This window comes from Schistocerca cancellata, chromosome 7 (genome assembly GCF_023864275.1).
Source record: "Schistocerca cancellata isolate TAMUIC-IGC-003103 chromosome 7, iqSchCanc2.1, whole genome shotgun sequence".
Lineage (NCBI taxonomy): Eukaryota > Metazoa > Arthropoda > Insecta > Orthoptera > Acrididae > Schistocerca > Schistocerca cancellata.
In genome coordinates, this window is record NC_064632.1 from 497,019,272 (window position 1) to 497,163,450 (window position 144,179).

Consider the following 144,179-nt stretch of genomic DNA (forward strand, 5'->3'; position numbering starts at 1 on the left):
ATTAACAAAGGGATGATCATTCCAAAAAAAGTTAATAGCAGGAATTTTTGTTAGTTTAATGTTGCTGTTAACACATTAGTTATGTTGCAGTCCATTCATTAGTTCACAATGTTCTCCAGAACCTTCGGTACTTCAGAAGAGAGAGAGAGAGAGAGAGAGAAAGAGAGAGAGAGAGAGAGAGCAGTAAGCAGACTCAAGTGGATGTAGGCTGTCAGAGTCATGGAGAGATGAAGTGACCTGCACAAGATAGACTATCTAGGAAAACTGCATCAGCCAGTCTCTGGGTTGAAGATAACAACAACTTACTTTCGCACTTTCCATATCCCTCAACTTTGTGATGAGATCTATGAAATATGGTCATAAATAAACAAATTTAATGCTTGAGACAATGATGTAAAGAAAAAGAAGAGCGACTGTTAAAACCAATGTTGCACATTGTTATTTACAAGTAACTATCAGTGAATTCCTACAAAAAATTTGCACTTACACTTATAAATTTGTTATTGGGAAACTAACTGCAAAACTGATCCTCTGAAAAGAGGTGTAGCTTCCTCATTTTTGTACAAAATGGGGCTGTTTAAATTTACATGATCATTAACGTATATCACGGAGAAGCAGTAAGAACGAAAATCAGCTAACAAAGACTACTGTTACTTGTCATGGTTTTCAGAAGAGTTTTCAATTCATGGATCTAGAATCTAGATAATCAGACAGTTTGTGGATGCAGTGGCAAATAAAACAATCTTTCAGTTTTAGTTTGAATCTTTAGAGATTTACAAGCTTGTTTTTCATCTGGATACTGAGAAAGTTTACACGTTGTGTTTTGATTAATGTATGAACACTAACCATTATTTCTAGTAGCAAAGGATATTTTCATTTGTTTTAAATTGCACAAAGACTTAAACTATGTACTATGAAATAGTTGTAAGCCTATTGAGCTAATGTACTGATTGGATTTGAGATTATTTGGACTGATTATATCGGTGTGTGTCAAAGGTTATTGTTAGAACCACATTTTCTGTCACTGTTGCCATGTAATCATGGAATCTGGAGACCCTATATTTTTGCCAGAGAACTGTACTGCAGTAAAATTTCATTCACCTAATTGTTTCTGGCTACTATTACAAGCTCATAGTATTACTTTAAATTTAAACCCTGAAGCTGTGGTGTCTTCCTTTGTGATAATGGAAATATGTTATGACAACATAACTGCAGTCTGACAAAAGCTATATTGCTCTAAAATTATGTAGTCTGATCAAGAAATATCTTAGCATTTGGGAGAACAAAGAGAGAGAGATGAGTGTCAAAATTAAGTATTCTATAATTGCATGTCGATAACAATCACAGATGCAAATCGTAGTGTGTACTAGATTATTCACTGTAGCAACCATAGGAGATATTAACGGTATTGTTTTACTTCTAAAATTTTTAATGATGCACTTCAATACTGTTATCTAAAGAGTTTTACGCCTTGAGCAAGAACATATTTAACCATAGTAAGTTCTTGACATTCGAGAGATAACAGTTTTAAGTTTAATATTCCACATGATACACTTGCCTCTAGACAACGCTAAGGGTATGCACAGCAGATAATTTAATGAGCAATGGGTAAATGGTTTTAGCAGATCTCTGGCTTGCAAAACAAAAATTGAGCTTTTCAGTGCTACCAGTCTTCTATTACTGTTAAATCTGAGCCTACATCAATAATCATCGTAGGTTATAATGGTGACATATTGTGTCTCGCAGGGAATGGGATTCTTAGTGTAGCTGTCCACAATGAAATGATACTAGGCATTTCTTCTTTCATTAAAAAGAAGAACAACCAGTTTCAAGGTGTGCTAAATGCCTATTGGATTTATGATTGTTGAGGCAACACATACAGTAGTGAGAAGGCTCTGGGAGAACATGTTGCTTAGTTATATTAGGCTCTGCCTGTGGTAACATTCGTTTCCATAGGCTCTTTTAAGAATTCTGTTGAACCCAACAATTTGCAACATTGAACAGAGATAGAATGGTTTGCCATTACTCAGGTTCAGGAGGAGAAAAGCCAGTACTGCTGATAGACACATATGTTCTCTATGTTTCAGAGCCATTACTTTGTCCCTCAGGGAGGAGGGAGGGATAGGCTTGGAAGTTTACCTCCTGATGTAAACAGTAGCCATACATTCCACATCCTTGTAATTTTGCTGTTTTCTCAAGTGATACTGTACAGTACATATATACCTTCGCTGACTTCAAATAACTTTCCATTGGTAATAAGCCATCCAAAACAAAGAAATTTAGGTGACAGACTATTTCCATTTACTTATTTGATCAACAGATAAAAACAGTACTACTGGGTGATCAAAAAGTCAGCATAAATTTAAAAACTTAATAAACCACGGAATAATGTAGATAGAGAGGTAAAAATGGACACAAATGCTTGGAATGATATGGGGTTTTATTAGAACAAAAAAAAAGTTCACAAAATGTCCAACAGGTGGCGCTGGACAGCAAAACGTCAGTGACTGTGCATGACAATCGTGTATAAAAGGAACTGTAATGAGAGAGAGAATCAGATGCACCAGCAGTCACAGCATGTTGATGTTACCTGAAAAGACACTTTTAGTGAAGCTGTATTATCAAAATGGGGAATGTGCTAGTTCAGTGTTACGATCCTATCACCATAGGAAGGGGATTCGAACGGGTAAAGGTCCGTTGACAAATGCAGCTGTGGCGAGAATGATTTCGAAGTTCGAAGCCACGGGTTGTTTAGACGATAGACCCTGCAGTGGCTGACCGAGCACAAGGCATAATGCTGCTGGGACAGATCAGGAAGAAATGGAGACTGTAGTGGGTTCGTCTATGTACGGGGAAGTCAGCGCTCGTGCAGTCGCACATCGCACCGGCATTCCATACACTACTGTTTGTTTGGCACTTAGGCGTACCCTCCGATGCTATCTGTACAAAATCCATCGGCATCATGAACAGTTACCTGGCGATTTAGTGAAGCGGAGGGCATTTGCAGTGTGGGTATTTCAAAAGATGGCGGAAGATGATGATTGGTTGAGTAATGTGTTGTGGACCGACGAACCTCATTTCACGCTCCGAGGGTCTGTCAACGCCCACAACTGCAGAATTTGGGCTACTGAAAATCCTAGAACTGTCGTGGAAACTCCATTGCAGACGAGATTGGATTTACCACATGTATCATTATTGGGCCTTTTTCTTCGAGGAAATGTGTGATTCTGGTTTTGTAACGGCTACCGTAATGGGTGAGAGGTACGCCGATATGTTACAGAATCGCATCATCCCCAGTCTGGCTGATAAACTACTGCTGGAATGTACGATGTTTATGCAGGATGGTGCTCCACCCCATATTGTGAAAGATCTCTTGCGGGCATTGTTTGGTGATGATCGTGTTCACAGCCACCACTTATGTCATGCTTGGCCTCCCAGGTCTCCAGACCTCAGTCCGTGTGATTATTGGCTTTGGGGTTACCTGAGCTCGCAAGTGTATCGTGATCGACCGACATCTCTAGGAATGCTGAAAGACAACATCAGACGCCAGTGCCTCACCATAACTACGGACATGCTTTACAGTGCTGTTCACAACATTATTCCTGGACTACAGCTATTGTTGAGGACTGATGGTGGACACATTGAGCATTTCCTGTAAAGAACATCATCTTTGCTTTGTCTTACTTTGTTATGCTAATTATTGCTATTCTGATCAGATGAAGTGCCATCTGTCAGACATTTTTTGAACTTTTGTATTTTTTTGGTTCTAATAAAACCCCATATCATTCCAACCATGTGTGTCAATTTGTACCTCTCTATCTACATTATCCCGTGATTTATTCAGTTTTCAAATTTATACTGACTTTTTGATCACCCGGTACTTTTAAAAGAGCAACACATCACAGACAAATGAAATGTTCTGAAAAATATAGCCATATTTCTATGTAAATGTGTATATTTGCACACTGACACATCTCCTACAGACCACCACTGAAAATGGGCATGATGCTCAATACCACCACTTCTGGGATGATAAATTTTAAATGAATCTTACAACGCAATCAGTGTTGTCATTTTAGCTATCATGAAAATACTGAAATTCATATGAGCTGCGGAGCACATCTGACACAAAGATGTAGCTGGAACTGAAACAAAGTTCTGAAATTTTCAATATTTGCTGCATACTCATATGCGAGAAACTTACCTAGTTGCATAAAACTACCATTGTCACCCGGACAACAAGTGTGACAAGTTGTGGCACGGACTACATGGGACAGTGGAAGTGTTGGGTAATTTTCCGGTTCTTGGCCCCTCCAGAGCTGCTCAAAACTGACAGAAATTTGTCAGTGCTCAGTCCCAGATGCACAGATCACTCTTGATGGCATCCCAGAGGTGCTCAATGGCACTGAGAACAGCTGACCTTTTGGATCACATTGACACCATGACACCCAGAGAGTATTCAAAAAGTCATTCTGATACAATTTAGGAGCAAAAGGATGGTACACTGCCTTGTGGAAGGAACAGATCATATGTGCATTGATGTAAATGTATGCCTTTAATTGGACAGTAGGTTTCTTTATACTGGAGATGGTGAGACATGATGGTAGATGTACCAATCTCCATTTGATCCCACTGAAACATGCTCGACATGAGGAAACATGCATGACCTACATGCATGCTACCCTGTAGGCAGCTGTGGTGGATCACCTCATGGGGCTCTCAACCTACTATACTGTGAAACTGGCATGTACCAACTGATATCGCAACTTGTCATTGTACATGATCTTTTTCTTTGATTACATTATCCTATGGTAGTGTCCTTTCATTAGTCCAGTCTCCTTATTCTGTGACATGCTGTAAGCAGATATACAAATTTTGGGTCCTGGCTTCTGTAGTCCTTAGCTATGAAGTGATTCTGTATAGGACAGATACGCAGTAGTTGTTATCAAGCCTTAAATTGAGAGGTGATTTGCTGAACTGTGGCTGGACTTTCTGCTGTTACAATTAGCAGTCCACAATAGTTGACTGAGACCCCTTATAATCTTATGTGTTTTGTGTGAGAACAGTCTGCTGCCTTAGTACTGCTGTGCTCCAGAAAATTTCAGCACATGAACTGTGAATTTTTAAAGTTTTATTTCTACCATGGCCAGGCAGTAAAGCCAGCCTGGCTGATCTGCTAATTAAATAAGCCACTGGACAGTATTGTTGACATAATGACAAAACACTCTAGGCAGATGGGAGTTTGTGACACTGATCAACGGTTGATGCATGAAACAGTGAACACAGTGTGACCAAGAGTGAAGTAATATTTTGTAACTCAGGCACTTGTGTGCTGTCGAAAACTCACATGTTGAAAATTTACCAAGCCTAGCAACTCATGCTCAGTTCACAGAGAGCTAGGAAAAGCAAACGAGACAAGTAATATGAAACAAACCTACTCATCCCCCTCTAGCAGGACTGCATAAGAAGGGAAACTATAAGGGTAGAAATAATCAATCTGATAGGCTCAAAGCATTCAGTTGTGCTGCCATTCTGTCAGCATCCTGAACTGGAGGGAATGACAAACTTTTGAGCTGCAGAGAAACCATAACCCACCGTTGGCAATAATGATCAGATGACTACCTCGACTAGCTCAACTCATCAAGTTCTGGTGAGGTGTGCCTACCTGTGGTATAGCGGCTGCAGTACCTGGGGAACTTCACTTATGCAGAGAGCTGGTGTATGGCCAGCATCCACCCTCTGGTGGACTTAGGCTGATGGACCTCAAACTGTCTATGACCCAGCTGGGGGAAGGCACGCTCTTGCAGCCTACTAGCCACCTAGGCATCATCACCCATCATTCTGGTCAATTCTTGGGGGTTAGAGGGGCATTGCTGGTTGGAAATGAACATCTGGTGTCATGTACTACACCAAAGCACACAACATGGGGGCTTTGAGTAAGCACGGGGGTGCATAGCTGTCAAGACTCTTGAGGACCTGGGCAGGCAACACCCAGTCTTCACTGCAGGTGGCATGCATTATGTTGCCTCCCAGTGGGCTTCTCTTCATCACAGTAGCTGCAGCCCATGACCCAGGACAATGGTCATCACTGGCAAACCTGGGCATCAGAACATACCAGGATTGGCTGCGTTTTCAAGCACACAGGACGGTTAGTATGCTGTATAAGGCTGCCTGAATAAACACCTCTGAATACTACCAGTGCCCAACTGTACACCCCAGCATAAATCTGTCCTTACCCTCAACATTTGTCTCACCCTCCCTGAACTGTAGCAGCCTTTACAGTAAATTTGCTAATATCTAGATTGGTCCCTGAGTGCAATGGCTGTAACTCACAGTAGAGGAAGCTGGGTGGAAATATGACACTCACATTAAAAATCCAAGCATGAATGAACAGCCAGGAGTGGGAACATTGTGATTACATTAATTAAAGTTTAATACATCAACTTTTAGAAAAGCATTAGCAAAGCATAAGAAATGTCAAAATGTATAATATGCAGTAATTCTGTCCACAAAAATCTCACAGTTATAATAGAAATATAAACAAGTCATATGTTTTCTGGCCAGAAATGAGTCCAACACTATTGATATAGCAGGACATCTTACCACTCTTTAGTCCAACAAGCCTACATGACAAGTCAATGCCACCAAGTCTCTGACAGAGGTGAACTTTACCACATCTCCCTGGGAAGAGAGAGAGAGAGAGAGCAGGAAAATGCACATTCTGCTAGGTCAACACTTATTATGAAGTAACAGCCAATCACAGGGTGGTCATACGGACTCCCATCCCCCCTTCCACCCCCACCCCCACCCCATCACATCACATCACATCACATCTACTTTTGTTAGTACTTTCAATATTTGCTGATATTAAACTCCAGTCTTGTCATCTCAATCAGACTAGTCTTTATCTGCAGCTACAATTTCTCCCTTCCAAATACTAGTTTTAATAAATGGTTTATTACTCTGTTTTTCTGAGACAATATTTGACGGATAGCCTTTGTTAGCCACACCCTGGGAGGACCATTCGGTGTCCATGCTGCTTGTGGAAGCCTACCTGCACCAATGTTCTGATCTTCTGGGTGATGACTTCTGTGAATCTGCAGTGTCTTTGATCTGTAAGTGGTGCTGTTAGACACTGGTGCACCCATCCTGCCCAGCACAGACTCCACGTGCTCAGCCTCTTTGTTTGTTTTAATAGATGCACAGGAGGACTGTATTGTTACACTTTGTCATCTACAAGTAATTACTCATGGCAGTTGATTCTGATAACATGGTTTTCCATGAATCGAGCAGTTTGTGCTGCGTCCTTGACTGGCTGGCAAATTAAAAGCCTACAGTCTACACAGCTGTGAACAAATATGCAGATATAGCATGTCTTCAGAATTTCCAAAATTATTAGAAGAGATAACAAAATATTGTTCAAATTAGTATGTAGCCAATATGAGACTGGGAACATAATGTAAATCTTTTGGAGGAAGACTGCCCGCATGATTCCGAAGACAGCAAGGGCAGATAAATGTGAGAACTTTAACGCAATCAGCTTGACAGCTCAAACACTGAAGTTTCTGACCAGAATAGTATACAGAAAAGTGGAAAATAAAGTTGAGGATCTCATACATGCCGATAGGGTTGACTCTGAGAAAGATAAAGGCATGAGATAGCCAATTCTGACATTGTGATTGATAATGAAAATATGACATAAGAAAATCCAAGGCATTTTGATATGATTTATTGATGTAGAAAAAGCATTTGACAATATGAAGTGGAGCAAAATGTTTTAAATTCTTGGAAAAATAGGTATAACACTTTAGGGAAAGCCAATTAACATGAAACATCTATTAAATTCTTCAACTTCTCCTGGCATCATTCATGATGAAATAGGTCATGGATAAACAGCTGGATGTCAGTATCCAACAGCCATAATATTTTGGCAAGCAACCACATTGCTGTCATCAGGTGCACTGACAAACTGATTGCCGAGAAGCTGGAGTGGGGCTTATACCCCCCCCCCCCCCCCCCCCCCCCCCCCCCGTGTCTCCAACGTGGCATTCAGTACGCAGTCCATGCCCAGGTGAGGATGTGTGTCCTCTCCTTCCACTGTCAAGTCATTCTGTGCAAAGTTCGCACTGAAAACACGTGCTGGTGATGTCTCCATTGTTGCTCTGCCTGCCCCTAAAGACAGTTTGTTGTGGGATATTTCCTTCCTCTTTTTAATCACACCCAATGCCAGTTACACGACCTTACTGAGGATGTGGTTGCTATCACAATCGATCACGGTTCTCTTACTCAAATCTCAATAGATTATCTAGTGACACAGTCCCAGAAGTTAGACATCTGTGTCAGAACCTCAGTATGGGTGTGACCCATTTCATGTAATTCTTTTAGTAAATGTTCTGTGATTGCTGATTTTCTAGGCTACTGCAAGCTAGTGTGCCATTGGTCTCAGCAACGATCTTCAAAGTCCATACTGTATGACGTATGAAAGACATGTCACATTGACAGGGGATCTGATAGAGCCTGGATTTCCATAGTCCAAGGTCATCCTTGTGTTTTAGCCAGTGTGCAGAAGACAGTCTTCATTTGATGTTTCCAAAGAATTCGACCCATCTTTCCATACGATGCCCCACAAAATGAAGTAAATACAATGGCAGCATGCTTCTGAGGTTCCTCTTCTGTTTCCACCAGCTGTACAGTTGATGTAGGATGTAGAGCTATTGCAACTCTGTGTAGCCGTTTTTCCAGAATACTGTCCACAGTGTTGAAGCTCTTCTTTTAGGCTTATACTGTCAGAGGGGGTTCAACTCCTGTGTACCAATGTTTTGAGCACACCTTTCCTCTGTGTCAGGTGGTGGCAGCCGTCCGTATGTAAGTATAGTCCAGTTTGTGCCCTCTTGTGGCACATACTTGGGTCCAAAGTGCCATCTACTCTTCTTTTTTATCAGGACATCCAGGAAGGTTAGCACACCATCCACTTTGACTTCCATTGTAAAACCGACATTCAGGTATATGACATTGAGGGAATCTTTCGACTTCTCTCTTTGATGCGGCCATGTGATGAAGGTATCATTGACATAGAGGAAGAAACAGCTAGGTTTCCATTGGGCTGTTTCCGGCAGGCCCTCCTCAAAATGTTTCAATGTTCCATGCACGTACTGGCAACAACTGGTGAAATGGACCCTCTATGGCTACTCCTTCTGTATGCTCATATGAACCACTGTCAAAACGAAAATATGTTGATGTCAAGACATGCCCAGAAAGGATATTCACTCTTATATCAAATTTCTGGCCAATAAGTTCCAAAGATTCTTGAAAGAGCACTCTGTTAAAAAGAGAGACAATGTTGAAGCTCACAAGTATGTCAGCGTCACTAAGCATCAACTTGTCAAGGTACCCAACAAAATCCATGGAGATGCGAATATGATGTGAACATTTTCTGATGTAAGGGCTAAGCATATCCTTCAGGTATTTAGTGAGTGAGAATACCAGGGCACCAATGTTGCTAACAGTGAGACATAAAGGCACTCCATCTTTGTGAAACTTCAGAAATCCATTAAATGTCAGTGGAACAGCTGTTCTTGTTGAAGCTTCTTAACAACTTCACCTGGCAAGCTGGAATCTTTGTGAAGCACCGTGGTCTTCCTTGCCACTCTCTTGGCAGGATCAGTATCATTCTTATATACATTGTCTCCTAGACGGCTCCACATATTCTCAAAGCAATCCTCATGGTATATGACCTCTGTTGGGTTGCCTTTGTCATCTGATAAGACCACAATATCTAGATCATCTCTTAACTCTTGTATGGCTGGAATACTGGTAGTAAAAGTTGCTGTAATCACTAAGGAAGGTTAATATACCATTAACGACTTCAGGATTAGCTAATTTGAAGAAGCCTGGAAAAAGGATGTGACCATAGCCTTTTCAGTAGCATTGTAACAGGACCAAAACCAATACATTTAGGAAAGCATAAAACTCACAGGGTAAAGATGGATTTGAGACCCACTCCCCATGTTTTTTCTAAATATTTGCCTTCAAAATAAATACGTTATGTATGTATTTCGTGCTTCTCTGTGCATTCTGTAATTAGTCTCATCTCGTCTTTGCAACATAAACAGCAATGATCCAAAACACACTTCCCTGGGGCACATCTGAAGTTATTTCTACATCTGCCAGTGACTCTCCATCCAGGATACACATGTGATCAAAAGTATCCAGACACCCCCAAAAATATATGTTTTTCATATTAGGTACATTGTGTTGCCACCTACTGCCAGGTACTCCATATCAGCAACCTCAGTATACATTAGACATTGTGAGAGAGCAGAATTGGGCACTCCGCAGAACTCATGGACTTCAAACGTGGTCAAGTCATTGGGTGTCACTTGTATCATACACAAGAGATGTGAGATTTCCACACTCCTAAACATTCCTAGGTCCATTGTTTCCAATGTGATAGTGAAGTGGAAACATGGAAGGGACATGTACTGCACAGAAGCGTACAAGCCAACCTCGTCTGTGACTGACAGAGATGCTGACAGTTGAAGAGGGTTCTTATGTGTAATAGGCAGACATCTATCCAGACCATCACACAGGAATTTCAAACTGCATCAGGATCCACTGAAAGTACTATGAGAGTTAGGTGGGAGGTGAGAAAACTAGGATTTGATGGTCACGCTGTTGTAACCTGTTGTGACCGCGACCAGAACGGTCACGGGGTGGCCGAGAAAGCACAGGGGACCAAACAGAGAGTGGGCCATGCACAAACAAATAAACAGAAAGAACGGACACAAAACGATGACGGACAATGGAGAAAGACCTTACGACGACAACACGCAAGATACAATGGAGTGACAAAGACAACCAAACGAATCCAAGACGTCCACGATTAACGAGATCAAAGTACGATAAACACGCTGTCTTGTCGAGGCGATATGTCGAGACTCACACAACAATTAGACTCGCTGGCAGAGCGAGAGGCCAGCTCTTAAATACTCTATTGTGGGTGCCGCTATTGGCTGCAGGAACCACATGTTCCACTGTGGCGCCCTCACACTATATGTATGCCAGTACGTGCGTACTGACACAGCTTACGGCGCGATGATGCAGAGACCTCTAGGGGTCTTCGTCATCCATCTGGCAGGGATTCAAATTCCGCGGCGCGCCGTACCAGACAAGCGGCTGCTCATAAGCCGCACATCAAGTCGGTAAATGCCAAACAACACCTCGCTTGGTGTAAGGAGCGTAAACTTTGGACATTTGAACAGTGAAAAAACATTGTGTGGAGCGACGAATCACAGTACACAATGTAGCGATCTGATGGCAGGGTGTGGGTATGGCGAATGCCCGGTGAACATCATCTGCCAGCGTGTGTAGTGCCAACAGTAAAATTCGGAGGTGGTAGTGTTATGGTGTGGTCGTGTTTTTCATGGAGGGGGCTTGCACCCCTTGTTGTTTTGCTTGGCACTATCACAGCACAGGTGTACATTGATGTTTTAACCACCTTCTTGCTTCCCACTGTTGAAGAGCAATTCGGGGATGGCGATTGCATCTTTCAACACGATCAAGCACCTGTTCATTATACACGGCCGGTGGCGGAGTGGTTACATGACAGTAACATGCCTGTAATGGACTGGCCTGTGCAGAGTCCTGACCTGAATCCTATAGAACACATCTGGGATGTTTTGGAACACTGACTTCATGGCAGGCCTCACCGACCGACATTAATACCTCTCCTCAGTGCAGCACTCCGTGAAGAATGGGCTCCCTTTCCCCAAGAAACCATCCAGCACCTGATTGAACGTATTCCTATGAGATTGGAAGCTGTCAACAAGGCTAAGGGTGGGCCAACACCATACTGAATTGCAGCATTACCGATGTAGGGCCCCATGAACTTGTAAGTCATTTTCAGCGAGGTGTCCGGATACTTTTGATCACATAGTTAACATGCTGTGTCCTCCCCACGAAGAGATCCTCAACCCAGTCACAGGTCTCACTGGATATCCCACATGAGTGTACTTTCAATAATAAGCACATATTATGGTACTGAGTCAAATGCCTTTTGGAAGTCAAGCAACAGGCATCTGTCTGCCTACTTTGATCCATGGCTTTCAGGATGTCACGTACCCAAAAAAGTGCGAGTTGGGTTTTACATGATTGATGTTTTTGGAACATGTGCTGGTTGGTATACAGAGGGTCATTCTGTTCAAGATATCCAATCATCTTTGAGCTCAGAATATGTTCTAAGATTCTACACGAAATGGATATCAAGGATATTAGATGGCATTTTTGTGGATCACTTCTGCTGCCCTTCCTTAATTACCTATTTGATGAACAAAAACAATGAATTACTTGTTGTTGAATATTACTCAGGCTTAATTCTTGTTTTATCCCTTAGAGCAAGGGTCATAACAAGGTGAGAGACCATTATTGTCCATCCATAAAATTATTTGATTTTATAGCTCTTTTCTTTTTTTTCATGTTAACAAGCTAAGGTTTTCCCTCCCCACCCCCAAGACCAGATCTTGATATGAGAGTATTCTTTTATTTTCATGAAAATAAGTGATTCACACCAGACCAGCAATGTTAAGCAGCAACATAAACGAGACTTTAAAAGGAATAACTGTTCCCTGATAAAAAGAATAGCATATCTTTGGTGGACACCATTCAGTGAAAAAGAAAAGACTATATAAAATAATGGTCTTGTCTCAGGTTCTCTCATTTCATGTTATTAAGAAGGAACTGGAAGAGAGTATTGTAGTATGTCTCAAAGAAAATATAGAAATTCATTTGACAATATCATTCTCTTTTAAATAAAACTGTTCCAGCTTTGCAGTGCTGACATATTCTTAGCGTGAGTTGTAGAGCAAAAGCTGAGTAAAAAATATGCTTCAGAAGATTATTAGTTGTAATGTTCTTGCAGAAACAATATGAATAGGGATAAAAATAAGTCAGACAACTGAAAATTACATTGTGGCAGTATACAGCTTTTTTTATCTTCACTGACAATGTCTATAAAGACATGGAAAAAATTGTAGGGGCACCACCATTTAGGATAGCAAAAGTTAGTTTTGTGCAGTATTCTGAGCACAAGTTACATCCAGGTGTGGGCTGGATTGCAGTGAGTTACAAATAACAACAGTTGTGCAGTAGAATAGAGGCCACAGGACCACCAAATTGCTGAAAGAATATATGTAGCAGTTTTGCATGTCGCAAATCACAGGCAGAAGGGGCCCATTGGCCAACCTAGCGTGTTATGAGTATGTGGCGCGAAGCAGCACGTATGGCAAAACAGAGGCGCACAGCCACATATAAATAGGTGCAGGTTTCTAACGAGATTGATTCAAGTGTGGCAGCTCTCCTGGACAGTGGGGCATGTCACACCACCAGCTACACACAGCAGCAGATGGGGCACCAGCGTTCCAGTGCACGGCAGGTCGCTGGTTCAACCCTCTGAAGCTGACACGGGGTCCGTAACCAGCCAGCGGCTGGCCGCTCCACAACTCGCTACCATGGGCAGTCGTCTTGGCTTCCAACACATGCCAGAGGCATCCCGAGGCGAGGGACACAGATTCGGATGCCGGATCATGGGCACTTGCTGTCACCGTGATCTCAGCTACGTCGGCAAGAAACATGCAGCTGGCTGCCTGCGGCTCACACCAAGCAGCACTGAGTCGGCAGGGACGCAGACCACTGAGTCATTGCTGGCATCCTGACGATGACGCAACTATGTTGGTGTACAAGGCCGACAGATCATGCATGCACAGGTTGCTGAGGCAGCCATTCCGCGCCAAGCTGTTTTGCAGACAGCGAAGTGGGGTCCTCAGCATTGCGGGACCCGGTGATGCAGACTGAGGGGAACACGGCACTGTAGTTGGAAAGCTCGGATGAGTCTTAGTACAGTGCCTTCTACCTCTTCCCACTGCATTTGGTCATCCTGATACATTTGGTGGCAAAAGTTGCCACTACATTTGGTGTCAGAAGAGTGGATGTTGTCTGTCCAGTACGTCGTTCAAGCCCATCACCCGCATTACATACACAATATTTGGTGAGTTTTGACCAGTTTTCTTTTGAGTATTGGACGTTTTCTTTCCTTTTTGTGTTTTTGGGTATGGCTCATGGCAGGCCATTTTAGATGTTTTGCATAGGCATATTATTCTTTTTTGTCAGAATAAGTGTTAGTGTAATTGTGGCAGTAAGATTTTTTTTCATGGCATTTAATTACTTTTGTATTGGTTTGAGTATGATGTTGCTGAGTATGATGATACTGAGGTGTAGGGAGTCGGGTTATTCTTGTACTTAAATGTTTTGTTTTGGGACTAACTGGGAACGAAAGCAACGCAATGGCAGAGTCAGGGACGCGAGGTGTGTTGGAACTAGAAGCGGTATGGATTTTGTTGGAAAAAGTAGCAAAATTGACATCAGACAATAAACAGTAGAGAAATGAATCAACATCTAGAGGTGAGCGGGAAACCGCATCTGATCAGTCGTTGCCTAGGGTGCAGGGGATTGATCCAGCTGCTGCGAGTTTGATTATTCCATTTTCTGGCAAGGCATCTGAGGATGTACAGAGTGTTTCAAAAATGACCGGTATATTTGAAACGGCAATAAAAACTAAACGAGCAGCGACAGAAATACACCGTTTGTTGCAATATGCTTGGGACAACAGTACATTTTCAGGCAGACAAACTTTCTAAATTACAGTAGTTACAATTTTCAACAACAGATGGTGCTGCGGTCTGGGAAACTCTATAGTACGATATTTTCCACATATCCACCATGCTTAGCAATAATATGGCGTAGTCTCTGAATGAAATTACCCGAAACCTTTGACAACGTGTCTGGCGGAATGGCTTCACATGCAGATGAGATGTACTGCTTCAGCTGTTCAATTGTTTCTGGATTCTGGCGGTACACCTGGTCTTTCAAGTGTCCCCACAGAAAGAAGTCACAGGGGTTCATGTCTGGCGAATAGGGAGACCAATCCACGCCGCCTCCTGTATGTTTCCGATAGCCCAAAGCAATCACACGATCATCGAAATATTCATTCAGGAAATTAAAGACGTCGGCCGTGCGATGTGGCCGGGCACCATCTTGCATAAACCACGAGGTGTTCGCAGTGTCGTCTAAGGCAGTTTGTATCGCCACAAATTCACGAAGAATGTCCAGATAGCGTGATGCAGTAATCGTTTCGGATCTGAAAAATGGGCCAATGATTCCTTTGGAAGAAATGGCGGCCCAGACCAGTACTTTTAGAGGATGCAGGGACGATGGGACTGCAACATGGGGCTTTTCGGTTCCCCATATGCGCCAGTTCTGTTTATTGACGAAGCCGTCCAGGTAAAAATAAGCTTCGTCAGTAAACCAAATGCTGCCCTCATGCATATCGCCGTCATCAATCCTGTGCACTAGATCATTAGCGAATGTCTCCTACACGGTCGCCCTACCTTTCCAGCACGTTCATCCATCACGTTCCCAGTCCGTTGAAATTTTTCAAACAGGTCCTTTATTGTATCGCTTTTCGGTCCTTTGGTTACATTAAACCTCCGTTGAAAACTTCGTCTTGTTGCAACAACACTGTGTTCTAGGCGGTGGAATTCCAACACCAGAAAAATCCTCTGTTCTAAGGAATAAACCATGTTGTCTACAGCACATTTGCACGTTGTGAACAGCACACGCTTACAGCAGAAAGACGACGTACAGAATGGCGCACCCACAGACTGCGTTGTCTTCTATATCTTTCACATCACTTGCAGCGCCATCTGTTGTTGAAAATTGTAACTACTGTAATTTCGAAAGTTTGTCCGCCTGAAAATGTACTGTTGTCCCAAGCATATTGCAACAAACGGTGTATTTCTACCGCTGCTCGTTTAGTTTTTATTGCCGTTTCAAATATACCGGTCATTTTTGAAACACCCTGTATGTTCATTTGTGGAGGACCTGGAGACTTCAGCGGTGATGGATGGTTGGTCTGATGAGCAGTTGTTACTTACAGCCAAGATTAGATTAATGGGTGAAGCAAAAACATATGTAAGGTGTTCTGAGGCCTTCAGAAAGGCTGGACTGTTTAAGCAGTTAAAGGAAGGGCTTTTACAAAGGTGCAAAAAACAGAATAGCGCTCGGTACTTTAGAGGAAGGTTAAGTACAATGTCAAAGAGACAGGGGGAGCAATGGAGAAATTTGCAGACAGAATAAGGGAAATTAATGAGTATACTTATGAGTTGGTCAGAGCAATGAAGCGAATAGTGTTCTGTTGCAGGAGGCTGAGCAAAGGGCACTTGTATTTTTGAGAGGGTTACTGGTGCATATGTCATGGAAAGTGCATGAAGGGACTCCAAAAGATTTATATTCGGCCATTCAGCTGGCAATTCAGTGTGAGGAAATAGACATGGCAACAGGGGTATGTGAGAGGTAAACAGTGTTTACAGCAGGTGTGAAATGTTTTAAGTGTGGTCGTACGGGACATGTGCAGAGTCAATGTATCCAGTCACTGAGGAATAAAGAAAGGGGTGGAAATCGGCAGCGGGGAGGATGGAGAAGTGGAGATAGAAGAGGTGGACGAGCATTAAATGGTACAGGAGGCCCAAGACCCACCTAAGGGAGCTCCCGTTTAATTTCAGTGCTACAAATACATATGCAGTTGTGGAATGTTCAGTGGTAGGATTCATAGAAACTAAAAAGTTTCACACAGTTGGACACAGGAGTGCAGGTGTCAGTGGATACTATTAATATAATGGGACAAAGGAAGTTAGATCCACCATGTTATAGGTTGCGCGGAGTGAGGGATAAGGAGGTCATGCCTTTGGGGTCAGTGGCAGTTGACTTTTGAATAGAGAAAGTCCGATTTAATGCATGTATGGAGGTAGTACCATGGGTAAGCGAGGGCTACGACATGATCCTAGGAGTAGATTTCTTGCATCAACATCATGTCAAAATTGACCTTGGACAATGAACTGTGGAACTTGGTGGAATGTTATTTCAGCTAGGGGAAACTGTTGTCAACGCAGAGCTGTCACGAAGGGCATTCAACGTGATGAAAAAACCAATTGAACTGCGTACATTAGCATTAAGGCTTAATTCACATGGATGCGTGTGTAGTGGCACCGGGAAGTCGCTTTGGGTGTGGAGTCAAATCTACCTGTGGGTACAGTATGTGTTATTGAACCATTGGAGGATAATGAAGTTTTGGGTCCATTGGGCTGTTTTGTGAAACATAGTGTTGTATGCGTACAGGAGGGGAACGACGGGCGAGTAGTTCCCGTGAACGTGGATAATTTTAGAGCTGTAGATGCAAATTTTGGGAAAGGAGTTTTAGTAGCAAATTTGGATGTGCCAGATGACGAAGACTGGAGTTCGAGAGGTAGGCGAAGCGATCAACCACTAACTGCCAATAGAACTGCATTGCATGACAAAATTAAGCATTTGAAAGGAATAGGAAGAGAGCATATGGAAGAATTATTGTGGGAATTTAAGGATTTGTTTTTTCCACAAGGGCCATTACCAGCAACTCCATTAGTTCAACATAGGATAACAACAGGGAATGAAGCAACTGTTTACCATTAACCATACAGAATACTGAGGTATTTGCAGCCGATTGTGGAGGATTTCAATGATCAGCAGCTTGTGGATGGTATTATAGAGCATAGTAATAGTCACTGGGGACCGGGCATTGTCGTTGTACCTAAAAGATCTATGGATGGAACTAAGAAATACAGGTTCTGTTGTGAATACCGATACCTCAATAATAAGACAGTAATGTATGCATACCCCATTCCAAACATATCGGAGACTTTGGATCACTTAGGACAGTGCCAGTACTTTTCGACGATGGATTTGACAAGTGGTTATCATCAGTTAGAGGTGACTCCAGAGGATCGTCCAAAAACTGCTTTCTCTACCCCTGGAGGCCATTACCAGTACATTAGAATGCCATTCGGTTTGAAAAATGCTCCGGCAACCTTTCAGAGGTTGCTAGACAGTGTCTTGAGGAGTTAGAAACCACACCAGTGTCTGGTCTACTTGGATGACATTACAGTGTTTTCAAGTAGTATGAAGCAACATAGACAGCAGTTAAGGGAAGTCTTTATGAGGTTAAGAGCAGCTCGTTTGACATTGAGCCTGGAGAAGTGTCATTTTGCATTAGAAGAAGTACAATATTTGGGTCACATTATCAGTAAGGACAGAGTATGAACAGATCCGAGTTTGGTACAGGCTGTAATGGATTTTTGGGGACCGAAAATAGTTAAGGAAATGCAGTAATTCATCAGAATTTGCAATTTCTATCAAAAGTTTGTGAAGGGTTTTGCAGATTTAGCACAGCTATTGACGCGATTGTTATGGAAGGGTGTGAAATTTGACAAACTGAAAGAAGTGTTAACATCTAGTCCAGTCCTTGTGTTTCCAGATTTTGAAAAGGAGTTTATACATGCGATAAAGCATTAGGGTGTGTTCTTAGTCAGGAAACTGACGGGAAAGAACATCTTGTAGCCTATGCGTCTAGGCAGTTGAATGCAGCAGAGAGGAATTACTCAACAACAGAGAGGGAGATGCTTAGCATACTCTATGGAATCACATATTTTAAATGTTATTTATATGGGAGAAGATTTTGGGTAGTGACAGATCAGGCTGCATTGAGGTGGTTGTTGGGGTTGAAGGATCTGTCCACTAGACTTGCTAGATGGGGTGTGAGGTTCAATGAATTCGACTACAAGGTGGTGCACAAGCCTGGGAAGAAGCACAGTAATGTGGATGCACTAAGTAGGAAGGTGGCAAAAGTAGAAGTCATAGGTTATGACCTAGCAGTATGGCAAGAATTACAGGATGCAGACAACGATTATAAATTGTATTGGACACTGCCACAATTTAATGTGTATGACAGTCTTCTGCGCAGGAAATGAAGTTAGGGCCAAGGCTAATAGTGCCAGCGAAGTTGAGCGGAGAGGTTTTAAAGGAAGCATATGATCACTTGTTATCTGGTCATGGAGGGTGTAGAGTGATGAATAGGAGAGTGGTGGAGAGGGTCTATACAAGGGCGATGTACTTGAGGACAATATTATGGAAATGGAAGAGGATGTAGATGAAGATGAAATGGGAGATCTGATACTGCGTGAAGAGTTTGACAGAGCACTGAAAGACCTGAGTCAAAACAAGGCCCCGGGAGTAGACAACATTCCATTAGAACTACTCACAGCCTTGGGAGAGCCAGTCATGACAAAACTCTACCATCTGGTGAGCAAGATGTATGAGACAGGCGAAATTCCCTCAGACCTCAAGAAGAATATCATAATTCCAATCCCAAATAAAGCAGGTGTTGACAGATGTGAAAATTACCGAACTATCAGCTTAATAAGTCATGGCTGCAAAATACTAACGCGAATTCTTTACAGACGATGGAAAAACTAGTAGAAGACGACCTCGGGGATGATCAGTCTGGATTCCGCAGAAATATCGGAACACGTGAGGCAATACTGACCCTACGACTTTTCTTAGAAGCTAGATTAAGTACAGGCAAACCTACGTTTCCAGCATTTGTAGACTTAGAGAAAGCTTTTGACAATGTTGACTGGAATACTCTCTTTCAAATTCTGAAGGTGGCAGGGGTAAAATACAGAGAGCGAAAAGCTAATTACAATTTGTACAGAAAGCAGATGGCAGTTATAAGAGTCGAGGGGCATGAAAGGGAAGCAGTGGTTGGGAAGGGAGTGAGACAGGGTTGTAGCCTCTCCCCGATGTTATTCAATCTCTATATTGAGCAAGCAGTGAAGGAAACAAAAGAAAAGTTCGGAGTAGGTATTAAAATCCATGGAGAAGAAATAAAAACTTTGAGGTTCGCCAATGACATTGTAATTCTGTCAGAGACAGCAAAGGACTTGGAAGAGCAGTTGAATGGAATGGATAGTGTCTTGACAGGAGGATATAAGATGAACATCAACAAAAGCAAAACGAGGATAATGGAATGTAGTCGAATTAAGTCGGGTGATGCTGAGGGAATTAGATTAGGAAATGAGACACTTAAAGTAGCAAAGGAGTTTTGCTATTTGGGGAGCAAAATAACTGATGATGGTCGAAGTAGAGAGGATAATAAATATAGACTGGTAATGGCAAGGAAAGCGTTTCTGAAGAAGAGAAATTTGTTAACATCAAGTATAGATTTAAGTGTCAGGAAGTCGTTTCTTAAAGTATTTGTATGGAGTGTAGCCATGTATGGAAGTGAAACATGGATGATAAATAGTTTGGACAAGAAGAGAATAGAAGCTTTCGAAATGTGGTACTACAGAAGAATGCTGAAGATCAGATGGGTAGATCATATAACTAATGAGGAGGTATTGAATAGGATTGGGGAGAAGAGAGGTTTGTGGCACAACTTGACTAAAAGAAGGGATTGCTTGGTAGGACATGTTCTGAGGCATCAAGGGATCACAAATTTAGTATTGGAGGGCAGCGTGGAGGGTAAAAATCATAGAGGGAGACCAAGAGATGAATACACTAAGCAGATTCAGAAGGATGTAGGTTGCAGTAGGTACTGGGAAATGAAGCAGCTTGCACAGGATAGAGTAGCATGGAGAGCTGCATCAAACTAGTCTCAGGACTGAAGACCACAACAACAACATCAAAAGTGTTCAAAACTACACACCTTCCATTCAATATACAAATTAAGCCCTCTTTTCCAGATCAACAACAATTAGATGAGGGCATTGAATTTTTTCATTGACATCCTCTACTGGGTTCACTGCATAGCAATAAAGACGTAAAAAGAAATGTCTTGAATTATAAAATTGACTCAAGGTAGCCAGCACATTTGTACCCTGCCTCTGTTTTGTCCTCAGCAGAAAATGTTTCAAAAAACTCTAGAAGTTCTTCAAAGTTTTTCAGTATTCTCAAGATACCAGAAGCTCGCATAGTCCATCAAGTTGGGCAAAGGGGTCATAGACCAGCTTGGTCGTTGGCGCTCTCACAGCATATGCTTCTGAAAAGTCCCATCCTTTTGCTGGACTCCCTTAATGTGTTTTTTAAGTCCTTCGCTAAAGCCATAATATCCCTCATAGACGTAAGATGGTGGAGACTGTCTACAATGGCCAAGTCTAAAATGTGACCAGTGCAGTGCACAAAACATGCTTTTGGTTGTATATCCAAAACTAACTTTTTTAGTCCTTTGAACTTACCTCTCACATCTGAGGCACCATCATAGCACTGTTCTTTTAAGTTATCCATTGACAAATCAAGACAAGCAAAATCGTCTTTTAAAATACTAAACAGAGTTTGTGATTCAGTGTTGGGGGGGGGGGGTCTCGTATAAGCCAATAAAGTCTTCATTGATGATTAAGGAATCATTGACAGTATGAAGACAAAATTACACTTGTTTGTGAATTGAAAAATCACCTGTTTCATCAATCATAATAGCAAAATGTTCAGTCTTCTTGATTGAAGCTAATACCTTTCTCAACACAGACTTTCCTAGTAGATCAATGATCTCATTTTGAATATCGTGGGACATCCACTTATACCCTGAACGCCCTCACCAATGTTTAAACTCATGTATGTCATTCTTTTGGAGTTCCAACAACTGAAAAAATAAAATTGAGTTTACATCTTCATGCCTTCTAATTGCTAGTCCTTCTCAGCATAGGAATTGCACGGTAGTAAACATTGTCTCAAGAGCTAAACGCCCTTCCTTCATATCACTATCTAACTGTCCATTCAGTTGGGAGGCCACACTTTGGTTAGTGATAGAATTTAGTTTCAGAACACCTTCTTTATGCATAAACATATTTTCATGAAAACAGAATATTTCCAAAGCCTTTTTCCAGTCAGAAAACCCTACGGAAGTAAATGCAATTTTTTTTTTCAAATTGTAATAGATTTTTAGCATCTGCCTTTTTGCAGGTTTTTCAAAAAACTTTTTTTTAGATGCTTCATATTCTAGCCACGTATATTCGATCAACCAAGACTTCTGAAATGATCTTCCCTTACTGGATTGTCCAGGTTTCGGCTGTGAACAATTCTCGCCTGAAGACAACAAAGCAATTGACAACACAATAATTGTTGGAGGCTGACTTGCAGTATCATCAACTTCCAAGCGCACCTTTTTGGTAACAAATTTATCCATTGCAAACTTAATTCACAATACACTATGAGAATAAAGTAAACGAATAAAATATAATCATATAAAATGATGCAGCATACACTGAATGAAACTATCAACCTGAATGACTGCCACAGTAGGGTGGGCTTTATATAGTCACAGCGTCATAGTGTCTCAAAGTGTCAAGGTGACACGAGGCAGAGGGTTCCAGGCGCTTCTGCTCCAGTCCTTTTGATGTCGCCGTGGCCGCAGCGCTGGCTCGCCGGCGCCACACTTTAATTGAAGGTTCACGCACCGGGACAAATTCTAAGTGTGCCCGGCAGCACTATAACACTATCATGATTCACACCTCTCATTTTCAGTTAACCTGCTTACTGCCGTAATAATTATTTGTTTTAACTCATTACTGAATGTATTTTAAAAGGTAACTATCGTCAAACGAGGATAGTTACCAATATAATTATGTGATTTTACAAAGCATAATATAACTAATAATTTTCTTAAATTATTGGGGGGCTCTGCCTCCCCCACTCCCCCAGTCGAATTTTTGAGGGGGCTTGGGCCCCCTCAGGCCCCATGGAGTTGGCACCTGTGATGGGGAAGGAATTCAGTCATGTCCTTTCAAACAAACCATCCCAGCATTTGCATAAAGTGATTTAGGGAAGTCACAGGAAACCTAAATCAGGATGGTCAGACATGAGTTTGAACCATCATCCTCTCGAATGCAAGTCCAGTGTGCTAACCACTGCGCCACCAGGCTTTCTCATATAAAAAGGACACATATTAGGCATGTTGCATCTGTCCTGGATCGTAACATCTTCTGTCCGCCAAGTAGGTGGCCCTCAAAATGCTGCCAAAAATGGTTCTTTTCATTGCCATTTGTCCATTGAGCAGGCAGGTGTCAGAATGCTACAGGTGGCAAAAATTCTTGACCGCTTCAAAAAGGTCCACAAATCTGCCGCTTCGCACTGTATGAAGCAGTCACGCTTGTGATTGCAAGGACAGAATATTATGGCCACTCTCAATCAGTTGGTCAGTAAAGTTAGATTTTTCAGCTATATAACACCTGTCTAAGGCCATACAATCACCAAACAATGTAGTTGTTCGTATTAAGCTCTACTTATCACTCCACTTATGAGAGTGGCAGCTTGAATAGGTGATTAATAACAAATTGAAAGCAGGATTTTTATGTTGGCTTGAACGATAATTTCCAATAGTATCAGTGCAAGTATTGCTTCTGGAGATCCTTAAAGTGTGGTTTCCCTTTTTTTATTTCTGATATTCAGACCTAAAAAGTTTATTGAACCCCAGATTTCCAGTTCACGTGTAAACTTGATTTTCTCATGTAATTTGTTGAACTTAGTAATAATTTCATTAATGGTCTCATTGTAACTATTGACTAATGAATGAATGTAAATTGGAGGAGGAAGGGGGGGGGAGGGAAGAAAGGAAAAGGAAGACACTTTTGATATCAGCTGTGTCAGAACATGGGCAGTGTCTGCAGATAGGTGGCGCTAGGTGGGATTTGAGTTGGCCAAGAGGCATGCCGAGCTAGTCTGCACAATTGCTATAAACACTATGTCCAGGTGGTGCAGTACTTAATGAAATTTTCTAGTAATCAGGAGATTCTGGGTACAAACTCCGGTCCAGCATTCATTTTCAATCATCATCACTGATGGTGCACAAAGTCCTGATGCAGCTGATGTTGATAGTCCCATTCCTTTCCTTCCCCCACCATCCTCCAATTTATGTAATACATATCACAGCTGTGGATTCTGCATTGTGTCTGGTCTTCCAGACATGTTCGGAAAAAAAAGACACCAGACATTCATGTGACTAACAAAAGCATATTGTCTACATATATAAAATAGTACATTACTTTTTCTGTTAATCCGAGATTTTCAGTGAAAAACGTGGTTTAAAGGTAGTTGACAAAAATATCGGACAGCAGACCAGAAATTGATCTTCTCATGCTATGCTCATCATTTTGGAGGTATATTTCATCACTACATTTTAAAAAGCTATATATTTCAGAATTAGTGACAGCAAACTGATGAACTCATTAATTTCAACTCAAGAAAGCCTGTTCTGTTCATTATATTCTTCCTAATAATTTCAACAGTGCCATTAACTGATACATTAGCGTGTAAGTTTACTATGTCTGAGGACACAAATGTCATGCCTGCTGATATTGGTACATTAAGAATGTTATTGGGCAATTCACAACTATTTTTGACTTGATATTGTCTACCAAAGTGAAAATATTTCTTTAAGAAACTGAAACATTTCCTGGGAACTTTATGGATATTAAGCTGTGCCCTCAGTGTAGATGTACATGGATTTGTGACCTTAAGCTGCAGTATTTCTCTGAGTGGGAATAATTCTCTATATATTCTTTTTGGATTTTCACTCTTTTTTTTCTGTGCTTCCAAGGTTAGATCCCTATTGATTCATTGAATATTATTGTCATTGAAAAACATTTTAGTCTTAGTTATATATTCAGCTTTCCCGACTAGTACCGCCAAGTTTCCTTTATTAACCCTACTAATGATGGCGCCTCCATCACTAGCAATGATTCTATCCACAATTAATTTTTCATTACTCTTATTATTAGAAGACCTGTTGGATTCACTATTAATAATTTTGTTTACAGCTACTGCAATCGTACTTTGTTCTATCTTTGAAGTCTAGAGAATCAATAGCATATAACACATTCACAATAGTATCTAATTAATTTTAGTTTTCATGTTATATTTCAAGAGTTTGCTTAACATTACTTGCTCCTGTTCATTTAACTTAATGTTTGCCAAATTCACCCCTTTTGGATAAAAACTAAACTTCCACTCACTATCTGTAATAAAACCTACACACTGACCCATTAACTTCAAAATTTTCCTGTCATGTTTCAGTCTTGTTTCATTAGCTACTTTGTCAACATTGTCCCTTACGACACTAAATAAAAAATCAAACATTACAGAAGTTACAAGCTCTGCTGGCTCAATGTGTAATCTATACAGGTTTTTGTCTCTTTTTTAATGAACAACCCTCTAATTGCACTTCTCATAATCACAGCCTCTCATATTCATTTGCACTTTAGTAATTTTTGATTCCTGAACTTGCTGTTGAACCTGTCTTGTATGTACCTTTTTCACCATTTTCTTTACAATACATAGCTTATTTAACAAGATGTGTTGGATGGAATTAGCAAGCCCGATACTAAGAGTCTTGTATTTGTGGTATGTTGCACATACCCAGCTGTTCACAACAGTTCCCATGGAGAATCTTAGGATCAGGCCTGCTAATAACATCCAGCACATCATATCTAAAAATTTATGTATTGCAAAAAAAGTGACATGGTGAACTCAGCCCTTGTGATACCAACTGGGGAGCTACTTGCTTGAGAAGTAGTGGCTCTGGTTATGAGAGCTTACAGCAGGTGGGAGAGTGGTGTGCTGACCATGTGCCCCTCCATATTCTTGTATTCCCAGCTACACCAAAAACAGGCGACAGCGATTCTGTCACATAATTTTATTGATTTATCAGATGAATTTTCCTTCTGATACAGCACCAAAAGCATAAATGATATGGCCAGTTTTTGGTGAATAAAAATGTAAGTTAAGCTGAGTCAACTGTTGTTTTTCTTTGTAATGTACGTTACTATGTTTTGTAGTTTACTATCTATTTTTAAATTGATATTTTCACTTCATATTGACATGATAAATAAATAAATGACTAGTTAGCTCTAGAGATAAAGCTGCAATGTTTGCAAATTTTGTTTGGTAGAGAGAGAGAGAGAGAGAGAGAGAGAGAGAAGACGTTTAACTGGACCATAAACAAGTTGTGTAATCTGAACCACAAAGCTGTTATCAACACTGTCTTAACAGTAAATGTCCTGGTTGCAATTTCTAAACCTTCCACATGAAACATGTATTTTCAGTAGTTTCCAAATCCCTCCAAGATAGATCTGCAAGAAGTTGACATTAAAAACTACAAGAATATCAAGTATAACCAATAATGTTGATCATTAACAGTCAAGTACAGACGTGAAATGTCTTGCGTTCTCAATGATGGCTTGGGCTTGTAATTGAGTAAGTCTAAATGAATTGCTCACAGTAGGATTCCATTTATTTGTATACACATGCCAAGTAAACATACATCCATTTAATATAAAAGATCTGAAAAAGTAAAATTACAGAAAAAGTCTTAAATATGCAACGAACATCAATTTGCAATTTGTTTGGTACTCAGCCCAAATATAATGGGACCATATAATTTAAGTTAATGCTTTGAAAACAACTCTTGACATCACAGGCAAGAGAGCTGCAGTTAGGACAAATCCTGCTTCCACACAAACTCTGCCTTGTATGGAGGCCCCATGTCACAGCTGGCAGCACAGGTAAACACAGCCAGTGTTCCCCAGTCCACACTCCGCTCACAACTGTCAAGTCCAAGGTGGTTCAGGAGTTGAGGGAGAATCTGAGAACAGAAAAAAAAATCCACAACTTCAATTGTGAGCAAGGTGAGAATGTATTACTGCAAATATTACAGTTGCAGAATTGATGTATATCAAGGGTGTCTGAAGCAGACTGAGCTCGGAATCTCCCACAGCATTGGCGATGCTGCAGGATGGGCGGCAGTTCTTTATATCACAGTAAGGGGTAAGAACTAACTGCCTATCAAAGGGGTTGGGGTGAGGGTGAGACAGCAGTGTAGCCCACAACACACAAATACCTGTATATACTTACTGACTTACAGCACTCTTTACACATAATTTCAAATCTTTATGAAACTCCTTCTCACTGACAATCCCCGCAAAATGATGAAAGGAGAAAAGTTTATCACTCACTACATTTGTAATGTTCATGCAATAAAACTGCAACATAAAATTGCTGTTTTTATTTAGTACTTGTTTACTACTAACACTATTCGCAACACATTTTGCAGACAGTATCCACCTATGCTGCTGAATGTACCTGGAAAAATATGTCATTGTATAACACACAGTTCAGGAGATAAATTTCATACCATGACCTATGTGGAAATAAGACTGCAAGGTGAAATTTGCTAGAGATACAGGTAAAATAACTGAACAAATACATGTTAAATAGTTGAAACATATGTTGAATACGCATGTGCAGACAAAGCCACAGGAAAAAAGTTCATTTCAAACTAGTGGAATGATTTCAACTAAATTTGGTGCACATATTAGTTATGCTATGGGCAGAAATGCTGTGGGTAAGAACCTTCAGCCTCCTGTTCAGGTGGAAGTGGTTGAGGGAAGGATATGGACAGACAGAGAGGGGGCAGAGGAGGTGAAAACCACAGGTGGGTGTGGCAGGAGGCGGCGGACACCACAGGGTGGGTGTGGCAGGAGGCAGCGGACAACACAGGCGGGTCTGCCAGGACGAGGCAGAACAGGTGGGTCTGGCCGAAGAGAGACGGACACAACTGAGTGGTAGGAGGAGACTGACACGGGGAACACAGGAAGACAACATGACACTAGCTCACTGAGGCAGAAATACTGGCAATGACAAATGTCTTGGACTATATGTTATTCCAAAACATTTGTTCACATTGTGAAGAACCAGTGTTAACAATGGAACAGTATACTAGGATAGTCATCCAACAGATAAACCTAAATTTATATTTCCCACCATACTAATCCTCTAACTGACGTCGTCGGCAGTACTCTACTCTGTCAACTGTCGCTAGTAAACAGTCTTAATCTCAAAATTGCCAAGGCATCAAAACAAAGTGCAGAGAGTGATAAAAGAGGTGTGATTGTCAAAGGCCTTCACACTGGATAATCAGCAGCAGCTGCAATTCACTTCTTTACACATGCCATACCTCTAGTTTATGATATATTGCTTCAAAACAGTTAAGCCAAAATTGCAGTGTACTTTGACGCATTGTGAGGAACCCCCGAAGTTAGCAAAAAAGCTCAAGTGCCGATTTTTGGAGAGTCCGAAGCAATCATTGCCATAGTTGGTGAAGATTACACTTGTAAGCAAGCTGACAATACTTAAAATTAGGCAGGGAGGATCTTTGGTACAATTCCTACATGCTGGAAGTACTGATAAGGAGAAACGACCACTGGCCAGCACATAATCATGGTTGCAAGTTTTCCCAAGTAAAATTCCCTGATATTTCCCAGATTTCCAGACAAGTTTTAGTATTGTTCCCTGACTAATTTTGACATCTCAAGGGTAAGTAAAGCCATAAATTGACAAAAAAAAAGGCTTTTGTATTTCTCTCCCATGTGAGCAAAAATCTCAAGTACTAACAGCAACATCTCTTGTAATGAACTGTTTTTAGATGTAGAAAGCAAGCCAAATGGTATATGACCACTGTTGTTATTTTATTTCAATAAAACTAAACACATTTGGTGACAAAAATATGAATCTCCTTGGAGCTGCAAGACAGATTTAAAACACCTTCACCAATTTCAGAAATAACCCCAGAAAAAAGTAGGCCTCTTGAAGGCAGTGTATAAGGCAGGGGAGAGTTGTATAAACCAACACTACAGGTGACCACCAATAAAATTTTGGTTCTACTTTTGTTTGTTACTGTCTTATTACCCACTATGTTATGTCTATTATTTTACAGGTATTGTGTGATTTTTCTTTTCAGAAATATAAGAGTACATAGCTTACAAACCGCTGGCAACTTCCACAATTTTCTTCTTCTTATCACCCATACTTTCAAATATATAAAATCTCTATAAAACACCACACTGTACAATGTACTTGCAGTGAGAAAGTCGCAGTTCTGAAATCCACTGCCCAAGGCCTCTGGCCTGCCGAGGGGCACCACCGTCCTGGGTCCTTGGATAAACCATGAAAATCCACCGTATTATGCCAGACATAAACAGACCTGGCCTGTGGGCGACCAGTGAGACTAGGCCCAATGGGCAGGGCATACACATTAGTGGGAAACAGGGGACTTCAGATTGGCAGACCCAGTCCGTTAGAGATACCCACAAAATGGCCTGTGGTTTTGGCCTGTCGTGGAAGTCCACTCATGTGGCCAGCTATTCATTTGTCACAGACACCAAGTTTATGAAATGAGACCGCAGTGATTAATCCATACTACAGATAACTTGCACAAGTACTTTGAGAATCAATAATAATGAGGATAGGTAGCAACTCACTGTAAAGATGATCGCTGGGCCACAGACAGGCACGTAGAAAAGACAATAACACTCTCACAACTAAATTTCTGGCCATAGCTTTTGCCATAAAACAAGAGCAACACACACATTCACACACAACTTGTGCACACATGACCGCCGTCTGCAGCTGCTGCGTCAACAATCTTTGAGAATCAGATCCAAACAAACCATTCCTCACACCTCCATGCCTCTCAGCAGCTGCTAGGCTAGTGGCAAGAAGTGGTGGCAACACTGACTGCAAGCTGAGTGGAGCGGTAGGAAGGGGAGAAGCAGTAAGAATGAGGGAGTAGGAAGCGGTGCACATACTGACCTGCGCACAGCCAATGACGATGCATGCCATCTCAGTAAACAAACCATTTCATCTACTGAGACAAAAACAAGATTTTACCAGTGTCTTTTTTTCCCCAAATTTCCCTAATATTTCGCTGATTTCCCTAACACATTTGAAGTTCCCTGATAGTCCCAGATCTCCAGAACTTGTGGCAACCCCGACAACAGAGGCCATCCCCATTGTTGACAGAACAAAAATTCACCAGTAGTCTCCTTATGTTACACATTGTGTTCAGTGAGGATCATATTGCACCCACACTGTTTCTTTTCTTTCTTTTTTTTTTTTTTTTTAAAAAAAAAAAAACATTAACCAATGATGTTTCTATGAATATTTTTTTGAGTTTTATGAAGTCATGGATGGGAACAATGGCATCCAGAACTCCATATGTTTTCAGGAAGGCAGTGCACTGGTCCACAGGTGCCATTTAGTACAATATTTACACACACTGTACATACTGGGGGCATGTTACCACTTATCCCCTCTCTATTTCCATCATGTCCAACAGCAACTGTGTATCATAAGTTTTTAAGCATTCACAACATCAATTATGCTGAGGACATACATATATTTTGCACATACCAGTACTGGATCAACTGAGAATGAGTATGATCAAAAGATACTATATTTGCATATAATCACAAGAGTATCACAAGAATGGAAAATGCTCCCCCAAATTAATTAATAAAGCACATCTTTTTAACATTCCAGTCATAAAACAAATTATCACAAATGTTCATTAATGAACTCGGGCTGAAAGCAAAACAAAAAGCCACTCTCACAATCAGTTCACTGAACAGCCTGTTTGTACTGATTTTTGCACCGCGTCCTGTGTGTTTCGGTACTTCACACAGTGGCTACCAAAAGGAGGAGCATTATCACTTTGAGGTAACCTGTTACTGTGTTCTGCGCCAAAACACACCAGCTCCTGGCACTTCCTATACAGTACTGTAATCTTACAAGTTCCCAGCAAAGTCTTTAAGAAGTACACATCAGAGATGAACTCCATATAGTCACTCTAAACTCACCAGTGTGTCTTCTGACGTTATCTCCGAACTTGTCATCTCTATATGCCCTGAGTCTGTTGTCAGGTACAAATGGACTATACCTGTGTACAAATGAGTGTGTGTGTGTGTGTGTGTGTGTGTGTGTGTGTGTGTGTGCTAGTTGGCTTTCTGATGTGACGAACATGGTGCATGTTTCTTTGGTTGATGGTTTGAGAAAGAAAGTGTGATAGAAAAGTTGTCACTGTCGCAGAGGTTGCCATCACGGACGGATCACTGGATTAAAGGTGATGAGCTCAGGCTGCCGACTGTAATATCTATGGCTGAGTATATTCCACGCACCATACTGAAATATGTTGCAACTCCAGTGTTAGTGTGCAGACTGCCAGCTCTGAAATTAATTTTTCTATTTCATGGCCCTTGTTAAATGAGGTTTGGCTGCCTCACAGAAACTTGTGGGCATTGAAGTCTTCCAGTAGGAGGAACAGTGTAGGTAGTTTGTCCTCTAGCTACACCAGCTCGTGATACAGTATACATGTGTCTGGGTGGGTAGATGCATGGCATATTGTTATCCTACATCTACATGACTACTGTTCAAATCATACTTAAGTGCCTGGCAAAAGGTTCATCAAACTACCTTCACAATAATTCTCTCTTATCCCACTCTCAAACAGAAAGCAGAAAAACATCTATATCTTTCCGTGCGAGCTCTGATTTCCCTTATTTTATTATGATGATTGTTTCTCCCCATATAGGCCAGTGTCAACAAATTATTTTCGCATTTGGAGGAGTAAGTTAGTGACTGAAATTTTAAGCGAAAATCCTGCAGCAATGAGAAATGCCTTTGTTTTAATGATGTCCACCCCAAAACCAGTATCACATCTACGACACTCTCACTCGTTTCTTGGTAGTTCAAAATTTGCTGCCATTCTTTGAACTTCCTCGATGTACTCTGTTAATCCTGTCTGGTAATGATCCCACACCACACAGTAGTACTCCATAAGAGGACAGACAACCATAGAGTAGGCCATCTCTTTAGTAGATATGTTGCATCTTTTAAGTGTTCTGCCAATAAAATGCAGTCTTTGGTTCGCCTTCCCCACAACATTTTCTATGTGCTCTTCCCAATTTAAGTTGTTCTTAATTGTAATTCCTAGGTACTTAGTTGAATTTTAGGCCTTTAGATTTAACTGCTTTACTGTGTAACCGAAGTTTAATGGACTCCTTTCAACACTCATGTCGATGACCTCACACTTTTCATTATTTAGGGTCAATTGCCAATTTTTGCATCACAAAGGTGCCTTATCTATATGCATTAGCATACTCTGAAAGGAACCTAACTGGTAAACAATCTGGAATGGAAGACTTGCTTTTATTAAATGATTTAAGTTGCTGCACTACTTCAATGACATCTACTTCTAAGTTACTCATGTTGGCAGCTGTTCTCATTTCAAATTCTGAAGGAATTTTGGAAGGCTGTGTTAATAACTCTACTTTAGCAGCACTGTCATTGAAAGTATTTCTATCACTACTGTGCCAAGAAGGCTTTGACTGTGTCTTGCCACTAGCATGCTTTACATACAGCCAGAATCTCTTTGGATTTTCTGCCAGATTTCAAAACAAAGTTTCACTGTGGAAACTATTATAAGCTTCTCAGACTGATGACCATGCTAAATTTTGAGCTTATGTAAAGGATCGCCAATCTTGGAGGTTCTGCATTCGTTTAAATTTGGCATGGTTTTTTATGTTGTTTCTACAACAGTGTTCCGATCTGGTTTGTGTACCAAGGGGCAGGGGGGCCGGGCAGGGAGGTCAGCTCCATCCTTTTTTTAATTTATTTTATATAAATCTCATCAATTGCTGTTGGTACTATTTCTTTAAATTCAAGCTACATATGGTCTACACTTACATTGTTAATTTGGAAGGAGTGGAGATTATCTCTGAAGAAGGTGTCAAGCAAAATTTTTATCTGCTTTCCTGAATAGATATTTTTTTGTTTATTTTTGGTGGGTTTGGGAATTATGGCTTCATAACTGACAGTATCCTAACAGAGATAAATAGTAGGTAGTTCTAATTAAACTTTCCCTATTTGACATGTTATAACATGGAAACTAATTACTGTATGAGTACCAAACTTGGTAGCATTAACATCAAGGACATGGGAGAGAGAAATAATGCAGAATAAATGCAACTGATCCACTTTTAATGTGCTGCTATGGTACTTCATGCCATTACATAGTGGTACCATTACTGCTATGAAAGGGGCTCTACATAGTGTCCATCAGTGTCCACAAGAGTCTGAAAGCAAAGGATTGCATTCTGCACAGCAGAACGAAGCACGTCTGTAGGTATGCTGGCTACCTCTTTTGAAATGCTGCACTTCATATCGGCACATGTATGAATGTTCGTTCCTCTGGTAAACCTGTCCTTCAGGTAGCCCCACAACCAGGAATCACAGGGTGTGAGATCAGGTGATTGTGCCAGCCAAGCATTTGGAAATGATCAACTAGTAGTTCGCGGGCAAGTGCTCTACCAACTGAGCTACCCAAGCACGACTCACGCCCCGTCCTCACAGCCTTACTTCTGCCAGTACCTCGTCTCCTACCTTCCAAACTTTACAGAAGCTCTCCTGCAAACCTTGCAGAGCACTTGCCCACGAAAGGCAAAGGTCCCGAGTTCGAGTCTCGACCCGGCACACAGTTTTAATCTGCCAGTAAGTTTCATGTCAGTGCACACTCCGCTGCAGAGTGAAAATCTCATTCTGGAAACATCCCCCAGGCTGTGGCTAAGCCATGTCTCCGCAATATCCTTTCTTTTAGGAGTGCTAGTTCTGCAAGGTTCGCAGGAGAGCTTCTGTAAAGTTTGGAAGGTAGGAGATGAGGTACTGGCAGAAGTAAGGCTGTGAGAACAGGGCGTGAGTCATGCTTGGGTAGCTCAGTTGGTAGAGCACTTGCCCACGAAAGAGAAAGGTCCCGAGTTCGAGTCTCAGCCCGGCACACAGTTTTAATCTGCCAGGAAGTTTCATATCAGCGCACACTCCGCTATAGAGTGAAAATCTGGAAACTAGTAGTTCGATTATTTCCAAATGTGTTTTGGAGAAGCAGGTAAAATTCACGAGTGCTGTATGGTGGGGGCCTCATCTTGCATGAAAACTTGAGTTCAATGTGTGTGTCTCCTGCAGGGGGGGGGGGGGGGGATGGGGGGGGGGAGGATGGGGATGAGGGGGAATGACATGCTGGTGAAGCTTACCACAGTAACACTGGCCAGTCACACTGCACATCTTTGGTCCTTGAGTGCCAAACTCTTCAAAAAAGAATGGGCCAATGGTGAAAGTAGCCGTGAAGCCACACCATACAGCGACGTGTTCACCATACAGAGGAACTTCATGCAGAGTGACTAGAGGTGAAGGTCCCCACACTCGGCAATTGTGTGCGTTCACCTCACCTGTCAGAGAAAAATGAGCTTCGCCTGTCCATAGAATGGTCCAGGGCCAGCCCCCATCAACTTCAATCCCCATGAGAAAGTAGAGAGTGAAGTCAACACATCGTTGTGCATCCTGTGGTGCAAGCTGCTGTATGATATGGATCTTGTACCGATACCATTTGAGAATGGTTCGAAGCACCTTCCATCCAGTGGACCACTGGATGTTCAACTGTTGTGACACAGCACGTACACTGCCTGACGACCAGGAATTGCATGCAGCACTGTCTGCCATAGCGACAGAAATTTCATCAACCATCTGGGGTGCAATTGCTTGTCGGCCTCTTCCCAGAGTGATGCAGAGTTCTATAGTTGATTCTAACTACTTCATCATGCTCCGCACAGCAGGTGGGGAAAGAGACCCCTTCCATAATCCTTTCAGCTAGCGATATTCTCGAAGTGTACATGCAGCATTTATGTTGTTTTGATAATAGAGCTTCACCAATAAAGCCCTGCTCCTTTCGTCCAAGCTCATTTTGACATGTCAACAAGTGCACTGCAACTGGTCAGGTGCATGAGATTATGAATCATGACGACTTATCACGGCACCTGTTGGAACCCAATGGTGGCGCTGTGACACATGGAAATGATGCACCCCATACTCTGGACATTAATGCTACTAAGTTTGGTACTCGTGCAGTAATTAGTTTTCGTGTTATAACATTTTGAATAGGGAAAGTTTAATTATAACCACCTGGTAAAACAGCCACAATTTCCACTGCAGTGGTTAGTGAAATCATCAAAGTGATTGAGCATCCACAATCCTCCAAATATGCTCTCACCATTAATGTGGTTTGCACAAAAGAATTTGTTAATTTTTAATAGTAAGGAGTTGGGTTTCTAAGAATCTTGCCTCCTGGAGTGTCACGCCAACTGCACAGTAAGTAGCCATTAATCGATTAAATTCAGCCAGATGGCAATGTTAGCCATTACAGTTCCACTGAAGAATCATTAGACTGAAATTGAAGAAAGCAGTGAGGGAGAAATGGCAATATGAATTCCTTTGCTGCTGAGTCATGATCCACCTAAATTGGGTGGGTAGAGTCCGCACAGGATACGGTGGGCGATGCACAGTGACCAATTTTTTTCCAAAGCGCTGGGTGAGTTCATTCATTTGTTTGGACTGAGAGGTCGACAGTGTCTGCCTCATTTCGGATGGTCGGCGATGACAGAACTGAGTCACATGCTCTTGAATCTTTCCCAAACAATTTTACAGAAACTATTTGGTAAAAAAGTTTTATTTTTGCTCTACTTACAACTTTAAATGTCAGTTTCACGATGTGACCATAATTTCATTAATTCTCATAATTACTGTGATATTTACATGGAAGTAAGGCACTGCACAAAATTTGGTAAAGTTTGCATTTAAAAATAGAGATCACTATAATTTTGCATTTAGTGCATATTACACAATATGTTGCTGCGTATGAAATTCAGCTAACACAATGAATTTTTTTTAGGCTTGGGTGGATGTGTCTGTCACCAATCTCGAGAAAACTGATCTCATTTTGTGATTGCGTCACGCCAGCGATAAAGCCAGAGTTAAATATCCACAACTTTCCTCATATTTCATTAATGGTTTCAGATATCTAAATAGGATTTTGGTAAATGATAGCACCCAACGAGGAGAGTATTTTGCCATTCATTATTATGCAAAACTTCGTGTTCTATGGCATTATTCCACTAACTGTAGACTTTCGATGAAAGAATGTAATTTTTAAGGGCCACTGATAGCTTGTGAAATGAGAAATGCTATGGGTTTTGGAAAAACGTAAGTGAAGACATTACATATTTCTTTGTACCGAGGATGCGCTTTTTCATAATCTACTGACCTTACTTTTCCTCGGTTCCTCACTTAATACACCAAATAAACCACTCTTTCAGAATTCTCTTGCAATTGTGTCTGCTCAACACGTTAATGGTATGAGACTGTCTAAACACTGCAGTGTTTTGGCAAAAGAAGCTAATTTTAACATGGAAACCAGAGAAACGTGTAGGTTTTACTCAAAATTCATCACTAACGATGCTCCCCTGTAAGTCACAAATGGTTAACAAGCCAGGCAAAAATGAGTCACTGAATTTTGGAAGAGTTCTTTTTAGATACTAACGTGTCGGATAGACTGTCAGTGACAGAGCACTTCATGTTCCTGCTGCTAAGAAGGCGAGTACATCGTCTGTTTGTTGTATATTTTTACGAGCTTCAAATGGGAGCGACTGCAGTAATGAACAGGAACTGTGATTGCTGTGTACAGATGCGAGCCGAGTTGGCGACCCTTCGCTCACAGCTCCAGGCTGCATTGGGTTCAGTCACACGGCTTGAGGCTGCTGCCAAGGGGCATCACTGTGGGGGGTCGGATGCAGGGATGCATAGAATATCGAGCACGACCCACATGTTCCCCGTTCGGTCCACTGCTGTGGCCGCCCCACGTACTGCCTGCACTGAGGTTGAATTCTCACCCATGGTCGAGTGGGAGATCATTCCAAAGTCTGGCAGGCAGCAAAAAACTTCCTGAGGGGCCCATCATAGGGCCTCCCCAGTTTGTTTGATGAACAGGTTTCAGGCGTTATATGTGGCTGACAATGTCTCTGACCCGGATGCAGTTGTCCACCCTGTTCCAGAGGAAGCTTCTCAGCCTGCAAGGTCTGGCAGGGTGTATACGTGGACAAAGAAAAAAAATTCCCGGATTTTTCCCAGATTTCGCGGTAAAAAATAAACGTTCTCCCGGGTGCAAATACACTTTTTCCGTGTTAAGTGACAGTATACTCTTCCTCAGCACTGTAAAACTCATCAATCCTTTGAATGTTTATGGTTTTATATACCGACGTAGAATTTCCTGGCACTTCAGAAAACTAAACTCCCGATAGGAGGGGGGAGGAGGGTTGGGAGGGAGGGGGATGGGGGGGGGGGGGGAGCAAGTACGCTGCATATTTTCGTATTACGAAGGTATAAATTTGAATTCCACCAAACACCGCATGTCACCTTCCGAAGCATTGAAATCGAGATTGCGATGCGCTTTTGTAAGCCAGTCATAGCTCATGTCACTTGATCTCGTCCGCAGATGACAGCATTGGACACGTGATGTAGTCAGCCAATAGCAAGATCACTCTTATGTAGCGTGAACACATAAATTAGAAAAGTTCATGGTTTAAATTGAGATACATCACACAAATGTGCCAGTAAAATTTTTAATAACGACGTAAATGTCTGATCTGGGCTCGAAATTCTTCTAAATGGTCGTCCTCAAAGAGTTGATTTTTAATAATTTTAATGTTAATAATGAACAGCCTCAGTTGCACCGTTTACCTAGGTTTCAGTCGGGATAACCCAACCTTCTTCAGAATCTAAATACTAATATAGTAAATTCTATGTCAGCGGTGCAACTGAGGCTGTTCATCATTAAAATTAAAATTAATATTTATACAGTTGCTGACAGGGCCGCAAAATGTTGAAGATATTTAAGTTGATTTTTTAAATGAGAGTCAAACACTTTCCGATTTAAGAAATTCATCGTACATTCTCACACACAGTTCATCTTGCGCAAAAGGAAATTTGCTTTGAATGTAACGCTTTTCAAACCACCATTCGCAATATTTTCCCATGACCTGTTAGAAATAGGTTCGTTTCAGCAGTTGCAAGAGAGCGCCAGATAACAGGTGTCACTACGCCTGTGCAGCTACGATGTCATAAAAGAAACAAGACATCAGAGGATACTTCAAGAGCATCAGAATTTCGTGAACCACACTAAAATGCATAATTCGGCTTAGAGTGCACATTCGTATGTCCATATTCGGATGTAAATTTTCTTGGAGTACCAGTGCTGTATTATCTCATGTTTGGTTCTTTATTATGGTATAATGCCATACATGCACTTGAAATGCAGCGAACAGTTGAAACCAGCCAAGAGTGTGATATTAAACACTTCGTTTCAAATAAATTGATTGCCTCAGCAGAAAAGATTAATGACAGTCAAATCTCTTTAACAAACCGACAAAAGTAACTTCATTTTTCTGCAAGGCGATTAATGCTCGACTGTCAGAAAAGTGGAAATAAAATCTTAAAGTAATAACATATTTTTGCCTTCCATCACTAAGTGAACGTACCTTTAATTCATTTGATAGCTCCTGGCCACAAAAATCCGTTTCATCATTATTTAACGTGAGAGCAATAAATGAAGATGAAACAACAAAATCACTGAACTTAAACACGGGTCACTTGGAGACGACCCACCTCCCCACCACGACTCTGACTGCTCTGTGCTTCAGCTCCAGATTTACTATATTTCCGAACCGGCACAATATTAGAAAGTGGCGCCCAGCCACACTTCGGTAACCAGAAGCGGGAGAAGGTACTACGCATACGCGAGTAAACTGTGCATGCGGAAGAGCCTGCCCGCAACTGCTCAAACGACTAAACAGTTGTCACGTCACGCTCATCGGAGGCAATTTGTTGTTATGAAGCATTGCATGCGCAGTCTTCCTAAGCCTTCGACACACACTGTGCTGTTGGCAGACACTTGTATGAGTAATGTGTTTTGTTGTTGTATATGGCGTATTTCCTTTGCAACTAAAGTTTTATTTTCGTTGTTTTTTTTTTTTTTTTTTTTTTTCTCTCGTTCATGTTTTGTTGCTGCAGTATTATTCTGCAGTAACGTGATACAGTAATATCCTTTGTTAGAGTATTGGTTCTTACCAGTCAAAAATCACAAAAACTTAACTGAAAACCAAAACAATGAAAAATTCCCGGAATTCTAAACAATTCCCGGGTTTTTACCGGTTTTCTCCAGATGAAAAAATTCCTGGTTTTTCCTGGATCTCCCAGGTCGTATACACCCTGTCTGGGCATTCACAGAGGGTGGGTTTGTTGGTAGTTGGGAGCTCCAATGTTAGGTGGGTAATGAGGCCCCTTAGGAACATGGCTGCCAAGGAGGGAACGGAAGCCAGTGTGCACTCAGTGTGCATACCGGAGGGGAGTCATTCTGGAGGTGGAAAGGCTGCTTCTGGATGCCATGAGGAGTGCAGGGTGCAGCCAACTGCAGGTGGTGGCTCATGTTGGTACCAATGATGTATGTTGATTTGGATCAGAGGAGATTCTCTTTGGTTTTGGGCAGCTAGTGGAAATGGTAAAGACTGCCAGTCTTGCTTGTGAGATTAAGGCAGAGCTCACCATCTGCAGCATTGTCGACAGAACCAACTGTGGTCCTTTGGTGCAGAGCCGAATGGAGGGTCTGAATCAGAGGCTTAGGTGGTCAGTGACCATGTAGGCTGCAGATTCCTTGACTTGCGCAATCGGGTGGTGGGCTTCCAGGTTCTGCTTAATAGGTCAGGAGTCCACTACACACAGGAAGCAGTTACATGGGTAGCAGGGGCTGTGTGGGAGGGACTGGGCAGTTTTTTAGGTTAGAGGGCCTCAGGGAAACACAGAAAGGGCACCCATCTGTAAGGGGGCCGGTAAAACACAGAACAAAGTAAGTTAGTTGTAGAAACAATCGGTATTGTACTTGTAAATTGTCATAGCTGTGTTGGGAAAGAACCACAGCTCCATTGCCTAATAGAAAGCACTGAAGCTCAAACAGTTACAGCTGGCTAAAACCGGAAATAAGCTCAGCAGAAATTTTTTCTAACAATCTAACAGTGTTCAGATAGGCTAGATTAAATACAATTGGTGATGGAGTATTTATTGTTGTCAGAAGTAGTTTACCTTGTAGTGAAATTGAAGTAGATAGTACCAGCAAAATAGTATGGGTAGAGGTCATACTTGACAATCGAACTATACTATTAACTGGGTCTTTTACCGACCCCTGACTCTGAAGGTATAGTTGCTGAACAGTTAAAAAAAAACTTGAGTCTCATTTAAAATAGGTACCCCACTCATACAATTATAGTCAGTGGTGACTTTAATCTACCCTCGATATGCTGGAAGAATTATATGGTTAAAGCCAGCGGCATCCGAAATTGTACTGAATGCTTTCTCAGAAAATTATTTTGAACAATTAGTTCATGAGCCCACCCGAAGCGTAAATGGTTGCGAAAGCATACTTGACCTCTTGGCAACAAATAATCCTGGACAAATAGCGAGTATCGTGACGAATACAGGGATTAGCGACCACAAAGCTGAATACTGTAATTCCTACAACCATCAAAAAGAAATGCAAAGTATATATATTTAAAAAAGTTGATAAAAATGCTCTTAATGCCTTTTTAAGAGACAGTCTGCACTCCTTCACATCTGATCATGTAAGCATAGGAAAGTTGTGGAATGATTTCAAAGAGATAGTATCGACAGCAATTGAAACCTATATACCACATAAATTAATAAGTGATGGTACTGCTCCCCCAAGGTACATAAAATGGGTCAGATCACTGTTGCAGAAGCAAGGAAAAAGGCATGCCAAATTTAAAAGAACGCAAAGTCCCCAAGATTGGCATAGTTTTGCAGAAGTTCGAAATATGGTGCGTACTTCAATGCGAGATGCTTTCAATAATTTCCACAATGAAACTCTGTCTTGAAATCTGTGAGAAAACCCAAAGAGATTCTGGTCATACATAAAGCACAACAGTGGCAAGACACAATCAATACCTCCACTGCACGATAACAATGGTGAAGTCACCGATGACAGTGCCACTTAAGCAGAGTTATTAAACACAATTTTCAGAAACTCCTTCACCAAAGAAGACGAAGTAAATATTCCTGAATTCCAATCAAGAACAACTTCCAAGATGAGAAACATAGAAATTGATATCCTTGGTGTCACAAAGCAGCTTAAATCACTTAATGAAAGCAAGGCTTCCGGTCCAGATTGTATACCAGTCAGGTTCCTGTCAGAGTATGCTGATACAATAGCTCCATATTTGGCAATTATATACAACCGCTTGCTCGCAGGAATATCCATACCTAAAGACTGGAAAATTGCTCAAGTCACACCAATACCCAAAAAGGGAAGTAGGAGTAATTTGTTGAATTACAGGCCCATATCACTAACGTCAATTTGCAGTAGGGTTTTGGAACATATACTGTATTCAAACTATATGAAGTACCTCGAAGAAAACAATTTATTGACATGTAGTCAGCACAGATTCATTTATGCTCATGAAGTAATGAGTGCTATCGACAGGGGATGTCAAATTCATTCCATATTTTTAGATTTCCGGAAGGCTTTTGACACTGTTCCTCATAAGAGTCTTCTAACCAAACTGCGTGCCTATGGAGTATCGCCTCAGTTGTGCGACTGGATTCGTGATTTCCAGTCAGAAAGGTCACAGATCGTAGTAATAGATGGAAAGTCATCGAGTAAAACAGAAATAATATCCAGTGTTCCCCAAGGAAGTATTATAGGCCCTCTATTGTTCCTGATCTATATTAACGTCATAGGAAACAATCTCAGTAGCCGTCTTAGATTGTTTGCATATGATGCTGTCATTTACCGTCTTGTAAAGTCATCAGATGACCAAAACGAATTGCAAAATGATTTAGGTAAGATATCTGTAAGGTGCGAAAAGTGGCAATTGACCCTGAATAAACAAAAGTGTGAAGTCATTCACAGGAGTACTAAAACAAATCCACTAAATTTCGATTACGTGATAAGTCACACTAATCTGAAGGCTGTAAATTTGACTAAATACTTAGAGATTACAATTGCAAATATCCTAAACTGGAATGATCACATAGATAATGTTGTGGGTACAGCCAACCAAAGACTGTGATTCATTGGCAGAACACTTAGAAGGAGCAACAGGTCTACTAAAGAGATTGCTTACACCATGCTTGTCCACCCTATTCTGCAGTATTGCTGTGTGTGTGGGATCTGCATCTGATGGAACTGATGGATAACATCAAAAAAGTACAAAGAAGGGCAGCTCGTTTTGTATTATCGCGGAGGAGGGGAGATAGTGCCACAGACGCGATATGCGAATTGGAGTGGCAATCATTAAAAACAAAGGCATTTTTCATTGCAACGGGATCTTCTCATGAAATTTCAATCACCAGTTTTCTCCTCCTATTGTGAAAACATTCTGCTGGCACCCACCTACATAGGGAGAAATGATCATACGATAAAATAAGAGAAATCAGGGTTCGCACAGAAAAATTTAAGTGCTCGTTTTTCCTGCGCGCCATTTGAGAGCGGAACGGTAGAGAGACAGCTTGAAGGTGGTTCTCTGAACCCTCTGCTAGGCACTTTATTGTGAATAGCAGAGTAATCACGTAGATGTAGATGAAAGCAAAGCTGACAGATCATTTTAAATGGTCAACAGACAAGTGTGGGCATGGAGGGGCCCCATGTAACATTTACAAAAACTGTGAGTGCAGGCTTCAGTTTAGAAGAGCACTTTCCCTCCAGCACTCCGCATTTTCCCTACAACGCCTGCCCATAACCCCCACCACTACCACTCTCCCCAAGCATGCCCTACTGTCTGTGCAGCTACCAGCCATGGTATTCTGTGTGGATTCTATTCATTTGCATTCACAGACTAGACCTCAGGGGGGATCGGGATCATATCACAACAAGAACATCAGAAGCCAGTCTAACTTTCTATTTATCCTTCTTGTTCCTGTTAAATTTCAGTTTGTGTGAGGATTTTGCTGTCTTGACTTACCAGACAGAAAATGACTGTTCTTTTCTACCACCTTATTGTGAAAAGGAAAGTTGCTATCCATCATATAGTGGAGATTCTGAGTCGCAGACAGGCACAACAAAAAGACTGTCACAAATATAGTTTCCGGCCAGTAAGGCCTTCGTCAAAATTAGATGATACACACACTCACGCAAACGCAACTCACACACACGACTGCAGTCTCAGGCAACTGAGGCCACGCTCCTTGTGTGCAGCAGCAGAAGCAGCAGCAGCAGTGCATGATGGGAGTGGCAATGGGTTGGTGGTAAGGAGGATGCTGGGGCGGGGAGGGGGAGGGATAGTAGGGTAGGAGTGGCAGACAGTGACGTGATATTGGGGAGCATGCAGGGGACGAGGTGGAAAGAGGGTAGAGCAACTATATGCAGTCGGGAGGTTAGACATAGGGCGCAGAAAGGTGGTGATGGAAAGGGGGGGGGGCAGCAGAAAAGGACAGAAGTAAAAAAGATTGGGTGCGATGGAGGAATGAGGGCTGTGTAGTGCTGGAACAGAAACGACAAAGGGGCTGGATGGGGGAGGACAATGACTAATGAAGGTTGAGGCCAGGAGAGTTACAGGAATGTAGGATATATTGCAGGAAAAGCTCCCACCTGCACAATTCAGAAAAGCTGTTGTTGGTGGGAAGGATCCATAGGGCACAGGCTGTGAAGCAGTCATTGAAATGAAGAATGTTATGTGTGGCAGCATGCTCAGCTACAGGGTGGTCCACTTGTTTCTTGGCCACAGTTTGTCAGTGGCCATTCATGCAGACAGACAAGCTTGTTGGTTGTCTTGCCCACATAGAATACAGCACAGTGGTTGCAGCTTAAATGGAAAATCACGACTGGTTTCACAGGTAGACCTGCCTTTGATAGGATAGGTGATGTTTGTGACGGGATTGGAGTAGGAGGTGGTGGGAGGAAGTATAGGGCAGGTCTTGCATCTACGTCTACTACAGGGGTATGAGCCATGAGGTAAGGGGTTGGGAGTATATTGCGTAGGTTCGGTGGAATACCACCATCGGAGGGATGGGAAGGATAGTGGACAGGACATTTCTCATTTCAGGGCATGATGAGAAGTAGTCGAAACACTGGTGGAAAATGTAATTCAGGATTGGAGCAACTGAATTACTTTCTCCACCAGGGTTTCGACTACCTCTCGTCGTGCCCTGAAATGAGAAATGTCCTGTCCACTATCCTTCCCACTCCTCCCACAGTGGTATTCCGCCATCCACCAAACCTCCACAATATACTTGTCCATCCCTACACAACCCCTGTTCCCAACCCCTTACACCTCATCCTGTCCTACACATCCTCCCACCAAAACCTATTCCAGTCATGTCACAAACATCATCTATCCCATCAAAGGAAGGGCCACCTGTGAAACCAATCATGTGATCTTCCATCTAAGCTGCAACCATTTTGCTGCATTCTATGTGGGTATAACAACCAACAAGCTGTCTGCCTGCATGAATGGCCACTGACAAATTGTGGCCAAGAAACAAGTTAACCCCCCTGTTGCCGATCATGCTGCCAAACATAACATCCTTCACGTCAATGACTGCTTCACGACCTGTGCCATATGGATCCTTCCCACCAACACCATCTTTTCTGAACTGCACAGGTGGGAACTTTACCTACAATGTATCCTACATACCTGTAATCCTCCTGGCCTCAACCTTTGTTAGTCATTGTCCTCACCCATCCAGCCCCTTTTCTGTTCCCATTCCAGCACTATACAGCCCTCATTCCTCCATCACACCCAATCTTTTTACTTCCCTCCTTTTCAACTAGCCCCCCCCCCCCCCTCCCCCACCTCGCCGCAGCCCTCCGTCTAACTTTCTGACTGCATATAGCTGCCCTACCCTCTTTCTACCTTGTCCTTGCATGCTCCCCAAAAGCACGTCACTGTCCGCCACTCCCACCCTACTATCCCTCCCCCTCCCCACCCCAGCCTTCTCCTTACCCCCATCCAGTTGCCAATGACATCATGCGATGGTGCTGATGCTCTTCGTGTGGCCTCAGTTGCCTGAGACTGCAGTCGTGTGTGTGAGTTGCTGAAGTGTGAGTGTCTATGTAAGCGTTTGTCATCTGATTTTTATTTTTTTTTATGGTTTTAGGGTGCCAAACTACTACGGTCATTAGTGCCCATTCTGTGGCTTAGGGAGGGGGGGGGGGAGGGGGGAAGGGTTGGAAATCAGCAGCAGTGGAAGCGAAACCCAAAAAGTGGGGAAACTAAAAAACAGAAAGAAAGCTTAGAAAACCACTATAGAAGGGGGGGGGGGGGTGTTTTCCACAGAAAGAGATTCAAATGACCGACGTCATCTCACTGAAACTGATAAAGTTGAGGAAAAGATTGGCTAAGCGCATGTCATCTGCTAAAATGGAAGATATATCGGGCAACAGCTGTAAACGGGTGCGTAGCAGAGTAAAATTGGGGCACTAAAGTGAAAGGTGTCTCACCATCCGAAGTTGAGAGCAGTGGGGACAAAGCAGGGGAGGATTGCCACTTAAAAGATGTCGATGGCTAGAAAGACAGTGCCCTATCCAGAGTCTAGTTAAAATTACCTCCTCCCGATGACAAGTTCGGGAGGAAGAGGTCCAAGCACAGGGAAGAGCTTTCACGTCTCGCAATTTATTATTGGGAAGTGTAGACCAATGTGCATGCCATAAAAGAGCAACACCACGACATAAAACACTCTGTAAATCGGCGAAGGGAACCCTACGAACAGCAGGCTGAGGAAGAGAGACTGCAGCCTTGGCCACTATATCGGCCGTCTCGTTTCCACGGATATCAACGTGTCCTGGGATCCAGAGGAATGCCACAGAGATGCCCCCCAAGTGGAGGCAGTCCTGAATCCAGTGGACCAGAGCGTGGAAACAGTAAAGAGCTCGGAGACTGAGGAGAGAGCTGGGCAAATCTGAGCATATAATATACTGTAGCCGCTGATGGCGACAGATGTATTGGACAGCCTGGAGAACAGCATAAAGCTCTGCAGTAAAAACCGAACACTGGTCGGGAAGCCAAAATCTATTAGGTGTGTCACCAAAAATATAGGCACTCCCAACACCAAATGATGTTTTTGAGCCGTCAGTGTAAATAAACGTGGCATCCCTCATTTGTGCGCAAATGTCCGACGATAAACGAGAGAAGGAGTACCATTTTTGAGAAGCTGACAAAGGTCACAGAGCAGGCAGGTCCGGGGTTGGAGCCAAGGTGGTGCTGTAACCCCAGTTGTCAAGAAAGTTTTAGGAAAGTATAAGGAAGGAGAACGTAGCAGTTGACTGAAGTTGACTCCCGGCGGTAGTAGAGAGGAAGGGCGGCTTGCATACCCTAAATCCAAGAAGGTGTTGAAAAAAAGGTCATGGGCCGGATTAGCAGGCATGGAAGACATAATGACTCAGAAGGACAGCTCGCCGATTGGACAGTGGAGGTTCAGCAGTCTCAGCATAAAGATTTTCCACAGGGCTGGTGTAAAAAGCTCCAGACGCTAAACGCAATCCATGGTGGCGGACAGAGTTGAGACGCCAAAGAATAGACGGCCGAGCAGAGGAGTAAACTATGCTTCCATAGTCCAATTTCGAATGCACTAATGTGCGATATAGGCAGAGAAGGACCACTCGGTCCGCTCCCCAGGCGATACCATTTAGAACATGAAGGGAGTTGACGGATCACAGACAGCGAGCCGACAGATGGGAAACGTAGGAGGACCAGCAAAGTTTTCTGTCAAACATAAAAACATAAGTCCCAAGAATTTAGTGATGTCCACGAACAGAAGATTGACAGGGCCTTGATGTAGGGAAGGCAGAAGAAACTCTGTACGACACCAAAAATTGACACAAATTATCTTACTGGGAGAAAAGTGGAAGCCGGTTTTGATGCTCCAAGAGTGGAAGCGATCGAGACATCCTTAAAGACGTCGTTCAAGAAGGCTGGTCCTTTGAGAGCTGTATTAGATCACAAAATCGTCCACAAAGAGGGACCCCGAGACATCAGGAAAGAGGCAATCCATAATTGGATTTATGGTGATGGCAAAAAGTGCAACACTTAGCACGGAGCCCTGGCTCATCCCATTTTCTCAGGAGAAAGTACAGGAGAGAGAGTAGAGTTCACCCGCACTTTAAATGTGCGCTCTGTCATAAATTCACGAATAAAAAGGGGTAGCCGACCTCAAAAGCCCCAAGAGAACAGTGTGCGGAGGATGCCTGTCCTCCAACAGATATCATATGCTCTCTCCAGATCAAAAAATATTGCTACCGTTTGGCATTTCCTGAGAAAATTGTTCACGATATAAGTGGGGAGAGCAACAAGATGGTCAACTGCAGAACGATGATTTCGGAAACCGCATTGGGCAGGTGATTAAAAGGATTCGGGACTCCAGCCACAAGGCTAAACGGCAATTCACCATACACTCCAAAACATTACATACACTATTCGTGAGAGAAATGGGGCGATAGCTAGAGGGGCGATGTTTGTCCTTTTCAGGTTTCAGAACAGGAATGACGATAGCTTCCCGCCATCTTCTGGGAAAAGTACTGTCAGTCCAAATTCGATTATAAAGGCAAAGGAGGTAATGCAGACTATGGTATGATAAATGCAGCAACATTTGGACGTGGACACCATCCGGTTCTGGGGTGGAAGAGCGAGAAGAAGAGAGTGCACGCTGAATTCGACTCCAAACTTCTAAGGAGGGAGTGAAGGTGTTAAAAGAGCTAGTAAAGAAGTCCCAGCTTGCCTTCTTGCTATCGTGGATGATGCGACAGCATCGCGCACGTAACTGCTTATAGCGGATTCAGTTGGCCATAGTAGGATGGTGACGGAAAATGCGAAGAGCACGTCCCCACTCGCGTACTGCGTCATGGCACGCATCGTTCCACCAAGGAACTGGGAGGGGGGGGGGGGAGGGCAAATCGATCGGAGGTGCGAGGTATTAACGTTCCGTGGCAGTAAGAATAACTTCTGTAACATGAGTGACCTGATTGTTGACGCTAGGAAAGTGACGGTCATCGAATGTCGCTAGATATGAGAAAAGTGTCCAATCGGCTTGGGCAAACTTCCAGTGCCTCGGGTGCATAGATGGCAGTTGTGGCTGCAATCGAAGGACACATGGGAAATGGTCACTCAAGTGTGTATCAGCAAGAGCGAACCATTCGAAGCTCTAAGCTAGGTGAACAGTACCGACCAGAAGGTCCAAATGAGATAAATTTGTCGTGGAGGCAGACAAAAATGTAGGTTCCCAGTATTGAGGCAAACAAGATCCACTTAGTGGAAGAGGTCAATCAATAGAGAGCCTCGCAGACAAGGACGCGGAGATCCCCAAAGCGAGTGGTGAGCATTGAAGTCCCCAACCAGCAAATAGGGGGGCAGGAGCTGACCAAGGAGATGAAGGAGATCAGCTCTTGCCATCGGCGTGGACGATGGAATGTATACTGTACAAAGAGAGTAGGTGTATCCAGAAATTGAAAGACGGACAGCAACAGCTTGGAAGGAACTGTTTAAGTGGATTGGGTGATAATGGACAGTATCATGGAGAAGAATCATAAGTCCGCCGTGTGCTGGAGTGCCATCAACAGAAGGGAGATCAAACCGGACTGACTGGAAATGAGAGAAAACAAAGTGATCGTGGGGATGCAGCTTTGTTTCCTGAAGACAGAAGATGACCGGCGAGTAGGATCATAAGAGGATCGACAACTCATCCCGATTGGCTCTAATGCCGCGGATATTCCAATGGATAATTGACATAGGGTGGACAGAAAAGGGAAGAGTATTACCACAGTTGCTCTCAACGCAACAACTGCTGAGAGCTGGAAGCCGACAGCGTGGAACGGCATTCAGCCAAAGGCAAAAGATCCTGATCCATAGGTTGTTCAGGGGCAGCTCCAGCCACCAGCGATCAGCCAGTTGATCGGCCACCAGCAGTGCACCTTGGCGACACGGAAGACGGCTGAGGGCAGTTACTGCCAGGTGGCGCTGTAGATGAGACATGCCGTGGCGAAGAAGGAGAGGAACTTTGTTTCTTATGAGCCTTCTTGGAAACAGGACGTTGAGATGAGGGAGGAATCGATGGTTGTGAAGTCAGGGCACATAAAAAATCTTCGTGAGTAGGCTCTTTTTTGGAAGGCCAGGTGTCTGATTTTGGGGCTCGTGATTTAGCAGGAGCCAACGAAGGGTGAGCCGTAGAGTGAGCAGGTGATAGTGGGGAGGCTGAACGGGCTATCTTTGCACTGGCTGACCTGACGACTGTGGCACTAAAGGTGAGATTACAAGTCTGCGTGGCCCTTCTTAGTAGCCTGAGGAGATGCAAGGACAGTGCTATATTTACCTGCTGGAGGCACAGTGGGCTTTCAACTGGCAAATAACTTACGAGCAGCAAATGTAGACATGTTTTCCTTCACTCTGATTTCCTGAATAAGCCGTTCATCTTTGAAAATGGGGCAATTTCTAAAGGAAGCAGCATGGTTACCCATACAGTTGATGCAACGAGGGGATGGAGGTGGACAAGCACCCTCATGGGCATTCTTGCCACACGTAACGCATTTGTCAAGATTGGAACATGACTGGCTGGTATGATCAAACTGCTGACACCGATAGAAACGTGTAGGGTTAGGGATGTAAAGGTGAACTGAAATTATCTCATAGCCGGCTTTAATGGTCGATGGAAGCTGAACTCTGTCAAATGTCAAGAAGATAGTACGAGTAGGTACCAAGTCCTTGTCAACCCTCTTCATGACTCTATGTACAGCTTTTACGCCCTGGTCAGACAGGTAGTTTTGAATTTCCTCGTTGGACAATCCGTTGAGTGAGCATGTGTAAACCAACCCACGTGAAGAATTTAAAGTGCGGTGCACTTCCACCCGGCCAGGGAAGGTGTGTAGCAGTTTAGTTTGCAGCAATTTTTGTGCCTGGAGGGCACTGACTGTTTCTAACAACAAGGTGCCGTTTCGTAATCAGGAACAAGACTTTACAGGACGTGCAATTGCGTCAACACCTTTCTGAATAATGAAAGGGTTGACTGTAGAGAAGTCTTGACCTTCATCCGACCAAGAAACAACAAGGAACTGTGGCACTGATGGAAGAAGTGTCCGTGGCTGAGACTCATTTAACTTTCACTTGTGAGCAGAAATTGTAGATGTAGAGGAAACCAGTGCGGAAGTATCCCCCATGATTACCAGTATCCCCGATGGTGCGCTCCTTCCTTGGGGGGGCCCTCTCTGAGGGTACTCCCGCCTTTTAGGTGCTTGTTCACACCTCAGGTCACACCGCTCGAGACTATATCTTACAGTTACATGCATCTGTCTCTGGATGTAGGCACGAAACATAGAGGAAGGGAAGAGGTGGAGGTATGGGGGGCGGGGGGGAGGATGGGGGGGGGGGATGGGGGAGGATGGAAGGATGTGGAAAAGGAAGGTATGCAGCCCAGAAAGGAAAGAGAGCTGCACTAGCTTGGGGTCTTGGCTCGCCAAACACGTATCCACAAAAGAGATGTGGATCCCCTGCGGGGTCTGATTTTGATGAAGGCCTTACTGGCTGAAAGCTATATTTGTGACAGTCTTTTTGTTGTGCCTATCTGCGACTCATCATCCCCGCTATATGTGAATAGCACCTATCCTTTTCACAATATTGTCACATTCCATACTGGATTTTCCTTTGTTTAACTTTCCTAAAACCTACAACATTTGGCTCTGTCAGTTGCTGGTGGGTGGTTGACTGCTAGTCTGATTTGTCTCGGGAAGTGGGGGGGGGGGGGGGGGGGACGCTTAACAAAAAAGAGAGACTGACCTGCTGCTAGGGCCAGGAGTTGCTGTTGGAGATATTGTCGTTACGTTGGGTATGTATTCTGTCACAACTTTTGCAAAGTTTGACATCATATCAATAGGTTGGAGTCATCCAACCATTTTCTTAGCATCTTGATAAGACGAGGATGAAGTGTTTTGTATTCCTTGATTTTCTTCTCCCTCATCAAAACTCAACTTGGCAGCACATGAGGGAATGGTGCTCTGGGAGGGGGGATTATGTAAAGGCTTCTGTCATGTGTTTCCTGCCACTTGCCCCACGAGCACACACGCTGGTACAGCAGGAGGTCATATGTCCACATCTATGACACTTAAAACAGCTCATGGAAGGAGGCAAATGGTGCTTAACATCACACCTATAAGCTATGACCTTAAGTTTCTAAGGTAAAATATTTTCATTGAAGGCTAGGATGAAAGCTTCAGTGCCCACCTTATTTGTCCTTAGGTCCTCTCTGGACATAAACAAAATGGACTCCACACTGCTCAAGGTTAGTTCGGATTCTTGATCTGTTTGTAGCGTTACGTCATGATGGAAGACGACGCCTTGAATCTTGTTGAATCTGTTATAAGGAGAGGGGTAACTGGTGTAACCCTGAGCTTGTCACAGGTGGCATTCAATTTTTTGATCAACAGAGATCCATTTCTCATCCTCTCTACTCCAGCAACTTCTCTGGATTGATCCTCAATATTTTCAATGAAGAAGAGTGACTTTGTTGCAAAGATACTCCATCTATTCTGAAGCATACCAAGAACTGGGTGATTTGTCCACCTCCATTTCTCCTAGCCTGACACTCGTGCAATGGTGTGATAAAACACTGAAACATAATGGGATTGTATGGCGCTCTGCACTAAAATCTTGCTTTCTATCTGCTGAGACAGCTGTGTTGGCACAGCCACCAGTATGGCTGAGTTTGATTCATTCCATTGTGGACTGTCCGCCCTAATGGCACTCACCCTGATTGGAGGCTCTCCACACAGGTACCACTCTGCCGCACAGCAAAGGCTATCAGTTGCTCAGAGTCCCGGTGGCCAAGACTGGATAAGCACCTACTCCTTGGCACACCTGGGAAGGTAATAACTTAGGCAAAAGCAATGCAATTTCTGTGTTGTCAGGGGGCTACAACTGTGGTGTACATTCCGACCCCCTCCCCAACAACAGATTGGGGCTACCACACTGGCTTTTGGACAAGAACAGAAATCCATTCCAATAGTAAGTACAACAGATCACAGTGCATGGTGAAACCATGTAAGATGCCCTTCCCCAAACGGCCTACACTTCAGTGAATTTGGCAAAGTGGATGTCAAACTTTAAAAAGCAACCACAAATAACTAAGCCAAAAAGGTTGAGTAGAAGGTTATGAAACAAGAGGAATAATAATGGTGGAGGTTTCAACATAAAAGCTCCATTAGGTATAAGACTCGTTTTTATCATCTCTTACAATATTTAAGGAGTGACTGCCAGTTTATTCTAGCCCCTGACAGCACAGGAGGGAAGGGAGGAGGGGAGAGGAGGGGAGCGCAGGGGGAGGAAGGAAGAATGGAAAGGACATAATAGCGACATTGCTGTGTGCCCCGTTTTCCTTTGACAGAGCACATGTTTTCTCATGTGGAGATGGAATAAACATGAATACAGCCATTTTGTTTGAACTGGATGACCTTTGTACATTTTTTCCACCTGAAGTGTGGACTGCAGCGTCGAACTTTTTCCATACGTTGCTCTTCATCTACTAGAGCACAAATGCAACTCTATATACTGCAACAATTTTCATCTTACACTCTACACAGTCTTATGAAACACATATTCGTTAGAGGCCATTTGATGCTGACAATCTGTCATTTCACTCTGTCAGTGCTACTTCACAACAGCATGATTATGACTGCAACTTCTGTGCTAAGCGATGACTATCATCACTCCACAGTGCTTCAGTACAAGAACATTTGGGCATGCATAATTTCCTGGAAATGTAGAGCGTGCAACAAGCACATTGCTTCCTGCCATCAGTGGGTACCTTTGCGCATTTTAGTGGGAGACAGACACACCTGGGGCCCATGGGTATTTCATTGTGTAATGTGTTGAGGTTATGCTGTGAACTGATTTGTGTGTCTACTGACTCCAAAGGAAGCACACTTCAATTTACAGATGGCCACAGACAAAGAAAAGTCTGTACGGAATGTTGCTTCTAAAGATTTTTTAATAAAAATTTTAGATGTGACGCTCTGAACATCAAGTATTTGATCAAAAGTATCTGATCAAATTACTGTCGGGAATAAGACACCGTAAGTTTCAGAAATAATAACTGAAATCCTTTGTTTTGAAATGCAAAATAAATAGTTCAAACTGGTATATAAGTTGACGGTTACTAGCTAGCAAAATGTTATTTCCTGCCTTCTCACTGCAGTTTTGCAAGCAGAAAAACTAAAATCTTGCTGTGACCTCCTCCTGAAATTTGCAAACAAAACGTTGTCACTTTGTATTTCCCGTACTGGTGCATTTGCTGTTTAGATACTACTTTTTTTTCTACAAATGCTTTTGCATTTTCTTTTTTAGTCACCTTCTCATCTCAATTAATGCACCACCAGCTTCCAAGCAAAGAAGGATGTCGATGATGATGATGTTTGGTTTGTGGGGCACTCAATTGTGCAGTTATCAGCACCCATACAAATCCCCAATCTTTACACAGTCCAGTCTCGGGAGGTTCAAAAATGATGATGAAATGAAGGACAACACAAACACCCAGTCCCCGGGCAGAGAAAATCCCCAACCCAGCTGGGAATCGAACCTGGGACCCCGTGATCCAGAGGCAGTAACGCCAGCCACTAGACCACGAGCTGCAGACAAGCAAAGAAGGGGATATGTAGCAGACTGCCTATCTGGAATGGGGAAATGCATGGACATGAGAATATCCTTGCTTACTTGTGTTCTTTCCACCAATTTTTGTGCGCACCCTTTTAATCCTGTATGTCTGCGACTGCACTTGAGAAAAGGGACATTGTGTGGACATGCCTTTAGACTTATGCTTGCTCTATTGATGATATTTGTTTTATGTGCATTAAGCCATGATCCAAAACATAATTCTCTGCTTAACATTTTGTCTTCCAATACGGGAAACATCATCAGAGACTCCAATGAATTATGAAGCAGTTACAGTCAGAAATAAGCTCAACAAGCTGAACTATTTATACACATCCACGCAACAGTTGGCTTGTGATATCAGACCACTGCCCAAGATTGCAGAGGCATGCCCATGTAAATTGTGGAATTTGTAGTGGGGCAGAGTTTAACAGAAAAGAAAAAGTATTAAAATTAGACAAGTTGTGGACCTTAGGATTACATAAAATAAGCAGCACCAACTCTTCCCTGATACAAGCTCCGTAACATACCAGTGAGACACCATGATTTTAGGCAGTGGTCTGATGTCACAAATCGATCATAGCATAGATACATATAATCAGTTTGTCTTCCTGAGTTTCAGACTAACTGCTTTCTAAGTTGTTAAAACCTCTGATGATGTCTCCAGCTTTGGAAGATGAAATGTCAGTCAGAGAATTATGTCTTGGACCACTTTCTCCTACCTCGTTTCTAGCCTCCAGTGCACATGTGTATGCTTAATAACTGACACATACCTGAAACTCAAACTTCCTGTCTCCTCCACAATACTGACAGGGTGGTACTGTCAAAGGGTCTGCCACATTTGCAATCCACAGTGGCTCCCCGCCCCTGTCGTAGCGAAGCACTTGGCGTGGATGCCGATTTGTGCATTTCTTGAAGTGGTGGAAAGTTCGGTCATCCGATTGCTCAGATCTTGCCATACGCAGGAGGTCTTCATCCACCTGACTGTTACCTGCACAACATTCATTCATTTAAGCTAGATCCTAGTTTACTTCCAGCCAGTAAAATGTGTGTGTGTGTGTGTGTGTGTGTGTGTGTGTGTGTGTGTGTGTGTGTAGAAATGGAAAGCTGCAAAAAAAATAAAATACAAATATACACTCCTGGAAATGGAAAAAAGAACACATTGACACCGGTGTGTCAGACCCACCATACTTGCTCCGGACACTGCGAGAGGGCTGTACAAGCAATGATCACACGCACGGCACAGCGGACACACCAGGAACCGCATTGTTGGCCGTCGAATGGCGCTAGCTGTGCAGCATTTGTGCACCGCCGCCGTCAGTGTCAGCCAGTTTGCCGTGGCATAAGGAGCTCCATCGCAGTCTTTAACACTGGTAGCATGCCGCGACAGCGTGGACGTGAACCGTATGTGCACTTGACGGACTTTGAGCGAGGGCGTATAGTGGGCATGCGGGAGGCCGGGTGGACGTACCGCCGAATTGCTCAACACGTGGGACGTGAGGTCTCCACAGTACATCGATGTTGTCGCCAGTGGTCGGCGGAAGGTGCACGTGCCCGTCGACCTGGGACCGGACCACAGCGACGCACGGATGCACGCCAAGACCGTAGGATCCTACGCAGTGCCGTAGGGGACCGCACCGCCACTTCCCAGCAAATTAGGGACGCTGTTGCTCCTGGGGTATCGGCGAGGACCATTCGCAACTGTCTCCATGAAGCTGGGCTACGGTCCCGCACACCGTTAGGCCGTCTTCCGCTCACGCCCCAACATCGTGCAGCCCGCCTTCAGTGGTGTCGCGACAGGCGTGAATGGAGGGACGAATGGAGACGTGTCGTCTTCAGCGATGAGAGTCGCTTCTGCCTTGGTGCCAATGATGGTCGTATGCGTGTTTGGCGCCGTGCAGGTGAGCGCCACAATCAGGACTGCATACGACCGAGGCACACAGGGCCAACACCCGGCATCATGGTGTGGGGAGCGATCTCCTACACTGGCCGTACACCACTGGTGATTGTCGAGGGGACACTGAATAGTGCACGGTACATCCAAACCGTCATCGAACCCATCGTTCTACCATTCCTAGACCGGCAAGGGAACTTGCTGTTCCAACAGGACAATGCACGTCCGCATGTATCCCGTGCCACCCAACGTGCTCTAGAAGGTGTAAGTCAACTACCCTGGCCAGCAAGATCTCCGGATCTGTCCCCCATTGAGCATGTTTGGGACTGGATGAAGCGTCGTCTCACGCGGTCTGCACGTCCAGCACGAACGCTGGTCCAACTGAGGCGCCAGGTGGAAATGGCATGGCAAGCCGTTCCACAGGACTACATCCAGCATCTCTACGATCGTCTCCATGGGAGAATAGCAGCCTGCATTGCTGCGAAAGGTGGATATACACTGTACTAGTGCCGACATTGTGCATGCTCTGTTGCCTGTGTCTATGTGCCTGTGGTTCTGTCAGTGTGATCATGTGATGTATCTAACCCCAGGAATGTGTCAATAAAGTTTCCCCTTCCTGGGACAATGAATTCACGGTGTTCTTATTTCAATTTCCAGGAGTGTAATTGGTCCCAGGTTCAGTTCCAAAATTGACTACCCATTCTTTGGTAATTAATATATTCACAAAGTACTTTTGGTTATAAAAGGTAAATAACCTCACCAGGAAAAACATTAGTTATCCCCTTAAAAGAAAACACTGGTCCTTTTGGAGAGTTGTAGACATAGTAGAATTGGTACCAGGCGATTCTGTGACCCTCCACTGTGAAAGTAAAACATGGCAGTCAAGTGGTGTGTATGTATCAGTCAGATGCATGAAATCAGCACAGTAAGAGGGAGTCATGATACAGTCACACAAAGGAGCTATTGTGTTTGTACGTGCCTACAATCACATCATGAAGGAACCTGCCCAATGTGTTGGTGCACTGATGCGGTCTATCCTTCGTGCGTACAAGGAATGGTGTAATACTGTCACAGTGAAAGAACATTGGTTGTAAAAAAGAATCCTATCTGATTGGGATCAAAGACAAGTGCTACGTCTTGTTAGTGGCCATTGGTTTCAAATCCAGCAGGAACCGCTGCTGTCAATGGATGCGTGTCTATCTCAACTACTTTCTGATTGAACATTCCTACGGGAACTGCATACAAAGGACATCAGGAGTTTGGAACGTCACAGAAAGCCACTGCCCATAGTCACACAAGAAGCTGCAGGTCTTCAGTGGACCAAACAATACAGAAACTGGACAATATCTGACTGGAGGCATATAGAATGGCCTGAGAAGATTCGATCTGTCTTATTTCCAAATCATACAAGATGATGAGAGCCTGAGTTGAGGCCTTTTTCAAGGCTAGAGGCAATGTTAAATGACACACCAGCCTAAAGACTGTGCCATCATTTCACAGTACAGAGAAAGTTTAGCCTAGCTTAGCAGGTGGCGCCAAGTCTGCAGTAGTTCATTGTGCCACACCAGCACCACCTGGAAGCAGCAATGGGTAGTCAGTGATGCACCAAAGGAACAGTGGGGTTTAAGAGATGGCTGACAGCTGTCAACAAAAATGAGCAGTCCTGAAGATTAGAACTATGGGCCACCCATTGTTGCCTTGGTGTCAGAAGAGCCTTTTACTCGTTCTCCTTGACAGCGCAGATAGTGGAGGAATTTTGTGCTGCAATGTAAGGTGAACCAAAGGCCAGAGCAAGTTTGTTTTGTCTGCCCACAGTGTAGCTGGCTGTGAGCTGACAACAAGCAGAACTGGTATGAGAGTAAAGGAGTTTAATTGGGTACTGATTTTGTACTATATACTGCCTTTCATTGACTTGTGTCTAGCTGGTTCTGCCTGGATATCCAATGATCAATGTTATATTATGAAACTTCCTGGCAGATTAAAACTTTGTGCTGGACCGAGGCTCGAACTTGGGACCTTTGCCTATCGTGGGCAAGTACTCTACCAACTGAGCTACCCAAGCACGACTCACTCTGGAATGTTATATTATCATTTAATTATATACCGTCTCAGAGCTTTTATGCATGTCTACCTAGCATTCCATTTTTGTGGAATCTGTGGACTAGCATCTAATGGTATTAATTTTGCTATTTTGGTACTATTAGTATTGACATTTTATTCTAAAATTTTGTTCTGCTCACTGGATTTTAATTCTTTGAGTTGGTCTAGTGCAATTGATTCTGTAATTTTGATACTGTCCTTTTTTTCTTTAGATGTTCTTCTCTGATGGTTCCCAAGTTCTTCTCCGACTTGAATTTTGCAATAGTTTGTTATTAAGTGATTTCTATTAAGGTTCTGCCTATATATAGTGAACTTTTATCACTTATAGCAGAATATTTTTGTGATTCTAGTGTAATTGCACAGTCTGATAAAGGTACATGCCATCACAACCCTCCGTCATTTCCATTTCTCAGCCTATGCTGCTGTTAATACTACCTCCCAGGATCCATCTTACTCTGCTGTTTCACACCGAGGCTAATGCTATGGCATTAGCCTTCCCATGCCATTCAAAAGTTTTGTCTGTAACATTCCTTTTGTTTGTTTGGCAGTAGTTTTTTCAAGCCAATTTTTAATCTTATGCAAAACAGATAAATCATTTTCTTGTACAACACCACTAGCTCTGTCTATTGAAACAAAAATAAATATTCAGTAATGGGTCACCAAAGTATTCATAAATTTGACAAAAAATGTTGACAACATATTTACTTATTAATGAGTCTAGAATATTTTCAAAATAACAGCTTCATTTGTTATAACTGATAACAGTTATTTTTCTGTGGAACTACTAAAGGACACTTGATACTACATAATTCGTTCGCTGAACAATTGGTGCAGTCACAAAATGGTTGAAAATTTGTTGCAGTTTATTATTTCCCTAAATCTGACCTCATGTCGCACAAAAACTGTGAATGACGCAGCCTTGAAATTTTAACTGTGTGATGGGTATAAGTTTTGCATCTGACCCCAATAAATCCTTTTGATAACTATTAGTTTCAATTCTAAGCATCTTAAATTTGGCCAAAACTGTAATAGAGATCAAGATTTAGCCACCCCTCTTTAATCTACACTATTACACTAAGACAAGACATTGTTTAATGTTGCTACCAAAAACCTCACAAAGCTCTCAAAAAATTTACTCCAAATTCAAGCGCAATGCTCTAATAAACATTCAGATGTACACGGACTATATATATAAAAACAAAGATGATTTGACTTACCAAACGAAAGTGCTGGCACGTCGATAGACACACAAACAAACACAAACATACACACAAAATTCTAGCTTTCGCAACCAACGGTTGCCTCGTCAGGAAAGAGGGAAGGAGAGGGAAAGACGAAAGGATTTGGGTTTTAAGGGAGAGGGTAAGGAGTCATTCCAATCCCGGCAGCGGAAAGACTTACCTTAGGGGGAAAAAAGGAAAAAAGGACAGGTATACACTCGCACACACACACACACATATCCATCTGCATATACACAGACACAAGCAAACATTTGTAAAGGCAAAGAGTTTGGGCAGAGATGTCATTCGGGGCGGAAGTACACAGGGAAAGATGATGTTGAAAGACAGGTGAGGTATGAGCGGCGGCAATTTGAAATTAGAAATTAGCGGAGATTGAGGCCTGACGGATAGCGAGAAGAGAGGATATGCTGAAGGGCAAGTTCCCATCTCCGGAGTTCTGACAGGTTGGTGTTAGTGGGAAGTATCCCGATAACCCGGACGGTGTAACACTGTGCCAAGATGTGCTGGCCGTGCACCAAGGCATGTTTAGCCACAGGGTGATCCTCATTACCAACAAACACTGTCTGCCTGTGTCCATTCATGTGAATGGACAGTTTGTTGCTGGTCATTCCCACATAGAAGGCTTCACAGTGTAGGCAGGTCAGTTGGTAAATCACGTGGGTGCTTTCACACGTGGCTCTGCCTTTGATCGTGTACACCTTCTGGGTTACAGGACTGGAGTAGGTGGTGGTGGTGGGAGGGTGCATGGGGCAGGTTTTACACCGGGGGCGGTTACAAGGGTAGGAGCCAGAGGGTAGAGAAGGTGGTTTGGGGATTTCATAGGGATGAACTAAGAGGTTACGAAGGTTAGGTGGACAGCGGAAAGACACTCTTGGTAGAATGGAGAGGATTTCATGAAGGATGGATCTCATTTCAGGGCAGGATTTGAGGAAGTCGTATCCCTGCTGGAGAGCTACATTCAGAATCTGATCCAGTCCCGGAAAGTATCCTGTCACAAGTGGGGCACTTTTGGGGTTCTTCTGTGGAAGGTTCCGGGTTTGAGGAGATGAGGAAGTGGCTCTGGTTATCTGCTTCTGTACCAGTTCGGGAGGGTAGTTATGGGATGCGAAAGCTGTTTTCAGGTTGTTGGTGTAATGGTTCAAGGATTCCGGACTGGAGCAGATTCGTTTGCCATGAAGACCTAGGCTGTAGGGAAGGGACCGTTTGATGTGGAATGGGTGGCAGCTGTCATAATGGGGGTACTGTTGCTTGTTGGTGGGTTTGATGTGGACGGACGTGTGAAGCTGGCCATTGGACAGGTGGAGGTCAACGTCAAGGAAAGTGGCATGGGATTTAGAGTAGGACCAGGTGAATCTGATGGAACCAAAGGAGTTGAGGTTGGAGAGGAAATTCTGGAGTTCTTCTTCACTGTGAGTCCAGATCATGAAAATGTCATCAATAAATCTGTACCAAACTTTGGGTTGGCAGGCCTGGGTAACCAAGAAGGCTTCCTCTAAGCGACCCATGAATAGGTTGGCATACGAGGGGGGCCATCCTGGTACCCATGGCTGTTCCCTTTAATTGTTGGTATGTCTGGCCTTCGAAAGTGAAGAAGTTGTGGGTCAGGATGAAGCTGGCTAAGGTAATGAGGAAAGAGGTTTTAGGTAGGGTGGCAGGTGATCGGCGTGAAAGGAAGTGCTCCATCGCAGCGAGGCCCTGGACATGTGGAATATTTGTGTATAAGGAAGTGGCATCAATGGTTACAAGGAAGGTTTCCGAGGGTAACAGACTGGGTAGGGATTCCAGGCGTTCAAGAAAGTGGTTGGTGTCTTTGATGAAGGATGGGAGACTGCATGTGATGGGTTGAAGGTGTTGATCTACGTAGGCAGATATGCGTTCTGCGGGGGCTTGGTAACCAGCTACAATGGGACGGCCGGGATGATTGGGTTTGTGAATTTTAGGTAGAAGGTAGGGGTGCGGGGTGTTGGTGGGGTCAGGAGGTTGATGGAGTCAGGTGAAAGGTTTTGTAGGGGGCCTAAGGTTCTGAGGATTCCTTGAAGCTCCGTCTGGACATCAGGAATGGGATTACCTTGGCAAACTTTGTAAGTAGTGTTGTCTGAAAGCTGACGCAGTCCCTCAGCCACATACTCCCGACGATCAAGTACCACTGTCGTGGAACCCTTGTAAGGATTTATTCCAAGATTTATTGATGACATTTTCATGATCTGGACTCACAGTGAAGAAGAACTCCAGAATTTCCTCTCCAATCTCAACTCCTTTGGTTCCATCAGATTCACCTGGTCCTACTCTAAATCCCATGCCACTTTCCTTGACGTTGACCTCCACCTGTCCAATGGCCAGCTTCACACGTCCGTCCACATCAAACCCACCAACAAGCAACAGTACCTCCATTATGACAGCTGCCACCCATTCCACATCAAACGGTCCCTTCCCTAAAGCCTAGGTCTTCGTGGCAAACGAATCTGCTCCAGTCCGGAATCCTTGAACCATTACACCAACAACCTGAAAACAGCTTTCGCATCCCGTAACTACCCTCCTGACCTGGTACAGAAGCAGATAACCAGAGCCACTTCTTCATCTCCTCAAACCCGGAACCTTCCACAGAAGAACCCCAAAAGTGCCCCACTTGTGACAGGATACTTTGAATGTGGCTCTCCAGCAGGGATACGACTTCCTCAAATCCTGCCCAGAAATGAGATCCATCCTTCATGAAATCCTCCCCACTCCACCTAGAGTGTCTTTCCGCCGTCCACCTAACCTTCGTAACCTCTTAGTTCATCCCTATGAAATCCCCAAACCACCTTCCCTACCCTCTGGCTCCTACCCTTGTAACCGCCCCCGGTGTAAAACCTGTCCCATGCACTCTCCCACCACCACCTACTCCAGTCCTGTAACCCGGAAGGTGTAAACGATCAAAGGCAGAGCCACGTGTGAAAGCACCCACGTGATTTACCAACTGACCTGCCTACACTGTGAAGCCTTCTATGTGGGAATGACCAGCAACAAGCTGTCCATTCGCATGAATGGACACAGGCAGACAGTGTTTGTTGGTAATGAGGATCACCCTGTGGCTAAACATGCCTTGGTGCACGGCCAGCACATCTTGGCACAGTGTTACACCATCCGGGTTATCTGGATACTTCCCACTAACACCAACCTGTCAGAACTCCGGAGATGGGAACTTGCCCTTCAGCATATCCTTTCTTCTCGCTATCCGCCAGGCCTCAATCTCCGCTAATTTCTAATTTCAATTTGCCGCCGCTCATACCTCACCTGTCTTTCAACATCATCTTTGCCTCTGTACTTCCGCCCCGACTGACATCTCTGCCCAAACTCTTTGCCTTTACAAATGTCTGCTTGTGTCTGTGTATATGCAGATGGTTTTTTCCCCCTAAGGTAAGTCTTTCCGCTCTCGGGATTGGAATGACTCCTTACCCTCTCCCTTAAAACCCAAATCCTTTCGTCTTTCCCTCTCCTTCCCTCTTTCCTGACGGGGCAACCGTCGGTTGCGAAAGCTAGAATTTTGTGTGTTTGTTTGTGTGTCTATCGACCTGCCAGCGCTTTTGTTTGGTAAGTCTCATCATCTTTCTTTTTAGATATATATATATATTCTATTTTTTTTAACATTAATGTACAGGTTTTCTGTTACAATCAATGGCGAGGAAGAACATTCTCTGCTGTGAAAAAGTATGGTTTAGTTTCCTTTCTCACAGTAATTTTTAACTATGATAGGAGGGCAATTAAACCAGTTGACAAATTGTTTCTCCCATACATATTCTCTCCCCTTACATATGATTTTAAACATAGATTGTATACACAACAATGTGCTGTTTTGTTTTCTTCCTCTCAGTCAGTTTCAACAGAAAACAGGAAAGCTGTATTTATGGCTTACTGGATTACAATTAGAATAATACTACAGAATCTGAATCACCCAAAACTTTGTAATCATATCCATTCGCAGATTAAAACTATGCAAAATACCTTAGCATCATTGAAGCTACTATCATCAAATAATCAGCTGTTGGAGAGGTCTCGTTCCCACCCCATATACCGATCAGCACAACTGATTTACCCACTCATTTTATGTGACTTCAGTTCCCAATCAAGGTTTTGTTAGCAATAACAATAAACAAGGCTCGGGGGAGGGGGGGGGGAGAGAGAGAGAGAGAGAGAGAGAGAGAGAGAGAGAGAGAGAGAGAGAGAGAGAGAGAGAGAGCGGGGCCAGATGGACAGAGAGACTGGGGAAGGGAGGGCGAGTGGGAGGGGGAGGAAGAGGAGGAGATAGAAATAAAGGGGAGGAGGAAATGTACAAAGAAAGGAGCGAGGAGGAGGAGGAGGACAAAGAATGGGAAAAGAGAAGGAGATAAGGATTCGTATCCAATTCCAACACTAATATAGCAATAGCGAAGTATTGCTGGGTTCGCTAGTCCACAAATATTATCGTCAGTCATTTGACATGCACAGCTCCATAAGTGCTTCCTCTAGACTTTTTTTGCATTATGGTCTATGGTGATTCATGTCCAAGCCACTCCTGTATGTTTGCTGAGCAAGCCTTAGTTTTTGATAGTTTTCATGTTAAAAGCCTGTGCCCCACTTCCATTTGTCAGAACTTTTAATACACACTGAATGGAAAATTTCTGTTTCACACACATAACTATAGTCTCAGACACACTATTCACCACTACATTCTTTTGTTTATCTCCTTTCCTTTCCAAACCTTTTGCTACTTGAGACAGTGTAGAGGCAGAACTGTTTACCTTACAGGCACCCAACTTTATAGGAATGTTCAGACTGTGCACTACAGGATTTGCATTGTTTGTAATGTTTGTGTCCTGTCTTGCCTTTAGGTACCGGTACTGCTACAGGGACAAAGGGCTGAAACACTAGCTTCAGTGTGCAACACAGTTACAGACGATTAATATGGGTCTGGACAAGGTGAGCAAAGCTTTACTCATAAAGCTGTTTTATCAAAACAAGAGCAGTAGTGCTGCTGCACCTCATGAGTGTCGGCATATTAAAGGAATATGGAAGGTCCTCTTTCCACATCAGGGTTAAAGAACAAGATTAGAAAGTTCAAATTAACTGGTGATTTGGGAACTGCCCATTGGAGAGGTCACACAACATGTTGTTGAAGAAGTTGCTGTTGCAATGGCTGAGAATGCTGGATGAAATTTGTGATCTTCAAGCAGTGCATGGGCTGTGTCATGACAGCTGAACATTCCACAGTCCATTTGAAAAGCTCTGTGAACAATTGTGAAATGGTATCCATACAAATTTCACATTACTCATCAACTTTTGACATGTGACACAGACATTCATGTTGTCTTCGCTCTTACATTTCTTGCAAGGGTTGAAGTTGTTGATGTGTGACCTTTGAACACTTTTTGTAGTGATGAAGCACACTTTATGCTCACTGGGGAGTGAACACTCAAAATTATCACTTCTGGGGATCATCATGCGTGGTGCAGGGAATGGCAATTGAATCTCAATGTATACAAGTGTAATGTGCTGCGAATACATAGAAATATAGATCCCTTATCATTTAGCTACAAAACAGCAGGTCAGCAACTGGAAGCAGTTAATTCCATAAATTATCTGGGAGTAGGCATTAGGAGTGATTTAAAATGAAATGATCATATAAAGTTGATCGTCCGTATAGCAGATGCCAGACTGAGATTCATTGGAAGAATCCTAAGGAAATGCAATCCGAAAACAAAGGAAGTAGGTTACAGTACGCTTGTTCGCCCACTGCTTGAATACTGCTCAGCAGTGTGGGATCCATACCAGATAGGGTTGATAGAAGAGAGAGAGAAGATCCAACGGAGAGCAGCGCGCTTCGTTACAGGATCATTTAGTAATCGTGAAACCATTACGGAGATGATAGATAAACTCCAGTGGAAGACTCTGCAAGAGAGACACTCAGTAGCTCGGTACGGGCTTTTGTTAAAGTTTCGAGAACATACCTTCACCGAAGAGTCAAGCAGTATATTGCTCCCTCCTACGTATATCTCGCGAAGAGACCATGAGGATAAAATCAGAGAGATTAGAGCCCACACAGAAGCATACCGACAATCCTTTCCACGAACAATACGAGACTGGAATAGAAGGGAGAACCGATAGGGGTACTCAGGGTACCCTGCGCCACACACCGTCAGGTGGCTTGCGGAGTATGGATGTAGATGTAGATGAATGAACATTCCCATGCATAATGAACATGCCACTGTGTGGTGTGGCTTCACAGTACATTTCATGATTGGTCCATTTTTCCTTGAACTTGGACCCCAAGGACCAAGGACATGCGGTGTGAACAGCACACGTTACTGTGATCTGCTTTACCAACATAAGGTCCCTGTTCCATGAGAGAGAGGTGTTTAGACTCAACTGTTTTGATGCATGATGCGGCTCTACCTCACATTGCTCAAGAGGTCACTCAGTTACTATGTAACATAGCTCGAGAAAACCAAATCAATGACCAACTGTACCAAACTGCGTGGCCACCAAGATCACCAGATTTGAATCTGTGTCATTTCTGGCTGTAGGGTACCTGAAGGACAAGGTTTATCAATGGAGAACTAACACACATTGACAGTTGAAAAAGACAACAGTGAGAGAGGTAGCCAACATCCCATCTGAGATGTTTTAGGCAGCAGTAGAGGAATCTCTATCATTCATGGCTGTCATGGATGCAGATGGTCATCACACTGAGCAACATTTGTAACCTTAAACATAAACAAAGTATGCAGTTAATGAACATTACCCTTTCATGTAGAAATTAAAATGTGTTTCTTTCGATAGTTTATTTGTTATTTCTCTTTCATGTGCCCTTACAAATGTTTCCATAAAGTTTCATTGTCCGTCGGAACACCGTATAAATAAAAGCTGCTTAGAAAGTAGGTACAAGTATATTTCTAATGAAAAAATGTCAAAACTACTCCTGCAGGAACACTACAGACAGTGTACACTATCTGAACAACAGTATCTAGACACCTATTAATGGACATTCAGATAGGGCATGTCCGCCCTTTGCCTTTGTGATGGCTGTAACTCTGCTCTAGACACTCTCAGTCAGAATGTCTGTGGATGAATGGCAGCCCGTTCTTTCTTAAGAGCCAAAATAAGGGAAGGTAGTGGTGTTGGATGCTGGGTCTGAAGCGAAGTTGACGTTCTATCTCATCTCCAAGGTGATCCACTGGAATAATGTTTAAAGTCTAAGAAAGGCCAGTCCATTTCAGGAATGTTATTGTCCACAAACCACTACCTCAAAGATGCTGCTTTATAACAGTGTGCTTTGTCATGATGATACAATCAATCATCATCTCTACTGTACGCAATACACAACATGGTAATATGTGTTCACATTTTTCAGTACTTAGCGTTTTCTTAAACACAATAATGGGACCACATCCCAACCATGAAAAGCACCCTCATGCCATACCAACACCTCTTCTGGACTTCATTGCTGGCACTAAAAGCGATGACAGGTACTATGACTTGTAGCCATATCTATCATATTGTATTCCAAACAATTCTGCAGATATGCATATTCTAAGGTTAATAAAACTACAGAAAAGTTGTTATGTGCATAATTAGTCAACAAGACAATCCACCAGAAGTGCTTTCAGACAACCAAATGCACTAACTGTCCCCACACTATATACAGGGTGTCCCAGGAGGAACGGTCAATATTCAGGGACATGACAAGAATGACCATTTGAAGCAAAAATCTTCATGTACACTTATGCCCTATTCTGAATGGTTTCTGAGATAGAACACATTTATTTTTTGTGTTATTCAATACAATTTTGGGTTTACATATGTCCATCAATTACTGAACACAACAACACACATTTTACAATGTATCACGTTTTCTACATGTGATTTTTCACCACACATGTGTATGTGAAACACTGATATGTGCAGAAAGTTGCCATGTGCTGGTAGTAGGACTACGCTACACCACTTCATTAATGTGTTGCTGTTTCTGCACAAGTTGTTGAACTACACATTCAGAAGAATAATGGGAACTTGGCAAAATACTAGTGCTGAAAACTCTGGTAAATACTCGACAATCAGGAATTCGACATGTTGGAAATCGAAAACGATATTCAACAGAAGCAGGAGCACTACCATCGCAGAACCCGTAAACATACATTGTATCTGCATATGCTTCATTAGTGTGTATGTGTGGCACTAGCCAGAATGTGTGGGAACACAGTTAACTTATACTTCTCTCTGACGCACTCTCAACACACCATGGACAACTGCACTTTTAACAGGCTTGTTTAACCCCTCAAACAAGTTCTACAAACTGGACTTGGACAGGCTACTGCCTCGCCACACATGCTCTCCAAAGTGAGTTTGGGCTGCCTGGGAGCACTGTACTGCAAACTCTGCAAATGGCAGTAGAGCCCTCAGTTGGCAACATTCAGGAGGCTCTAAAAAATGTATTTCAAGCTTATCAGCCTCAAGGGTTGCACTACTCAGTGTAAGTGTCATCTAACAGATACTGTTGATGTTTCTGTTGTCTAGGGAAGGCAGCAATGACAACGTCCGTAATGACAATGACACACAAACATTAAGTTGCAAAGGCGATCTTGAAGAAGTGCTGACTGCTGATAGTTGTTCTACAAGAATGTGGCCTGTCAAATGTTGTGAAATAGGAGTAAACTTGCATTTATGGGGAAACCATTTGTAAAAATTCATTTTTAACATCCTCCGAATCCACTTGACATTTTCAAATTCTTTTTTGAGATAGATTGTTAACTATGAAATTAAGGAGATGAACAAATATGCTTCAGCCCTGGTAAAAATTGCTGTTTTGAAGAGCACGCCGCAGTGTGTAGTGTGAAGCAGTCACCCTCCATTTCTGGCAGTGGCGCCACTGTGGCAATCACAGCTTTGGTGTTTCCCTCTGGTGGGAAAGGGGAAAGGTTGCTGTTCACATGCATTTAAGGGGTGCTATGAGCTCGCCAGTCAATTTGTCTGAGTCAGTCTGGGGTCAGTATCTCGTCCCCAGCTTGCTAGTCTGTCCCTCGTCCACATTTGTTAGGCAGTTAGTGTCTGTCTGTCGTTCGGAGTGCTAGTATGTCTGTCGTTCGGAGTGCTAGTATGTCTGTCATTCGGATCAACCTTTAAAGCCGGCAAAATGAGAGTCTTTCCACTCCGCCAGTAAGAGAACTCAGCGAGTGGTCGCGCGGTCGGGGTTTAGTTCCTGCATCTGAGTCTGTGCATTTGGCCGCCAGTCTGCTCGAGTTTGCTCGGCAATGATCACTGGGGGTTGGATCGATCGGTTGGTCAGTCGGGCTCTGAGACACAAGATGACTTGTCTGTCTTGAGCGTCGGTGCATGTGAGGTCGCCAAGTGAGTCCAGAGGGCCGCGAGGTATAGTGAGGGGTAGTGACTTCGCGGTCGACACGAGAGCAACAGGAGTCAACCCACGACATCAGTCTGGCCGGTGCGAGCTGTTGCGCTGTGAGACGGGAGATCGGTGCGCCTTTCTGTGTCCATTGAAGCGGCTGGCATTGCACGGTTCGGGAGAGCGATTTGGGGGGTGCTGCGCCAGGTCTTCTCGAGAAATCGCAATTTATTAGAAGTTAGTTAAGTGATTGGTGATATGTTATGTGATTTACTCTGGTTAAATTCTACTTGTTTTCTTGGTCAGTCTCTCGTCCACATTTGTTAGGCAGTTAGTGTCTGTCTATTGTTTGGAGCTGCCTCTGTCATGTTTGTCAGATTTGGCGTGTTAATGAATTTATTGTTTGGAGTGTAACGGCCTAATACCTGAAATATGTTTTGATCTTGCCTATGATCTTGAGAGGCAGTATCTGTGTACTGTAGAGCATCTTAACTTGTTTGGCCAACCTTGTAGAATTTTATATAAGATTGCATTTCATGGGCATTTATTTAAATGATCATTTTAGTATATAAAGTTGCCACCCTTTCACTGTAAGACCTATTCTAGAAGTTAAAATCAAGTTGCACCTTCGGTGGCAAAATTAATATTTTAATTGTTAGTGTTTTGTACCATTTCCATCTCTCCTATGGGGGTGCATAGTTTGTGTGCTTGTGTAAATTGTTAAAACTTTTAGTTTAAAGTAATCTAGTGTGCTGCAGATTTGCACCAGTGTAGTCTTTCAAAGGCTGTTGTGAGCAGTTGTAACTACAGCCATGTCAAAAGGGAGCAGCAAGGTTCTCTGCCCAAAAGCTTATACAGTCAAAACTTGTTTCTCACTGCCTCTGAATAAATTGTAACTTTGATATTTAGAGGGTGCTTTCCGATTATAATGTCAAATCTGTTTCTTTTAAAAAATGCCTTTAGGCACTATTAAAGTGAATAAAATTCCCACTTGTTAAAAGGAATTTGGTTATGATTGATTTCATCAGTTACTCCCTGGCAACAACTTCCACGCTTACATAGTGTGATTAAATGTGTTAATGTTCTTGATGAATAGCTAGTAAATAAAATAAATTCTTAAGAATATTCTTTGAAAATAAATCACGGTTCAATGCTGAACAGTTTGTAAGTCCACACGTGGATACACTGCAACAACGGTAATGTGTGCACAAGTGGGTACCAACCAACAACTGGGAATTGTGTTCTTTGTTCACAGGGTTATTGCTAACAGGCATAATTTAGACATCTCATTTTGAAATTTATTACTAAAGGATAGAAATTTTAAAAACACCTATTTTCCTAAAAATAATGTGTATGCATTCACTCACTCCTCCAATAAAATCCTTCATTAGACCGATCAAAATAAATCAAACGTAACATGTTTCCTTTCATTGTGCACATTGCTTCTGCACTAAGCTTAAAATTGTTGGCAACTTGCAATCCCAACAGTCACTTGACTAGAGAAATGTCCACCAAAACCTGTCACATTACTCTGCACTGCAAGAAAGTGCCTTGAGGCACAGGAAGAATTACAAAGGTGGAAACAGGTAGTGGTGCAAGAATCAGCCAGGTCAAGAGGTTAATGGCAGAAAGACATCCCAAGCACAGAGGTTGGAAGCAACAAGGTAGGTTGGACTAAAATAAAACATCAAAAAGGTTGGGTGGGTAAGACACGTGTGCACCACTAGCCCACAAACAAATGTCCATTAAGTGTCTTCTGTCTCAGAAACCATTTGGAATAGAGCTTATGTCCATAAGAAGCTTTTTGCTTCACATGAGCATTCCTGTCACTTCTCTGAATACTGACCATTTCTCCTGAGATACCCTGCGTATCTGAAAATACTATGCATGTTAAAACTGTGCTGATTTTTTGAAAACACACACACACACACACACACACACACACACACACACTCTTAGGATACAAGAATTAGGACTGATTATCATATACAATGTCTTCATGCAAGTGATAAAATTCTGCTTTGTTACAACAGACTCCCAAATGGCACAAAAAACACAGGTGACATCACTGTTCGGAAGTAATTAAAATGTCATTTAAGAACATTGTGTCCATATAGTATTAACGAGTGTATAGGAGCTAGGTAATAAACCTTCAGAATAAAATTATAAGTGCATTAGTCAAAGAATGCAACTACTACTAAGTTTTTGTTCCTGTGTGTGAATATTTTCTGCTTTTTAAAATCTGTTTCATGCACAAAAGGAAACAAATACAGTGATAACAATAGAAATGTGGACAAGTTGAAGTGCTGACAGTAGAGAAGCAAAGAATGTACAGCTATGAGTGGAAAACTGCATTTCTGGTATTGTGCATTAGTGCTAATTCACAAAAAAAAAAAAAAATGTTTGCATTTTGTATAAAACTGTTTCTCAGTGATTTTGTTGTACACCATACAAGAATATTTGATCTGCTTTGATATGACTTATAACTTATTGTCTAAGGTTTCCTTATCCCTAGCCAGAACCCAGTCACACATAGTGATCCTGTGTTGTTGCTTGGCTCATGAAACCCCCCAAATGGCCTTACCATCAAATTACCCATATCCAACTGCAACACCACCCCTTCCAAAATGACATCCATCCATTCATATTTGCAAAATCATGTCAATCAGTCCCAAACTTCCTTGCAATACCTCCTCTGCATCCGTACAATTCTCCTGCTATGCAGTGCTAAATTCCTGGATCCCATATCACATACAAACTCCTGCCCTTCACAAACTACAGCAGCATGACCACCACCTCAAAAAAAAACCCTCCTCCCTGCTCACTTCCCGCTCCCACCTTGGGAAAACACTATCCACTGTCTCTGCAACAACCTCCATGCCTCCCACACGCCCCCTCATAGCTGACAAATGGTGCCTTCAAACCTACTACATCTACCCCACACTCAAAAACTACCTCCCACCACCATACAGAATCTAGAACCTAAACAGACCCAAAACACAATCACGAATCTTTCCTGCAAAAGCATTAGCCTCACAGATAGATCAGTCCCTTCCAAAGGTCTCACCTTTTGTCCGACTCCCAAATTCAGTCTGGCAGGACTTGCTAAAGACCTTCTCTCCTTCTCCTGGTCCCTACAGTGGAAACACTTTTGCCACCAACTCTACCAATCACACTCCACCAAAGACCAATGTTGAACCCTGCCTGACTCAGTTAACTCCTCCATCCAACCTTGATCCATCCCCACTGTCTCCAAAAATCACCCCCTGTAAATTTTCCACAATTTCTTAAACTCAAACCTTGCTTCACCATCATTCCCCAAATAACTCAACATGCCAGTTAATCTTACATCTGCTGAGAGAACTGCAATCCACCAACTAAAAACTAACCATGACCTTATAATCTTACTTGCTGCTAAAGGCTCCACCATTGTTGCTTTGAACCGCAAGGGTTACCTGACAGAAGGGCTCTGCCAGCTGCCAGTTTCCTCTCCAGTCGCTCCTCAAATCCTTAGGTCTATCCCAGAACCTCTTCCCAAACTCCATCTCTCTCTTCACCCTTACCACTCCCCACACTCCTACATGCTTCCTAAAGTCCATAAACCCAACCACCCAGGATACCCCATTGTGGAAGGTTACTGTGCCCCAAACGAGAGAATCTCTGCTCTTGTAGACCAACTACTTCAGCCTATTACCTGCAAACTACCCTCCTACATAAAAGATACCAATCATTTCCTCCACTGACTCTCCTTTACCGCATGGTGCCTTGCTTGTCACTATTGATGCCGCTTCCCTTTACACTAATATCTGTAATGCCCATGGCCTTACTGCATTGAACACTACATTTCCCAATGCCTGAGAGATTTCAAACCATCAGCCTCCTTCGTAGTCATCATGACCACCTATATCCTCACCTACAATTACTTCTTCTTTGAAGGCATTCCTATGCCAAGCTATTCAAGGGCCATCTAAAGGAATCCTTCCTAAACACCCAGAATCCCTAACCCTCACTTGGTTCAGATTCAACAGTACCTCCACTTCGACAGCTGCCACCCATTCCACACCACGACGTCCCTTCCATACAACCCTAGTCACCCATGCTGTCGCATCTGCAGTGACAAGCAGTCCCTCTCAAAATATGCTGAGGGTCTCACTGAGGCCTTCAATGACCATAATTACCCTTATAGCCTTGTCCCCTGCGCCTTATCTTTCCAGTCACCCACCAGCTCAGAAAGTCCCACTGTCTAGACACAGAGGAGCATTCCCCTCCTTAGTCAGTACCACTTAGGACTGGAGCAACTGAATTACATTCTCTGCCAGGGTTTCGACTACCTCTTGTCGTGCCCTGAAATGAGAAATCTCCTATCCAGTACCCTTCCCATCCCTGTCACAGTGGTATTCTGCTGCCCACCTAAATTACACAATATCCTCATCCACCCAGACACAACCCCTGTTCCCAAGCCCTTGCCTAATGGGTTATACCCCTGTAATAGACCTATATGCAAGATCTGTCCCATACATCGTCCCATCACCACCACCTACTCCAGTCCAGTAACAAACATCACCTATCCCATGAAAGGCAGAGCTACCTGTGAAACCAGTCATGTGATCTACAATCTAAGCTGCAATCACTGTGCTGCATTCCATGTGGGCTTCACCACCAACAACCTGTCTGTCCTCATAAATGGCCACCGCCAAACTGTGGCCAAGAAACAGCTGGACCACTCAGTTGCTGAGCACACTGCCCTCACAAGCCTGCTTCACAGCCTGTGTCATCTGGATCCTTCCAACCAACACCAGCTTCTCTGAACAGTGCACATGGGAACTTTCCAGGGCAGTATATCCCACATTTCCATACCCCTCCTGGCCCTAATTTAACTTGTCATTGTTTACCCACCTATCACCTTCCCTGTTGCCATTTCAGCACTACACAGCCCCCTGTTCTACAACACACCCACAGTCTTTTTACTTCTCTCCTTTTCCACTGCCCCCCCCCCCTCTCTAACCTTCAAACTGTACCTAGGTGTCCTATCTCCTCTCCATGTCCCTGTGTGCTCCACAAGCAGAACTTTCTGTCCCTCCACCTCTACCATGCTATCACTCCCCCTTCCTGCCCCTGCCACCTCCTTACCTGCACCACTCACAATGCTTCTCTCATCATGCACTGCTACTCACAGTCTAGCCTCAGCAGCCAGAGACAGTGGTCATGAGAGAGAGAGAGAGAGAGAGAGAGATGCAAATGCGTGAGTGGATATATATGTTGTCTAATTCCAATGAAGGCCTTTGTGACCAAATGCTTACTTGTTTGATAGACTGTTTGTGGTGCCTGTCTACGACTCAGCATTTCTGCTATATGGTGATTAGGTCTCTTACCCTTTTCATAATACTGTCATTATTCCAGCCTGGATTTTTCATTGTTGTACATTTAGAATTTCTGCGTAATATGAGTACCTGCACCCACACCCTGCCTTGAGAACTGCTTCATGCATGCTGAATTGCCTCTGACGGCCTTCTGATGCTGTGCTGAATATTTTGGATATTGCAAGTTATGCGTAGTACAATCCGTACATCCAATCTCTCCAGTTCATCTGTGCTCTTAGTGCATGGTAGCATAATAGTTCATTCACAAAAGTTCGCAAGGAAAATGAAGTACTTGCTGTAAGACACTTTTGATGTACATGAAAAAGTTTCAAGTACATAAAAAATTAATTTTTCCCACAAAAACTTCAAGGACAAAAATCAGTGTTCTTGAATACAAAATCTTTCATTTACACTGAAACATTTATCAAATAGTGAAGAGACAAATCTTCACAATTTTTTATTAGCTGGCACTACGTATGCGGTACAGTTACTTCAGGCATGGAATACATATTGTTGCACATGAAGAATCACATCTATCTGTTGCCAGCATATAATGTCTGGAGAGTTACTTCAAACTCTGAATCTTTAAGTGTTTAAATAGCTTTTATTTTCAATTCTTTTTGACATCCCTAGGCATTTCTCATGATAATAGATCTTGATACTCAAATATCATTGTTTCTCTTATGTGGGGATAATTTTAGCATATTGTAAGCAGATGAGTATGTACAGTTTTTGTTTCACTGGCCCTATGAATGCTATTGTTAATTAATCAAGAACAAAAAATATACAGCATCATCTGGAACAGCAAGTCTGTTTCAAAATGGTTCAAATGGCTCTGAGCACTATGGGACTCAACTGCTGAGGTCATTAGTCCCCTAGAACTTAGAACTAGTTAAACCTAACTAACCTAAGGACATCACAAACATCCATGCCCAAGGCAGGATTCGAACCTGCGACCGTAGCGGTCTTGCGGTTCCAGACTGCAGCGCCTTTAACCGCGCGGCCACTTCAGCCGGCCGAGTCTGTTTCTTGCCAGCATATTTCACCATTTGGAGAGATGCTCCAAAGTAGGAAATTTAATTGTTTCAATACTTTTTACAATACTCAGTATGCATTTTCAAACCCTGTTTGCATTCACACACAATTTCCACAGTCAAAAAAATCAGAGTACCCATATTTAATTTTCTGTCATGTTGGAATAATTTCATGACATAATAAAGTGATTAACATTTTCAGTTTTTATTTAATTGATGGAATGAATCCTGTGCATTTACGTCACATGCAGAATAGATATTTTAGCATCTGAAACATAGTCTGTTTTTTGCCAGTGAAATGTATGAATTTTTTTACACCCACTGTACCTATTTTCCATCCTTTTTGATCCAGGATTTGTACCATCACTGGAAAAGTTAAAAATAGTTTTTGTGTTGTCCTTTTTGTACATTTTTTTGTTTCTTGTATTTTTTTTCTTTTTAAAATAATTCATCCAGAAGTGTAAATTTCAATCATTAGGTTTAGCTCTCAATGATTAGTGATGCTTCTTTGTGTGGTAAAGCTTGAAATGGGTAACAACACATAATGGTACATTGCAAGTTTTGCCGTGGTATCTGGTTTCCTAGTGCACTTTCTATTTCATCCAAACTACTCATCTACGCATTAGCATACTTTTCTCTGAATTTTGGCCCACAACAAATCTAAAAGAGGCCTGCCTGTAAAATATAGTGGATTCTCATTACTGGTACTCCCTCTATCAGCTTTTTTCAGTTCTGCAGCCTATTTTTCCTAGTGTTTCCCTAAAACGAGAGAGGTGAATCTCTGAGTGCCTTTTCTGCCCTGTAATCGATCTGTGAAGATCTTGAGCATTTAAAATGCTCTAATCAAGGATGTAAAAAAATTACTTTCATAACATTTCACAATCTTATGCACTGATCCAACTTAGCTCTGTTGTCTATCACAACAGTCAATTGCCCCCATAATCAAGTTATAATCTACACTACATAGGGGTTTCTCAATTTCTTTCACCAGTATTACTATCAATCTTCCCTGTTTCAATCATTTGTATTATTTTGGATACTGACAACATCCACATTCCTCTTTTATTGCACCACTTCATAGCAAGCATCTTATTAGTTGATAAACCTGATTTCTCCTCTGTAATTTTGGCATGCTGCATCTATTTGTAAGAAGAGTGCCACATGCTGTTGTTCCGTGGCTGTAAAACCAAAAGAATAGGTCTGGGCTGGAATACCAATTTGACACAAAAAGCTATGTCCTGTTTCATCTATAGTCCCATAAGTGTAACCCCTATATTGCCACTTTTCCCTAAGTTGTAGAACCCAATTTTTGTTGTTGCTTCTGTATATACAAATAAATTCAAATTGTAACCAGTATGACAATCATAGAGCACAAATGTGTTTACCCTGAACCAACATTGCTTGGATAGAATAAATTGTTTAAAAGATAATCAATGTTTCTACAATACGAGACTCATCAATGCAAAGTTTCTGATGTGGGATAAATGTACTGTGAAACATCTTATGAACTTTATCGACTACATCACAAATTTTAAACAGTCACCTCCAGTACCCACAGAGTTGTCATTAAATTGCAGCATTGTCAAAAGTAAAATAAAATTATTTCAGGACATAATTTCACTGTAAACTGGACCAATGCGATCACCAGGTAGTTCCAGTTTTTTTTAACTTAACTAATCAAATAGCAACAAAACAATAAAGTTCCTTAAATGCAGTATCTTTCCATTTTGACAGTTCAGATGTACACATTCTGGAGTATTTGTCCTGGTGTATACATAAAATCAATTCGTTTCATCTGCTATAAACAGCAACAGATCTTCTGACAGAAACGTCATAATAAAATTGGTCAAATATGAGTAGGACTTGCACTCAGAGGAATCCACACAAATGTAATTGTTTATATAGATTGATCATCAATCCCAGGAATTGACGATCTTGACAATTTTTGCCTGTTATCGATATCGATACCAGCAAGTTACAGTCCCGGAAGTTCCAAGACATTCAAGAATGTTTTTATTTTAAGTCTAAATTTTTTGTGTAACGTAGCATTTGCTATTGTAATTCCTGAAAAATGGGATCTTAAAACAGGGACAGACAGACAGTCAGATAACAAAGGACAAAAAATGTGTATAATTTTGTGTGATAATTACACATAAACAGTTTCTGTATTCTTCCTTTATTTATGCTATGAATCCTTGCTTATTGCCAAATTTCATGATTGTAGGTGATAGGGAAGTACTTACGGGTTTTGGTGAAAGTTTGTGAGTATCAAAACATGTGGCATAAATGGCTGTATCTTTTGATTGGATAGACTTGGCAGCTCATATTTTTTTACCTGCTAAGGGAATATAGACGGCTGTATCTTTTGATTGGATTGACTTAGAAGCTCGTATTTTTTTACCCACTAAGGGAATATATGAGGTGCATTCAAGTTCTAAGGCCTCAGATTTTTTTTCTAATTAACTACTCACCCGAAATCGATGAAACTTCTCGACGTAATCGCCCTGCAGATGTACACATTTCTCACAACGCTGACGCCATGATTCCATGGCAGCGGCGAAGGCTTCTTTAGGAGTCTGTTTTGACCACTGGAAAATCGCTGAGGCAATAGCAGCACGGCTGGTGAATGTGCGGCCACAGAGAGTGTCTTCATTGTTGGAAAAAGCCAAAAGTCACTAGCAGCCAGGTCAGGTGAGTAGGGAGCATGAGGAATCACTTCAAAGTTGTTATCACGAAGAAACTGTTGCGTAACGTTAGCTCGATGTGCGGGTGCGTTGTCTTGGTGAAACAGGACACACGCAGCCCTTCCCGGACGTTTTTGTTGCAGTGCAGGAAGGAATTTGTTCTTCAAAACATTTTCGTAGGATGCACCTGTTACCGTAGTGCCCTTTGGAATGCAATGGGTAAGGATTACGCCCTCGCTGTCCCAGAACATGAACACCATCATTTTTTCAGCACTGGCGGTTACCCGAAATTTTTTTGGTGGCGGTGAATCTGTGTGCTTCCATTGAGCTGACTGGCGCTTTGTTTCTGGATTGAAAAATGGCATCCACGTCTCATCCATTGTCACAACCAACGAAAAGAAAGTCCCATTCATGCTGTCGTTGCGCGTCAACATTGCTCGGCAACATGCCACACAGGCAGCCGTGTGGTCGTCCGTCAGCATTCGTGGCACCCACCTGGATGAAACTTTTCGCATTTTCAGGTCGTCATGCAGGATTGTGTGCACAGAACCCACAGAAATGCCAACTCTGGAGGCCATCTGTTCAACAGTCATTCGGCGATCCCCCAAAACAATTCTCTCCACTTTCTCGATCATGTCGTCAGACCGGCTTGTGCGAGCCGGAGGTTGTTTCGGTTTGTCGTCTCACGATGTTCTGCCTTCATTAAACTGTCGCACCCACGAACGCACTTTCGACACATCCATAACTCCATCACCACATGTCTCCTTCAACTGTCGATGAATTTCAATTGGTTTCACACCACGCAAATTCAGAAAATGAATGATTGCACGCTGTTCCAGTAAGGAAAACGTCGCCATTTTAAGTATTTAAAACAGTTCTCATTCTCGCCACTGGCGGTAAAATTCCATCTGCCGTATGGTGCTGCCATCTCTGGGACGTATTGACAATGAACTCGGCCTCATTTTAAAACAATGCGCATGTTTCTATCTCTTTCCAGTCCGGAGAAAAAAAATCAGAGGCCTTAGAACTTGAATGCACCTCATATACCAGTATGTGATGCAAATTTCAACTTTATACGTCTACCACTCCTGAGAAAAATTGTTCTTGACAGACACACAGACATACAACAAAGTGAGCTTATAAGGGTTCTGTTTTTACCGACAGAGGTACAGAATCCTAAAACTGACAGAATGCTTGTGACATTAACCAGTTGACATTTATGTCCCAAAGTCAAGTCATCAAACACATACTTTAATGGTTGGAAATTTGTTTGTTTCCAATCAAAAGTGTCACTAAGGGATGCTCTTTCCCAAAACATTTTGTTGTCACTTTCTAATTCAGATTCTGAACAACTGTCAACAGCACCTCTTGCAGAAGCATCAAACTGGTGTGCTGTACCAGCCGATGTGCATAGAATACTGAGAACTAATAATTCCAGATTCTGCTGAAGATTAATCACTGCTACAGACATGTGAAAATTCACACCTACTGTCTCCAAGATAGTCTATTAGTGCATGGTAATCTGACATTTCTCTCAAGGGCAAAAGAATGCAAAATTAAGTCTGATGAAAACACACAAGGTGAAGTCAAAATCTGAAACAAGTGATCACAGAAGCAAATGCAAAATGGTTCAAATGACTCTGAGCACTATGGGACTTAACATCTGTGGTCATCAGTTCCCTAGAACTTAGAACTACTTAAACCTAACTAACCTAAGGACATCACACACATCCATGCCCGAGGCAGGAATCGAACCTGCGACCGTAGCAGTCGTGCGGTTCCAGACTGTAGCGCCTAGAACCGCACGGCCACACCGGCCGGCACAGCAAATGCAGATGCACGTGCAAACTATGCAGCTGAAACTCTGAACAGCTACTGAAAGAATGGCGCAGAAATTCAGTTATGTGTGTTAAAACATCAGGTGTATGCACTGAAACATGTCCATAGCACTTGGGGAACAACAGAACAAGAGTTAACTTTTCCACAGAAGTGAAAAGGTTAAAAAAATGTTCTTGAATTTCTGTATGCAATGCTAAGTATAAGCAAATTGTGTAGCTACCTAAAACTTGTATGAACTTGCTGGATATAATATCATTGTAGAACATTATTAATGAACAAATAAACTACTCTGCAAACCACCATGAAGTGTATGCAGAGGGTACGTCCCATTGTAACACTTATTAGGGTTCCTTCCCACTCCATTCATGTATGGAATGTGGGGAGAATGACTGACTGACTGCCTCTGTGCAAGCTGTAATTATTCAAAAAATGTCCTCACAATCCCTATGTGAGCGATGTGCAGGGGGCTCAATAACACATATCATGAAGCAGAACATTCAGGGATGTGGAATGACTCTAATAACAGGCAGGGGGCAAGCATTACTGGCTGCTTCTGCATAGTTGTTAACAACGAATTATGACTATGGCTAATCTACTTAAATTATAATTATGGTAATTATTTCTTGATTATTTTGTACATATATACATAGATGTAATATATTTCCACCCCAAGAAACTCAGAAACACACCCCTAGTCAACCAAGTATCACCCAGACCCTGAGTACCTCAATAATTTATTCCATCTATGCTATGACTTTCACAAGTCAAGTCTTGAAAAGAGATCCTCTATCTCCTATCTTCCCCAAAGCACCTGTTGCCACCTTTCATCAGTTATCTAACCTCCATAACACCCTAGCCAAACCCTGTGACATTTCCAAACCATTATCCTGATCCCAAGGTTCTTACCCGTGCAGGTTGAGACATAGCAGTGTGCAGCCATAACACAGTGATTGCAAAAGTCAATGATTAACAAAGTAAACAATTACACATGATAATTAAGAAAATAATTATAAGAAAAACATATTCACTGATGTAGCATTTTTTATTACACTAAGAATGGCGAAAACTGCATTATGATCCGAGTATATATGGAGATATTTGAGTTTTAATTCAGTAAGCCTATCAGAATTAACTCAGAGGAGGCTGGAGTGTGAGGAGGCCAGAGAGCACACATTTGGAAGTACCAGAGGCGGCAGCCTTAAGTATTGCCAGTCAGCATGGCAAGCGAAGGCGGTGGGGTCTGGAAAGTGGGAGAGTAAATGCAGGGGCACAGAAAAAGAACCTGAAGCAAAAGTTAAGATGCAGTTTACAGGGATAGACATCTCTTTATTTACGTTCCTGTGTCCCTAGGTGGGCCCAGCCCAAAGAAAAAATAGTCTACCTCACATTTTATTGTAGCAGATACTAGAGAATTTGCTGTTTTAGTTAGTAAAGCTTAGAATTTGATCCCATGTCAGTAAATCGTGGATAATGATACAAATACAAGCAGAATTAATATTTTGTAACTGACGATATGGCCAGCAAGAATCAGGAAAGTGGGGTGATACATGATTGTTAGATGCAGCTTGGCATCTGGACCGGATAGACATGTGCCAAGTGTCACTCTGTCATGGTTGCACAATGTACTTTGCTTGTGCACATACTGTGCTGGTAATGTTGTCTAAGTAAAGTCACACAGGCAGTGATATTTAAGACTGTGTTTTAAGCATATTTCTGCTGGTTACAAACTGCTGAGACTTAGATGCAAGTAGTTAATCAGTAAAGATTATAGCGTGTGTAAAGTATCATTAAACAGTCCTGCCAAAATGTGGAAAGTCTCATGTGGCAAAGAGCATTAACTGCATATCCCCCAACATAGATTAGCTGTGGTGTGGTACTTATGTGAGTGAAGTTCCATGTGTGGCCTTTGTGCCACTCTCATTTGAACAACATCTGTAAATTCTGAAAAGCATCATTTTTTATTTTGTTTCAATGTAATTACGAATGTACAACCACTTACTTTGAGGACACTGGGCCTCCACAATAAAAATAACTTTTACAATAATTAGTTTCTCTTTATTTGTGATTGTATTAAAATTCCCCAAGTGTGTTTATGCTGGAAACTTAAGTAGACAGAATCCACATGTTGGATTGCAGCAGTTGTCCTACAGGTGAGTTTGACAAATTGCCAAAGTTCAAGAGCACAGTACAGACAGGTAGGTCAGTGCTTGTATATGCACATGCACCCCTGTAAAATGCTGCTTACTGTAACAGTGTGTTATGTCCCACAGTATGCTGTAAATTTGGGTTTGACATTCTAATTTCTCCCAGAGTATGCCAATGCATTTGAGTTGTGTTCATCAACAACATAAGTGTTTGATTCACAGTAAAAATTAATCTGACCACAAGAGGATATTGCATATGTTTCAAATCATCCTCAGTGTGAATCTTGCCCTGGACATCTGAACACTACAACCAATTCCAGCCCCACCACTTTTAAGATCCCACAGTACCAAAGGCATGTTAACTTGTGAAACAACACATATTGTCTATCAGCTAAACTGTGTCAACTGCACACCATTTAATGTATGCATGAGAGCCATTAAGCTGGCTGATCACATAAAAGGAGAACTGTTCTGTCTTGGTCATATACAGTCCCCAGTTGTTCTGCACAATGTCTCAAAGCACATGAGTGCCTGCTACAGCTACATGACACACAACATTTGTATGCTCCCATCCAATACTAGTTTCCCCCAAACTCTGGATATGGGAACTTACCCTGCAACATGTCCTCACATTCCAATCCTCTTCACTGACATCCCCCACCCCCCTTGTTGAGAGTAAAATTTAATTTGGCTCAGACCACTATTAAATGATCTTCCACTTCATTTTAATAATTTTATGTTAAATTAAAATTTAAGATCATTTGACTGCAATCTGAGATGAACTCACTCTTACTTTCAATTTACCATTTAACTGTTCCCACAGTTCCGTCGCCGATGGAAAGTTTGAACACCCTCCCTCTGCCCTAATTCTTAATTGCACTATTCATCTCTATTCCCCTTAATCTTTCTTTACTTCTCACTCTGTTCTTATCTCTGGACAAACAGGTAAAGTGGTCATCAAGGGATTATCTCTTACCTCCACTCTCTCTGACATCCCCCCCCCCCCCTCCATCTTTGTCTATCTCACCCTGCTACAAGGGGTTGGGTCTGTCCTTATCCTGGGGGCTGAGTGACCTGCCCTTCCTTGTATCCTTTTAAACCAGCCCCCATCATCTCGCTCTGTCCACCCCAATGACAGAACTACTAGTAAGGAAAATTAGGTAGTGTGACTTTTTTTATTTGTCTATCGGTGGCACTACATATTTCGGCTCCCAATGGTAAGTGCTTGCCAACAATTCTGTCTTGTAATTTATACATATGTATATGGAGAAGAGTGACATAAATCGTTAACTGTTCTCTGTGTCATCTTTCGTGAAGAAGAAAAATTATAACATGATTCACATTTTGTGGAATTGTCTTCCATTCAGACATTCTGTAAACAATTTGAAATTTCCTTCTGCATTAGTATGCCTCTCACTTTAATAATTTGAAATACATTCTCCGGGCATGTCTTCAAAGCTCAAATTGCTTATCATTTTATCTGACAATACCTCCAAAATGAAATTACTACCATAATTCTTTATCCATGTTTCTGATTTATCTTCAGAAGTTTACAAACATTTAAAGAACTCTGGATGAATGCTTGCACTATCTTCTCTCATTACAGTGTCATCTTTAATAATGAAAGACATTGTTTTATTATTTTCATCATACTTGTATTGTTTCTCTAATCACATTTTCATTGTAACAATTTATTTGTACACAAAATTGAAGTACTTCATCATAATAGTCGATGGGACCAGTGGCCAATAGAAACAAGCATACTGAGTGACAGTTTGAAGCAGCTATATTGTTATCAGAATGGTTTTTCTGCCTCCAATTAAAAATCTGATGGGAGGAGAAAACTATAGCATGTGGCAGTTTGCTGTTTATTTATTTATTTTTCTTTATTACTTGTCATTAGCCAACATTTGTTGAAATAGTTTTGACATTACATTTGATAGTGAATCTAAAATTGGGAAACTATGTACATTCAGATTACATTACATGAGGATAAAGAGTTATTCTCTACATTATAATTCCTTAACATCATAGTTAACTCTTTACAACATTCCAATTTCCTTTACATCATAGTTACTCTCACTCTCTACTACATTCTAATTCCTTTACATCATAGATACACTTATCAGCTAACAATTTGTGCAGCTGCTTCTTGAAGGCATCACCTTGTAGGTCCTTCAGTGATTGTGGTAACTTGTTATATAATTTTAATCCTGTTCGCTTAAAGCTACTTTGGACCTTAGATAGCCTAGTAAAGTCTACATCAAGATTGTTTTTATATCTGGTATCATGTGAATGAACATCTGTTCTGGAAGGTAAGGTATGTAGTTGTTTTTTTATGGAAAGAAGACACGTTTTTATATACAGAAAAGGTAATGTTAAGATGTTAAGTTCCTTAAAGTGCTTTCGACATGATTCTTGGCTTTTAATACCTGTAATTGCCCTAATTGCTTTCTTCTGCCACATGAACACTGTCCGAGCACCAGTTGAGTTGCCCCATAATTTTATTCTGTACTGTAAGTGAGATTCAAAGAAGGCATAATAAGAAGATAAAAGTTGTTTTCTGCTAACTAATGTTTTTAGTTTCCTTAACAAAAAGACTACTCTAAATAGTCTGGTACATAACAGTTCTGTGTAGGTGTTCCATGTTAATTTCGGGTCCAAGTGGATTCCTAGAAGTCTTACAGAGTCACACTCATTTAATTTTTCTTGTAGATTGTGCAAGAAGAAATACATAGTTTCAGTCTTGCTACTGTTGAGTATCAGCTTGTTACTGTGGAGCCATATGGCAGACTTTTCAAGCATTACTTTTGTTTGTTTCTTCACTTCCTCCAATTTGTTATCTGAGGTAATTAGGGTTGTGTCGTCAGCATATATTATGCTTTGAACTTACCTAGAACACAAACTGTTGTGAGATAGAGTTAATGGCAAAATACAAATGCAACTGAAGTGTACACAAAAAGAGCGTAAGTTTTACTCTCTGTCCACCCTTGAATATATGTTTCACCTGCAAGATACCAGTACAGCTAAAGAAGCATGGGACAAGCTAAAGCAAGCCTCTGTCCTCTTCTGACAAACAGGGTTATTAAAGACACATTTGACAACCATACCTGAAAATTGTTCATCAGTAGAACAGCAGCTTGAAATTTTGCCAAGTAAGTTCTGGGCAGAAAGACTATACCTTGGACAAAAAAGAAGCTGAATCTTTGACATCTCAAAATGTTTTGAAGCAGTGCATCTGTTCACATTCCGGGAAACCAGCTGACAAAGTTGGGACAGATGTAGTACTGAATGTGTATTGGTAGGATACTGTGAAGAATCAAAGGTACACAGGCTTTTTTAACCAATCTGCAGAAGAATCATAAAAAACAGGGATGATATTCTTTATGAAGGTACTTCTAAACAGCGTAAAAAAAAAAAAAAAAACTAAGTTACACGAACTAAGTTGATTGTCCATCCCACTCCCACTACAAGAAATAGATCCTGAGCTTGAGACTACTACATCAAGTTACAGGCCTAGCTCAATGAATACTAGCTCCATTGAGGTATCTAGTCCAGATGATGCAAATGATAATGAGCAACTGCAACAACACAAGCCAGTACAAAAGTCAAGAATTTCAAAGCAAAAAATCTGTATAACTTGATTACTTGTCCATCTAAACAGTCAGCTGATTCTGAACCTTGGTCACTGGAAGAAGCAACGATGTCAGACAACACTGAAAATTGGCTGAAGGCAATAAAATCCCAAGATGCAATCCCACAAAGAGAACCACACTTGCGACTCTCCCTGTTTACCTTCGGGCAAGAAACCAACAAATGCAAAATGCATCTTTAAAACTAAGAAAGATCTGAAAGGCCACATTTTACATAATAGAGCAGAGCTAATAATAAAAGTTCATCCTTAGAAACAAAGCCTCAACTATGATGAAATGTAGTTCCAGATACAGGGTACAACTCATTAATGTATTTTATTTGCTATGGCTTATGAACATGATCTAGACACTGATCACCTAGCTGTTGTCACAGCTTTCTTACACAGTGACTTAGATGAAGGCATCTATGTGAAAGTTTCGGAAGTAGCGCCAGTTATGAAGACAGTGACAGATACTGGTATTAGAAGAGAAAAATGGCAGTGTATGGATTGAAGGAATATGGCCACTGTTGAAACCTGAAATTAGCCACAAAAGTGTTGAACATAGACATCTTAATATGTGCTGTTTGTGTGAATGGTATAGTTATTTTTAGTCACAATCAACAAAAGAAAAATATCTTCAAGAAGAAACAAGTTAATAATTCAAACTGAGCGACTCTGGTAATCCACTAACTGTTTAGGTACCTGATTACTAGGAACTACAATGGATGTTTCCTGTGGATAGATCTGGCAAACTGTGTGGAGCAAGTTCTCAACAAATTCAATAAGAAAGACTTTAACACAATCTCTATGATTGCTCATTAGTCCAAAAACAGAAGAAGATCAAGAAGCTATGAAAGATCATATCCTATTCTCAAGTGACAGGAAGCTTCTTTTCTGCTCAATTAAGTACAAGTCCTGGCCTATCTTTAGATATCCCCAAGGTACCAAGAACATGAAGCTAGTGCTTTCTAAAATGGAGGACTACCACATCATATTTTACTCTGATAGGCTGGGCCAGACAGTCCAAGCGCAGAAAGTTGACAGCTGAGTATCTATTTAAATATGAAGGAGTGGGAGGATTCTGAAACACAAAGGAACAACCAACTCTAGCTGTAGGTGCAACTGATGCATAATATATGCCCTGACCACAGTGGGTCAAGAGGTTCCATGGCTTCAGAGATTAGACAGCTTGAAATACCTCTGAACCCCATGAAGGATCATACCAAATTACTGTGTGACGAGTCGGCAACTGACGTGTTAGTTGGTTGGCTTAAAAGAGGGGGGAAGGGACCAAACAGCTAGGTCATTGGTCCCTTGTTCTGAATAAAACAATGCCACAAGGGTGAGAATACAACAAGCAAGACTGACAACACAAAATGGAGAGAAAGGAAAAACCACAAGAACGTTGGAAGGGCAACAAACACTTAAATGGAAAAAAGGCAAGAAGAAAACCACAGAAACGCAAGAAACATGTAGAAGAGATTAAAACAACAAAGCAGATTACCATGGCTGGCTGACCATGAGAATAAAAAGGAGAAGCCAGCCACTCTGCAACACATTAAAACCTCCACCCTAAAAGCTCTAGGGTGGAGGACGCAGAGGGACAAAGGACATGTGTTACAATTTAGATCAAATGATAAAACCCACCCTCACGAATAAAACGTAAAACCAAATCAGCTGAAGAGGCATTGTCAGATACAATTAACAGCAATGAGTCCAGTAATCGAAGATTTCGACGCAGGGCAGTCAAAGTGGGACAGTGCACCAGAATATGGGCCACTACCAACCGGGTGCTGCATCAACACTGGGGCAGGTCTTCAGAGTGCAGGAGGTAGCCATGGGTCACCCAAGCGTGGCCACTGTGAAGCCAGCAGAGAACCACAGAGTCTGAGTCTCTGTGAGAGGTGTGCATGGAGAACTGCCACACATTCATAGTCTCCTTAATGGCACAGTTTGTTGTGTGTACTGAGAGTATGCCATTCCATCTCCCAAAGCCGAAAAACCTGGTGATGTAAAAACAAATGCAGGTCAGTTATTGGAATGCTGATCTCCATAAGCAGTTTCTGTGTAACCTGTTTGGCCAGCCTGTCAGCAAGTTCGTTGCCTGGGATTCCAGTGTGTCTTGTGGTCCACACAAACACCACTGCACCAGGGCTTACACGGACTCCTGGATGGTCACTACCAATGGACGACGCGGGTAACACTGGTCGATAGCTTGAAGGCTGCTCAAGGAGTCAGTACACAGAAGAAACAACTCCCCAGGGCATGGACAGATGTGCTCAAGAGCACGAGATATAGCCACCAGCTCTGCAGTGAAAACACTGCAGCCATCGGGCAAGGAATGCTGTTCAATATGTCCTCCATGGACATATGCAAAGCCGACGTGACCATCAGCCATCGAGCCGACAGTGTTAATCACTTCATGGCCTCGGTACACATCAAGAATCGAGATGAAGTGACAGCGGAGAGCCATGGGGTGAACTGAGTCCTTTAGGCCATGTGAAAGGTCCAGGCGAAGCCGTGGGCTAGGTGTACACAATTGGACTTCGAGTATACGTGGTAAAGGCAAGGACTACAGTTCCGATAGAAGGGATCGGATGCGAACTGCAATTGTAAGCCCTGACCTGGGCCACTGATGTGGGAGATGAAGCACCGTGGGTGGCAAAAGGAGATGGTAATTTGGATGTGCAGGAGAACTATGAACGTGTGCAACGTAACTGGTGAGCAGTTGAGCACGCCTGACCTGCAATGGAGGAACTCCAACTTCCGCAAGGACGCTGGTCACCGGACTCGGCCTAAAAGCTCCCGTTGCTAGTCGAACACCACAGTGGTGCACTGGGTTGAGTAAACGCAATGCTGAGGGTGCTGCCAAAACATAAACCAGACTCCCATAGTCAAGGTGGGATTGAACAAGGGCTGCAGAAGTGCAGAGTGATCTGCACCCCAGTTGGTGTTGCTCGGGCAGCGGAGGGCATTGAGGTGCTGCCAGCACTTCCACTTAAGCTGATGAAGGTGAGGAAGCCAAGTCAACTGGGCATCGAAAACCAGTCCTAAAACTTGATATGTCTCCACTATAATGAGGGACTCATCAGTAATGTAAAGTTCTGGTTCCTGATGAACGGAATGATGCCAACAGAAGTGCATAACGCATGACTTTGATCCCAAAACTGAAAGCTGTGGGCTAGAGCCCATGACTGTGCCTTGTGGGTGGGCTCCTGTAAGTGCCACTCAGCAACACCAGTGCTGGTGGAGCTGTATGAAATGCAGAAGTCGTCTGCATACAGAGAGGATGAGATGGACAGCCCTACAGCTGCTGCTGGACCATTAATGGCCACTAAAAATAGAGATACACTCAATACAGAGCCCTATGGGACCCCATTCTCCTGGATATGGGGGAACTACGGGAGGCACCAACTTGGACACGGAAAGTATGAAGCGACAGGAAATTCTAGATAAAAATCGGGAGCGGGCATCGGATACCCCACTCATATAATGTGCCAAGGATATGATGTCGCCAGGTGGTGTCATACGCTTTTCGTAAATCAAAAATGACAGCAACAAGGTATTGACATCTAGAAAAGGCTGTTCAGATCGCAGACTTGAGGGCACAAGATTATCAGTGGTAGAGCGGCCCAGGCTGAAGCCGCCCTGGCACGGAGCCAGTAGGCCACGTGACTCCATGACCCAACCTAAATGCCGACACACCTTACATTCCGGCAGCTTACAAAGAACATTGGTGAGGCTGATGGGCCAATAGTTATCCACATCAAGAGGATTTTTGAGTTTGAGCAATGGTATGATGTTGCTCTCCCGCCAGTGCGATGGAAAAATGCCATCGCACCAGATCCAGTTGAAGGTCAGGACGAGATGTCGCTTGTAGTCAGACGAGAGATGATTAATCATCTGACTGTGGATCTGATCGGGCCCAGGAGCTGTGTCGGGGCAATGTGCAAGGGCACTGAGAAGGTCCCACTCTGTAAATGGGGCATTATAGGGTTCACTGTGGTATGTAGTTAACAGGAGGACTTTCTCTTCCATCCGCCGCCTGAGAGTGCGAAAGGCTAGGGGGTAATTCTGCAACGCGAGGCGCAAGCATAGTGCCCAGCAAAGTGCTCGGCAATCACGTTTGCGTTGGTAGATAACATGCCATTTACGTTAACACCAGGAACACCTTTAGGGTCTGGCACCCAAAAACTCGTTTGATCTTTGCCCAGTCCCAGTCCAGTGGCTTATGGCACCCAATGGTCGACGCATACCTCTTCCAACACTCCTGTTTCCGCCTTTTGATAAGGTGGCGAACGTGGGCATGGAGCCATTTAAAGGCTATGAGGTGCTTCAAGGAAGGGTACTGCTTATGCCGCTGTAGAGCTTGCCGACACTCCTCATTTGCCTCAGCGACTTCCGGTGACCACCAAGGGACTGTCTTTCGCCGGGGGCACCCTAAAGAATGAGGGATAGCGCTTTCCGCCGCAGGAACAATCATCGTAGTTTCCTGCTCAACCACCACATCAATGTTACCATGTGGGGGAGATTCAACTGTGACAGCAGAGGTGAATGTTTCCCAGTCTGCCTTGTTTAAAGCCCATCTGGGCAAGCATCTGAAGGCCTGACGCTGAGGCAGTAACAGGAAGATGGGGAAGTGGTCACTACCATACAGGTCGTCATGTGCTCTCCAGTGGATAGATGGGAGAAGGCCAGGACTGCAAACCAAGAGATCAGTGTCCGAATATGTGCCATGTGCCACACTGAAATGTGTGGCGGCCCCAGTATTTAAGAGGCACAGGTCGAGTTGTGACAGTAAATTTTCGACATCTGCCTCGGCCAGTAAGAACTGTGCCATCCCACAAGGGGTTCTGAGTGTTAAAATCTCCAAAAAGTAGGAGAGGTGATCAATCAGTGCAGCCAATGTGTTCAAGGGTACTGCACCATCTGGAGGAAGATATACATTGCAGACAGTCATTTCCTGCATCATCCATATCCTGACAGCCACAGTTTCAAGAGGGGTTTGAAGAGGCACAGGTTCACTGCATACCAAATTCAGGACACATGCAAACTCCACCTGACGCACTATTATAGTTGCTACGGTTCCTGTAATATCCCTTATAGCCACGGTGGGGAGGGGTCCGCATTGCCGGGAACCAGGTTTCCTGGAGGGCAATGAAGAAAGAAGGTGAAAAACTTAACAGTTGCCATAGCTCAGCTAGGTGGTGGAAAAACTGCTGCAATTCCACTGGAGGATGACATTACTGTGAGGCTGGGAAGGCACGAAGCGTGCAAGAAGGCAGGTTATGCCTCAGGGTCACCTGCTGCCATTGATTGAGTATTTGTAGCCATTTCTATGGTGGATGAGGCATCAGTGAGATCCAGGTCTGCAGGGGACACTAAGATCTCCACTGCATCCTCAAGTGCAGAACTCATAGGGAGTGGTGGTTTTGGGGCCATCAGAGGGTCCTGTTTCTTAGCAGACTACTTCTTAGTTTGCTTGCTCTCTCACTTCTCTTTAGGGGCTTGCTGGGAAGATTTCTCTAAAGCAACTTCAGGCACGGAGGAAGACCATGAAGCTCTTCATCCAGCAGATTTTGGCTCCTTGAGCCACTGGCGAGTGTCTGCCATGGCATTAGTGGAGACCTTGGAAGAGAGGGCCCCAAGGGACCCCTTCCGCACAAGAGGAGCCGGGGGAAGCTGTTGCTTCTCTGGCAGGGGGGAAGGGACCGATGTTCCCTGCATTTGGGGGGACCTTGCTCCCAAAGTAGGTGCTTTGATTAGATTAGATTAATACTAGTTCCATGGATCATGAATACGATATTTCGTAACGATGTGGAACGAGTCAAATTTTCCAATACATGACATAATTAAGTTAATTTAACAACATAATTAAGTTAATATAACAACTTTTTCATTTTTTGTGTTTTTTATTTTTATTTTTTTATTTTTTAATATATTTTTTTAAATTTATATTTTAATATATATTTTGGGAGCAACAAAGGAACATTTGCCCCTTCCACCAAGGGGCAGATGTATTCTGGTGGCCCGGAGGGACCACTGTTTGTGGCACAGAGTGAGGAACCACAGGCACTTGGGTTGGGACAGCGATGGTGATGTAGCTGCAGCGTATGTTGACGCCAACCAAATGGGGTGCCATCTTTCGCATTTACGTTTAGCCTCTGTGTAAGTCAACAGGTCCAGGGTCTTGTACTCCATAATTTTCCACTCCTTTGGGAGTACTGGGCAGTCTGGCAAGCAGGGGAAGTGGTGCTCTCCACAGCTGATGCAAGTGGGAGGTGGCACATATGGAGTATCTGGTTGCAGTAGATGTTCGTAGTCTCGACATGTGATGCTGGAAGTGCAGTGGGTAGACATTTGCCCAAACTTCCAGCACTTAAAGCACTGCATAGGAGGAGGGACGTATGGTTTAACATCACAGTGGTAAACCATCACCTTGACCTTTTCAGGCAATCAATCACCCTCAAAGGCCAAGATGAAAGCGCCGGTAGCAACCCTATTACCTTTGGGTTCCCTGTAGACCTGCCAGATGAAATGAACACCCTGCCATTCTAAATTGGCGAGGAGCTCGTTGTCAGACTGCTCGGGGTGGTCACAATGGAAAATAGTCCCCTGGACCTTGTTGAGGCTTTTACGGGGAGTGACAGAAACAGGAATATTACCCAGCTTGTCACAGGCGAGTAATGCTCAGGATTGGGCTGGGGAAGCTGTCTGAATCAAGACCACGTCATTTTGCATCTTGGACAGCACTGTCACTTCTCCAAACTTATCCTCAAGGTGTTCAACGAAAAATTGAGGCTTTGTCAGTAGGAAAAAAGAGTCTCCATCAGTTCTGCTACAGACTAAAAACCGAGGCAAATATAGATCTCTCCATTCTGTAGCTCTACATTCCTCTCATTGTGTAGCAAGGGAGGGAAACGATTTAGGGTCATACCTGTCGACATTGTATTCTATCTTGCCCTTCTTAGAGACTGCTGGTGCCGTACAATCACCAGCAAGATATGACTTAGTCCGCTTCACTGCGGGTCATCCGCCCTGATGCCACCTACTCCGATTAGGGGCTCTCCCCACAGACACCACCCAGCCACAGCAAAGGCCAACTGGCATGATGGCCATTTCCGAGAGTCCTGATGCCCCGAGAAGACAGGCATCTACTCCTTGGCATACGTGTGGAGTTTACAGCTCAGTCATCAGCAGTGCAATCCCTGTGTTGTCAGGGGGCTACCACCAAATGGGTACATGATGGCCCCACCACAACGGACCGCCTACTGTGCTGGATACGGGGTGCAGAGAAATCCAATATTGTCATGGGGGCAAAAGAGGACAGGAGACAATGGAAGAAGATGACATACCCCGGAAAGTGTCCTCACACAAATAGTTGACTCGCAGATGGAGAAGCAAAGCCATGACAAGAGATTCAGGAGTTCGAATCTAAGGGCACTCGTGCACCACGTAAGGCCTCCTTCCTCATACGCCCTGCACTTCTGTAGAATTTTGAAAGTGGCATGTCAAACCATAGAATGGGACCTGAACTCACAGGGCCAAAAAGTGAGAGACTCCTTTTAGTCGCCTCTTATGACAGGCAGGAATACCTCGGGCCTATTCTAACCCCCAGACCCACAGGGGAAAACTGACGTGTATAAGGTTATTTGCTACAAGAGTTGAACCAAAAATACAGGCACAAAGCACCACTTTACACTTTATAAGAGAGAAAACAGTCATCCCAGGTGACTGGAGACAGAATGTGACAAGCATGATGATAAAACCTCAGGCAAGGTCTCATCATCCTCTCCTGCAAAAAGATTTTGGACTACATCCCCCTGACCCTCCTGGAATGATTCCAATGGGGGTTGTTTGTTAAAGTATCTTTCGCTTGCTAGAATGAAGTACGGATACTTTGAGTTTTTCACTTCTTGTATCAGAAGTTCATGATTACAGTTCTATCTTGTTACAATGTGTGTTCAATGTGCAATCAAAATTACAATGTGCATTCAAATCAAATAACACCTATAAATGACTTAACACAGACTGCTTACAAAACAGTCCTAGATTAAGCCTGTTGCTAAAATGTATGAGACCCTAACCAAGCAATATTAAACACACCATCACAAATAACAGCAGCACAAAGGTTTCTTACACCCACGGAAGAAGGTTATGGAAATGCTCAAAGACTTCAACAGGCAGATGTTGAAGGTAGACGTCAACAATCCAGCAAAACTCAAGGTTCTCAAGTGAAATACCCTGATATTTTTCTGATTTCCAGACAAGTTTTAGCATTTTTCTTCCCAAATTATGAGAGTTCAAGGGTAAGTTAAGACGTAAGTTGACAATCTGTCTTTGCAGCTACAGTACAAGAAACAACAGTGCAAACAAGGAAATATCTTTAAAAAACTTGCAAGCAGATGCATTTCCTGATGTGAGCAAAAAACTTAAGTACTAACATCATCATCATTTGTGATGAACTGTTTTTCAATGGAGAAAGCACACATTTGGTGACAAAAATATGCAATTCCTTGGGGTCAAAAACACAGGTTTAAAAAACCTTCACCGATTTCAGAAATAACCGCAGAAAAAAAGCAGGCCTCTTGAAAGACGTGTATAAGTTGGGGAAGAATTGTGTAAACCAACACTGTGAGTGACTGCCACTAAAATGTTGGTTCTACTATGTTCATTATATCTACTATTTTTCAGGTTTTGTGTGATTTTTCTTTTGAAAAATATATGTCACATAGCATAGAAACCGCCAGCGACTGACAACTTTCTTCTTCTTATAATCTATACTTTCTAACATATAAGCTATTTTTGAAGTGCCAAAATGTACTGAACAAATAAAATTTCTATAAAATGCCACACTGTGCAACATACTTGCAGTGAGAGTCACAATCACTGAAATCCAGCACCCATGGCCTATAGCCCGCTCAGGATAAACCATGCAAATCCACTGCATTATGCCACACACAAACAGACCCGACCTGCGGGTCCTGCTCATTAGTGGGAACTGAATGGCTTCAGATCAGGGCCAATCCATTACAGATACCCACAGAAATGATCTGAGGTTTTGACCTGTCACAGAAATCCAGTCATGTGGCCAGCTATTCACGAGCCACAGACAGCATGTTGATGAAGTGTGACCACAGTGATCAATCCGTGTAACAGATAACTTGTTCAAATACTCTGAGAATCAATAATAATGAGGATAGGTAGCAACTCACCATAAAGATGACTGCCGAGCCACAGGCAGGCATGTAGAAAAGACAGTCAACTCTCACAACTAAAATTCCAGCCATTTTTTGTCAGAAAATGAGAGCAGACACACAGTTACACAATCACTCAGACACAACTCATGCACACATGACCACTGTCTTCTGCTGCTGTGTCAACATCTCTGAAAATCAGACCCAAACAAACCATTCCTCATAACTACCTGCCTCTCGTCAGCAGCTGCTAGGTTAATGGCAATAAGTGGCGGTAGCACTGACTACAAGCTGAGGGGACTGGCAGGAAAGGGAGCAGCAATAGTCATGAGGGAGTAGGGAAGTGGCGCACGTACTCAGCTGCAGCCAGCCAGCGACAGTGAATGACACCGCAGTAAACAAACCATTTCATCTATTGAGACAAAGACGAGATTTTTCCAGCCCCCCCCCCCCCCTCTCTCTCTCTCTCTCTCTCTCTCTCTCTCTCTCCCTCTCCCCCCCCCCCCCCCCAAATTTCCCTGACATGTTTGACTTCCAGACCTTGTGGCAACCCTGAAAACTGTACTTACAAATGTTCAAAAACTGGTATTAGGTGAGGAATCGAGAAATATACTATATCTCCCTATATATTGTTCCCATAGGAACCACAAAGACAAGCCAAGACAACACAACACTAATTACAGTGCACACAGAGACATTTGAGCAGTAATTCTTCCCACACCCTACATGGAAATGGAAAGGGAAGAAATCTTAAAACGTGGTACAATGACAGGGTCCCCTGCCATGCACCTTACAGCGGTTTGCAAAGTACGGATGTATATATGTACCTCCAATCATCATCCGATATTTTAAAACAGCTTTGTTTTAATCAGCAAATTCTGTTACGTTTTAATTACAATTTGTTTGAAATGGTTTCCTTTTCCTCAACAGCAGTATACCTGCCATGACTTTAGCTGTAGTACCTTAATTAAATAATCACACTTAAATAAATTTTTGCTACATTTCCAATTTCTTGCCCAATGCAAATGTTTATTTCTAGTTTTGTATCTATTATCGCCTTACAACCACATGCAATTTTAAAGCAGTTAATGACTATCGCATTATCACATCTTGTAGAAATTCACAGTTGATGCAGTAATGGCTAATGTATGACCTCATTTCTGTATCATACATGAAACTTCCCACTTTTTGGCTTACTTTTACATTAAAAACTGCCACTATGATACTGTAATAAGATCTGATGCCAGTTTTACCAGCTTCCATAACACTACATTGAGGTCTTGAGCAAACCCGTACACTCTTGAATGATTTCCATACAATGTCTTGGTCATATTTTAAAGAGGTATTGATATTATTGCTTAGTGCAATAGACTGGTGATTAATTATAATGACTCTAATGGACTTAAATCTTATCCATCACTTTTATATAAGAACCCACTGCAAATGTCAGTTGCATTGCGTTGATAGAACAGTACTCTACAGCTTTTCAATTAATTGTTATAGATCTAAGAAGCTACCATCAGAAGTAAAAAATTAAATAAATTTAAACTGAAAGTTATCGCAAAATATCGTGGCAGTTACTTGGCTCTGTGGTAGATTATCATCTGCTAACCTTAACAGTTAAAAAATGCAGTGCATCAGTCACCTGAGGCTTCTGATCCCACCCATCCGCTTTGACCTGTGGCTGTGTGCGATGGTGCCCTGTGGTGGTGTAATGGTTTCATTTGAACTTTTGTTTTCGTAGAGTGGAGTTGTTGGCAGTGTCTGTGACTGAAGGATTGAAATTGTTTTCCGTGAGTTATAAATTTTTGTGTGTGTTTGCATTTTCAATAGGTGTTATTGATTTGCTGTTTGTGGTGCAGTAAGACATTTAATTTATTGGTGGCTGCTTTTGTTAGGTATGGATATGACGATCCAGTTCAATAGCACAAGGTTGCGGGCAGAGATGGGGGAGGACAAAATGTCTTTGATTAAGTTTCTGCAGATGTGTGAATTGATAGCAGAGATTGTCAAATTTAGTGGCTGCTGAAAAAATATGAGGTCAGCATGAGTTCCGGCATCTCGGACCAGGGATGGGTATATGTGGCGGGGTCGAAAGGACAACCTCACTCCATTAGATGTGGTACCTGGTTCAAGAAATCTGGGTTGGCCACGAGAGAGATTGTTGTGATGACTTACTATTTTTGTTATTGGTCCTCTGGTGCCCAAGAGACTAGAGTGAGTGAAAGGACGGTGTTAGATTGGTTTCCTTTTTGTAGCGAAGTGTGTTGTCAGTATGTGAAGTATAGGGATAAGTTGGGTGTGCTGGGGGTGGTAGTTGAGATACACTAATCACAGCTTGGGAAGAGGAAATATGGGAGGGGTAAGTCTCTGGTTGTTTATGGGTGTGGGGGGTTGTTATATTGGGGGGGGGGGGGGGGGGAGGACGGGGTGTACTGATTGTGTTTTCAGGGTTTGGGGGCGGGGTGTACTAAGAGGGAATTGGTGGGGTTAATTGAAGAGTATATTGAGGAGTGGAGTAGTGTAGTTTCAGATGCTTTTTCGTCATACAAGGGTTTGGGGAAGAGAGGTCATGATCACACAGTTGTAAACCATAGTTTAGAGTTTAAAAATTACAAAACTGGGGATGACTAATACAACAGAGGGATTTTGGGGAGCGGTTAAATAACTGGTAGGGAGTGGGAAGAGGCACTATTCTAACCTGCAATCTCATTTAGATGAGTACTGCTGGCAGTAGAGTGTTCTTGGGCATTATTGTATTTTTCTGAGGGCAGTGAGTAAGATGTATAGGTCCAGGGTGGTTAGTTGAGGGGGTTTGGTATGGGGGGGGGGGGGTTGTGGGTAATGGTTGTGGATTTAGGTGAGTGGGTTGCAGGGCGTGGGGAGGCTTGTTGCAGGATTATGTTGCAAAGGATCTTTTTTGTTGCAGTTGTTTTTGAATTGTAATATGTGATAGAGTTTTGTTTATTTTGTGGTTTTTACTTGTTAGCAGATTTTTTTTGTGTGGGGGTGGGGGGGAGTTAAGTTTGGGGGAGGGAGCAGTGGTTGGAGTTCATAGGTTGTGGGTGGTTTGTGTTTTTCTTTGTGAGTGTGTCTTTTCTGTGGGTTATTGGGGTGGCCAAACTAGTGCGTAGCTCAGGAATTTGTTGGTGGTACGTAGTTTTTTTTTCCGCAAGTTGTGATGTTTTGTGGGAGTTTTGAAGTGCTGAGAGTTTTGTTTTATTTATCGAAGATGTAGGTGTTTGGTTTTTTGGTATTGTCAGCTGTGGTTGACCTATATAGCTGAAGAAAAGTTACCGATTCCTGTGGATTTTGTGGGTGTAGCAGAATGTGGGAATTTTGTGCTGTTTTTCCTTTTTTTTTGCCGGCGTTTTGTGGGGTTCGGGATCGTGGTGTGCGTTTTTTATGTTTATATTTACCTTGTCGCCACCCTAAAGGCCATAGTTTCCTACGCTTGCCACGTTAGTTAGATTATATTTTTGGAGGGAGATGTTACTATCGTATTTATATGTATGTTCGTTTTTGTTGTCGTGTTTATGTAGTGAAGTCATAAGCGCCATATTGGAGACGCTGAGAATGGTCATTTCCGCCATACTGATGGCATCATGGGTCAAAGGAGATGGGTGGAATCGGACGCTTCTGTAAACCCGTTTTTGTGTTTTTTCACTTTTCTGGCGTGTTTCCGGCGGCAGTCTCTTCGTCTTCCTATTATGATATGTTGACACCCCGCCTTCTCCCTACACACATTGTTCTGCACACGACCCAACGGTTAGAAACGCTGTCTTCGTAGATGGCGAGAAAAGTATAGCAACAGAAAAAGACAGTAACGCATTAGGCGCACTGATAGTAATAAACACAAAAAAAGAAAAGCGTGTAACAACATATGACCGTCATATCATACTGGAGATGAAACTCTATTCCCAGGTTACTTGCCTTGGAAGGTGCCTTCAACTTTGTCAACTGAGGTAGGGGTCTCCTCTCCGTTCTCTTCGTCGCTGAGCGACGAACTACTTGAATCTGAAGAACCGGCCTCCACCCCCACCAATAACTCGAATTCTGGTAGTAACAATTCGCTCTTTGCAACTACTACGTTGTTTTCTGCATAAAAGAGTGTCCATTAACAATTTAATCTCTTTAGGAAACGAAAGATTTTTTTTTTTTTTCCAAATTACTACTTGCCTTCACATACTTCTTTGTGACCTGCTTTCCAATCCGAAACTTGGTGCTGCCTACTACAGTAATTAGCTTTCTTGCACTTTGCACAATGACTCGTACTTTTACATCCACATACGATGCACAGTTTACAGTATGTACTCGCACATATCTCTTTACACCAATTCTCTTCGTACACTGGTGGGTCATAGGGGTAAAAAGCATTTTTCCGTGGCAACTGACACCGAAAGACTTTGAGATTTACGTTGGTGTTATTTTCGCAACAGTCAGGACTCAAACATAAAAATATGAATATTGTACGATGAAAGCAATTTTCCTGCTCCTCAATAGGGGCGTACACTTGGCACAGAAAAATACAGGGATTCCCGCACTTCCGACACTTTAAATCTTCTGCATCTGGTATGTTAAAATCAAGCCAAGCAGGATATCCGCCAACTTTGCTCGGGAAGAATCTACTATCTAGTTTCCAGCGATCAACACAAGTCTCAACATAACCTACGGACAATTCACACGAGTCTTCGCTGGAAGCTGACATCTTCGCATTTCAAAGATTTCCCGCAGACGTCTGGAGATTGAGAACTAAAGTTTATGGGACTACCGAATGATCCGACAGATGTCCCTAGGTTCGTTCGAGATACAGTTGCAATCCTTTGAACCACGCTAATGCGATCGATGGAGGCATTCTCTCAGTTCCCGTGGTTTGTGACTGCGCGAAAGCTGTTCGAGTTAAGGTCAGTGGGCAGTTCCAACTAGTTTCGACTTTCGACTGATCAGAGGGAATTCTTCTTCCTAGCTCCAAAGCATTTAATAAGCCTGCTCCAAAGAGATCAGCGCACGCATGTGCAGAGCTTTTTGTGTTCAGTCTCGTAGCATTTTCGTTGAAGGTTAACAGTTCTAGGTTCCTGCTAGCCATGCAGAGGCACTGTATATTTGAAACTTGTGAAAATTTAATGCAGGCTTGTGCAATTTTATTCCCTTGAGGGATTTTTCTGTATAAATGTGTTGCATATACAGGAGGGTCCAAAAAAATGTATCCACTGTTTAAAACTGGCAAACTAATTGACGGAGTTGTCTCATCTTTGGTAGTGTAATACCTGGGGTACCAGAAGTAAAAGGGTCTCACTATTCTTTAAAGACACCATGGAGGTAAGAATAAGGGGACATGGCGCTACGTATCCCAGCCGTACTACGTTTTGAAGTCATGGGGCCCGGCTCGCTGCCATGACACTCTAACCAAAACATTGCCAGTGTGCTATAGCGCTGCGTGTTTTACAGTCGCTAATTGCACCATATACGCATGTAACGTCATCAGATTGGTTGTTTCAAAGTTTTTGTTTAAAATAAAATCTCGTAAAGGCGAAATTCCGCGTTTCTTCTGATTAAAAATAGTTTTTAATGTAATATTACGAATAGCTAGCCTTCAATGTAAACGATACAATTTTGTTAATTCAGTAATAAACGTGTATCACAAACTAAATAATAGAAACTGAAAACTAAGTTAGCTATACCCTCCCTCCAAAGCCCCATAAATACATCTTGTTTGTAATACGTACTGGGACATTTCAGTTACGTTACACTACTGGGAAACACTGTTCATTACCACCAATATTTACCGAAATACGGTACATAGAATGGCAAATCTACACAGTGTCCTGTTTAGGCCTATACTTTACGCCAGTTAATGTAGTGTTAGCTTTTAATTTGGTACATGATGAAGACAAAGTGAGTTACTCAACACTTCGATTATCGACGATACGTACGTATCATACTGAAACGTGAACCTGAAAACTAAGAATTTAATTCTTTGAATGAACATACCTTTTGCAAATGTTTTGGGTGTGTAGGGAAAACTGATGGTACAGCATTTTCTCGGAGCCTTACTGTCGAAAGGGAAGTTCGGTCTATGTCCTCTTCTCGTAAATGCTGAGAACATATAGTGCTCCATTTAGACGCACGACAATTCTTCCTCCTCACGGCATTCTCCCACAGAGCTTTCCGACTTTCATTTTTAGGAAATTTAAAATCATACAGGAGAAAAACACGCTATAGTACAAGTACCGATGTAGTACACATTCATTCACAATGAAGTTGTAAAATCACACTTAACGAGACAACTTACACATGAAATGTTATTCCCATCGATTTCGCATCACAATCAGAATGATTCGTACATCCGAACACCACATAAGTCACCATAATAGCGCAAAATCCTTCCAAAAGCGAGCGACAAGCCTATGCACACAAGCTTACATCAGCAATGTTTTGGTCGGATTGAGATGGCTATCCTCGGCTTCACATAGCTTCGCAGCTGTGACGTCACGGCGTCTCCCTCTATTCTTACCTCCATGAAAGACACTTTCAAAATGAATAATTTTTTTGTCTTCCACACAAGGCTCCGATCACAATAGCCGATAATTTGGGGGTCACACACCACAATCATTGCTATAAATGACACGCACACATTAAGTTGGCTCACTTTATAGAGGGGAGGTGGCATAGGTAGAAAGACGCATGCTATGCTGGTACACATATATTAGGGAAATGAAGCTGCATGCTAGATTCTTAACCAATGGACACAATGCGGCAATTCCCTACCAAATAAACTAATGATATTTTTTTTCAAATCAGATAATTTCCGGCATTTGTAACCTTTAGGCATTTATTACGTCGTCGTTTATTAACACTGGTACTAATTATCTGCAAAGCATTGTCAAGCAGCAATAAAAGTTTGGTAACCAAAATCAGTGAGGCAAGCAGATCAATTTTTTCATCATATGCATATAATCAAAATATGTAAAAGAAAACAGGATGTTTATGAGGAAAGTGGTAATTAAGAAAGCATTCAGTTAACATTTTGTATCACTTGTTCTCCAGGAAGTGCCGACAACAAATGGAAGCAGAAAAGTTGGACTCAGTTTCATTCATCATAATCGATGTTTTTGGAAAGCCTGCAACTGTCATTCATTCATTAAATACCGTAATGAAACTCGACACAACTTACGTATTTTTTTATGCTTCGCACAACGCATTTCGAGAATTACTCGTCATCATGATCAAATATTTACATTAGTATTTTTGTGTTGTGCTGCCTGTCTTGCACTGTAGCCGTCTTTTAGTGGTTTTATGATACAGTCCCTTCTCTATTATGGAGAATACAAGACACAAACCAACACTCTTACCAATTGTTAAATTTCACAGTGTGTGTGTGTGTGTGTGTGTGTGTGTGTGTTTTGTATAATGTGTAGGCAGAGTGCAGTACCTTAACCTCGAAAAGATGACCCAACACAGCGCGAGAGAGCCACAACACACATACAAACAGCACACAAAATATCCGCCCCCGGTAGCTGAGTGGTCAGCGCGACAGAATGTAATCCTAAGGGCCCAGGTTCGATTCCCAGCTGGGTCGGAGATTTTCTCCGCTCAGGGACTAGGTGTTGTGTTGTCCTAATCATCATCATTTATCCCCATCGAGGCACAAGTCGCCGAAGTGGCGTCAAATCGAAAGACTTGCACCAGGCGAACGGTCTACCCGACGAGAGGCCCTAGTCACACGACATTATTATTATTAGCACACAAAATACGTATGCAAATATTTTCACATGAAAGAAAGACGTACCTGCCGCATTATTTCATTATTTGAATCAGAAACATTTGAGCAACGCGAAGAGAGTATTATACAGGTGTCAATTAGCACTGCGACTGTCAGGAAACGAAACATGCGAAATATGCGTACAAGTTTACGTGAGGGGTTCTGTCGGTTGATGTTATCATGAAGCTGCACCTGCACAGTAGAAACAGTTTGAAAACGGCTGCACTCGGTTGTAATAGGTTCAATAGAGGTTCGTTCGAGTATACAGGGTGGTCCATTGATCGTGACCAGGCCAAATATCTCACGAAATAATGGTCAAACGAGAAAACTACAAAGAACGAAACTTGTCTATCTTGAAGGGGGAAACCAGATGGCGCTATGGTTGGCCCACTAGATGGCACTGCCATAGGTCAAACGGATATCAACTGCGTTTTTTTTTAAAATAGGACCCCCATTTTTTATTACATATTCGTGTAGTACGTAAAGAAATACGTATGTTTTAGTTGACCACTTTTTTCGCTTTGTGGTAGATGGCGCTGTAATAGTCACAAACATATGGCTCACAATTTTAGACGAACAGTTGGTAACAGGTAGGTTTTATAAATTAAAATACAGAATGTAGGTACGTTTGAACATTTTATTTCGGTTGTTCCAATGTGTTACATGTACCTTTGTGAACTTATCATTTCTGAGAACGCATGCTGTTACAGCGTGATTACCTGTAAATACCACATTAATGCAATAAATGCTTAAAATGAAGTCCGTCAACCTCAATGCATTTGGCAATACATGTAACGACATTCCTCTCAATAGCGAGTAGTTCGCCTTCCGTAATGTTCGCACATGCATTGACAATGCACTGACGCATGTTGTCAGGTATTGTCGGTGGATCATGATAGCAAATATCCTTCAAGTTTCCCCACAGAAAGAAATCCTGGAACGTCAGATCCGGTGAACGTGTGAGCCATGGTTTAGTGCTTCGACGACCAATCCACCTGTCATGAAATATTCTATTCAATATCGCTTCAACTGCATGCAAGCTATGTGCCGGACATCCATCATGTTGGAAGTATATGGCTATTCTGTCATTCAGTGAAACATCTTGTAGTAACATCGGTAGAACATTACGTAGGAAATCAGCATACATTGCACCATTTAAATTGCCATCGATAAAATGGGGGCCAGTTATCCTTCCTCCCATAATGCCGCACCATACATTAACCTGCCAAGGTCGCTGATGTTCCATTTGTCGCAGCCATCCGTTGCCCAATAGTGCATATTATGCCAGTTTACGTTGGTGAATGATGCTTCATCGCTAAATAGAACGCGTGCAAAAAATCTGTCATTGTCCCGTAATTTCTCTTGTGCCCAGTGGCAGAACTGTACACAACGTTCAAAGTCGTCGCCATGCAATTCCTGGTGCATAGAAATAAGGTACAGGTGCAATCGATGTTGATGTAGCATTCTCAACACCGACGTTTTTGAGATTCCCGATTCTCGCGCAATTTGTCTGCTACTGATGTTTGGATTAGCCGTGACAGCAGCTAAAACACCTACTTGGGCATCATCATTTGTACAAAGGTCGTGGTTGACGTTTCACATGTGGCTGAACACTTCCTGTTTCCTTAAATAACGTAACTATCCGGCGAACGGTCCGGACACTTGGATGATGTCGTCCAGGATACCGAGCAGGATACATAGCACACACCCATTGGGCATTTTGATCACAATAGCCATATATCAACATGATACGACCTTTTCCGCAATTGATAAACGGTGCATTTTAACAAAGGTAATGTACCACGAAGCAAATACCGTCCGCACTGGCGGAATGTTACGAGATACCATGTACTTATACGTTTGTGACTATTTCAGCGCCATCTATCACAAAGCGAAAAAAGTGGTCCAACTAAAACATTCATATTTCTTTACGTACAACACGAATGTGTAATAAAAATGGGGGTTCCTATTTTTAAAAAAACCAGTTGGTATCCGTTTGATCTATGGCAGCGCCATATAGTGGGCCAACCATAGCGCCATCTAGTTTCCCTCTTCAAGCTAGACGAGTTTCGTTCTTTGTAGTTCTTTCGTTTGATGCTTATTTCGTGAGATATTTGGCATGGTCACTATCAATGGACCACCATGTAGGTGTCATGACTGGTCACTACCGTTTGCGTCTTGTGTATGGTGCGCATGGGTAACTTTGTGATCGTCATGACGCCTTTGCATTACTCAAACACTTATTGAGTATGTTATCTTGTTTGGTCACATTAGCGCCAGCAGACACCGATGCTCTCTTTGCGTTGCTCAAACGTTTCTACTTCCCATTTATGATAGGCACTTCTTGGACTGATCACCTAACACCATGAGCAGCAGTGAAATAAAGTAGTAACTGGAGAAGAGGTTGAAAAATCAGCCAAACAGTTGCAAAACAAAGACTTATTAGAGACTTATTAGCCCCTGACCTAGGTTTCTATATTTCTAAAAATATTTTCTTCAGATGGAGAGGGTCTTGTTACATCACATGATGGTACATTAGATTAGATGAAGCTGAGTGGCTCTTGTCATACAAATATCTTCAGATTTACACAGTTGCTGTTTCACACCCATGTTTAAGATTTTTTTTTACTAGAGAAATTCTGAATCATTCTTGTCATTTACCAGTTTCCTCTGTAACATCCAGTTCTTTTACATATTTTAACTGTAGGCACATGCTGACAAATTGGATAAAATTGTCTCATTGATACATATGAGTTTATTGTGGTTGCAATGAGTACAGTTTAGAAGCGTATCACTAGTGCTAATGGCATTAAGTATACTCATGAACATTCTTGCAGACTAGTGTCAGTGAATTAAAACCTGTTTCTTAGAAAGCCACAACCAGAAAATGTCATATCAGTTTATGGTGTCAGTACCAACATGCTTGAGACGTACATTATCACCTGCATGTCCTTCAACATTTTGTCATTGCACTGGTAGGGCTTTGATAACAGGTAAATCAATGGCACTTTAATTATAATTAAGAGTGAGATATGTATTAGATCTTTCATTTTTGTGTGTTGCACTGCTGTAGCTTTAAAAGTGGGCATTAAATGTGCCCTTTTACACATCCAAACATTTTGAGGATATACAGGGTGTCTACGACCCGGGACAACCGGGAAATCCGGGAAAAACCCGGGAATTTTTTCATCCGGGAGAAAACCGGGAAAAACCCGGGAATTTTTCGGAATTCCGGGAATTTTTCATTTTAGCTTTCAGTTAAATTTTTGTAATTTTGACTGCAGAATTGATTCTCTAGCAAAGAATGTTATTGTATCCGGCTACTGGAGAATGATACTGCAGCAAGAAAATATAAACGAGAGGGAAAAAAATAAAACTTTAGTGGCAAAGGAAATGTGCAATTTACAACAACAAAACACCGTGCACGCACAAGCGTCTGCAAATAGCAAAAATATGTCAAAGGCCGTAGCGCGCAGACTGTAATTCTTCGTAACAATAAACGGCTTGCTATGAGCATGACGTCACAACTGTTCATGTAAGGTTCGTTTGACCAATTGCCAGCGGTCTGTTGCGCATGCGCATTTGACTCGCGTATAAGCAGTACCTTCTCCCGCTACTTGAAGTTTGGCTGTTAGCTGTATCGGTAGTAGCAGCAAGCATGGCTGTTAGCTGTATCGGTAGTAGCAGCAAGCAGCCAAATGCAAACGAGAAAAGTTTTTCTCCCGCGCCCTAGCTGCCAGATTCACGCTTGCACAGAGTTGTAGTGCGGAGGGGGCTCTCCACGTGACCCGTGTTTACGTTAAGTAATTTCGCTGCTTCTCTTAGTGTACAGCTCCCACGTCAAATGAAAACAAAACGGATTTCTATGGCCGGAAGTTATCAAGTGAATTAAAATACATTCACATAATTACGGAGGGCAAAAATATATTATTAATTTCAGTTTTCTAGTTTTATTTTATTTCCAAGTTTGTAGCAGTCAAGCATTAATCGCCTTGCAGATTAGTGGCAGTTAATTTTAGTGAAGTTAATTTTGCAAGTTTGCTAAAGAAATTTGGCTTTATTAATCTTTCCGCTGAGGCAGTCATTTTATTTGAAACGAAGTGTTTCATTCTTCAGTATTGCCTAGTTCCAAGCGAAGCTAATTTCAAGTGCACGTTATCATCTTCTGCCTTATATGGCATTATGCCATAATAAAGAACCAAAAATGAGATCGCAGAGTACTGGTACTCCAAGAAAATTTACATCCCAAAAACCACACTGACAAGCTTAATACACACGAACATGCGGGCTTCCTACACCCATACAGTTGCACACGCACAATAATGCCTGTTTTTCTGGCGCTCTCTGGCAACAGGTAAATCGAACCTATTTCTAACAGTCTCCGGATAGTATTGCGAACGGTGGTTAGAAAAGCGTTACTTTCAAAGTAAATTTCTTTTTACGCAAGATGAATTATGTTACGTGTGAGAAAGTGGGATGGATATCTAAATCACAGAGCATTCGAAACTGAACAGTTTGAGGACCAGCCACTTACAAGAATTTCGAGCCAAGACATTTATGTCAGAATTTTAAACTTACTGGCACATTTGTGTGATGTATCTTAAAGTATAACACACGCAAAAAAAATCAATATTACATGTGAAAACTTAGCTTCTGTTGTAGCGTGTTAATCTTAGAGACCAAAATTATATGTGAAAGCTTAGCTTTTCTTGTAGATATACGGTACTGTGTACATTAATGTAAACCGTTAACTTTTTCTCTTGCGTGTTCGCGCTATGTAACCAGTGATCTTGCTATTGGCTGACTATAACACGTGTCCTATGCTCTGAATAGCTGCTGTCATCGGCTGGCGAGATCTCGTGGCTTGAGATATGACTCGCTTACAAAAGGACATCGCAACCTCGGTTTCAACGCCCCGGAAACTAACGCGCTGTGTTTGGTGCAATTCGAATTTATACTTTCGTAATACGAAAATATGCAGCGTATATGTTGCTGCAAATTAAAGGTCTTTCCAAAACTTCTCTCCTTTTCGTCTTTTCTTTTTTTTCCGGGAAGTTCTGCGCGATTGTATAAAACGTTAACCATTCAAAGGATTGATAAGTTTTACAGTTCCGAAGGAAAATCTACGGAAAACCTACTGTCACCTAGCACAGAAAAAGTGTATTTTCGCCCGGGAAAAAGCATATTTTTTAAACGGGATATCCGGGAGAAATCCGGGAATAATCCGGGAATTTTTTTTCCTTGTCCCCGTATACACCCTGATATAGTGCTTTGTGATTCAATACCAACAGTTATTATAAATCTGAAGGCAGCTTCATTTCACCAGCATATAATGCACTGCTTGCATATTGATATAAATGACATTACTGGCCATTTTTGGCCTTAGGCCAATTTTAATGGCCTGAAATAATAATGCCAAACATTCAGTAAAATGTGTAAGATACATCAGTGAAAAGCATTATACTTACACATTACTGTACACTTTTTGTTTAAATTGGTGATGTGTGTGTGCCTCACTTAAAAAACGTGTTTTCAGCCACTTGTTCCTACACGTAAGGATGTTAAATGTTGCAAATATAATCTTGCACATACAAAATAACTTACTAACACAACTTTCACACCACTTCATGTAATCAAAACCATTACTCACATCTACTGTACTAATACCTGCACATTCGTTTAACAGCATATTAGTAGTTTTACACACTTATACATAAATATAACTACAAACAATCCTGCCAGGGGAACATCCACAATTGAGCATTATAGTAGAGGCTGAAAATGTTACTTCGGTTGTAAGGTTACAACTAAAGCAATACTTTGAACCTCTACTACAAACGTAACTAACAAATCGTGGGAAACGCGCATCGTCCAAACAGTGTATTAATGCCTGTCATTTTGCAAAGGCAAAGTTGTCGCCAGAGGAGCTGTGGTCATATGATCACAATATTGTGTATGTGACATTAACTCTTACCGAACTTCTTACATAATGGACTTTGACATTACTTACAACCATTACAGACAGAATCAAACATTCGTTATGGCTGCAAAGATGCTATGAGGTCTTATTAAATATTTTTAAGAAGTTTCTTCCACTTTATATGCCACTGCTGAAAATAACTTCTTTGGCATTTGCCATTTCACGAAACACAAAGTGGTACAACGAAACTGTCTCTCGCCACTATAGTAAAATAGTGTGTATATTTGATTTAAGTCCAATGTCACACTTATCTGTGAATTGTTAAAATTGTTTACAGTGCTGTTAAAGGTGTGTACAATACTGTCAAATGCTGAAATAATTTACATTCATAGAATGAGATTTTCACTCTGCAGTGGAGTGTGCGCTGATATGAAACTTCCTGGCAGATTAAAACTGTGTGCCCGACCGAGACTCAAACTCGGGACCTTTGCCTTTCGAGGGCAAGTGCTCTACCAACTGAACTACCGAAGCACGACTCACGCCCGGTACTCACAGCTTTACTTCTGCCAGTACCTCGTCTCCTACCTTCCAAACTTTACAGAAGCTCTCCTGCGAACCTTGCAGAACTAGCACTCCTGAAAGAAAGGATATTGCGGAGACATGGCTTAGCCATTTACATTCATTGTTACTGTATACAGACAGGCATCACTATGTTAATATTAGTTGCTGAAATGGTCTCACATGTTCGTTTCCCTAAAGTAGTACAATAAAATTAATAGTTTTCATCATTAAATGAATTAATGACCAAAAACTGTCGGATCTTGTCATCCAACCCTTCTATAGATGAAGGAATAATTATTCATTTTGCTTTTCATACCTGTGATTCATATGCACAACACATTTCTACTGTAAAATCCCTAAGGGGAAGAAAATTGCCCTAGTACCTCTGAAGTGTTCACGGGTCTGTGATATACTGCCCCTTCAACAAGAGGGCTTCCAGCGTGAACACAAAAAGCTATGCATAAGTGTGAACTTTTCGCTTTGGAGTAAGATTATTAAATGCTTTGAAACTGTTAGTAGAAATTCCTGTGACCAGTCGAAATTGGTAATGACTATCCATTGTCCAGCACTCAAACCACTTGTGGCTGGTCATGATGCACAGTAGCTGGGAAAAAGTGTTGACCAAATGCATTCGCATGATTGTGACAGGTCATGATTGTATCTCAAAAGAATGTCTTACGACAGGCAAAGATCTCTATTTCTATTATTATTATTATTATTATTGTATTGATTTAGTTTTGACTTCTAGTATACATACGTCTTAGCGATTACAAATTAAAAGGATTTCCAAATATATTAAAGTAATATTTTACCATCTTCATATATACACTATAGGGAACACATTCCTAAATTTTTCTTCAGACTGAAGCTGTTATATGTATATTCAATTATATCACCCTAAAGAAGTTGTAAGCTAAACACATGTTTGCATAAAAATGTTTGATTTAGTTATATTAGAACAAATAAGCCCTCGGTCACAAATATTAAGTCAAAATTGACCAGGTTTTGATGCTACTATGAGCATCGTCTTCAGAATTAGACTAACTGTTCTAAAACATATTAAGTATATAATACATATCCAAAAGCAAGTACTCATCAATATGAACCCTCATCCCCCTAAACTTCGGTCCCAGTTCAAAATTCATAAATATAATCATCCAATATGTTCAATCTCCAATAGCATGAATAGCGCATATCACAATTTGGCCCGATTTCTACACGAAACTTTGAAAAAATCTTTCGTTTTCGAAAATAATTATTCTGTTCCTAACAGCCACATTTTGGTCCAAAATATTAAAAACTTAGTATGCATTTCAGACACCAAGCTCTTTTCCTTAAATATTAAAAATCTTCATACCAATGTCCCGGTACATGAGACGCTCATCATTGTGGAAGAAAATTTACGTCAATTTAAAAAAGATCTATCAGATGAAGAGATTACCGATTTTATGAATCTCATTAATGTCGTTGTCAAGTACAGCTACTTTGAATTCAATGGACAACTGTACCAGCAGTCTGATGGGCTCGCTGTGGGCAAGCCTTTAGCCGGCATCCTTGCCGACATCTTTATCAATTCCTTGGAAAAAAAGCTGTTTGACTGTGTCTCAGCCACTTCACTAGGTATCCTTTCTCACACAAGATACGTTGATGATATTCTAATCATCTATAACGGTCCCGCCGATAGAATTGATCATATATTTAAACTTTTTACTGACCTCCATGAAAAAATTTCTTTCACTATTGAACTCGAAAACGATACCCGCCAATTACATTATTTAGACTTGACGCTTACAATAGAAGACAATAACATCACTTTCAATATTTTTCGAAAAGAAACGTATACTGACCAAATCATGCCTGCTGCCTCTTTTCATCCACAGTCTCAAAAAATGGCATTTTTTCACTCTCCCGTCCAACGAGCCACCTCTATACCACTTTCAACAGAAAAGTTTAATGAGGAGATTAATTTACTTAAAACCATAGCAGTCAATAATGAATATATGCCTAATGTAGTGGACGATATGCTAAAAAAGAAAACTGCAAGAACTACCATGCTCAACACCTCATGCACTGAAATTAACCCAAAAAACGTTTTTCTACTCCTTTCATAGGACCCATTTCCTATCAGATGCAGTGCATGCTTCGCAACAAATACAACAGCAATCAAAACTAGACATGATTGTCTTAATGGGAATTCCGCGATCGTTCATTAAATAAAATATGGCGTTTCAGTCTTCGATCCCTATTCTTCATTTTCAATTACCGATTTCGGGCTAGCTGTCCATCTTCAGATCATATATTGCAGTTACAGAGTAACTTGTCCGTACAGAACTATTGGTTCGCTGTCATGACCGATTGTTCTGTATGGACAAGTTACTCTGTAACTGCAATATATGATATGAAGATGGGCAGCTAGCCCAAAACCGGTAATTGAAAATAAAGAATATCGATCGAAGACTGAAACGCCATATTTTATACAACTGCAATGTTGCCTTCTCTACTAATAATTATCTAAAGAGAAAATTCATTCATAATTTGAAATCCATTCGCTCCCCTACAGAAAATTCTGGCATTTATAAGATCATCTGCGATACCTGCTCCTCCTGTTATATAGGGCAAACTGGACATGCTTTCACCATCAGACATAAAGAACATGTTTTGAGGAAAAACCGCACCAGTCCCCTAAATTCATCCTTTGCCGATCACCTCTTAATTACTGGACACATGCCTAAAGCCATAGATGATAACAATATTCTGCATAACGAAAAGAAGGAGCGTAGGTTACATGTTTTTGAGGAATTGGAGATTTTCAAACATCTCTCTCATCATGATGTCCTCATTCACAACGAACAGCTGCAGTTGCGAAATAAAAACTTTTTCGACTGTACAAAGCGATTGCTTGATCTTTGATTCAGATTTCCTCATGCAATTTACCGAAATGTTGTTTTCCTGTTACATCTTTGCTGCTTTCTTGTATGTCATAACTAACGTCTTTTACGTTACAAAATGTATCTCTGTTTAAAGCAGATAAATATGTAACTTCATCCTATTATTATTAGTACTTACGTTATGCCTGAATCAGCTGCATCACAATTTCATGTGTCTAATTTTGAATGTACAGTAGCCTAGTTGTTTCTGTGGCTACTAGATGGTGCTCGTAGCAACACCCTGTTTACTTGCCCACATATTCTAACGTGGGCACCTCAGTCTTCTTGCAACCCTTGTTCACTAAAGTACGTGCAGCCCTTAGCAGCTCGCCGTCTTACTTACAACTATTCATGACGTCGCCTTCCGGCTTAGATCTTTTTTAATATGTGACTTGTAAGTACTGCATCTTTTTCCAGACAGTGCAAACTTTAATTTTATTAATGTATCATATACTTAATATGTTTTAGAACAGTTAGTCTAATTCTGAAGACGACACTCATAGTAGTGTCGAAACCTGGTCAATTTTAACTTAATATTTGTGACCGAGGGCTTATTTCTTCTAATATAATTCTGACACGGTCACTGAACCTTAGCAGCAATGTTCAAATGTTTGATTCACTTCTATAATTTAGTTTTGAGTCCATTGTTTGTTTTATATTTCTGTAATTTTTTTTCTGTGAACCTGTGGTGGTATGTGCACACCTTGTCGCATCTTCAGGATCTGGAATAGTGCAAAGCAACAAGCAGTAACAAGTCTTGGGACCTTCTTTAAAAATTTTTCTTCTAGCGTATGTACTGAAACAGGATGTGAACTAACTATGTTCTGCCCACTCTCCATTGTTGCCAAATTTATTCAAGATAGCTGCTCCAAGATGGCGGCGGTAGATATGGCAACATCGCAATGATGTTATGGCTGGAAGTTCAAATTTTGGCGGGAAGATAGGTCAATGGGGCTACCTCCACTGACATAACCCCCTCTCCTCCCTTCTCTCCTCCCCCATAAAATTTGGGGGAAGTTCAAATTCCAGCAGGACAATGCAACACACCACGGCTACCTCCACTAACCTAAGAAAATGGCGGGAAAATAGGTCACTTGGGCTACCTCCACTATCCTAAGTCATCGAACCACCACCTCTTCCTAGGAATTGGCTGGGAAAGGACTCAGCCTGTGCTGGATAGGATGGATGTAAGTGTTTATTTTGCATGCAGTGTTTATTTAAACAAGTTGAGGCAGTAGCTCCATCCAGTGTGTCCACCATAAGGTCCAGAATCCAACTGACCTAGTACACAGTACTGCCACCAGAGGGCATCATCGCCCCTGTGTGATGTAATCCAAGATGGCGGTCCGGGGGGAAAATGGCGGGAAAAGGACTCAGTCTGCGCTGGGATGCTGGAGAGAGGAAGAAGTTTACTTTATTTATTTTGGAACAACTTATTTAGGGACGGATTTCACATAGTTCATTTATTACACTGATACAAAACACTCGCTCTGATGTGCTTGGGGTCACAATACACAGTTTACAGACCTGCAGACTACTCATAAACTGTCGAAATAATGCAGCACACTGATGTACAGACACGCAAACAACTCGTAAATTACCGAAATAATGACGTACACAGCATATTGACCTGCAAACTACTCAGATTCAAATGGTTCAAATGGCTCTGAGCACTATGGGACTCAACTGCTGTGGTCATAAGTCCCCTATAACTTAGAACTACTTAAACCGAACTAACCTAAGGACATCACACACATCCATGCCCGAGGCAGGATTCGAACCTGCGACCGTAGCGGTCGTGCGGTTCCAGACTGTAGCGCCTTTAACCGCTCGGCCACTCCGGCCGGCAACTACTCAGAAAACACCGAAATAATGCAGTACATTCATGTACAGACACGAAACAACTCGTAAATTCTAAAAAAAATAATGCATGTAAAAGGCTCTGCAAACACGCTCGCAATGCTTCAACAGCCGAAAATAATACACTGCAGAAACTCACATTGCATATAAAAAACACTTTCGAACATCATCAACCGCAACTATCAGAGGCTCCAATGCCTGCACGTGCAGACGCCGCTATGAGCCACCACCAGACGCAAGCCAGCGCTGGAGTGCAAGCCACCACTCTCATGCTGCTGCCACCTACAGCAAGCAGGTGAAAGTCGCATCTATTTTCGGGTATACAGTTAGGGTTCTTCAAGTGTTATACTGACGTCACACGTGTATGTAAATAAGAGGCAAGTCACACTCTTGGCTGCGCACATGTGTTTACTGTTGCTGGTGTGAAACCTCTCTACCTATAAATAATGATCTCATAGGTCGCGCTATACAAATCTGTTCCAATACTTCGCTTGAATAGCACAGGGTGAATCGTTCCTAGCGATCCTAACAGGATATATGAGCTGCGTCTAGCCATGCACACATTTACCTGCCAAGCGTGGCTGACACATCGCCGTGAAATGTTCGCATGGTGACTCATCATCTAAAAGGTTCTCAATGTTATACTCACGTCACATGGCTATATAAATTAGAACCAAATGGACCTCTCGGAAATTGTAAAGTGCTGCAGAAATAGTTAACAGTCACTTTTGTAAGAGCTTTCGTGATGTCTCAGCTTGTCTGCATGGAAATTCTGGTCCTAAGAGGAGCTGTTAACAAAAATATCCCAGAATAACACCGAATGCTTTCTCCCTCGTGACCATAACAGGACACCCTGTCCATTATTTATCAGACCCTTCTAGGAATTGGTAAAGAAAGTGCTATCCCCATCGCTCTGACCCAATAGCACTGCAACATCCTCCTCTGTCATCATCATCATCATCATCGTATGAGCCTTGTCGGAATAGGTATAAACGCAAGGTATGTGTGCCTCGGTGCATACCGACTTGCCTCTCCCCAACACCATCATCAACCGGGAGGACTCAGAATAGTATTAATACTAATATAGATGATCCTGTGGCTAGTGGCTGTTCTCTCTCCTGCCCTTTGAGTGTGAGCTGCATGTAAACATGTTGGTCTTCTCTGAAGGTCTAATTATCATTATGTTTGGGTCAAAGACATGCCCCGACTCTTTTCTTCCCAACTATCAACAGATTGTCGTGTAAAACGTATTTGCTTAAGGTGCCTGAATTATTTCTCCTCAGACAAGTTATTAGCGGTGCATCTAGTAGACTGTGCTTCCAAGGACCTGGTATGTGTTCTTATGCCTTCTGAGGAAAACTAATTCATAAAGTTCAATAATGTTCACCACCAGGAGCGATGCCCATTTGTAGTGTACGCCAACTTTGAATGCCTCCTCGCTCCTGTGACCTGCTGTGGATGTGACCCCACAGCCTCACATACCACCTTTACAGAAAAACACGTACCATGTACGGCAACGTACCAAATTGCATCGTCCTATGATTCCAGTCTTAACCGCTACAAATGTTATATCAGGGATAATCCTGCGGTTTGGCTGCTCACTGAGCTCGAAAAACATTCATGGGAGGTAGATAAGCTTTACAGTGACAACGCTCCCGTGAGCAAATCGAAGGAGAATAAAGATTTGTATAATAACTCCGTTGATTGTCATATTTGTGGGCTGCCGTTAGACTGAAAAGCGGAAACTCCTCACAGGGACCACTGTCATCTTACGGGGAAGTTCCGTGGCACAGCTGACAATGCGCGCAATTTGAAGTACCAGCTACCAACAAACATACCTGTTTTCTTCCACAATTTAGGTTGGTATGACGCTCACTTTCTAGTTGATCACTTGGCCGATTTCGGTTTGGAGAAGGATCTGGTCAGTGTCCTACCTGAGAGTGACAACAAATACATTTCATTCTCCAAACGAATGACGCCAAGAATTATGCTCCGCTTCCTTGATACGCTACATTTTCTGAAAGCACCACTCCAGAAACTCGTTGAAACTCTACCTGGGGGGGGATATGCATGTCACTTGAGCTGCATTTCCCGATGGGGAAAAGTTCCAACTTGGGACTAGGAAGGGTGTTTCCCCATAGGAGTATGTGGACAGTATGGCGAAACTCAACGAAACCAGGCTACCTGACATAACTGCATTCTCCAGCAACCTTACAGGTGATGCAATAATGGATGCAGAGTATGAGCATGCCATGAATGTCTAGCAGGAATTCAGTATTTCCACTTTAGGAGAGTACGCACGGCTTAATATGGACACAGACGTGCGCTTGGTTGCTGACATTTTCGAAAAATTCTGGAGCCTCTGCATGGCCACAAACGAGGTGTGATTGGAAAGTTTTAAGAATGGGCTTGTAATTGTACAATGGTGGAACTTACATGCTACTGTGATGCATCTCCTTCAAAATAGTCCCCTTCTGACTGAACACACCGACTCCAACGGCGTTTTGTCTTTTGGAAACATTCCTGGAAACTTTTTTCGTGAAGTGTGTTAAGGGTGCTCTCCGTATTTGTCTGTATGTCTTCAATCGAGTAAAACCGCTTTCCTTTCATGAAAATTTCAGATTAGGAAACAGGTAGAAGTCCGCAGGGGCCAAATCAGGGGGCTATGGTGGTTGTGGGAGCACAGGAATTTTGAATTTGGTCAAAAATTCAACGATGGAGAAGGCACAATGAGCCAGAGCATTGTCATGATGTAGCACCCAACTCCTGTCTTTCCACAATGCAGGCCTTTATTTCTGCACCTTTTCCCGCAAACGCTGAAGGACATATTTGTAGTATTCTTGGTTAATTGTCTGTCCTCCAGGACACCAGTAGAGTCAAAAAAATCACCAACACTGTCTTCACCTTTGACCGACGTTACCGTGCTTTCTTCAGTCATGGTGAACCTGGAGTCTTCCACTGCGAAGACTGCATTTTGCTTTCTGGATCACATCCATATACCCACGATTCGTCACCTATAATTACCCTATTTAACAAATCTGGGTCATTTCAGTCCGATTAATCAGTTCTTGGCACACTTCAAGTCGGTATTGTCTCTGGTCACTTGACAACACTTTTGGAATGAATTTTGCGGACACTCGACGCATGTTCATATCTTCAGTTAAAATTGCCTGAATTGCATACAAACTTAAATTAAGTTCATCAGCCATCTCCCTAATTGTAAGTCTACGATCAGAGCGCACTAAGTCGCGAACTTTCACAATATTTTCATTCGTTTTTGAGGCGGAAGGACGGCCGGACCATGGTTCATCATGAAATGATTCGTGGCCATTTTTAAATCTGTTGAACCAGACCAAAAACATTTGACTGGCTAATACAATTATCTCCAAAAGCTATTTTTAGTAGTTTGTAAGTCTCAGAGGTTGGTTTACCGGTTTTAAAACAAAATTTCACACAAACTCGTTGATCCGTTTTTACGTTCATTTTCACACAGACAGAATCCAGCAACAAGCCCTAACAGACATGCACTCAACCAGCTGCTACAATGAACTGAATAAAGGAAACGCAGTTTCCTGTCAGAGGGCGTTCAAGGACAAGGCAATGACTCACTCCCCACCCTACATGTGCCTGCCCACCAAACCAGTAAGCAGTAGCAGATCCATTAATTACACCTCGTATTCTCTGGATCCCACCTTTTATTACAAGGCACCTGAGTTATCTTGGGACACATTGCTTAATTACTGACCGATGCTGACATGCTTCTTTCCTTTGAGTGAGGGATCCGTGGGGGACTTTGCCAATGTGTCCATATGTACACGAAGTCAAATAACCTGCGGATGGGTGACCGATTCAACGCATTCCCTGATTCAAGTTACATAATGTACCTGGACGTAAATAACTCATACAGGTACTCCATGCAGCAATCACTGCCGATTGCTGAGTTTCACTGGGTGCCTGAAGACGAATGCAAGGGATTAGGTGGAAAAATCATGAGGGGTATGGCAGCTGATTCTGATGTAGGGTATGTGGTGGAGGCAGAACTCATGTACCCTAATAGTTTGCATGATGCCCACACCGATTTGCCACTGTGTCCAGAGCATCTAGTTCCGTGAGGAGTCTCCATGCCAAAACTGATGACAACGCGGGGGGATAAGCAGAGATATGGTATTCATTATCGTAATCTCCAGCAGTGTCTCATCTTGGGCATGGAGCTGGTTAGAATCACCTGGTTAATCTACTTCAAGCAGTCCCCCTGGTTGAAGGAGTATATTGATTTGAATACCCAACAGAAAGCTTCCATGACTTTGAGAAAGCTTTTTATAAATTAATGAATAATTCAATTTTCGCTAAAACAATGAAGAATTTGAGGGAAGGACGTGAAATTTTGATTAGAACCGAATGGATGGGCGTTATGGCGTAAGAAAATGCATCGCCAGACCTAATTTTAAGTGGGTCACTATATTAAATAAGAACTTTGTTGCTGTGGAGATGGCGAAGACTGCAGTAGAGTTTACAAAACCTATTTATGTGGGCATGTTCATACTAGATCTGTCGAAACACCACATGTACCGCTTTCATTATAAGTTTGCGAAAACTCATTTCACAGATCCTAAATTACTTTACATGGATACAGATAGCTTCATCTATTGAGTGAAGAACTGCGATCCATATGAAGTAATGAGGTACCACAGTAATGAATTCGACACACCCTCATACAAGGCCGATAATTCTTATGGTATTATTCCACAGAACAAGAAGGTTATCGGTCTTATGAAGGATGAGGCGAATGGATTGCCGATTGAGGAGTTTGTAGGTCTATGTTCAAAAATGTATGCATATCACGCATTGGAAGGAGCCAGGCAGAGGCAGGCTAAGGGTGTGTGTCATATGGCATTGAGAACCCTCTCTATTGAAGACTATTTGTAGTGTCTGTGTAGTGGTGGTGCACTGCAGCCATCGCATATGGTACGGCAGACTAGTATTCGATCGAGAAGTCAAGAGGTGTACACTGTGCTGCAGTGTAAAATGTCTGTCACCTCATGACGATAAAGGGGTCATTTGTGATGATGGGACTGAAACTCTCCCATACTCATACTACTCACTTGTAGCAAGAGAAGGAGTGGGGGACTCTGATTGAGAGATAGAGAGTGTCTGCAGAGTAGTAGTATGACCCATTTACCATAGCGTAAGTAATTTTGTGTGTGTGTGTGTGTGTGTGTGTGTGTGTGTGTGTGTGTGTGTGTGCACCATGTGTGTGAAAGAAAGAAAGAAAAATTTAAATAGAAGCATAAACAAAAAATACTAAAAAAGCATAAAAATAAAAAATTTATGTATTGATTTATTTGTTAATACATGATGTATGTGTAGCCTATAAATAAATTAATAAATATATATGCATATTTATATATATTAGCTTTTAAGTTTTTCACCTGCCGCTAGCCATCCTAGTTAGAATAGTTTTGAAGTATATGTGTGTGTATATATATATAAAACTCACAGTCAATCAGAATTGTTATTGTAAAAACCTTTGCTGTTGGGGACTGTTGAAATTAGATTCTAAGCATGCAGAGTCCATCAGAATTATTGTAAAAGCTATGCTACTGGGGCTGTGGAATTTAGTTGTAGTAAAGAAAGTACAGCAGAGTCCCACTAATCCGAACCCCGGCAATCTGAATGTTCGGTTAATCTGAGCATGAAAAATGTTAGTCTAAGCATGGAAAACTGTGCAGTACACTGCTTTTTCATACACACTATTTTAATTTACACAGTGCAGTAAACATGTATTAGAAAAACTGGCAAGAAAACATTAGGTTTAAACAATGCAGAACAATGAAAGAAAAACTGTCAAACTTACTAAAATACAGCGGACATTTTATCCCTACTTTTTAGATGACAAAAACTCAGTCACTGTTTTTTGGCGTAATGAAGACAGTCTGTTATCTGATGCATAGTTGCGCCATTGTCTCATAAACGTCAAATCAGCAAGTAGCAGTGGGCTGTTGCTCCAAATAACGTAGCGCTAGGTTAAGGGCTTCTGCTGCGTCACTGTGTGGCACCAGCTCTCCTTTGTCGCTTTCAGGCTCATTGTCACTTCTGTCACAGCAGTCCACTTCTTCCTGGTTTTGAGTCACAGCAGCAACTAAATCAGCATCAGTAAGGCTCTCCACATATGCACCATCCGCTGCCATCCACTCATCTATGTCTCCTTCACTAGCTTCTTCACATCCAGGGATTGTCTGTATCATTTGTAATAGATTTTCCTCTTCATTTTCAACTAGATTGTCCTGAAATTCAAGTGATTTCCACAGTTTTCTCCACAATTTTCTCAGAGTATTTTCTGAAATATTCTGCCATGCCCCAGTGGCCCAATGAACAACATTCTTCACATTGGTCTTTTTTATTTTGTCCACTAAAAGAATGCTATCATCTTGGATCAGCATTCTTAAAAATTGTTTTCTGTAAATCAGTTTTAATGTTTGCAGTTCACCCTGGTCCATCGGCTGCAGAAGTCGTGTATCATTTGGTGGCAAAAACTTCGCCACAATTTCTCCATCACATAATTCATCAGTGCTGGGGTGAGATGGCGTGCTATCAAGCAAAAGGATTGCATGGTGAGACAAAATTTTCCTTAGAAAACCGTCGAACAGAGGGAAAAACCTGGCCACGAAACCATTCTTTTAACAGCTTACCATCCATCCATGCTTTTTTCTGGTTGCAATAAAACACGGGCAGGGACTTCATGTTGCAGTTTTTAAAAGCTCTGTGCCTAGCAGATTTGCCAATCAGCATTAAAGGCTGCTTGTGATTACTAACAGCGTTGCTGCACGCTAATAAATAAAGTCACACAATCTTTGCACATTTTAAAAGCAGGAGTACGGTCTTCTGCTTTTGATGCCAGGCTTTCTGTTGGCAATGCCCTAAAATTAAGGCTAGTACCGTCAGTGTTATAAATTTGTTGGGGAGAATACTTTCCTCCTCTTATCATTTTTTTCAAACTCACCCAAGTATTCCTTCACTGCATCACGGTCAGAAGAAAGCTTCTCTCCAGTGATTGTTAGCTGACGGATTCCATGACGTTTTTTGTAATCTGTCCAACCAACCCGTACTCCCACTAAAAGACTCATCACCATTCATTAACTTGTTCAGGTAAACAGCCTTCTCCTGAACCAGTGCTGCATTCAAAGGAGTTCCCCTTTCTCTTTCCTGCATAAACCAAAGGAAAAGAGCTTCATCCACTTTATCGTACTGGGACTGTTTCAGAGTCTGCCGAATTTCGAGTGTTTTCCCCAAAGACGTTGCACAGGACTGTTCAAGCTTTACTCAGTTCTTCCAGTCACAAATGGTTGCTTTACCAATAGCCAGTTCCGTTGCCAGTTTAGATACATTATCACCATTGTCTATGCACTTCAAAGCGTTCAGTTTTTCTTTGAGAGTTAACGCTGTATGTTTTCATTTACTCATGAAGAAAATACGTCGACCACTACACCTGAATGAATACAATAGAACTGTAACACGTGCCGCGATTTGCGAGCCAACTGGCAGTGCACTGACCACAGACACAACAAAGATCTCAACAATGCATAACAACAAGGGTAGAGAGTGCGAGTGAGCCATTTTCCCTCACTTGTTTCCATTTGTTACCATGGTGTACCTGTAAAGGTTGAGCCAGATAGTAGGGGATTCTATCTCTATTTTCTTTCAAAATATTTATTTCATTTTCTTGTTACGGTCAAGCATTAGCCAGTAGCTTCAGCTGCCTCTAATTTTCTCGTCCCATGGTCTGGCAGCAGTAAGTCAGCACTGAGGTGGGCAATCTCAATCATGCGGCTCCCTCGTGTGTTGACGAGGTAACGCAGCTTAGGCAAAGCTGACCAGGCCACGCTTCAGAACTTTCCATGCCACCCCCGCAGTTTTCTCGGGTCCTGGCCAATCAGGGCAGAGGAAATCACGTGGCCGTTCTGGAGGTACCCTGCCGCCCGTCGGCCGAAAACAGGCTCTATGCCGTGCGCCCAGTGGCTGTGAACATCATCTTCTCTTCCTGGTGCTGTAGCTCCAAGAACTTTGTTTCCGTAGGAATGGCAGCCACCACTTTTCTTTAACTTCGCCCAAGTTTGCTACGAACTATGTTTTGCCCACCACTACATTTTGGCTCACCCTCACCTCCCCAGGCCTGACTATGTTGCCCATTTGAATTCACATCCATTGGTTTTTCTGCCAATAAATGGCCTCATCTCAAAAATAGGTGTCAGAAAAATTTCGTTCAACACATTTGCCCACCGCCTTAGCCGCTCCTAACAGAGCCATTTCCACACATACCTACTTATCTGCTTGGTATAGTTCATTCTAGAAACTCGTCACCATAATTCTGGCTAATCTGAACCAATTGGTAATCCGAACAAGGTCCTGTCCCAATCAGTTAGTATTAATGGGACTATATCTTTGCTTTAGCTTTTAGTGCAGATTTATAAAAAAAATTCCTACCAGTGTTACTGTTGTAGCGATTAAGTTAAAAGTATTTCTGCATTGGAATAGCAGAGTCAATTTATACCTCAAGAATACTATATTGTACCTCAAAAACTACATTCTACCTCAAGAATTATATTATACCTCAAGAACTATATTGTATTTGTGTGAACTGAATAAACGAAGAAAAAAATTAGTCACCACACGTCTTTGTTATCGTTATTTACAAAAAAAACCTATCCCCTATGGCTTTATATATATATATATATATATATATATATATATATATATATATATATATATATATAAACTGATGAAGGAATGTTTGAAACTCCTCCTTATATAGCACGCTTCTTCCTCTTTGTAAACGTCAAGAGAAACATGATGCATAGATGTCCACAGAGGTATGTATTAAAGTCCTGATAGCGCCGATAATTGTAGAACACACGTCTTCTGTGAGTGGAGTATCGCTTTAATTCTTCTGGCGGTTGCAGGTCATCAAATGAGTCGAAATAGTAGACGATATCCGCATTTTTCATAACATATGATACCCACTGGGTGCCGGGGCCTCCAGCAACATCTAAATTCACAAGGCCACATTCACCAGTTTTCCACAATGTCTTCGGTAATGGATCCCACATAAACACACCACGGAATCTTGGAATGTTGAATTTATTTCTAACAAACTTAAGAAGATCAGTATTTGTGAGTGATCTATCTGGTAGAAACGCTAATGGGCTTTTTTTTAAGCCCTTTCTTGTACGGTTTCAAGTATAGTCCTTTTCCGATGGCTGCACTTCCACCATGTGGTTATATCTTCTTGCCTCTTCTAACTGTGACGGGGAGTTTTGTGCATTCTTGACTGTTCGAGCAATAGCTGCAGCACCACCAGCGAGGGACCCTATCACCGAGAGTGCGGAGAGGGCTGGCATGAGAAATGGAAGAAAACCTACAGACGTCTTGGGTATTGGTAGAACTCGAGGTACTTTAACCGATCCTCTTCTTCTTCTTCTTCTTCTTCTTCCCGCACCTTTCTGCTTCAGTGTATTTTTAGCTGCATACATTTCTGTCAGGATACAGTCCTTCAAACTGCTCTTGTCCTTTTTCCTGTTTAGTGCACAACGTGCAGCATTCGAAATTCGCTTGAAATTCATCACTCCACTGAACTTAATTTTTCCTCACATGGTTTTATCAACTACAAATGCTGCGATGCGTTGACCTATACCAATATCCTTTCATCTCCGTATCGCCTTAGCCTTATCAGCTAAAATTCTATCTACAATGTGACGACTTAGTAGATCTTTATTTGCAGCGTATGCAATTTCATGTTCCATACACACTTCGTCGAGCAGATTAACCCCCTTATCACCTTGTGCCAAGCGTTTCTGAAGCCTTGTCCAAGGTCCACAGTAGTTATACCCAGGGGTGTGTAATTCCACTGGCAGTTTGTCTAGAATACCACCACCTCCTCTAATACGTCTCCTAGCACGCATGTTGTGCTACTGCAGTGGTTGTGGACTCTGCGCCCCCATTATACAACAAATCGTTAGCATCAATCCAACTGTTTTGTGCAGCAGGAAAACCAAGCCATTTGACTAGTGCTTTATTTCCCCGACATATTATCTCTCCGTGAGAAACACATGAGGTTCTGAGCTTTTCTCCAACTCCTCAGTGTAGAACCAGCCTGCAATTTCTTCACCTTTACTATCCTTCAATGTGTAAGTTCCAGGGAGCGTTCTTTGAGCCTTTGAAACTGTGAATATCTCTATTGACTACTTCGGTAGGTATGATTTGTCAGCTATCGTCTTGTGTTTTGAGATACATATCAAATCACTTACATTAAATTTCTGTCTGTGTGGATCCAGCATATCCATGAGTCTATTATCACAAATGTCAATTGGTCTCATTTTTATTGTGATATGTTTGGTTATATTATACAGAGTAATTATTTCTGGGAGGATATCTGTCCATTTGTATAAGCCATGAAGGTTAAAACGCATTCACATTCGACCTTTTATTGTTCTGTTCAGACGCTCCACGATACTTGCATTCAGGCGAGTGAATCTTGAGTAGCGATGTATTCCGTACTGCTGAATCACGGTCTTGAAATACCTGTTGTAAAACTTCCCGCCGTGATTGGTTTGGAGATTGTCTGGGCATCGATTCATCCCTGTCTGTAGCAAACGCTCAAAAACATCCGCGACATTTCTACCCGTTTTTGTTTTAACAGGTAATGCACAGGCAAATTCAGAGTGTGTATCAATAACCATTAAAATATATTTGAATCCATTTTTCTCATGTGAATATTCCCTCATATCTACAAGATCTGCTTGCCATAAATCATCCAAACCTTTAATCATAACATGCCTATGAGGGTATGTTTTGCGTGCTGGTTTGTGCAGTTTTCGAGCTACTGTCTCCATGCTTATTCGATGATACGTTTATCTCTAAGCTCAGAGAGTATTAAAACAGCCTTATTCGAATGAGGTGTATTACCTGCAGCAGCTGATGCTATGAGCAGCTGTAGTCTGTCTATTAGCTCGTTGGGGTCGTCATAATATATATACTGCGTGATTCGATTGTTCACTGCATTATTTTCAATGTCAATACCATCACCACTGCTGCTGCTGCTGTTGTTGTTGTTTTCGCCATCGACGTTTTATATTTCTTGTTGCTCAGGCTTTTCGCGATCTTATGTACATCAATCATGTGCAGTATTTCACGGTATATTTCCCTATCATCAACGGAATAATTTATAGGTTTTTTAGTAGGTCTTAGGAAAATAAGATTCATTAAGCCAGGTGTTCTTTCAAACTGCCTGTCACCAGTCTGTATTGTGTCATCAGTTACAGTCCCAGGATGCATGCCCAACATGTACAGTCTTCCCCTGACCAGGGCTGTGACAGATAATGAATTCGTCAATGACAACATCATCCTTATTGCAAGTTTTTGTTTTTGCTAAGAGCTCTCTGAGAGTTTCGGTGACTGGCTTAAAGGTATCTCTTAGTGTTTCTGTCGATCCGTATGACCTAACCTCAGCAATGCTTGAATCTCTTTCTGCTTCATTGACATCTCTGTGTATACTACTCAGACATCTCCACAGCGTTAGGCTTTATATATCCGCTCATTTTCTTCCTCTTACTATGTATCTGCTCCCCCTTCTCAACAACAAGGGACTCTACATCTATTTTCTCCTCAATAGCCTCGACCTTTTCAGTTAAGTCGGCTAGTTTCTTACCGACTTCATTAACTACTTCATTTAACGCATTCACCATTCTCAGAAGAGTCTGGTAATACGGCTCTAGTTCCCTACGCATACCTCCAACTTTATGCACAACAGCCTGAATTTTCGCATCCATGTACATGTGAATCCATGTCTGTGTACACCAATCCTCTCAGGTTGAGAGCTAGACGTGCGCGCGAATTTGTCCATGGTGCAGCATACACTGATGAACTAACCTCTCTTGTCGTGCTATACAAGCAGAAAATCTTGAAAGTTTCACCTCTACCTACCATAACTCAGTTTCTTGTTTTATCAATAATGAGAAACCCTTACTGTGAATGATTCCAGCAATCAGCACATATCTTTACAAAATCATTGAACGACATGTCAGTTCCTACATGTGTCTGGTTAATGTATTTTAAATTCAGATTGTCTTGTTTGAAGGCTATAATGTAGTTTGCATTTTCCCTAAGCAACTGTTTCGGGATTATGGAATATGTTTGGCTTAGATAAAATACATCAGCACGTATATGACAACCGAAGCAGAAATACTTTTGAATTTTGTCTTGGTTTTCAACAGCAACATCATCAAATATGAAGACAGTGTTTGGCTTTGCTTTTTCAGGTGGAGGGATATCACCGCTTTCACTGAATGTCGTGTATGTAACGCCATCTACACCGCGCAATGTCTCCTGTAATACTTCAACTTGGGTTGAAACTGTGTTTTTGAGAATATACAAACATGTTCAAATCGGACTCCATCTACATGTGTTAGCAACGTCATGTGGACATTAGTCTTGCCACAACTGGATGGACCAACAATAATTGCTTGTATATTATCAGGATGGAGAATTCCATTCTTCTTCTTCTTCTTCTTCTTCTTCTTCAGGTCTTCTTTTGCATCTTCACAGGACCAGTCACCAACAAGAAAGTTCTTGTGATGAGGATGTTTCACCCAACCCCCCATGATACTAACTATGCCAGGTACTGACAAGTAGTTGACATATATAGAAAGATACACTTGAAGGGATGGTAATAGTATGTGTAGCCACTATAGTTTCATCGCTTCATCACTTAACCGATTGAGCTATATTGGCTGCACAGAAAAATCAGCTATATATATATATATATATATATATATATATATATATATATATATATATATAGCTTATTTCTCTGTGCACACAATATAGCTCAGGTGGTTAAGTGATGAAGCTATAGTGGCTACACACACGATATATATATATATATATATATATATATGTATGTATATATATACTACCCATGAAGAGTAACTAGATCATTCATTATGTCAACAACTGGTGAGGCCATGTTTGCGGTAACTGTCTACTGCTGCATCATTGTATGTATAGCATTGAAAAAATAATGATATTAATAAGCTTTATACTTTGACTACAATGAGAGAGGTATGAAATAAAACACAAACACAGTTACTTTATTTATTTAAATATCATACTTAGGATGCAGTATTCCAAGAAAATCATCAGACTCTTTCTTTATCTTCTTGTTCGCGTATCTCCCTCAAGACAATGGATGCCTCACAACACTCAGGTTTTCCACACCCACATTTAATCTGTTTCTCTTTCGATTCAGTGTTCATGTGCAAACAAAGACACTGTTTCAAATCATCAACATGTACACTGTACACACGTAGGAAGTTTACAACATCATTGTATGCAGAGTCTGTGCTTGGCAACCAACAGTTCAGTCTCTCTAATGCAAGATGTAGTGCAGTCTCCAGATCGTATAAGTTCATAACTGAGGGTTGCCTTAGATGAACACAGTTATCACCCAATTTCACACATACTGCATAGTCATCATACACTGTTGTAATAGATAGTGTTGTGAGGTGCCGGGGCTAGCAGTGTTTTTAACACTCAATTCTTAGAGAATTTACATATGTACATGATGCTCTAAGCCCCCCCTTTTCTAACTCCAACTTTTCCTGTTACACAAGGATAAAAAAAATACGCGAACTGACTCTAATCAACCCTGCCAGTGGAGTAGAAGAGAGTTTGGCACCTGCAATAATTTAATTTGTTAAATAAGTTAATTAAACGAAGGTTTCATTAACATAGTGAGGAATGATGGGGTTGCTCTACCTATTAACAGAATGAAAGTTCTGTCCAAAATAACAATATGATTTATTAAGACTAAACACAGAATAATAAACAACAACACATGAAACATTAACAATACATCAAATTGGCTCTAATTGGATACTTAAACAAACGCTGTGAATGTGAAGTTGTCCCTAAACTAGATTGTGAGGATTATGACGAAGTGGTATGTGCAGCCAATTCCTAGCAACTCAATTCTTAGAGAAAACACATAGCCAACCCAACATTAATTGCTGCTACCCAAGACAGAACAAAGTTAGAAAAAAGACGAACAGGCGCGCTCTGCTGAGCTCTGATTGTCACCTAGGAAAATCCCTATCTGCCGGTGCTGCGGACATACATTACCAAACCGACTTCTTGACTCCCAGGACACGATCTGCCGTACCGGAGCCGTTGGCTGGTTGCTTCGACGTCCTCGACCGAAAGGCGAGAGCCAACTCTCACAAGAGCACCCGTACAAAAACCGAACACAGAACATTCCCGCCCCCACGACAGTGGCCGTGGTTAAACGTTCCAATCAGCAACTCCAAAACCGGCGGAAAATTCCACTCCATTGCCGGAACGCTACCATTCCACCAATGGAGATCCTTGGCGCCAATTTCTGCGCCGATCTTGCTACGTCACGGAGCTATGCCCTGAGCAAGCCAATCACAGTTACTATTTTGCAGAAAGTGCGGGAATTTTCCCGCCACAGCTGCCTGGGTACACAAGTCATTCCCACGCCTCGCTGGTAGCCCGCCAGAAAGTGTTTTCGCTAAGTTTCTGCGAAATAACGGAACCTCTAGCCCAGCCGCTCCTTCAAGCTCTGCGGGCGTGCCTCTTGACAATGTCGGTGTCTGCAAAGCATTCACTCGACTTCCTCACACCCGTCGGCTTAAAGCTTTCCAGATCAGCAGAGCCCGCCTGTCACCGGACCACCCGGGTGACGAGAGACGCTGCGTGGGAAGTCCGCGTGTGAAGGAATAGCAACTTTCCACCGCATGCAATTAGAGAGGAGAATCGTAAGATAGAAATATGAGAGGGGGCTCATGCCACCTCTCATAGCCCCTACGCCATTTTAGATTGTAATTGGTGAGCGGTTGGCTCACTTAGGAGCAAGGTAGTGAGTCAATCGCCCAAGAACAATCTCGCAAACTGGCTGCACATGCCGCACTCTATAAAGAAAATAACTGCAACTGAAAAATGCAGCTCTTAGAGGCAGTATTATTTATGATGTAGCCAACTTCACCTTCTTAATATGGAACACTAACACTCACATCACACATCCATACCCAGGGAGCCCCTTCCAAACACCGATTCACACAGACATTCACTCTCTATATATGGCCCGGGCATGTGAGCCAAATATGGAGCAATTTATTCTTTATAATCAGAGTTGGAGTGCTCCGCAATTAAATGCCCAAGATGTTACAACAATTTTAATCATTAAACTAACCTGAACTCACTCACACATGATACTATTTAAGTTAACAATCTCTTTGTGAGCTTTCAGAACCTAATTACAACCTCCGATTCATTCTGTCTCCCTGCAGCAAGAATAACCTTTACAAAATGTTCCCTGAACTGATGGTCCATTCACAATGACAGTGGTGGTATCTGCTTCAGTTTATGGGGACTTCAGGCACACTGTTTCCTTACATTCAACAATAAATACAAGATACAAAAAAAACATGGTGTGGAGAACAATACAGTAATTTGTAATAAGAATTACAGTGTAAAACAAACACATACAAGGTATCACATACATTACAAAAACAACACTAGAGAAAGAAATTTAAAAAAAACAAGGTTCATGGGACATTAAGTTGTGCGTGCACATTGCACACTGTTCACGACTGTGCTGAGAATGAGGCACTAAATCACATTGTTAGAAATGTTCGAAGCACTTCACAAATTCATTAGTTTCTCTGAGGGGGTTGGCATGTTGAGTCATATGCATTGATGCACGTGGTTCCATGTCTTGAGCATTGGAGGGGGGCTTTTGGGATGGGGCCACAGTACTGACATCACATAGGGCTAAACGTCGGGTGTTGTTGCTACGTTGTTGCAACAGCAACAGGGAGTGCTGGAGCGTCTGCAGTACGCTGTTGAGATTGTAGTCAGACCCACGCATATGATCACGGCAGTACGGTAGGAAGACACAGTGATAGGCTCTCCTCATGTCGATTAATTGTCTCTGAGGTCTACGTGTTGGGATACATCACTAGTCTAGGTCTCTTCTCTCGCTGGACAGTACTTTACGTTTCCCAATATTGCAGTTCGACGAGGGATGATGGCACGTGGAGTGACTCCACAAGTGTGTGAGGTCATCCATACAGGATCGAACTAGGAGCGACGATTGCTAAAACTGCTCTCTAATAGAGAGGAGAAGTTAGAAATGAGACCATACATTTGTTAGTGTGGCACGATACTGCTTTGTGTATGCAGATCGGCCAATGCTAGTGAGTTGTAAAAACCCAAACAGGTGAGTATATAGCGTCCCTTTCTGTCCTGAGGCACATGAGGCGCAGGTTCTGACACGATATGTGATCTTCTTCGTGTACTCACGACAACGTGGCCTGCCGCAGGGAATCCCTCCAAACGGCCGCCGCGACCGGAGAGCTAGCGGGCTGTCGCGCGTGGGTCGCGTGTCAGTGTCAACGGCCAGCCTCACTTTCGCTTGTGGCCCGGCGAGGATCCCGCCTAATCCCTCAGGTACACGGCCCGGTGACTGTCAGCTTGTAGGACCGGACGCCCTCGCGCCCCTCACGTCAGGTAGCGCGCTGACGCTCTCCTCCTGCAGGTAGCCGATGACCTCCGGCTGGCCTCTGGATTGCCACGATCCCCGTCATCTGCACAATTCTTACAAAAATCCTATGCCTAACTTTTCCCCATGACCTCCTATTTTATAATAAATTTACATAACGATACATTGATGGTCTGTCATTTCAGACACAGTAATTTTAATTTTATAGTTATTTATCTGTAGCTATCATAACAAAAAATGGAAATAATTTATCTTGATATTTGTGTAGAGACCGATCTCAGTATTGTACATGGTGTGTGATAACTGATGCTATGTAATGGATGAACAACTAAATGTGCGGGCCCACACTAATATTACTATTAATTATATAGATTGACAGTAGACATGCTCAAGAATTAACTACCATTTGCCAACGATCTACATTCAATGTCTTTTAATTAAATTATGTTGTTACGCAGGTCTAAGTTTTACTGAGCTATAAAGAACATGCAACTATGCTACTTTCGCTCGCCCGTCGTCCCTCCATCTCGGGTCTGTGGTTTGGTGACCTGGAAAATAGCATCTTAACAAGCGCGCCAAACACTTGTGGTAGAAAACCGCCACAATATTAAGGATCTAGTTATTGTAAAATCCTAAAGTTTAATTTATCCTAGTATATGGTACTCTCTTATTATTATTTTTTTTTTGTTTTTTGTTTTGTTTTTTACCTTATACAACACTCTTACATAATTACTGTTACGCTGAGATATCTCGCTGCTCGCCGCTATTGACGACAGTGATGTGCGCGCCGTACGACATGGCCTCCGAGTTCTCACTACGCCTCACTGAAACTCCAGAGACTGGGTTAACCATGGCTATACAAGACAATAAATTTATAGTTGCAACTTCTTTTTTTATGTTATGCGGTTTTCGCGATCAAAGCACACCTTTCCAGAGGCAATGTAATATGACCAAGCCAGGACTGGTTCCTGTTGAGGATTCCGTCGCCCACCACACATCAGCTACATAGTATGTCACGAATATCCAAGTATAATTCCTTGGTTAATCATCTGTGACAGTCACAAGCAGCACGCTAAATCCCCAACCAGCACATTGGTATGGTAGGCTTTATGCCCGCATTTCTACCGTCTGGGCCCTAGGGCACCATTGGAGTCAAACGCTCACAGGTTAACCCCGACTTGTAAGACAACGATGCTGGCGCAGCTCTGCAGAAAAAACTATGCTGCCCATATTCATCCTCGAAATCACGCAATATACCACATTCTTGCAGTGCAATGATGCGTGCCTGCAAGCATTGGTATGAACGTTTCACGAACTGGTTGTGGCCGCTATGGAGCGTAACACGACTTCTCAGAACGCTTCTAAGAGCACGTTCTTGTATGCGCCCGTTTGTGCGACATCTCGTCACTCATCACTATCCCTTAACATGGACACCAGATTGGAAAGGACAAAAACATTGCTCATGGAAAGGTAGTGCCTCTTATCGCATTGACAGTGGAGCTTGCGAACATAAACAGAAAAAAATTAGCAGCAGTAAATTCTTATGCGAGAAAACGCAGCGTGTTAATACTTTAACCATCTTAATCTATTAATGCAACGATTATTGTTCCCCGAAGAAAGGTTCATATCTTTGCCTATTCTACTCTGTACACCACTTACACTACTACTATAGCAAGGTTCACGTATTTGCCCATTCTACTACGTACACCACTTACACTACTACTATTCCACGAACTCCTTTATGTGAGAGATGTGGTGGAGTCCTATGGACTTCTTTCCTTTCAGCGTCTCCAATTCATAAGCATTGTGGTGAGCTGCTCTCCTTATACGGTACGGGCCGTTGTAAATAGAATAGAATTTTTGGCATTTCATTTTTTGTTTGTTCGAAAGTCGGAAAGACTTAACGAGCACCTTTTGTCCAATTTGGAAGTGTCGTAGACGAGCTCCCCTGTCGGCACGTCTCTTCCTGACCTCTGCTGCAGCACGTATCCTCTTGAGAGCCAAATCCACTATGGCTTGGTGCTGCGTTCGCGCCCTTGGTGGGAAGTTTACGACCTCGGTTATCAAGTCCTTAGGAATCCTGTTTTTCAGTACTGTAATGGGTGCCAATTTTGTTATCCCATGGGGTGTCTCATTGATCACCTCCTGGAAGTCTTTAAGGAAAACGTCCCATGTCGTGTGCTGTTTGTTACAGTACAACCGGCACAAGTTTCCGAGTTCTTTAATAACCCGTTCTGCAGCATTCGAGCTCGGATGGTGCGAAGATATAAAAATGGGATCAATTTTACATCGACGCAACGTCTCCTTCCAAGTTTTTGACTTAAACTGTGGCCCGTTATCAGAAATAATTTTACTCACATGACCAACCTGTTGTAGGAAATCCCGGATTAGGGCTCGTGATACAGTTCGTCCTGTCGCCCTCTTCAGTGGCGTCAAGGTAACGTATTTGGACGTTAGTTCAACAAACACTAATACGTAAGTATATCCTCTTCTTGTTCTTGGCAAAGGTCCCATCAAATCTGTTGCTGCTAATTGTCTTAATTTGGTCGGTACGATTGGGTATAATGGTGCCTGCATGCTCACAGTGGTGTGCTTAGCCTTTTGGCAGTCTTTACACACCGACAATACCCTCCGTATTCGACGCTCCATGTTTCGAAAGTAACACATGGTCCTTAGCTTGAGATTGCACTTGCGTGGTCCGAAGTGTCCATAGCTGAGGTGAGTATGCCATATAACCTTGTTTATTAGGTGTTCAGGGATGCATACCCCCCATTCAGTGTCATTGGCATAATTTCGGTGGAAAATTATGCCTTTCCGCAAGAGGTAGAACTGCCTGATGGTGGCGTGTCTTCTGTCTATCCATTTCTGTTTCAATAACACTAGGGCAGGGTCCTTGTCTTGCTCCTTCTTGATGTCCTGCATACTACAGGTAATAAAATTTTCAAAGGCTACTTTCTGCATATAAAAAAGGCAGTAGTGATTTTCCTCCAGATCTTCTTCCATGTTGTGCTCAAATCCGATCGGTGACCGTGATAAGGCGTCTGCAATAACGTTCTGACTGCCGGGGATATATTCTATCGAAAAGTTGTACTGCTGCAGATATGATGCCCACCTAATGAGCCGCCTGTGATTAAGCTTTGCAGTCATCAAGAACTCGAGTGCCTTGTGGTCTGTGTAGACCCTCGTCTTGGGGCCAAACAGAAGGTATCTGAATTTTTCAAACGCCCATACAATAGCCAGCGCCTCTAACTCGGTTACTGAGTAATTCCGCTCACTCTTGGCTAGTACTCTGCTACCAAACGCAATTGTCTTCCACACCCTGTTTCCTTCATGTACATAGTCTTGGAACACCATGACACCCAGACCTGAGTATGAACTGTCCGTTACTATGCAAAGCTCTTCTGCTAAATTAGGGTGTGATAGGATGGGTGCTTGTAATAATGCGAATTTTAATGCTTTCCATTCGGATTCGGCCGCCTCATCCCATTCCCAAGGTATCTTCTTTCCTGTAAGTTGATGCAACCTAGGACTGCTCTGAGTTTTGACATGTATAAAGCGGTTGTAAAAATTTATGATCCCCAAGAACCCCCTTAACTGCTTCTTTGTCGTAGGAATGGGAAACTTTTCAATCGCTTCGATCTTTTCGGGATTTGGCGCAATGCCCTCACCCGTGATGATATGTCCCAGAAATTTGACAGAGGACGTCCCAAAATTCGATTTTTCGATATTGATAGTCACTCCGTATTCCTTGAATGTCGCAAGGAGTTCACCGAGGACCGCATTGTGCTCTCCCCAAGATTTCTCCGCGATCGGCAAATCGTCCACATAGCTGGTGACATGACGTTTCAAATTATCGCTTAGTATGCCGTCCAGCCCCCGAATGAATGCGGCAGATGAAACGTTCAAACCAAATGGTAGACGACGAAACCGGTAACATCTTCCAAATGCTAAAAAGGCTGTGTACTGTCTGCAATTTGGATGGAGCTCGATCTGCCAGAAACTCGATTTTAGATCAACTGATGAGAAGATTGATATTCCATGGAAGTTTTGTAAGAGTTCCTCTAATCGTTCCGGTCTGTCTGTTTCGGGTTCTATTATGGTATTAATTTGTCGCGAGTCCAAGACTAAACGAATACTACCATCTGCCTTCTCGACTACTCTTAACGGGTTATTATAGGCTGAAGCCGTAGGTTCTATTATTCCTTCACTCAACATTCGCGTAATTTCAGCTGCTACTTTCTGTCGATATGCCAAGGGGATTGGATAGGGTGGCACACGAAACTGATTGTGCGGACGTACACGAAATTCATATTGGAAGTTCTTTATTGATCCTGTCTTGGGAAGGAAGACCTCCGCATGTTCTACTAGTAATTTATGAAGTTCTTTGCGGTGGTCGCACCTTATATTCTTTATTGCTTCCACTTTTTCTCCTATTTTCTCCTTTATTTCTCCGATTATTCCGACTTCATTCTCATCCGTGTCCTCTCCCCTACCCGCAACGTCGACCTGTTCTTCCTTTCTGTCTTTCAGACACGCATAGTTTATCCGTACACAGTTAGACGGTAGTTGAGCTGGGATCAGCTGGTCGTCGAACTTAATGTGGACGGGATTCCCTTTCCTCAAAACCACTTCACCTCGTCCTAGATCAACTATCGCTTCATGTTCATTTTGGAAGTCCGTTCCTATTATCATGTCGATCGCCAGATTTGGCACGATCCAGAAGTTAGACTCTATTTTGTGTCCTTGGCAGGAGAATTCCAGTCTTGTTTGTTGGGTGACCTCCGTACATTTACCCGCTAATGCCCCTTTTATTTTGGTTTTCTTAACCGATAGGACAGGCCAGTCCATCTCCTGAGAGCACATCTTATATGCTGCCTCAGATATTGCTGTTATGTAACTTCCACTATCTATTATCGCATTCATACTCTTTTCAGCTATTGCTACTGTGATAAGAGGCTGCCGATCTTGTCGAGGAGTTGCTTTATGTTCCTCGAGCAGGATTTCTGATAAATCTTCGTAATGTATCATCCGTAGTTGGCCAGGTCCGAGATTACGTGCGAAATTCCGGCGGCCTGTGTTCGCACTAGTCTGGCGTCAATCCCTTGTTAAGCTCCCCCTCCTCTGACGTGCATTAGGATTTGCGGGTCTAGTTTCAATCTCCTGGTTCCACTGTTGTCCTTGGTTTCGCTCTCTCCAATTACGGTCGCTTTGCCGTTCGTTATTCCTCCTATCCCAGATTCCTTGTCTAGATTGACCCTGCTCCCTGACGTTCTGGTTTCCGTGTCTTTGGTTTCCATAACCTTGAATAGCGTAACCTTGACTTCCGTAACCCTGGTTTCCTAACTGACCAGTGCGATTATGCGATCTGTTGTCGTCTTCCCTTCCTGGCCCGTGGTATTTGTTACTTTGCCCCTTCTTCCTGCCCTTTGCGTCTTGTTTATCAAAGACTACTTCGAGTTCGCGCAATAGACTCTTGAATGCTTCTATGTCAGATCCACACTTGCCGACAAGTGTCTGTTGGTACCTAACTGGCAATTTGGAAAAGCAAAATTTAATGATTTCTCCGTTGCTATATGGACTATCTAAAAATTGATTCTTCTTGAGTAACTCATCAAGAAATTTGGTTGCGCTCCTATACCCGGACACTTCCAGTTCAGGACAAAATATTATTTCCTCTTTAATCCTGTCTTGCGTTTCCTTTGACCAGTAGGTCCGCAGGAATGCACCAACAAATTCCTGATAAGTCCGACACGTCACTGCTACACCCCGCATCTTTTCCGCGGCTTGGCCTTCGATGTGTCCACACATGAATTCTAATTTTGTCTGGGTTGGCCATGATGCCGGTAATGAATTTGTAAACTGCATCACCCAGCTCTTCGGATGTATCGACCCTCCATTTTCTTTGAACTTCTGGAATTTTAGTATCGACAGGAAGTGATTGTGATCAAAATCCGTTCTGATCCTCGCACTGGTGTTGTCACTCGTTTCCGATACTTGCACGTCTGCTGAGTGTCCTGCTCTATCTTGCTGATAACTGTGATGTGCTACCTCTGTATCACAGTGGAAGTGGCACTCAGAATTCACTCTCCTAAGTGGGCTATAATTATTGGAGCTATTACTCGCTGTTTCTGCGTGTGCATTGTTAGTTCCGCACTCGGTCATTGGGCTAGAGCACGGCGGGCTTTTCCTCGGAGACACAATTCTGTGTACTCCATCATGGGTATCCGAACGCGCAGTGCTCGTGTGCCCGTTTTGCTCTAGTTTTGCTATTCGACTCTCTACTTCTTCCATTCGTTTCGTGGAGTTCGCAACCGCGATATTACCTTGAGTTTTTAAGAATGCTAGGGATTTTGAGTGGGATTGTGTTGTACGTCGCAAGCGCCCTGCGAGTTTAGAAGTTGCTTCCGCGACTTTCATTGCCCCTGTTGCTGCCGTTTTGGCTAGGCCTGCTACTTTTTGTGCTACCAATGACATTTGTTTTGCCTCTCCACACTCTTTCTTTATTGTTAGTAATTCCCCACGAATTTTCCCTATATGCGAAATTATTGCCTGAGTGTCCTTCTTACGCTGTTCGTCAGCTTCTTCCTTCTCCCTCTTACGTTGTTCGTCAGCTTCTTCTTTCATTGATCGTAGGAAGCTCAGTATTGGGTTAATGTCATCATTTTGATCCTCGTCACCCATGGGTGATGTAACTCTGGACACCTGGGCGCTAGAGCTCTGACGTGGCCGAGCTGGCCCCTGTCTGCTCTCGTTCGTTTGATTATAAACTTCTGCTACCGTCTCGACCTGTGTGACTGTCTCTGTTTCATCCTCTACCTCACTATCATAATCACGGCCGCAACGCTGCTCTAAGATCGCGTCCAAATCACCTTCCTCATCAATGACCCTGGCGTCCTGTCCTGCTAAAAATGTGCCCATCTCATCTCCGAACCTATTCCGTCGGTAAACTGCCCCTTATCCATTATGCTATCCTCTTTTGTTTTAGCGTCGCTCGATAATAGCCGTGCCTTACTTCTCGTTATCATTCATGAAAAACAAATTTATCTAAAATGCACAATAAAATTAATCTACTCCATATATTTTTACACATAGACATAAAGTTTCAACAACGCCGCTCCAACGCTGTAATTATACGCACGATTTGTTGTGGTACAGAAACCGCACACAAACCCAACAAAGTGTGATGTGATACGGACACACCATCAAAGGAACACAAAAACAATGACCAAAAAAAATATATACACTGAAAACAAAAACAGTAATCATGCGCCGCTACTTAAAACTAAACGTGGAACTACCAGAAAATACTTGGGTATTAATCAATAAAAAATATTAAGCAAAAAAAGTTCTGAGTGTCCCTACTACTAATAATACTTGCTTATCAGAAGATCCCAGGAAAGATCCGAGGCTAAGGGTCGCCATTTTATGCGAGGTGCCGGGGCTAGCAGTGTTTTTAACACTCAATTCTTAGAGAATTTACATATGTACATGATGCTCTAAGCCCCCCCTTTTCTAACTCCAACTTTTCCTGTTACACAAGGATAAAAAAAATACGCGAACTGACTCTAATCAACCCTGCCAGTGGAGTAGAAGAGAGTTTGGCACCTGCAATAATTTAATTTGTTAAATAAGTTAATTAAACGAAGGTTTCATTAACATAGTGAGGAATGATGGGGTTGCTCTACCTATTAACAGAATGAAAGTTCTGTCCAAAATAACAATATGATTTATTAAGACTAAACACAGAATAATAAACAACAACACATGAAACATTAACAATACATCAAATTGGCTCTAATTGGATACTTAAACAAACGCTGTGAATGTGAAGTTGTCCCTAAACTAGATTGTGAGGATTATGACGAAGTGGTATGTGCAGCCAATTCCTAGCAACTCAATTCTTAGAGAAAACACATAGCCAACCCAACATTAATTGCTGCTACCCAAGACAGAACAAAGTTAGAAAAAAGACGAACAGGCGCGCTCTGCTGAGCTCTGATTGTCACCTAGGAAAATCCCTATCTGCCGGTGCTGCGGACATACATTACCAAACCGACTTCTTGACTCCCAGGACACGATCTGCCGTACCGGAGCCGTTGGCTGGTTGCTTCGACGTCCTCGACCGAAAGGCGAGAGCCAACTCTCACAAGAGCACCCGTACAAAAACCGAACACAGAACATTCCCGCCCCCACGACAGTGGCCGTGGTTAAACGTTCCAATCAGCAACTCCAAAACCGGCGGAAAATTCCACTCCATTGCCGGAACGCTACCATTCCACCAATGGAGATCCTTGGCGCCAATTTCTGCGCCGATCTTGCTACGTCACGGAGCTATGCCCTGAGCAAGCCAATCACAGTTACTATTTTGCAGAAAGTGCGGGAATTTTCCCGCCACAGCTGCCTGGGTACACAAGTCATTCCCACGCCTCGCTGGTAGCCCGCCAGAAAGTGTTTTCGCTAAGTTTCTGCGAAATAACGGAACCTCTAGCCCAGCCGCTCCTTCAAGCTCTGCGGGCGTGCCTCTTGACAATGTCGGTGTCTGCAAAGCATTCACTCGACTTCCTCACACCCGTCGGCTTAAAGCTTTCCAGATCAGCAGAGCCCGCCTGTCACCGGACCACCCGGGTGACGAGAGACGCTGCGTGGGAAGTCCGCGTGTGAAGGAATAGCAACTTTCCACCGCATGCAATTAGAGAGGAGAATCGTAAGATAGAAATATGAGAGGGGGCTCATGCCACCTCTCAGTGTCACACCAATAAGGCGAATGTCTGGGGGAGAACGAGTTGGATAATACTCTGTAGTCACCTGCTGATTGATGTAGCCCTCTGTACGACATATTTCGTCCCAGTCGAACTTAGAGATTGGCACTTTAACACCTTTCGATGCATTTTCAATTTCTATTCTCGCATGCAAGCCCCAGACATGAATTGCTTCTATACCAATGTTTACACGTTTCATTCCACTGTCTCATGATGACTGGGTGTTGTGTGATGTCCTTAGGTTAGTTAGGTTTAAGTAGTTCTAAATTCTAGGGGACTGATGACCATCGATGTTAAGTCCCATAGTGCTCAGAGCCATTTGAACCATTTTTTTCATTCCACTGGAAGTTAAATTGTATGTAGAACTGAAAAGCGTGGGTACACTCGATGCCTTCTTATCCACAGCATCTACACTCTGTGGCTGCACTAGTACAGGGTTGTTCTGCTGGGATGGTCATATGTTGGTGACCAGTAGTGTCCTCCATCTTGCTGTTGTTTAGGACCACCAGCAGCATTCAGTGTGTTGGGAGCATATCACATGTCCTCATCACACAAATCGATGAGTGGGACAGACAGCAACAGCTCCTTGTCCTACTCCAGCAAGTGGGCTATGTGCGCTACAAGATCCCATGTGGTCGGTGCAGGCTCAGCCATGCTCGAGGTTGTTACTGCCACAGGTCCATAGGTTGGTGCAGGTCTCAACAAGATGACAACCAAGTTTGCTACAGGTCTGGACGTGGCAGAGATTGGCATGTTGGCACTCTACCCTGCAGGCTTGGACGCATCAAGGGCTACTGCTGAACAAGGACGAGGAAGCATTACATATGGACCAAGATGTGAAAACAAATAATAATAATGCTAATCATAGAAAAAGTTGTGATATGGGATACTTACTTTTCCAGATACCACCATCCTACTGGCTCAAGTCTAATATGTGACTGGATTAAGGGTTCCTATTGGTTACTGCCACTCCCCCCCCCCCCGAGGTCGCCATCTTGGATTATGTCTCAGGAAGGACGATGGCGCTCTCTGGTGGCAGTTCTGTGTACAAGGTCAGTTGGACTCTGGACCTCATGGTGGACACACTGGGTGGATCTGCTGCCTCAAATTGTTTAAATAAACACTGCATGCAAAATAAAGACTCACGTCCATTCTATCCAGCACAGGTTGAGTCTTTTCCCATCCAATTCCTAGGAAGAGGTGGCGGTTGGATGACTTAGGATGACTTAGGTTAGTGGAGATAGCCCAAGTGACCTATTTTCCAGCCATTTTCTTAGGTTAGTGGAGGTAGCTGTGCTGTGTTGCATTATCCTGCTGGAATTTGAACTTGCAGCCATTTTCTGGGGGAGGGGAGGGGGTGGGAGAGGGTTAGATTAGTGGAGGTAGCTCAGTTAACCTATCTTCCCTCCAAAATTTGAACTCCCAGCCATGGCATCATTGCGACATTGCCATGTATATCGTCGCCATCTTGGATCGGCCATCTTGAATAAATTTGGCACCAATGGAGAGTGGTGCAGACCATAGTTTGTTCCACTACTAATGAGATGCATTCTCATAACTGATTCTATTATTTCCTTAGGTTTCCTGAACTTTAAAAAACCATGCCTATCTTGATATGAAATCCTGCATATGCTAATTGCATAGTTTCTACGTCTTGTTTCTTGAGTTTCTTTCTACTCCTCCAGCCATGAGAGAACAGCTCCTTGTTTTATTTTCAGGAAATCTGTGTATGGGAGTTTTATGTCCAATTGTCTTCTTTTGTTAGTTGTGTCTCTCACTAGTCAGTGTACTGAGTCATTGTATTCAATACTGGAATGAGATTTAATCCATATGAATTCTATACTTTGATGAGTCTTCTTTGCTTGATAGCAGTGATCTACTTGGCACAAAATGTATATACTATTTCTTTGGTTCTGATTTCGGTAAGTAATTATTTTAGAATTCTTTGTGAGTGAATAATTATTTTTCACAACCATTTTTGATCCATTGGTATACACATTCTCAGAAAAGAAGATGCAACAAGAACGAATTATGTAAATGTAGCAGAAACCGGTAGACATTGTAACTAACCTGTTTCTATGGGTTATGCGTTATTATTGGGAATGTAAATACTTATTGCTTGTGAAATTAACGTGAGAAGATTAGGGTCGCCACCGACTCTAACCATGCAGTTAATCAAAGGTTTGGTCGAGTCGGAAAATAAATTAATTTGATCACAGACAAAAAACTCACAAAAATGCATACGTTGCGATGTCCCTCATAGGGGATACGATGTAATTAATAGTATTCCCCGTGCACTGTTCACGACAATCAAACATTTAAAATAAAATAGCACATGCAAGAACACTGTGCAGAAGATCAGCTCCCAGCAACACACCTGAAAATAAGACTTAATCTAAGGCATTTGTCTTAAAATAAAGGGAAACTAATCACTGGACCTGTGCGTAAGGAAACGCATAGGATGTGCTAACAGGAAAGCTACGAGGTGAGTGGCTTAGGTGCAAAAACGTAACCTCGGAATACAAGAGGAAATTGTGGATAAAATCATTTATTTATAAGACATGAATGTGAAGCACGTACACAATTCCTGATAACATTGAAGAAAAGCGTCGATACGTTCACCGCTATAATCTACACCTAAAATCATTAGTGTGAATCATTCATACAACTGCTGTTGCCTGACAACTGATCGCAATAACTCGCGAAACGGTACACGTTTCGCAGTACACCCGCGTGCCCACGTGGTTTGTGGAGACACAATTTCTAGGTATAGTGTCCAAATTGCAACAATATCACATCACACAATCATGTTAACATTATCTAAAACAAACATGTGATAGGACAGTTAGTGATGCCGGTAGCCCAACAAACTATAATGTTCTACCACGTGGTTGGCTCCCCACGGACGAAAGACACATAAAGCAAGGAAAATTTACGAGAAGGCAAAGCTACAAATATTTAGAAAGATGAAAGCTTATATAGGCACAGCTGAAGGCAAACAGACATTCATACAGAAGCGAGTGCTCACTTCTTATCGACACCTTTGTGTGGCGCTCTTCCAGTGGATCCAAGTCTGCTATAGAAATTTACTAAACGAAAAATCTGCCAAAGTTTTGCATTCCTTGCTGCAACAAGGCAAAGCAATCTTTCAGAATTGAAAATCGAGACCAAAAGCTAACAGTTCTCCTCTCGCCAAGTAACGACGCACCATGCGGTCAGTCTAACTCACCCTTCTTCGACTGGAGCTCAGCTGTTGACGCTTCCCGTACCAGCGGCAGACTGCCTCCTGCTTCTTCTCCAGCCTCCTCCACGCTCCGTGTGGCCCGGAAAACCCAAAGATGCCATTTCCACCACCAGCCTAACGCAGGTGGATTTCTCACAAGTAGCGAAAACCTCTTTGCCTACTTGACCACTACGAGAGTTGGCTATTCTGTACAACTGCTGCTGAATCCGTACGACTATCGCAGTCTTTCTGCAGCAGACTATGCCACCATCTAGCAATGACACACAACCACATTCATTCAATCACGCCATAATGATAATTATGAGAAAAGAGAAACAAGGAAGGAAAGAGAAATGCTAGTGAAAATGGGTTACCGGACTAATGAAAGGTGGCTACAGGATCTTTTCAATATGATGTACCTGTTCAGACAAACAAATGATCACAATTTCAGAAAAATTGAATGATTTATTTCAGAGAAGGAGCGTCACAAATTGACCAAGTTAGCAACATGTTGGTCCACCTCTTGCCCCTATGCAAGGAGTTATTCTACTTGTCATTGATTGATAGAGTTGTTGGACACATTCTCGCCTGGGAATCTTATTGAATGTAATAGAATTGTCTTCATTGACGATTCCCATTTCGAAATGAGCCCCAGTGACCAGCAAAGACGTGTCTGGAGATATCCTCAGAGCAGTGGGATACCAATCTGAATGTCACCCACCATACGGCCCGACAACCAGGGTGATGATCTGGGGTGCCATTTCTTTTGATAGCAGGACCTCTTTGGTTGTCATCCGTGGCACCCTAGCAGCACAGCAGTACGTTGACGATATTCTATGCTCCGTTTTTGTTGCCCTTCATGAAAAGCTATCCTCGGGTTACATTTCAGGAAGATAATGCCCACCCGCACATGGCAAGAGTTTCTAACGATTGTCCTTACGCTTGCAAACCCTACCTTGGCCTGGAAGGTCACCAGATCTCTCCCCAATGGGGGAAGTTTGGAGCATTGTTGGCAGGGCCCTCCAACTAGCTTGCAATTTCTACAGCCTAACATGCCGATTGGGCAGAATTTTGCATGGTATCCCTCAGGAGGACATCCAACAACTCTGTGAGGTCGAACTCATTCGCGTTGGCACTGTTGTATAAAATATTCTCGGACTTCTCACTGTGGTAATTCAGGGTAAAACATCAAGCTTTCGATAATTTCCACCATCGTCATCTTCAGGAGCAACTGATTGTCAAAATTGCTGCTGTGTTGGCTTTGTATAGCCAAAAGCAGCTTCCGATTGGTCGATAGTTACGTCATGCTGTCGCAGATGGTGTCAACGTCTGCACTGGTGGCGCCACCACTCCTGCCATAGCGTAAACATTGCGATGAATATCTATGGCTCTTCTCTGCATCGAGAGCTCGCTTCCATGCACCACTTAGGTTTCATCTGGCCTCATGGCTCACGATTTTCTCTCATTCATCTTACTGCAGTCTCTTTAATTATAGAGTTCCAGTATGTGGAAGTCTTGGACACAATTTGTTTTGTCAAACAGTATTTCTGTTTGTTTGTGAGGCTGCACTCAGTAACTCACGATTTTTAATATTCCTTTGATGTTCCGCATAGCGGTCGGAAGCGGTGCGGATGGACTGACTGATGTAACTATTTCCGCATTCACATGGTATGTCGTAAATTTCAGGAATCTTGAGGCCGAGACACTCCTTAACAGGGCGCAGAGTCTGCTTTATTTTCTTAGTAGGTCGGAAAACAAATATGATACTGTAGTAACCAAAACCAACTGCGGGAACGCCTTGGGCTGCCGATCGGAGCCACGAGGCGGGGAAGCCGCCGGCAGTGGAGCACGCACCACTGGGTAAACACAAGGACGAGTCGGACGACAGACCACCAACAACTGACAACAACCGAAAACGACCGACTATGACCAACACAACAAGGAAGAGATAAACAACGGAGGCTTGTGGAAACCACAATTCCAAACACCAAAGACCAACAGTAAATCCACTCGGAACCAGAGCCAGGCAAATGTCAACAACGAGCAACGACCAGAACGCAGTACCGCCGAGATAGAAACGAAATCCAGAGCGAGTACCAGACTGACTGGACTAGGTTTTTTTTTTTCTTTATTGTATTTCAATTCCCCATCGGGGCAGGCTGGCAGTAGCATATGCGCTGCTCTTCAGCCAAAAGACATAGAACAAACAAGAGAAGACATTTAAAAATAACAAAGGAGAGAATATGGTGAACATAGATATAAAAAAGGGGGAACATCATGGAAGGCAATAGACAAAAAAAACGGGGTGACCGTAAAATGGAGATAAAAAACTGTGAAAACTGTTTAAAAGTAGCACACACAAAAAGCCACACACTGCATCAATTAAAAGAACACAAGGCACAGTATGACTGGAGCATAAAAGGTATCGACGGATGGCGTAGCACATGTAAGTAGGCTGTTTAGATTTTTATATTGGTAATGCCACGTAGCGCTCTGTATGAAAATCACTGGCTATGCTGTGTGCAGTCTGTGGCTAGTTTGCATTGTTGTCTGCCATTGTAATGTTGGGCAGCGGCAGCTGGATGTGAACAGCGCGTAGCGTTGGGCAGTTGGAGGTGAGCCGCCAGCAGTGGTGGATGTGGGGAGAGAGATGGCGGAGTTTTGTAATTTGTCATGAACTGCTATATATATTATGACTATTAAGATAAATACATTGTTTGTTCTCTATTAATATCTTTCATTTGCTAACTATCCCTATCAGTAGTTAGTGCCTTCCGTAGTTTGAATCTTTTATTTAGCTGGC

The 144,179-nt window shown here is 42.4% G+C and overlaps 1 protein-coding gene across 1 annotated transcript; it reads right to left on the bottom strand.

Annotated features, from left to right (window-relative positions):
• Positions 1-26,176: 26,176 nt before the first annotated feature.
• On the bottom strand, positions 26,177-98,716 carry LOC126092436 (programmed cell death protein 2). Its single transcript, XM_049908036.1, has 4 exons — positions 97,971-98,716; positions 97,725-97,889; positions 54,083-54,300; positions 26,177-26,551 (listed from the first exon to the last, which is right to left on the bottom strand). The coding sequence occupies exons 1-4, from the start codon at positions 98,497-98,499 to the stop codon at positions 26,402-26,404; spliced, it is 1,062 nt and encodes a 353-aa protein (XP_049763993.1). The 5' UTR covers positions 98,500-98,716; the 3' UTR covers positions 26,177-26,401.
• Positions 98,717-144,179: the final 45,463 nt, after the last annotated feature.

What these genes read in the sequence shown, in the direction of transcription:
- LOC126092436 (XM_049908036.1), bottom strand. Translation starts at nt 98,499, where the DNA reads ATGTCAGCTTCCAGCGAAGACTCGTGTGAATTGTCCGTAGGTTATGTT. An exon ending in AGTTGAAGGCACCTTCCAAG is followed by an intron (nt 54,301 to 97,724) that starts GCAAGTAACCTG and finishes AATGTTGTGCAG; the next exon opens with GTAACAGTCAGGTGGATGAA. An exon ending in ACAGGAAGTTTGAGTTTCAG is followed by an intron (nt 26,552 to 54,082) that starts GTATGTGTCAGT and finishes TTCTGTTCTCAG; the next exon opens with ATTCTCCCTCAACTCCTGAA.